This window comes from Haliotis rubra, unplaced genomic scaffold (genome assembly GCF_003918875.1).
Source record: "Haliotis rubra isolate DU_JTF1 unplaced genomic scaffold, ASM391887v1 Scf174, whole genome shotgun sequence".
In the NCBI taxonomy this organism is placed as follows: Eukaryota; Metazoa; Mollusca; class Gastropoda; order Lepetellida; family Haliotidae; genus Haliotis; species Haliotis rubra.
In genome coordinates, this window is record NW_025765714.1 from 1,110,874 (window position 1) to 1,255,052 (window position 144,179).

Consider the following 144,179-nt stretch of genomic DNA (forward strand, 5'->3'; position numbering starts at 1 on the left):
AAAAGGCCTCATTAATACGATTTTGGAATAATTTTTTTATGATTTTGAGTTTATTGTAGTGGATAAACACTTCTCCTTGCCGGATACTGATAATTACAGCTAAAATCCGTTTGTTTTGTTTGTAAAGCAACTCTTACTGCATTTTAGAATTTTACTTCTTTTTAGTTTGACTGTAACTTTTCCTAAATCTTAGTTTACAAACTTTCATCCATTCACAATAAATAACGAATTTATAGGCCACACAACAATCAATTATTACTTTCACTTTTCAAAATAAGGTAACTTGTTTTAGGACAGAAAAACACCTGTTTAAAATATAGGCAATTATCCTCATACATGGTAATTTCAATGATGTTTTCGTTTTTGAAATGTTAAATGCTTGCTCTATCAAATTATAAAGGTTATTTTTGGGAAAGAGTTTAGAATTTCATTTCAGACAAAATTAATTGGTAAAAATACAGGGTGGTGCTTATTCTATGCACAGATGTATACATGGATTTGATGGCCTCTTGGTACTAGATGGATTTGGTGGCCTCTTTTTACTACATGGATTTGATGGCCTTAAAGCAGACAGAATCTACTAAATCCCACAGTTACCGACTACCCGTACAGACAGTGTGAAGAATCTGGTGATGATAACTTGATTGATGAAGGCTATGCAGAATCTGGTGATGATAACTTGATTGATGAAGGATATGCAGAATCTGGTGATGATAACTTGATTGATGAAGGATATGCAGAATCTGGTGATGATAACTTGATTGATGAAGGATATGCAGAATCTGGTGATGATAACTTGATTGATGAAGTCTATGTAGAATCTGGTGATGATAACTTGATTGATGAAGGCTATGCAGAATCTGGTTATGATAACTTGATTGATGAAGGCTATGCAGAATCTGGTGATGATAACTTGATTGATGAAGGCTATGCAGAATCTGGTGATGATAACTTGATTGATGAAGGCTATGCAGAATCTGGTGATGATAACTTGATTGATGAAGGCTATGCAGAATCTGGTGATGATAACTTGATTGATGAAGGCTATGCAGAATCTGGTGATGATAACTTGATTGATGAAGGCTATGCAGAATCTGGTGATGATAACTTGATTGATGAAGGCTATTTAGAATCTGGTGATTATAACTTGATTGATGAAGGCTATTTAGAATCTGGTGATGATAACTTGATTGATGAAGGCTATGCAGATTCTGGTTATGATAACTTGATTGATGAAGGCTATGCAGAATCTGGTGATGAAGTCTCCAGTGATGTTGACTGGTCGTTTATGTTTGTTACACTCAAAATGTTCTGTCTCAAACTTTCCTAAAGTTAATTCAGAAAACAATAAAACGCTTTCATGACCGTCTTTGTAATATAGCACCGTGTTTAGCACCGCTGTATTTCAGAAACTCTGTTTTTACTAAATGACCTTTCGCAGCTAGTCAGTCGTGCCCCGCGGTATCTATTGCAGTGCAAGCTTGGACCATCCACCCGAGCAAAGACGGCGCATGCGCCGAACTAACACGTAAACATGATCTGTTGCCAAGCTAGTTTACCGCATATGACATCAGATGGAACCTTTTTGTTATCGCAGGGGAGTTCCCGTCCATTGTCCCTACTTCCATGCAACACACATGTGAACAACATGGCATATACTTACTCAAGATACCTAAGTAAATCAATGTTGGGACTGCTCCCTGAGCGTATATTAGACCTGGGAAACAGGCTGAGAATGCGGATGTAACCAATGTGCCTTACCCTGTCCCGCATGGAGATTGAGTGACTCTCACACTATTTTAAACCTGACACGTCATTTACATTCATCTGTGGTCTTTGTAATCTTACCGATTTTATATGACATACATACATTTTTGTGTGAAGTGAAATGATAAAAACGTTTGTAATACATGTATTCACTTAGGGGCAAGAAGAACTCTGAACTATGCCTAAATACTTGCCTGCAGCACCCTGCCTTTAACTGCACTTACCTGCACCACCCTGTGTTTTATGGTACATCCCGGTACCTCTGTAGCACCGTGCAACACCCTGTCCCTATACCTCTGCAGTACCCTGCCTTTTACTGCACTTCCCTATACCTCTGCACTACCCTGCCTTTTACTGCACTTCCCTATACCTCTGCAGTACCCTACCCGTTACTGCCCTTCCCTATACCTCTGCACTACCCTACCCGTTACTGGACTTCCCTATACCTCTGCACTACCCTGCCCGTTACTGCACTTCCCTATACCTCTGCACTACCCTGCCCGTTACTGCACTTCCCTATACCTCTGCACTACCCTACCCGTTACTGCCCTTCCCTATACCTCTGCACTACCCTACCCGTTACTGCACTTCCATATACCTCTGCACTACCCTACCCGTTACTGCACTTCCCTATACCTCTGCACTACCCTACCCGTTACTGCCCTTCCCTATACCTCTGCACTACCCTACCCGTTACTGCACTTCCCTATACCTCTGCACTACCCTGCCCGTTACTGCACTTCCCTATACCTCTGCAGTACCCTGCCTTTTACTGCACTTCCCTATATTTCTGCAGTACCCTACCCGTTACTGCCCTTCCCTATACCTCTGCACTACCCTGCTCGTTACTGCACTTCCCTATACTTCTGCAGTACCCTGCCTTCTACTGCACTTCCCTATACCTCTGCAGTACCCTTCCCGTTACTGCACTTCCCTATACCTCTGCAGTACCCTGCATTTTACTGCACTTCCCTGTACCTCTGTAGCACCCTGCAACACCCTGCCTTTTACTGCACTTCCTTGTACCTCTGCAGTACCCTGCCCGTTACTGCACGTCCCTGTACCTCTGCAGTACCCTACCCGTTACTGCACTTCCTCTTACCTCTGCAGTACCCTACCCGTGACTGCACTTCCTCGTACCTCTGCAGTACCCTACCCGTTACTGCACTTCCCTTTCCTCTCCAGTACCCTGCCCGTTACTGCACGTCCCTGTACCTCTGCAGTACCCTACCCGTTCCTGCACTTCCCCTTACCTCTGCAGTACCCTACACGTTACTGCACTTCCTCTTACCTCTGCAGTACCCTACCCGTTACTGCACTTCCTCGCACCTCTGCAGTACCCTGCCCGTTACTGCATGTCCCTCTACCTCTGCAGTACCCTACCCGTTACTGCACTTCCTCTTACCTCTGCAGTACCCTACCCGTCACTGCACTTCCCTGTACCTCTCCAGTACCCTACCCGTTACTGCACTTCCTCGTACCTCTGCAGTACCCTACTCGTTACTGCACTTCCCTGTACCTCTGCAGTACCCTGCCCGTTACTGCACTTCCCTATACCTCTGCAGTACCCTACCCGTTACTGCACTTCCTCGTACCTCTGCAGTACCCTGCCCGTTACTGCATGTCCCTCTACCTCTGCAGTACCCTACCCGTTACTGCACTTCCTCGTACCTCTGCAGTACCCTGCCCGTTACTGCACTTCCCTGTACCTCTCCAGTACCCTACCCGTTACTGCCCTTCCTCGTACCTCTGCAGTACCCTACCCGTTACTGCACTTCCCTGTAGCTCTGCAGTACCCTGCCCGTTATTGCATGTCCCTGTAACTCTGCAGTACCCTGCCTTTGACTGCACTTCCCTGTACCTCTGCAGTACCCTGCCTTTTACTGCACTTCCCTGCAGATTAAAGGTTGGGATATATATCTACTTTGATATCCCTTTCCCATTTAGGTTGGTAATTTACTTTTCTTGTAATGCATGCTTCCTTACGCCCCTATTCCACACAGACCACTAATCCCACGATTGATGAATTTGAGAATTCGTGAGGATTCTTGGAATTGTGCAAATTTTCTGGTTCAATTCGTGAAGCTTTACGATTCAGTTACGATACAAGTGAGAGAGAGTCACGAATATTCGGCTGGAATCGCACGAATATTGTCAAGAATTCACACTACGATTTACAAGAATCTGTTACGAATACTGCACGAATGTTAGGAATCAGTTACGAACCAGTAAAGAATACGGGGATTGCACGTACGAATCAGATACGAATAAATGAATTCGTGAATATTCTTGAAAGCCCTAGGAATGAAGGTAGCCATGACCCACAGACGCCTGGCTACAGGAAACTGGTATGACTACCGATGTGGCTGCAGCACAGTGGTATGGGTTGTGCAGGAGGTCTGTCAGGCCATCATACAGGAGCTGAAGGATGAAGTCATCCTGCCAAGGACCCATGAGGACTGGAAGGCTATTTCCCAGCAGTTGCAAGACCGGTGGAATGTTCCTCATGCCCTTGGGACCTTGGATGGCAAGCTCATAATCCACACAACTCAGGCAGGGTATTCTTCAACAGCAAAGGCTTCCTGTCCGGGGTGCTATTGGCCCTGGTGGATGTGGACACTGTTTATATGGATAGACACTGGTGAAGGCCATGTTCTTCTCCCTCTCCCCTCATTCTCTTGCTTCTCTTTCCTCTCCCCTTGCGCTTGCCCTTGCCTGCAGCTTTTCTAGGCATCTTGCTGATTCGAGGATTTCGTAGCACAATCGACAGCAGCTAATGGCCTGAAGTCCTTATATCCCCAATTTGCCCACAATCGTAGCTGATTCGTAGATAGTTCTTACTTGCTACGTACCTGCGTGTTTTTGTGGGATTCGTACGTGACACATTCGTAGCCGATTCGTGGTCAAGCCTCGAATTGACGTATCCACGACTCAGTTACGATGCCTAAGAATGCACTACGAATTTGTTACGAATTAACTCCGAGTTTTTTTAATCGGGAGTTCGTGGCCAAAATTTTGAACAGTTCAAAACTTTTGCCACGAATTCCCGATTGCTGAAGAATTGCAAGAACTGACTACGACTATATACGAACTAGTTAAGAACTTCACGAACTGATTACGATTCAACTACGATTCCTCATATTTGTCAATTCGTGGCTATTCGTGGGATTCGTGGTCTGTGTGGAATAGGGGCATTAGCTATAAACCAAACAGTGTGGGCGTACTGTAACGATGAAAATAGTCATACCTTTTTATACGCCCGGCCCTGAAAGGTCGGTGTCTAATATAGAAAATACGGTCTAGTCATTGTTATATCTATGTGACTGTTATGTTCAAATTCAAACCGTGTATATTCCTCTTAACTGTTTGTAATTCAAACAACACTACTATATATGACTTCTTTGTTTAGTCTTAGGTTCATAGAAGTAAGACTGAGATACCTCTTTCAGTGTACCTAGTTCCCCAGTGTGAATCACATGATCTGTATACACATGCAGGACATAATATTCACCGACATTTAACTATAGTTGCAATAGCTACTTAAATCCAGTTTGCATGACTAACAAGTCCAGGTATCCTGGGTCAGCCGGTAATACCGCCCTCAATATCAGCTGGTGCACATTGAAGAAACATGGTCTCGTGGTGTGTATCGAGATGATTTTAAAGGCTTATTCTACTACTACTACTACTACTACTACTACTACTACTACTACTACTACTACTACTAGCAACCACAGACACACGGGCACGCACAAAACGATAACCTTGGATGCGACAATATACCTTATTTTACCTTACCTACACGTGGTTGGAGGCAAGGTTGTTCCCTTAGGGGTATGGTTTCTATATATGTTAACTACAGGGCAAAAGTTATCACCGACTTCACTTGACCAAAAAACAAAACAAAGAGGTATGTGAGATTTATGATAATTATTTTATTCACAGAAATAATTTTCCAATAATTAGACTGAAACTTCATTGTAATGCTGTTCGTGCATTTGACGCAATTCATTGAGAAAGAGGCAAGAAGTCAAAATTGAAAATTACAAGTCATAGTTCATTCAAAAAGTGCATAAAGAGTCACATAACGAGACAGGAGTCAGGAGACACGTCATCAATAGGGAGTGTGACCACCCTGGGCATCCATACACGCCAACACACGTCTCCTCGTTGACGTCGTAGCGGTTTATTAATTTCGCGAATTCGCGATGTGTCTAATGTTCTTACAGGAATTACATCTTAAGGTAAAATGATATTCATCTAAAATCCCAAATTACAAAGAGGACATAAACGTAAATAAATATGTTATCAACACACTGTTGTTAAAAGTAGCATCGACATAAGTTCATACTGCTAAAATACAGAAACATCGAGAACTACTTAAACATCTCAACAACATCCATAATAAATGTATGTGTTGAGATTTATCCTACACAAGTTTTAAATCCGTCTATTGTTTGAAATTCATAAATTTGTTAACACTAAGTTCATTGTAAAAAGTCAAATCCACATACATTTTAGACTCCTAAAATATAGAAATGTAATGACAATGAATGTTTTTTAGACTGTGGCCCTAATAAGGTTCTATAGACACCTTTAAAAGATATTTACTTTGGAATATATCCAATGCACATGTGAATGCTTGATGAGTCACAACATATAGCAAAAAGTCCGCCGGTGTGATATGGTTAGACACTCCCTGTATACCGGGGTCATGAGAACGCTCGATTCTTCTTCTGGAAATTCCGGAATTCGGGTGATTTCTCTGAATCAAAGCTGATCCATAATTTCTCTGTAGTTGTGCAAATTATGTCTGCGTCAGGTTTACCGATTACAATACATTTCTGAATGGTCGGTGAATTCATGGCTCAGGACAATATCGTGACGTAATCATTATCATTATTATATTTTTCATCTTTAATTATTGCATAAATCTATTTTTCTACAAATCTACATATATGAACACAGAATACAGGTTCATTCTATCAGTTCGTAGGATCAATTTTCAAGGTCAAAATATGTCGCATTGTCGCCCCATCTAAGATGCGTGAAAAAAGCCCAAAAATGCGAGACCACGCGACAACGCGACATATTTTGACCTTGAAAATTGTCGCTATGTCGCATTGTCGCCCTTTGGAGGAATAGAAAAAATATTATTCAAAACGCAACATGCGACATCGCGACAATGCGACAAATGGCCGAAATGTCGCATTGTCGCGCTTTGGTTAATTTTGCCTCCCTTCTCGGATTCTATAATAGAGCGATGGCAACACTACAGTACAGTAGAGAAGAATGAAAACCGACAAGGCCCTCTGCCGCGGGCTTCCTCTTTCACACAAAACCTCAAAGGAGGTTTTGATCTAACTTATGAACCCACCGAAGATATACTTTAGATGTAATTTTACTATTTGGTATTTACTGTTGATATCAACTGGGATGCGACTGGCAGCAAATATTTTGCCTTGCACGCGCAATACATGTGCGCTACACGCACTACCCGTCTTGTGAGGAACACATGGTTCACACTGACAATCTCATTCTTCACAGTGATCCTTCGTAGCCTAGTGGATAAAACTGTCAAGCTAGTAAGCGAAGGGTTGCAGGTTCGAAACCAGGCAAAGTTATGTCAATCTTCAAAACTAATACAAGTACAAATAATTCAAAGTCAAGGACTACTCCTTAAAAACTCCCCGGGGATTCTGTAGAAAATGCCCGCAAAACTGCCTGTAGAGGTATACACGTTAACAGGAGAACCTTGCGAGACAATAGACTGACGTCACTAGAGGTTTATTAGTGGAGTTACTGTACTGCTACGTGATGAACTACAACAGACACATAGAAACATATGTACTCCAGTAACACGATAAGGTCTGTTCTATCTATAGCGTCAGGTCATTGGTCGTTATAAGCCATATCTATATAGCAGTGGGTGTCATATAGACAAACATGGGATTTTAATACCTGGATCTATTTCCGCTATGTGAGCGGAAACCAGAGGGACTTCCCCTAGAATTCCGCCCTACTGGTCTGAGCGCGGTACAGCTCATCATGCATATACACATTGGTTACTATATTATAGTTACTGTGTCATTACAATTCATAACAAATGTCAGCTTTTAATTTGTCCGTGGAAAAAAGTATATGTTTTTTCCCTCAAAACGTTTGTAATTTTGTCCGTAACTCTCACTGTTTAAACATGTCCTAACCACCATAGCTGATAAGATTATATTTAACGATTTCATTTATTATACACAACGAACTTAACCCTGCAACCTCTGTATTTTTGCAATGATTGGTTTTCAACACGTACATAAAACTTTTCGTGGTGACCACGACGGAAAATCATGAGTTTTTCTGATCCGTATGATCCTATGACTCATACAAAACGACAAAATGATTGGAATCCGTGCTGATTTTATCATCATAATTGCTCATTTTGAAAAAAAAACAAGCTGATTTTCATACAAAACCATGTCTATACAAGTATGGAATGTTTAATGTTGAATCTATTGTTGAATGTGATCATTCAAAATGACATTTTGCGTTTCCTACACGATTCAAGGTGAATACCTCCATGACAGCCGTCACTCTCCTCCTCATACCCCATGTCAGCCTCCTGATCCTCTGAAGTGAAATCTACGCCATTCGTCGTTTAAAGCAGATTCCAATAGGGCCAGGTTCTGTACAGGAGGATTCCTTTGTTGCACACGACGACCAGTCACGTACCACATATGCCCGAAAGACTTAAGATCGGGGCTCATTCAATCGTGACATATGTCAGGGGTGCTTAACTAAGTTCTTTGTGTATATGTGCTTCGTATCAAGTGTTAGTATTGACTATGGCCGAGGTTAAACACAGATGAAAACCAGGAACGTGGTAGACTGGCATCGATACTGAGCATGACTAGTTGTACTTGTCAACAATTTAATTACAAATGTTGATCATTAACACCTCTATAGAATCTAGTTGTACAAACACTTTCATTAATGACAATACGCCAAATTAAAATCGCGAAATTGTCCCCGTCTGTGCCCCATCCTCTCCCGCTGCTCTCACACAACCACAGTTATCTCTCAAACCCACACCTCTCTCCCTCAAACTCACCACTCCCCTCCTTCACCTCCATAACCCCTCCCCCACCCCTCTTTCACATCCATATCTCCCCCATCACCATCACCACACCCCTCCCTCACATCCATAACTCCCTCTCCCCTACTTTCTCTCTCCCCCACTCTCTCTGTCCCTGACAACAGCAACAGGCACACCATTCATTCCCTTGTTCCCCCTCTAGCGACCCATTCCCCTCTCCTTCCGCGCATCGTTTTTTGTCCCTCCCAATTCTACATCCCCCTCCCTATTTCACCCAGATCGATTTATCCCCACTCCCTCTTACTCTGTAAATTCCAGCTCTCTAGAATTCCAGGAATTGCTGGGAAAACCTATTTCATGTTTCAGTGGAGGAGGAAAGTCCAGGCAAACCCCGAGAAATATAGAATATGGGTTGTCATGTATATGCATGTGACCAGTCCTTGCTGACACACATGCTCCTCACTGCATGACCACCGGTCAGACTGACAGCGGTCACCGTGACCTTTGTCCTCAGCCATGGTTGCTGTTGGCTTGTTCTAGTTCTGCAAGAGTTATATAGACTGACATTTAGTTTCAAAATACACTTAGAGCTTTTTAGTTCTAAATATTTATCTACAAATAAGAACAATGGTAAGTTACAGCCGAGAAAATCTAGACTTGCCTATTTTTCTAGGACTCCCTGAGTCACTAATAAATTTTTACTCTCGGTTTGGGAGACAGACCGAAGCAAGGATATGTTGCAAACCTGTATCATCTCCCTACACTGACAGTACAGAACAAGGTAAGTATGTCTTAGACATGGATGTACTGTGAGGAAGCCCCCTCTACTCTAGTCTGTCTCACAGTCCCTCAACCACATTATTTTCCCAATGATTTTGCCTAGCCCTCCCTGCAAAACTAAAGCCCAAAATGAAGCAAGTCTAGGTTCCTGAATCTCCCATCTCACTGGGGCTCAATGGGTTTATTTGTCGCTATCAAAATGATATATATTGAGGGTGTAAGCGTTGGTCTCCCTCTACCCCTGTCGCAGCTATTAATGGATGACAGTGAGTCAGGCCGAGAACCTTCCGACTCGCCGGGGTCCCTAGTTGTGACTAACAGCACAAAGAATAGCAGGAAAGAGTCAAATGATATAACCTGTGTGACGCGACCTCAGCTACTTCATGTTTAACAGCTTTGGTAGTGACAATGGTGTACACTGCTACACACGACAATGCTTCCATCATGGTGGTTCGGCGTGTCAGTATTAATGAAGGATGATGTATCGTAATGTATTTTTTTGTATATAGATGTATAGTTCTATGTATCTAGCCGTATCTTGGTGTAAAGTGATGTATCCCAGTGTATATAGATGTATAGTTTTATATATCTACCCGTGTCTTGGTGTAAAGTGGTGTATCCCAGTGTATATAGATGTATAGTTTTATATATCTACCCGTGTCTTGGTGTAAAGTGATGTATCCCAGTGTATACAGCTGTATAGTTATATGTATCTACCCGTGTCTTGGTGTAAAGTGATGTATCCCAGTGTATATAGATGTATAGTTATATGTATCTAGCCGTATCTTGGTGTAAAGTGATGTATCCCAGTGTATATAGATGTATACTTTTATATATCTACCCGTGTCTTGGTGTAAAGTGATGTATCCCAGTGTATATAGATGTATAGTTTTATATATCTACCCGTGTCTTGGTGTAAAGTGATGTATCCCAGTGTATATAGATGTATAGTTTTATATATCTACCCGTGTCTTGGTGTAAAGTGATGTATCCCAGTGTATACAGCTGTATAGTTATATGTCTCTAGCCGTATCTTGGTGTAAAGTGATGTATCCCAGTGTATATAGATGTATAGTTATATGTATCTACCCGTGTCTTGGTGTAAAGTGATGAATCCCAGTGTATATAGATGTATAGTTATATGTATCTAGCCGTATCTTGGTGTTAAGTGATGTATCCCAGTGTATATAGATGTATAGTTATATGTATCTAGCCGTATCTTGGTGTAAAGTGATGTATCCCAGTGTATATAGATGTATAGTTATATGTATCTAGCCGTATCTTGGTGTAAAGTGATGTATCCAAGTGTATATAGATGTATAGTTATGTGTATCTAGCCGTATCTTGGTGTCAAGTGATGTATCCCAGTGTATATAGAAGTATAGTTATATGTATCTACCCGTATCTTGGTGTAAAGTGATGTATCCCAGTGTATATAGATGTATAGTTATATGTATCTAGCCGTATCACGTGGTGTAACGTGATGTATCCTACTGTATATATGTTACAGTAAATGTGTCCAATCAGGAAATGTGTAAATTTCCTGGAATATTTAGGAAATGTGTAATTTCCTGATTCCCTCAGTAAATGTACACATTTCCTAAATATTCCAGGAAATTTACACATTTCTTGATTTGAGGGCCTGATTTTTTTACACATTTCCTGATATGAAGTTTTTGCTTAATTTGCAATGAAAACAGGAGAATGGGCCAATATATGCTAATTATTTAAAGCCAGTCACAGAACATACAAGTCACAACGAAGCAATGGCAATGTAAAGAGGATAATAATTAGGTTACAATAACACAGTGTTTAATCCTGTTGGTAGGTAATGTGCTAATTATTTGAAGTCAATCACAGAACAAACAGATGACGTGTATGTGTGTTCACGGCTGTGTCAGGATGTATCTCTGTTCACGACTGTGTCATGATGTAGCTGTGTGTTCACGACTGTGTCATGCTGTATCTCTGTTCACGACTGTGTCGTGATGTATCTCTGTTCACGACTGTGTCATGATGTAGCTGTGTGTTCACGGCTGTGTCAGGATGTATCTCTGTTCACGACTGTATCGTGATGTATCTCTGTTCACGACTGTGTCATGATGTAGCTGTGTGTTCACGACTGTGTCATGCTGTATCTCTGTTCACGACTGTGTCGTGATGTATCTCTGTTCACGACTGTGTCATGATATAGCTGTGTGTTCACGACTGTGTCATGCTGCATCTCTGTTCACGACTGTGTCGTGATGTATCTCTATTCACGACTGTGTCATGATGTAGCTGTGTGTTCACGACTGTGTCATGCTGTATCTCTGTTCACGACTGTGTCATGATGTAGCTGTGTGTTCACGACTGTGTCATGCTGTATCTCTGTTCACGACTGTATCATGCTGTATCTCTGTTCACGACTGTGTCATGATGTAGCTGTGTGTTCACGACTGTATCATCACGTATGTCTTTGTTCACGACTGTATCATAACGCATATGAATGTTCACGACTGTATCATGACGCATATGTGTGTTCACGACTGTGTCATGCTGTATCTCTGTTCACGACTGTGTCATGTTGTAGCTGTGTGTTCACGACTGTATCATGACGTATGTCTTTGTTCACGACTGTATCATAACGTATATGTGTGTTCACGACTGTATCACGACGTATGTGTGTGTTCACGACTGTATCACGACGTATGTGTGTGTTCACGACTGTATCGTGATGTATCTCTGTTCACGACTGTGTCATGCTGTAGCTGTGTGTTCACGACTGTATCGTGATGTATATGTGTGTTCACGACTGTATCGCTATGTATATGTGTGTTCACGACTGTATCATGACGTATATGTGTGTTCACGACTGTATCATGATGTAGCTGTGTGTTCACGACTGTATCGTGATGTATATGTGTGTTCACGACTGTATCCTGATGTATCTCAGTTCACGACTGTGTCATGCTGTAGCTGTGTGTTCACGACTGAATCATGACGTATGTCTTTGTTCACGACTGTATCATCGAATCATGTTCACGACTGTATCATGTATATGTGTTCACGACTGTTCATGACGATGTGTGTGTGTTCCGACTGTGTTCACGACTGTATCATGTGATTATACGCATATGTGTGTTCACGACTGTATCATGACGTATATGTGTGTTCACGACTGTATCATGACGTATGTGTGTGTTCACGACTGTATCATGATGTATATGTGTGTTCACGACTGTATCACGACGTATATGTGTGTTCACGACTGTATCATGATGTATATGTGTGTTCACGACTATATCATGACGTATGTGTGTGTTCACGACTGTATCATGTAGCTGTGTGTTCACGACGTATATGTGTGTTCACGACTGTATCATGAGCTGTGTATATGTGTGTTCACGACTGTATATATGTGTGATCACGATGTGTTCACGACCGTATTGACGTATATGTGTTCACGACTGTATCATGATGTAGCTGTGTGTTCGACATGATGTATCATGACGTATGTATGGGTGTATCGTGATGTACTGTATCGATGACGTGATGTGTGTGTTCACGACTGTATCATGACGTATGTGTGTATGTGTGTTGATGTATCATGTATATGTGTGACTGTATCATGATGTAGCTGTGTGTTCACGACTGTATCATGACGTATATGTTGACGTATATGTGTTCACGACTGTATCATGACGTATGTTGTGTGTTCACGACTGTATCATGACGTATATGTGTGTTCACGACTGTTCACGCATGTGTGTGTATATCATGACGTATATGTGTGTTCACGACTGTATCATGACGTATATGTGTGTTCACGACTGTATCATGACGTATGTGTGTGTTCACGACTGTATCATGATGTAGCTGTGTGTTCACGACTGTATCATGACGTATATGTGTGTTCACGACTGTATCATGACGTATATGTGTGTTCACGACTGTATCATGTGTTTGTTCACGACTGTATCGTGACGTATATGTGTGTTCACGACTGTATCATGATGTAGCTGTGTGTTCACGACTGTATCGTGACGTATATGTGTGTTCACGACTGTATCATGACGTATATGTGTGTTCACGACTGTATCATGGCGTATATGTGCGTTCATGACGTATCATATGTGTGTTCACGATGTGTGTTCGATCGTGACGCTGTATGTTGTGTTCACGACTGTATCATGACGTATATGTGTGTTCACGACTGTACTATGATGTACATGTGTGTTCACGACTGTATCATGACGTATATGTGTGTTCACGACTTGATCCTGATGTATATCTGTTCACGACTGTGTCATGATGTAGCTGTGTGTTCACGACTGTATCATGACGTATGTCTTTGTTCACGACTGTATCATAACGCATATGTGTGTTCATGACTGTATCATGACGTATATGTGTGTTCACGACTGTATCATGGCGTATATGTGTGTTCACGACTGTATCGTGACGTATATGTGTGTTCACGACTGTATCATGATGTAGCTGTGTGTTCACGACTGTATCGTGACGTATATGTGTTTTCACGACTGTATCATGACGTATGTGTGTGTTCACGACTGTATCATGATGTATCTGTGTGTTCACGACTGTATCATGATGTATCTGTGTGTTCACGACTGTATCATGATGTATCTCTGTGTTGACGATCGATCATGACTTAGTGTCTTTGTTCATGAGTGTATCATGATGTATCTGTGTGTTCACGACTGTATCCTGATGCATCTTGGTGTCTTATTTTATGATTTCATGTAAGTGAATGTGTCTGTTCACATTATTTCATCTGAGTGATTGTGTCTTTTCGCATGATTTGTCTGGTCCAAATTATGGTTCGATTATTTACAGACCGCCACCATAATGCTGGAATATTGCTGAGTGCAGCGTGAAACAAACAACAAATGAAACATTTGACATTTCCCAAAGCTGAGGAAGAACCAGAATATATACAGATGGAATGACCACAACACGACCACATATGGTGCACACTGACACCCAACACACAGTGGGGATGTCCGGCAGTAGGCTGCCACGTCAGGGTAGCTGTCTCCTCGTGTGCTGGGTTCATGATGATGTGGGCACAGCAAACAACACGTGCCATCTATAATAACTGTCTTTGCTTTTCCATCTTAGCTGTCTATAAAAAGTATATTCGTAGTTTATGTTCAAGTCTAATTTTGCATGATATGTTAAAATCTACATAAAAAGAAGAAAATGCAATGTCCGACCAAATGGCCCATGAGACATGATTATCACATAATCTATATTTTAAAACGCACACGCACACGCACACGCACACACACACACACACACGCACGCACGCACGCACGCACGCACGCACGCACGCACGCGCGCGCGCGCACACACACCTATATACTAGAAACAAATATAACAACAAAAACCCGTATACGTTGTAAACTATTGCCCACATTCATGTGGGACTTCGAGATGCCTGAACACATCGCCATCTACAGCGCTAAAAGCCTATAAAATACAATCGTTCCTGTAGTCTTCGTTGAAACATGAATTTACACGGTGCCCTTTGACAGTTATTCGTTGCGTAGGCAAATCTAAATTCTCTTGAAAACAAAGACCCAGATATGTGTAGGCGTGAGAATAGTCAATAAATCCTTTTCAAATGTTAAAGACGAGTTAGAAATTCTGAGCGGGAGATTGTCGATAGTGGACAGTGACTTAGGTTTCACTATTAAGTTCGTTGGCAAGGTTATTAGTAAATACAGAGAATAAAGAGGGGGGACAGAATACTTCCCTGGAGGACACCTGTTCATACTCGGAACAAATCTGTGTGTTAACCCTTTATATCTTCATTCTTAGATATAATTACTTCATAGATTTCAATATCCAGTGTCATTAGATTGTAACAAATTCAGTCTGTGTTAACTTAAATGGAGTCAAAGCATCACAGTAACAGACAAATGTTGATGAATACATGACAAGTTTTAAGGATAACAACTTCTGTTTTATTCTTTACACGACGTTTTAGAGCTAATTCTTGCAGATCGTTGCTTTTAAATGACGCTGCAACCACTGGCAATCAGAAACACATGTGAAATGTCACAGGCATTGACGGTCGCTACACCAATAGATTTTTAAACTTATCAGTTTGTTTACTCTTTGTGCTGGTATCAATGCACCCAGCTGAATATATTATCCTGTTCTGAAAGCAAATCAGATAAGACGTTATTAAAGACTGCGTTAGCTGTTATCTTATGTTGAATCAGGGCTGTTGATGTCCGTGTACGATTTCCCCACACACAGATATCATCGTGTGACTAAGCAAGACTGGCAGTGAACTATGTAAGGATGTTTTAGTGCCTGTATTACATTGAAGCCCTGCGTGCACTAGTGCAAATATGACTTCACGTGCACGCGTGTGTTGTTTAGCTCACCAGTGTATTGTTTAGCTCACCCGAACGGCTTATTGTTCGTCTTTTTGTGGCACTAAACTGAAGTCACAATAGAAATGACGTCATAACTGGAGATAGTTGACGAATCCGACAAACTTTGGTTTTTCCTAATCGTCGGTCTTTTGGTGCATTTTGCTCATGGGGAACTCTAAAGAATTCAGAAAAATGGATAACAGAGAAATTATTAAACTCGCAGGTGTCATACTAATTCTTTAAACCTCGAGAAAGAATTCGTGTCTTACCCGCGCTCTCGCTCCTGTAATACAAGAATTCTTACACTCGTTTCGTAAGATCTGTAAGATCAGACAGACCTACTCGTATGATATTCTGTATCTGTTACACAATCGATGTTGTTGTCGACATATCGACAAGCTTGGACTTTTGACGGGAATAAAAAAAATCAACCAGCCCAGAGGTCAGAGCAGCTCACAGGTCTGGAGTTCGAATCCAAGATTCGCCCTAAGTAACCGTTAATGTGCTCGTGTTTCATTCTAACTACATTCAAGTCGTTTTTAAGAGGGGTATCGTGTCAGATTTAGATACGTGATTTCAATTAGATTGCTGGTATTCGTGTCCCTTTGGGTAAATGTCCACAACTGTTCTCACTCTGTCGTTTTTCCTCATACCAGTGAAGGGGCGGTGGGGTAGCCTAGTGGTTAAAGCGTTCGCTCGTCACGCCGAAGACCCGGGTTCGGTTCCCCACATGGGTACAATGTGTGAAGCCCATTTCTGGTGTCCCCCGTCATGATATTGCTGGAATATTGCTAAAAGCGGCGTAAAAACTGAACTCCCTCATACCAGTAAACTGTAAACCTGAACTAGGGGAGACCGGTGTCAACTGTACACGGAGCAATTATAACAAGGGCGATTACTCTAAAAGCTTTCGCTCAAGCATAGTGTAGGTGAGTAGACTAATTTCCCATTGCTTTCCTGCGGTACACATACAGGCGTTTTTCAGCTGCTCGCTCATGGCAAGATACAGTTGACGAAAAATCGTTTTTCACATAGGTAAGTAAATTTTTCACAAACGTAATAAAATGCAGTAAATGTTGGTTTGTATGAAATTAACTTTTCAAGTGTAAAATTGAGGTATTACGACATATTTTGAAGCAGAAATTGCTTTTGAGAAGCACAAAGTTGTTAACATGTGACGTGGCATGAAACATGGCTACTACCATCGGGAACAATTGTAACACTGTGTTACAATTGCCCCCATGTAAATTTCCCTTGTGTTATGATGAAGGTTTTATGTTCTTTACAAGTTTTATCGCGGTAGAACATGTTCAGTGTTATGTTGATAGTATTAGCCCTCGGGTGAAAGTTTTTGGTGTTAGTCTTTGTATTTTATTTTGGGCATAGCAATACAAGAATTTTAAACCAAAAGCATTTTAGATGCCGATGGTGATAAAGGTTTAATGTTAATCAATTTCGACCTCAATTGATCAAGATAACATCTTTCCACATTATATTTTGATTTTATTTGGAAAATAACAGATTGTTACATTTGAACCTTCTTTGTTACAATTGCCCCATCCACCTGTTACAATTGCCCCGTGCTAGGGGTCAATTGTAACAATTGCAGTCATTGCATTTGATACGTAATAACTTTGTAACGACATGATAGAGAACTTTAAATGACACCGAGGTTTAAGGCCAAGATACCAATGTACTAGTTAGTACCTACTAACTTTGTGAGCGGTCGACTAGTATCGAATTTTATAGAAGTTAAGTAAAATGTGTTACAACTGACCCCGGTCTCCCCAACTCTGTTCCCATCTTTGATGTATTACTTTCTTACAACTGATTATAAGGAGTTGACAGGAACATGAAGCCCACTGGACCAGGCATCATCCGTAACATTAAAACTTCGGGGTGAGTCAACACAACGTACAGTCACAACATTAACAACATTTACAGTGTTTCATATTACTAGATATAGATTTTGCTCAGTGTTAAAGCTGTTATATCTCAATTCCGTTACCAGGCTGTGCTAGCCTTCTTGCACCCATTGGGGCGGTGGGGTAGCCTAGTGGTTAAAGCGTTGGCTCGTCACGCCGAAGACCCGGGTTCGAATCCCCACATGGGTACAATGTGTGAAGCCCATTTCTGGTGTCCCCCCGCCGTGATGTTGCTGGAATATTGATAAATGCGGCGTAAAACCAAACTCGGTCGGTCTTGCACCCATTGCATAACATTCCACGAGGCATCAGGCTTCCGTCACACGCCCTTCGTATAGATGGGTTAAGGATATGTGAAAGCATAAAGAATATGAAAAAAGCGTAATTTGCCACCTCGCTGATTGGTTCAGTCGCTGTAACGCTCCTCCTGAGTAAAGTAAAGTACCCTTTATTCTATCTTTGCTGTGTATATATATAACGATCCTAACTTAACTCGCAACAGAAAGTGAAATGTACAAACCCCAGAAACAAAGTTGGGCGGGAATTTCCATTGTGAGTATAGTTTCCGAGAAATGTCCCTGGTGAATCAATACATACGATTTCGTCGCTGTGAAGTCGCATTGCCATCACCGAATGAAGAGGAGTCGGGCGTGCACGACGATGTTAGTTACACCAGATCGGATAAGTTTCCAAACCCATTACACCATGTGGATCTACATTGCACTGTGCGCCTCTGTTGTGGGTGAGTATGACTGACATATCTTATACTGCTATGTAATCCAAAAGCAGTTTGTTAGAACCGAAATACATAATAGCAATGATAAAGATACATATAGATATCACTGCTTTGGGATTTAATGCGCTTGTTGTTACGGCCGACTGAATCAATTTTATTTCTTTGAGTTGCATATTTAGATTGAGTTAGTGAATTTTGTTGTACGCCGCACCCAGCAATATTTCAGCTATATGGCGGCGGTCTGTAAATAATCGAGTCTGGACCAGACAATCCAGTGATCAACAGCATGAACATCGATCTGCGCAATTGGGAACCGATGACATGTGTCAACCAAGTCAGTGAACCTGACCACCCGATCCCGTTATATATATATAGTCGCCTCTTACGACAAGCATGGTTTACTGAAGATCAATATTCTAACCCGGACCTTCACGGATCGGCATATTTAGAAGTTGGTGTGTCAGTTAAAGATTATTATTCTGAATAAAGAAGTTGTTAATCCACAAAGTTGGTCCTTATCTGTATCAATATTTAGAGATAATAGTTTGTTGATGTTCAAGCGAGTCGAATTCTAATTTAAATAAATAAAGTGCAAGTTTCTTTCAACCACGGGCGTACCCTAATGAATAATATGTTCGTGATTTCCATAAACCTTACAGAAGTAGGCAAGGTCTGCTGCAAACATTAGGAAGTTGTGTTGCATTATTGCGATGAAGTTGTCAGCGGATTTATACAGAGTGCACACCCATATTTATCATAACACATCTCCATGCGCAAAATATACTACAATCAGTTCTTACGTATGCATTACGACTAATGGAGATGTTTATTGAGATTTGAAATTTATAAGGTATGTTTAAAGTCAAATTTGATTTTAATCGTTAGGTCAAAGGTATATTTAATTTCAGTTTTAGATGTATGTTCAAACGGCTTGCAAGTTATGCTTTTTAACACTTGAAAGTGATCAAATACAACTAAAATGAGTGAAAAGGCCGAACCTATGCAGCGAAAATCAAAAGATTAACCATCTTTCCACTATCTATTTACCGTCATATATGCGGCGTTAAACAACAAACCAAATCACCGTCATGTAGCAAGAATATTGCTCAGTGCGGCAATAAACCAAAAATAACCCCCAAATACCATCTTTCTCTACATAAAAGAAAATCAATGCTCAAATTTAAGAAAAAAACACCCCTCTTTCTGAAAACCTTGAAAATAATTGTTTTACACATTTTAGCCTTACATATACACATTCAGTATACTTCAATTCCATTACAGTATACTACAATTCCATTACAGTATACTTCAATTCCATTACAGTATACTTCAATTCCATTACAGTATACTTCAGTTCCATTACAGTATACTTCAGTTCCATTACAATCATTTTATTTTATATGTCTGAGATGAAACTGTGATCACTTACATAGTGAGATTTTGTTATGATTATGTCAACAGTTATCCTTATTTCACTCCATCGTGGGTGGATAAATGGCGGTATACAAACACGCACAGTATGCTCACGTAATTTAGAATATTATTATGTGTCGCGTAAAATAGACATTACTTAATGTTGCTGTGAATGGAGTTTAGTCAAGTGAGGACACTTTTAAAATCAATTGACGCGACAATACCGGTTGTAATAGTTGGCCCGTGGTGCGGGGGGTGGGGGTTGGGTGTGTGTTGTTGTTTAGGGGGTCGGATTGGCATCTAAGGCACCTGAAGCTGAATCCTTTTGATTCTCCCATCGTCAGTTATATTGATAGTTAAATGACGCATACACCCATTGCAACATCTCGTCACTGTTCCCTGGAGGCTGGCCTGTACCGTCAAACGTGTACCGTAATAACGTCGGTCCACAAGTGGAACCACACTGAAATACCTCATCGCTAAACTAAACTTCGCTTATCACTTACTTTATAGCTAAACAATTTTGTTGCGTAAGGGAGGCCACTAGGCGCGGAAAATATTCGGGATTTTGACAAGACATTTTATGTCAAGGCTATTTCAGACGAGGTGGTTTTTCCCCGTGATGTGGTGATTCACATTAAATTCGCGTCGTAAGTCATTTCAACAACCACACATCGATTCATGCTGATTAACATGTTTGCGCTGAAGCCAAATGTTCACTATGCTATCTATATAGTATTGGTGTTAACGCTGATGTACACAGTAGGTAAGTAAGCATTTAAAGATGACTGTCCATTTCCCTTCCTATGACTTCAATGTAAACTAACTTCTAGAGGGAAACTTCTGTGGCCTAGGTGGACCAGACTGATTCATGATGATATACGTACTCAAGGATATAATGCGATATTTCAGGATCCATCTTTCGGGTGCATTAGCAGGACTGATCAGTGAAATCTGATATATAAAACATGATTTCTGTACATAATTAAATGATTAATAACAGGGAGATTCTAAGTGATATTTGTTTATTGTGATGCGCTGTTGATCTCCTGAGCCTGGTGATACTGTTTCTGTCGTTGGTATTGTATTACAACTAAGCCAGGCGGCAGATCGTTTACCTTCGGGCTTGTCGGCTAATAATTAGGGGGAATGAGTGAGTTTAGTTTTACGCCGAACTCAGCAATATTCTAGATATGGGGGCGGTCTGTAAATAATCGAGTCTGGACCAGACAATCCAGTTATCAACATCATGAGCACCGATCTACGCAATTGGTATACGTTGCCATGTGTCAACTACCCGATCCTGTTAGTCGCCTCTTAGTCTGACTAATTCTTTCCCAGGTATTATGCTATGGTGAAACTAGTTGAGGTAGTTCAATGATGTAACACACAATATTTTGCTACAAAAGAAGTCTACTCGGTCTTCGTGGTCTCTACTTGTGTTACACAGTCTATGCAAACAATCCTTCCTACTCTCTTGTGTATAGCATAGGAATTGTGTTTGTTGTTTGACGACGAAATATATTAGGGCGGTCTGTAAATGATGTTTGGACCCAACAATCCAGTGACTGACAATAAGAGCATCTATCTAAGGTGAGCTGAGGTGAAATGGGGTTTACATCGTCCTTAAGAATATTTCACTCATATGACGACATGCGTGTGTGTGTGTGTGTGGCTGCTTGTACTAGCTAGCCCAGATTTAACCCAGTTTAATAGTGCTAGTTCACTGAGATACCACGTCGCAGTTAAGCATGAATACCATGAATATCCCACTCAGACACATTATACTGACTCCGAGCCGACCAGTCCTTGTTGTACCCCTTAATGCCGTGTGCTAGGCAGGGACCAACAAGTACCATATTTTAACTTCTTTTGGTTGACACGGCCGGGGATCGAACCCGCGACCTTCCGCTCTCCGGTCGGACGCTGTAACCACTACACCAAGGAGGCGGTATCGATCTAAGAAATTGGGATACTATGACTCACACCAAGCAAATGACCCGTTAGTCGTGTACGACAAGCATGGTAGCGGAAGATCAGTTATATCCCGGAACTACATGTGTGCAATTTAATATATGGTGGCTATAGTGGATTGCATGTACAGGTAACCATGGTAACACTGGTATGGTGAGTCCAGCTGCTAAGATGACATGCTACGATAAATAAACTTGAGTATTTAATATTTTATGAATCAACAATGAAATGCCATGACGATGAATACCTAACTCATCGTTATTATTCTTGTAGGTAATATTAGAGACACGTGCATTTCTGTGTTGGTTTTTCGTAAGGCACTGCTATACATATATCTGACGAGGACTAGTTTGTGTATAATACATCCATCCATCCATCCATCCACCCCTCCCTCCCTCCCTCCCCCTACCTACCTACCTACCTACCTACGTACGTACGTACGTACGTTCGTTCATACATACATACATACATACATACATACACGTACATACATACATACATACTGACATACATACATACATACATACATACATACATACATACATACATACATACATACATACATACATACTGACATACATACATACATACATACATACATACATACATACATACATACATACATACATACATACATACATACATACATACATACCTACCTACCTACCTACCTTACCCACCCACCCACCTACTCCACCTACCCACGTCTACCCACCTACCCAATCTACCTACATACCTACATACATACATACATACATACATACATACATACATACATACATACATACTGACATACATACATACATACATACATACATACATACATACATACATACATACATACATCCAGGACCACGTCATGTGTAAAACCCGACATACATGGTATTGGTGGTGGTATCAGGAGTCACTTTGAGCTAACATCGGAAGACGTGTTACGGATGTCAACTTGTTTATTGTGATGGATTAATGACGTTACGGAGTATATTTTACCCTCATATCAGGCACGAGTGAATTTCTGATTTATATTGTTACTCCCCTTCATCAGGATATAATCGGAAACGTCGTCCACCACAATAAACAAGTTGACATCCATAAAAGTCTTGCCCTTTGCGTGTATCACTTCAAATGCATTCCAAAGACTCTATCGGGAATATTTCTTCGGCCGAGGGAATGAACTGAGTTGGTCTGGTGGCTGTAATAATAATAATTCGGTTGATAACGCGTGATGCGTTTCCAGGTCCAGGGTCGGCACCTGAAGGAAGATGTAATTCCCAGGTACGTTTCTGTATGTACAGAAATGTACCCTACACAAAGATAAGATACAGAAAACGCGAACGAGCCCATATTCCGCAACCAAAAACCGAAACCATATGATTAACTGATTGAGAGTGGCATTGTGCACCGCGAAAAATTTGTTAATGTATGGACCTTTCTTATATCACGCAATTAAAATGGATTTAAATACAACGGTATGCCAGTCCGATCAAGAAAACGACACAGTGAGGAAATGGAACGTCCTAGGGTACGTTTCTGTATTTTGATTTTAATAGGGTAATGTTTCTGTATACGGATATACCTGAGGTAATACATCTGTGTACGACTGCTGACAACGACCTTCAGTGAAATTGAGTGTCGTCCTTCCAAGTTTGAACCGTAGGTCAATTTCAGCAAGGAGTCTTCAAACTGGAGCATGAGGATGAGGCCAGTTACTTCCCAGCAGTTGACGCCTAACGCTATCAATTACATCACTCATCTGTAAGGACGTCCTTGTGTTTCAGCCCCCGTGTTGCTGGGCAATGCATCAAGGAGTGCTACATCATCGAGAGACATGTAAATCCCAGTTCCACCCGGCAAGATGTGTTACAGGGTACTCCTTTGAACTACATACATACATACTGATACATACATACATACATACATACATACATACATACATACATACATACATACATACATACATACATACATACATACATACATACATACATACATACATACATACATACATATTGGTTGACATACATACTGACATACATGTGTGAATTACATGTACAGGTAACCATGGTAACACTGGTATGGTGAGTCCAGCTGCTAAGATGACATGCTACGATAAATAAACTTGAGTATTTAATATTTTATGAATCAACAATGAAATGCCATGACGATGAATACCTAACTCATCGTTATTATTCTTGTAGGTAATATTAGAGACACGTGCATTTCTGTGTTGGTTTTTCGTAAGGCACTGCTATACATATATCTGACGAGGACTAGTTTGTGTATAATACATCCATCCATCCATCCATCCACCCCTCCCTCCCTCCCTCCCTACCTACCTACCTACCTACCTACCTACCTACCTACCTACGTACGTACGTTCGTTCCTACATACATACATACATACATACATACATACATACATACATACATACATACATACATACATACATACATACATACATACATACATACATACATACATACATACATACATACATACTGACATACATACATACATACTGACATACATACATACATACATACATACATACATACATACATACATACAGACATACATACATACATACATACATACATACATACATACATACATACATACATACATACATACATACATACATACATACATACATACATACATACATACATACATACATACATACATACATACATACATACATACGTGAATTACATGTACAGGTAACCATGGTAACACTGGTATGGTGAGTCCAGCTGCTAAGATGACATGCTACGATAAATAAACTTGAGTATTTAATATTTTATGAATCAACAATGAAATGCCATGACGATGAATACCTAACTCATCGTTATTATTCTTGTAGGTAATATTAGAGACACGTGCATTTCTGTGTTGGTTTTTCGTAAGGCACTGCTATACATATATCTGACGAGGACTAGTTTGTGTATAATACATCCATCCATCCATCCATCCACCCCTCCCTCCCTCCCTCCCTACCTACCTACCTACCTACCTACCTACCTACGTACGTACGTACGTACATCTGCCTACATACATACGTGTCTACATACATACATACATACATACATACATACATACATACATACATACATACATACATACATACATACATACATACATACATACATACATACATACATACATACATACATACATACATACATACATACATACATACATATATACATACATACATACATACATACATACATACATACATACATACATACATACATACATACATACATACATACATACATACATACATACATACATACATACATACATACATACATACATACATACATACATACCTTAGGAGTGCCACATATCTTCCAGACCACGTCATGTGTAAACCCGACGTATCCACAGACACATATGCGGGCGCCTCGGGTGCGCCAATAAATTGGTAGACAGGTCGATCTTTCCTGCGGCCCTAGTGAAAGCATACATAACAACAGGCTGGTGGTATCAGGGAGTCACTTTGTTAACATCGGGAAGAATGTTACGGATGTCAACTTGTTTATTGTGATGGACACGACGTTACGGAGTATATTTTTACTCCCTCATCAGGCACGAGTGAATTTCGGAGTATATTGTTACCCCTTCATCAGGATATACTCCGAAACGTCGTGTCCACCACAATAAACAAGTTGACATCCATAAAAGTCTTGTCTTTGTGTGTATCACTTCTAAATGCATTCAAAGACTCTATCGGGAATATTTCTTCTGCCGAGGGAATGAACTGAGTTGGGGTCTGCGGCTGTGGCCACACACCTCGGCTGATAACGCGAGCGTGTTTCCAGATCCATGGTGGACACCTGAAGGAAGATGTGTACCCCAGGTACGTTTCTGTATACAGTAATGTACCCTACACAAAGATAAGATACAGAAACGGCGAACGAGTCCATATTCCGCAACCAAAAACCGAAACCATATGATTAACTGATTGAGAGTGGCATTGTGCACCGCGAAAAATTTGTTACTGTGTATGGACCTTTCTTATATCACGCAATTAAATGGATTTAATACAACGGTATGCCAGTCCGATCAAGCAAACGACACAGTGAGGAATGGAATCGTCCTAGGGTACGTTTCTGTATTTTGATTTTAGCCAGGGTACGTTTCTGTATACAGATACGTACCTGAGGTACACATCTGTAGTACGACTGCTGACAACGACCCCTTCAGTGAAATTGGAGGTGTGTGTCGTCCTTCCAAGTTTGGAACCGTAGGTCAATTTCAGCAAGTGGAGTTCAAACTGGAGTACGAGGATGGGGCCAGTTACTCCCAGCAGTTGACGCCTAACGCCATCACTACAATACCATCTGTATGACGTCCTTGTGTTTCAGCCCCTGGTGTTGCTGGGTACGGCATCAAGGAGTGCTACATCAATGACACATGGGTCCCAGTTCCACCCGGCAAGATGTGTTGCCAGGGTACCTTGGAACCCCAAGAAGACAAGGACTGCTGTTACGGAAAAGGTAAGAGTTTGCAACGCTCGTGTATTCCTTCACACATATATCTAGTATTTCTTCCATGCCGTGAACTGTTTTGGGTGTTTGTTAACTGTATTGATGGTTCACGTTACCAAAGAAGAACTATACAAACTCAGTATTAAGTCCGCAGATGTAAAGAAACCCTGAATGAGAACTGACAGATTGAAATGGAGTAGAATTATTATGAATGAGTGACAAGATACGTAACGGACTGTCTGGTAACACAGCAAACAGCTTCAATACATCTGCAAAGAAGGGCTTCACCTCAGGACTAACTTTCTCGCTGTTCCAGACTCAAATCACGTCTACTACCCAAGGCACAACATCTGTTGCGAGGGAAGGGTGATGCCAAGGTACATCAAGGACTCTGGCCGACGCGTCGAGCGCACCTGCTGCAACAACAAAGCGCTTGTTATCAACGAGAGTACGTATTTGCTATCTGGGGCGGTGGGAGTGAGTGAGTTTAGTTTTACGTCGCATTTAGCAATATTCCAGCAATATCACGGCGGGGGACACCAGAAATGGGTTTCACACGTTGTACCCGTATGGGGAATCGAACCCGGGTCTTCGGCGTGACGAGCTAGCGCTTTAACCCTGAGGCGGTAGGAAATGGTGGCCACTATTAACATACATCCCGTTGAGAAATAGTAGTTTAGCTTTCTGCTGTATTTCGTTTTAATTCACACATCGATAACTATTTTGATGATTTGTGAAGTAAGCGAGTGAATTTTGTTTCGTTTATTGTTACGCCGCTTTTGGCAATATTCCAGTAATATGGGCTTCACAAATTGTACCATGTGGGGATCGAACACTTTAACCATGGGCTACCCTACCGCCCGATGTATACTACCTTCAAAAGTTTAGGCTCACTAGTGTAAATGTAGCCACTTACTTAGTCAACTGTTCTAAACTAGATTTTGCTAAATATTCCATGATGTTTAGTGGCACTGTTTACACATGAACTGATGTATTGTAAAACAAATTCGTAACGTTGAAAAGGTTATTGTCATGAGTTCAGTAAATGATAACAAATCTTTACACCAAAACGCAGCAGTTCACATGCACGATATTTGCACATGCATTTCAGAAATTTGATGCATGATCCTCGTACGTGCAATTCATCTGCATAAGGTTTGCAGTTGGTTCCCCCAAGTTAGTGGAGAAATTCATCTTCGGTGCAACCACATATATACATAACATATAGTGAATGCTTTAAGTGAGTCTAGATTTTTGATGGGTAGTATAAGTGTTTGAAGTGACCATTTGCAGTGTGACATAATTGCACGAGAACTAGTAATTGAAAACCCACTTTTCCATGCTTTTTGATAAAATGAAATAAGTCACTCTTGACAGAAGAATAATTGTAGCAAGTCTTTCTGTCTTAACAGTGTTTTGTTCAATTCATCATCCACACTACCTACTGCAGCCACAAGGGAACATTCCTTTGTTCTCATGTTAAACCCCGGGTAGATGCTGAATCTCCATGGGATCTACTACACGGTGCTATAGTTCAACAATGCAATGCTGTAGGAAATAGGGGGTGACATTTCTTTGATACGTTTACTTCAAACTTCAAAACGTGTCTCTATAGTTTAGCCACAGATCGTCAAGTATATATTGAGCATTTCACTGATTATTCCTCTGATTCCACATACCTTAATATGGTTGATGTTTAACTTAGCTGCAAATGTACAGTGTGATGATATGTAAGCCATTGTGATGATATGTAAGCCATTGTGATGATATGTAAGCCATTGTGATGATATGTAAGCGGGTGTGGCAAGATATAAGTGAGTGTGGTAATATATAAGCCAGTGTGATAAGGCAGTTTCATAATGTCATAAGCCAGTGTGATGATATGTAAGTGAGTGTGGTAATATATAAGCCAGTGTGATAAGGCAGTTTCATAATGTCATAAGCCAGTGTGATGATATGTAAGCCAGTGTGGCAAGATATAAGCCAGTGTGATAAGGCAGTTTCATAATGTCATAAGCCAGTGTGATGATATGTAAGCCAGTGTGGTAATATAAGCCAGTGTGATAAGGCAGTTTCATAATGTCATAAGCCAGTGTGATGATATGTAAGCCAGTGTGATGATATGTAAGCCAGTGTGATGATGTGAGCATTTTCTCCTCCAGCCATGCAGTGCTGTGGAGATGAAGTGGTCAACAGACATGACACCCTGTGCTGCCATGACGAGGACAACCCAGGCAAGGTGGCCACACACGTGTCTGGCCCGTACTTCAGCTGCTGTGGTATCAAGGTGATAGACGTGAGGGTTCAACAGTGCGGCTGGATGAAGGGCAAGGAACTCCCTGTACAGCCCCACCATCAAGTGTGTGGTCGACAACACATCAATCTCCGCACTCACAAATGTTGTCTTGGTAAGTGCACGTATCCAAAGTTCACCAGAGGATATATAAGGAAAAGACAGCTTGACCATTCTTGACATATTGTTTCTTCAAGTATGGACTAGAAATTTGTTTCTGAACTATTATGGTTGGTAACTTTAAAAATACGTTTCACATTATTTTTCTGTTCTTGAAAGAAGTGTAAACTGTACAGGAAAAGAGTCCTTACTGTGTTGAATTTACAAGATAACATACTTCGAGTCAGTTTATAATTGTATCTATATTACATACATTTATCTGTGTACATTAGGCAGGGTGCACGATGTCCCCCACCTTAACCCACACAACATCGGGGAGTTAAACCCTGATGTACGGTGCTGTGGCCAGACAGTCTACAACACATCAAGACAGGAGTGCTGTCCCGGCTCAAGCCTAGTTGGCACCGTGGTGGACAGGGCCGAGCACCTGGCCTGCTGTGGGCAAGGTGTGTATACTGCAGTGTCACGTTCTCATAGCACAGGGGACCTAATCCCTAAGAATGTAAACGAGTTGAAGTATATAGCACTGTCACTTGACAGTTACCATCTCAGTTATCATCACCTGGCAGTTGATATCTCAAGTAGTGGCATATACAAGTTGATATTACCACTATTATACCATGACACGGCCTTTCTCCAGTCTTATCACGTGACAGTTGATATCTTCAGTTCCATCACATGACAGTTGATATTGGCTGGGGGTGGGGTTTTTTTTTGCCTAGTGGTGAAGGCATTCGCTCATCACGCCGAAGACCCAGGTTCGATTCCCCTCATGGGTACAATGAGTGAAGCCCATTTCTGGTGTCCCCCGCCGTGATATTGCTGGAATATTGCTAAAAGAGGTGTAAAACTAAACTCAGTCACTCAGTTGATATCTCCAGTCTTATCACATGACAGTTGATATCTCCAGTCTTATCACATGACAGTTAATATCTCCAGTCTTATCACATGACAGTTGATATCTCCAGTCTTATCACATGACAGTTAATATCTCCAGTCTTATCACATGACAGTTAATATCTCCAGTCTCATCACAAGACAGTTGATATCTCCAGTCTCATCACATGACAGTTGATATCTCCAGTCTTATCACATGACAGTTGATATCTCCAGTCTTATCACATGACAGTTGATATCTCCAGTCTCATCACATGACAGTTAATATCTCCAGTCTTATCACATGACAGTTGATATCTCCAGTCTTATCACATGACAGTTGATATCTCCAGTCTCATCACATGACAGTTAATATCTCCAGTCTTATCACATGACAGTTGATATCTCCAGTCTTATCACATGACAGTTGATATCTCCAGTCTTATCACATGACAGTTAATATCTCCAGTCTTATCACATGACAGTTGATATCTCCAGTCTCATCACATGACAGTTGATATATCCAGTCTTATCACATGACAGTTGATATCTCCAGTCTTATCACATGACAGTTGATATCTCCAGTCTTATCACATGACAGTTGATATCTCCAGTCTCATCACATGACATCACATGACAGTTGATATCTCCAGTCTTATCACATGACATGATATCTCCAGTCTCATCACATGACAGTTGATATCTCCAGTCTTATCACATGACAGTTGATATCTCCAGTCTTATCACATGAGTTGATATCTCCAGTCTCATCACATGACAGTTAATATCTCCAGTCATCACATGACAGTTGATATCTCCAGTCTTATCACATGACAGTTGATATCTCCAGTCTCATCACATGACAGTTGATATCTCCAGTCTTATCACATGACAGTTGATATCTCCAGTCTTATCACATGACAGTTGATATCTCCAGTCTTATCACATGACAGTTGATATCTCCAGTCTTATCACATGACAGTTGATATCTCCAGTCTTATCACATGACAGTTGATATCTCCAGTCTCATCACATGACAGTTGATATCTCCAGTCTCATCACATGACAGTTGATATATCCAGTCTTATCACATGACAGTTGATATCTCCAGTCTCATCACATGACAGTTAATATCTCCAGTCTTATCACATGACAGTTGATATATCCAGTCTTATCACATGACAGTTGATATCTCCAGTCTTATCACATGACAGTTAATATATCCAGTCTTATCACATGACAGTTGATATCTCAAGTCTTATCACATGACAGTTGATATCTCCAGTCTTGTCACATGACAGTTGATGTCTCTATTTTTATCACATGACAGTTGACATCTCCAGTCTTATCACATGACCGTTAATATCTCCAGTCTTATCACATGACAGTTGATATCTCCAGTCTTATCACATGACAGTTGATATCTCCAGTCTTATCACATGACAGTTGATATCTCCAGTCTTATCACATGACAGTTGATATCTCCAAACTTATCACATGACAGTTGATATCTCTATTTTTATCACATGACAGTTGATGTCTCTATTTTTATCACATGACAGTTGACATCTCCAGTCTTATCACATGACACTTGATATCTCCAGTTTCATCACATGCCAGTTGATAACTACAGTCTCATCACATGACACTTGATGTCTCCAGTCTTATCACATGACGGTTGTCACATGGCATCTGATATCTCCAATATTGTCACATGACAGGTGATATCTACATTATCTGTGTATTATTCCAGGTTTCCCGGACACTCGGCATCAGTTGTGCTGCATGGGGCGAGCAGTGACCAAAACCTCCCCCCAGGACAAGTGCTGTGGCCCCCAGTCATATAACCCCCGCACACACAGCTGCTGTGGCAATACACCCTTCAACACACTCACTCACTACTGCTGCTCAGGTTGGTAACTTTATTCAGCCTTAACTAAGACACAATCTGGCCGTAGTACTAAAGGTCAGCACTGTTGTGCGTGGAATATATTGTAAATATTTTCCCAGCGATCAGATTAAGGAGTAAAGCAACATGGTGTAAGCAGGTGTCAGCCATGAGCTTCAGTTGTTAAACATTGAATAAACACCTTCCCCATCACTGGAAATGGAACTATTGCTAACTATCTGACCCAGAAAAATCCATCTTTACACCCAAGTGTTGTCTGTCAGTAACCCGCTAGTGATCAGGTCAAGTAGTCTTAATGATATATGATATACTCGACAATTTTGAGAGTAGACACTTTGTCCTATAGTGTTTTGTCACGTGATCACTGAATGGAGAGGAAAATGCAGTATGGTGTGTCCTCTCTGCTGCAGGCAGTCTCAGTCAACCACTAAGGAAGGGCCAGGACTGTTGTGGTGGTTTCCCAATTGTCAGACACCAGCTGTGCTGTTTTGGAACAACACCAGTCAACATATCATCAACACAGGATGACAGTTGCTGCAGGAAAGACTCCACCATCAGGACGTACAACAGCACACTAAAGGTACCTCATGTCTTGCATACACTCACATACCAATGTACCACCAGGCACCCTACATTGTTTTCTTGATGGCAAGCTTAGGACTGTCATCCCCTGGCACCATTGGACTTTGTGTTCAGTAGAACTGACCATCAGTATCAATATTTCTTTGTATTCCATAGAGCTGTTGCCATAAGAATCCATATGGCTTTATGTTCAATAGGGCTGTTTGCATAAGACTCTCTATGGCTTTGTGTTCAATAGGGCTGTTTCCATAAGACTCTCTATGGCTTTGTGTTCAATAGGGTTGTTGCCATAAGAATCCATATGGCTTTGTGTTCAATAGGGCTGTTTCCATAAGACTCTCTATGGCTTTGTGTTCAATAGGGTTGTTGCCATAAGAATCCATATGGCTATAACTGGTACAACATAACTCCAGAATAGGAAGAGCACTCCCAACAAGTTCCACTATACTGGAGATATTGATATGTTATTGTTGTGCAACCACTATACTGGAGATATTTTATGTTATTGTTGTGCAACCACCATACTGGAGATATTTGTTATTGTTGTGCAACCACTATACTGGATATATTTGTTATTGTTGTGCAACCACTATACTGGAGATATTATGTTATTGTTGTGCAACCACTATACTGGAGATATTATGTTACAGTCGTGCAACCCCTATACTGGAGATATTTTATATGTTACAGTTGTGCAACCACTATACTGGAGATATTTCATGTTACAGTCATGCAACCACTATACTGGAGATATTTTATGTTAGTTGTGCAACCACTATACTGGAGATATTTCATATGCTACAGTCATGCAACCACTATACTGGAGATATTGAGACCAGGATCAGTCCTTTGGACGACACGTGTGAAGGTACTCACTATCTTCCTGACGAGGCTGTATGCTGTGACGGTCAAGTCCACCACTTCCCTCCTGGAGACACTCTCGGTTGTTGCCGCTGGCATAGCAAGCAGACGGTCTACAGTGAGACCAGCCAGATGTGCTGCAAGGGTCACCTCCACAATGTCTCATCCCATGAAGCAGAGTAAGAGACCTTTGTTTGCCATTCCATGGATGATATTGTATCTTTTCACAACTCAGACTGAGCATCCAACATGCATTTACATCATGTATCATGCAGTGTATGTTACAGAAGGCAATATATGTGACCCATTGTAAGCCTCAATGTTGGAAGGTGGAATACAGCCTGCACTGTTTCTTTCACTAGGTCATTTGTAATGCCTTGTGACTTCTTATCATGCAGACCATGAATCAGTATCCAGTTGGCGTAGAATGTGTCTGCCCATTAATAGTCTGCATAGGCGGATCCAGAGGGGTGGGTGTGTGTGTGTGTGTGTGTGTGTGCAAAAGCTGTATCCACCCCTGGTCTGGTGCAGCATTCAAAATAATCGCCGGCCCAGAGGCCCAGCGCCGGTTGTTTTTGTATCGGGCCCTTGTGGCCTTCGGTAAATTATGTCAGGGTTTCTTTTCAACTGGAATCTTTCCCATATCTTTTTCTTTATTAACATTCGGGAATCATCCATGATCCATCATGTTACAATAACTTACAGTTTCATTTCCTGGTATTTCAGCGCTTTGCGCGTAGGAATGTCAACACCAGTCTTTAACAAATACACACCTCGCTGTGTGTCATAGGCTTCGCAAATTGATTTTGTAGAAACAGTGTGAAACTGTGTACACTGTAGTCTATTTTGTTTTTGTTAGTTTGACTTTAACAAAATGGGCCTTCAGATTTCATTCAGGGCCTGTAGATTTTAAATCCTGCAGGCGGCAGCAGGCCCTGATGGCCAACTGGCAAATTAAAGCATTGGAAACACTGGTCTGGTGCCTTCACACAGATGGCAATCTTACACTTAGAACCTCAGGATTAGCTGTAAAGGGCTGCTTCCCAGTCATGCCAGCCTCTACAGATTATGTGTTCAAATCCCTGGCAATCCTACTTGTAGGCTTTGAAACAAGTAATTGTCTATAACATGCACCGTTTTATAACTGAGACACTTTCCCAAGAGGCATAAAACCACTCATGGTCATCAAAAGAACTAATATAGTACTTACTGTAATGATAACCTACCGTACTGACTGATGGTGTTGATGTCTCTAGATGCTGCCGGACCCAGGCCTATAAGCTGTACAGCGGACACAACCCCTGCCTGGCTTGTACCCAGGAGGATGTCCTGCCCCCTCATCAGATGTGCTGTACCAACCAGACATACCACACATGGTATGATGGGGATGCCTGTTGTGGACATGTGCCCTACTTCAGCCAGGAGTACACCTGCTGTAACGGGCAGGTGCGAAGTAGGCAGCAGTCATGTGAGCACACACCAACACGCAGTGCCCAGAACAGCAGCCCCTGCAGCCATGGCTTCCCCCTCATGGTGACCCTGATGGTGGTTGTACGGATGGTCTTCATGCACAGCACACATGCATCACTGTAGAACTAGGGTTGGGACAGCATGAAGCAATACGGGTAACAGTCACACAATCTCAAGTCATTTGGAGACAATCCACTGAGACACTAGTCCCGTTATTTGGAGTGTATTCTTTCTGCAATGTCACATGGTCTGAGGAAAGTCAACTCTGTAGCTGGTGTCTCAGTGTTGCATTTTGTTATTACTCTAAAACATTATGTATTTTTACCAGATAAAGTAACATCAGTTATCTCTTTTTATATTCTTCTGAGTCATAACGGGCATTTAATGGCCGCAAAAACTACTTACAAGTTACTTTCAGAATCAGTGATGTGGTGAAACAAAACATGACTGACCTAGCAATGTGGTCTGACAAAGAGTGACTGACCTAGTGATGTGGTCAGACAGAGAGTGACTGACCTAGTGATGTGGTCTGACAGAGTGACTGACCTAGCAATGTGGTCTGACAAAGAGTGACTGACCTAGTGATGTGGTCTGACAGAGTGACTGACCTAGTGATGTGGTCTGACAAAGAGTGACTGACCTAGTGATGTGGTCAGACAGAGAGTGACTGACCTAGTGATGTGGTCTGACAGAGAGTGACTGACCTAGTGATGTGGTCTGACAGAGTGACTGACCTAGTGATGTGGTCTGACAGAGAGTGACTGACCTAGTGATGTGGTCTGACAGAGAGTGACTGACCTAGTGAGTGACAAAGATGGTCTGACAGAGAGTGACTGACCTAGTGATGTGGTCTGACAGAGAGTGACTGACCTAGTGATGTGGTCTGACAGAGAGTGACTGACCTAGTGATGTGGTCTGACAGAGAGTGACTGACCTAGTGATGTGGTCTGACAGAGAGTGACTGACCTAGTGATGTGGTCTGACAGAGAGTGACTGACCTAGTGATGTGGTCTGACAGAGAGTGACTGACCTAGTGATGTGGTCTGACAGAGAGTGACTGACCTAGTGATGTGGTCCTAGACTGATGACAGAGTGACTGACCTAGTGATGGTCTGACAGAGAGTGACTGACCTAGTGATGTGGTCTGACAGAGAGTGACTGACCTAGTGATGTGGTCTGACAGAGAGTGACTGACCTAGTGATGTGGTCTGACAGAGAGTGACTGACCTAGTGGTCTGACAGGGACTGACAGATGTGGTGACTGACCTAGTGATGTGGTCTGACAGAGTGACTGACCTAGTGATGTGGTCTGACAGAGAGTGACTGACCTAGTGATGTGGTCTGACAGAGAGTGACTGACCTAGTGATGTGGTCTGACAGAGAGTGACTGACCTAGTGATGTGGTCTGACAGAGAGTGACTGACCTAGTGATGTGGTCTGACAGAGAGTGACTGACCTAGTGATGTGGTCTGACAGAGAGTGACTGACTGATGTGGTCTGACAGAGAGTGATGTGGTCTGACAGAGAGTGACTGACCTAGTGATGTGGTCTGACAGAGAGTGACTGACCTAGTGATGTGGTCTGACAGAGAGTGACTGACCTAGTGATGTGGTCTGACAGAGAGTGACTGACAGAGAGTGACTGACCTAGTGATGTGGTCTGACAAAGAGTGACTGACCTAGTGATGTGGTCTCTGACAGAGTGACTGACCTAGTGATGTGGTCTGACAGAGAGTCAGACAGAGAGTGACTGACCTAGTGATGTGGTCTGACAGAGAGTGACTGACCTAGTGATGTGGTCTGACAGAGAGTGACTGACCTAGTGATGTGGTCTGACAGAGAGTGACTGACCTAGTGATGTGGTCTGACAGAGAGTGACTGACCTAGTGATGTGGTCTGACAGAGAGTGACTGACCTAGTGATGTGGTCTGACAGAGAGTGACTGACCTAGTGATGTGGTCTGACAGAGAGTGACTGATGTGGTCTAGTGATGTGGTCTGACAAAGAGTGACTGACCTAGTGATGTGGTCTGACAGAGAGTGACTGACCTAGTGATGTGGTCTGACAGAGAGTGACTGACCTAGTGATGTGGTCTGACAGAGAGTGACTGACCTAGTGATGTGGTCTGACAGAGAGTGACTGACCTAGTGATGTGGTCTGGACAGAGAGTGACTGACCTAGTGATGTGGTCTGACAGAGAGTGACTGACCTAGTGATGTGGTCTGACAGAGAGTGACTGACCTAGTGATGTGGTCTGACAGAGAGTGACTGACCTAGTGATGTGGTCTGACAGAGAGTGACTGACCTAGTGATGTGGTCTGACAGAGAGTGACTGACCTAGTGATGTGGTCTGACAGAGAGTGACTGACCTAGTGATGTGGTCTGACAGAGAGTGACTGACCTAGTGATGTGGTCTGACTGGACAAGAGTGACTGACCTAGTGATGGTCTGACAAAGAGTGACTGACCTAGTGATGTGGTCTGACAGAGAGTGACTGACCTAGTGATGTGGTCTGACAGAGAGTGACTGGACCCAGTGATGTGGTCTGACAGAGTGACTGACCCAGTGATGTGGTCTGACAGAGAGTGACTGACCTCCAGTGATGTGGTCTGACAGACAGAGTGACTGACCTAGTGATGTGGTCTGACAGAGAGTGACTGACCTAGTGATGTGGTCTGACAGAGAGTGACTGACCTAGTGATGTGGTCTGACAGAGAGTGACTGACCTAGTGATGTGGTCTGACAGAGAGTGACTGACCTAGTGATGTGGTCTGACAGAGAGTGACTGACCTAGTGATGTGGTCTGACAGAGAGTGACTGACCTAGTGATGTGGTCTGACAGAGAGTGACTGACCTAGTGATGTGGCTATTCAGTATTAACTATGTGATAATCTGTGTGTACAGAGCTCAAATGTTGATCGCAATTCTGTGATATCTTAAGCATGTGTGTCTGCATGTCCTGATCTGGCACAGTCAAATACATTACTTCTTCCGTGCACACTGCCTCCTGCAAGTCTGTACAGAGGGAAACAGGCTGTCATCAGACACTGACAATCTACTATAATTACATATGAATATGCTGATACTGTCAGATGTTTACAGGTGGCTGAATTGAATTCCCTGTGGTAAAGAAACTGTCCAGGAATTTTCATATAATTCAAAATACAAATTCTCATTTTTAAAAACATTTTCTAAGACTAAAGAATGGAAACCGTCTGTCATAGACACTAACTGACATTCACTGTATACTGTTAGCATGGTACGATGCTGAGGAAATCATTATTGGACTGTAACAGCAGTACGGAAGACTACCAGTTTGGTAATGGTAGATCTACCAGATGTGACACTGTACCAGACATGCTCCAGTAATGTGTATTAGAACTATAAACATGCTTCACTGGTTTTAACTCACAAAATAACGAAAACTATGACTCTTGGATCTATTTGATTACTTCTTGTGTAACTTCCAGCATCCATGTATAACACATGGGTAGGAAATGAGATTTTAAATACTTTGTTAGTTATAACAGCTGATATTCCGGTGGGTTTCTCAATTGTAGCACCATGAGCTCAGCTGGGCAGCACCTGCTAATTACTGCTGAATATGTATTGTGAGGCGTTTCCATTCTATTGTTGCTTAGTGAACATTTTCCACATTTCAACTGCTGACGTATATATTAGAAATGTTTCCATACACATGACCATTATTGTAATCATGAACCGGAGTGACCATAACAGCATTAAAGTTGTGTAATAACAGTTACGTTGAATGTCAAAAAGGTAACATCCGTTAATTTGATGTTGTTGACAAAGGCATAACGATGTACAGATTAAATGTTTCACTAATATATGTATCTGCTGGAACTTGCTGCAATGGTCATGTGATATTGTTTTATACTTTTCATATTATGAATGTCATCAAGTAATAAAAATAATCATGCACTATCATCTTGTGCTTTGCCTTGACATCAATTCTTCATCTTAAATGTCTTAAACTGAATGGATTACCATTCCGTCTTCTGGATTCAAAAATGACAAAAACCAACAGTAGGATTTGGATTCTTGATTTATGACAACTTTAGATGTAGAACCAGATGACTGACAAGGACCACAACTCTGTGATCTCGCTGGACGGACAAACATCAATAGGGGAATTTTTCCCTCATCAATGGTGTTGGAATGTGAACACGGTATATACACATCAAGGGCAAAATGTACAAAAATATGGAAATAACTAGATGTAAAATTGACAGCATTAATTAATGCTTTTACCATATAATGAAATATTTACCCCAGAAATTGATCAAGTTTATCAACAACCCCCAAAGGATACAATTAAGACTGGCCGGATTGCTGATGAGGTGGGTGCTTAACATTTCCCCTCAAACGACACTAGTGTGACCACATGAAATACACTATCAACTCAGTTCAATCAAATCGTTTACTCCTATACGACACCTGTCTTCTTTTTTCTCAGTACAAGTGCGTGAAGCACTCACAAAAGTTTATTTAGAACACAACATTATCAAATATGAAAACAACAGTGATCTTATTGTAGATAACTTAGACATCCTCGAACTCTGAGCGCCACGGCCCGTTTCACAAAGCTCTCGTAGCGCTACGACTATCGTAAGTCAATGTTACAGTATAGTAGGTAGGAATGCTACGAGGAAAGTTACGATATCTTAGGCTTACGAGAGCTTTGTGAAACGTGGCCTAGGTCATCTATTCAGAAGAGTGTACTATTGAGGGAATATTTCTAATCTCTGGCATTCTTTTTATTTTGCGCAAAATTTCCAAGTCAAGGTGACAATTAAACAAAATGAGAATGGCAGTGAAGTTTTAACATTGATTCAAAGACCCACACATATTTTCTTTATACTGGCAATCAGTATTCACCCAGTGTTCACTTGACATGACCTCTATGGAAGTCTATTTAGATCTAGTTGAAGGGAGGTAGCATATTGGAGTTAAGGATCCGCTTTTAATGAGAACTAAATACTCTGTATGTTGTGGGTGATTTAATGCATGCACCATTCTGTGAAGTGTCTCTTAAAAGGATGAACAGGTATTTCATGCGAACTGCTGTTACACTCTGTTGAGCTTGGTAACAATCAACACTCTGAGATTCTGGTCAAATGACGTACACACACAAAGTCCCTCCTTGTCTGGGCTCCAATCAAAGCTGCTGATTGGCTGAGTGGACATTGTGACATTCTGCAACAAGTTGACCGAACCAACTACGCCCATGGCGACACCGTCACTGTCTTCTACTACACGCTTGTCAGGGTAGGAGCTGGAGACAAACACAGCAGAGATTTCAGATGAAGCCTTAATGGACAGTGGACACTGGGTGCCCAAACCTTACACACACAGGACACAGACTGGCTTCACAACAGTGTTGCACATGTTTAACATCTAGTATAAAGCTCATAATCTCTGTCAAACATATTTAAGAAGATCACAACATTAATTTGAATTCCAGTTTGCAGTGTGCAGTCTACTAGCATTCAGGTGTAACAGGTACAAGGGATTCATAAACAATTTAGGGATCAAGTTTGACATTGTAAATACTAGTAAAATACTACTTCATTGACTAAACTGACTATACTGTTCTATGGTCTACTCATGACAGTTGTATGCACTATACTGTTCTATGGTCTACTCATGGCAGTGGTATGCACTATACTGTTCTATGGTCTACTCATGGCAGTGGTATGCACTATACTGTTCTATGGTCTACTCATGGCAGTGGTATGCACTATACTGTTCTATGGTCTACTCATGACTGTGGTATGCACTATACTGTTCTATGGTCTAATCATGGCAGTGGTATGCACTATACTGTTCTATGGTCTACTCATGACAGTGGTATGCACTATACTGTTCTATGGTCTACTCATGGCAGTGGTATGCACTATACTGTTCTATGGTCTACTCATGACAGTGGTATGCACTATGCTGTTCTATGGTCTACTCATGGCAGTGGTATGCACTATACTGTTCTATGGTCTACTCACTATTTCCATAAGTTGAGGGAGCCATTGCCCCCGCCTGTCATGAAGATATCTCGGTTCTGGGGCAGATGCCGTGCCAGCCACACTGTTGACTTGTGTGCCTAACAACAAACATGTCAACATAGTTTAGAGAAAGGTACCACCAAATGTGAGGTGTGTAACACTAAATATCCCTTTATGTTTCCTGCATAACATTTTTCATACACTTAGAAAATCTACTTTTCACACTGCGGCCAAATTTTCAATTTTGAACATACATCCTTTGAAAACAAAAGAACTTCCTGGCAATAAGATGGCAGAACAACAGACCACCATTAAAACACCCTGACATTTACAAACAACTAGCATTAATGGAATCGGTGTCAGTTTCCCTTTTTATTACAAAGGTCATCCAGACACCTTTGTTTGTTGGCAGCTTTCTGTCTCACAGGTAATTTCTCCGACACATCATGCTGTACTTTCTCCGACACACCACCCTGTACTTTCTCTGACACACGACCCTGTACTTCCTCTGATACACCACCCTGTACTTCCTCTGATAAATCACCCTGTACTTCCTTTCTCCGACACACCATCCTGTACTTACTTCCTCTGACACACCTCTCTGTACTTCCTCTGATACACCACCCTGCACTAACTTCCTGATACACCACCCAGTACTTACTTCCTCTGACACACCACCCTGTACTCACTTCCTCTGACACACCACCCTGTACTTACTTCCTCCGACACACCATCCTGTACTTACTTCCTCTGATACACCACCCCATACTTCCTCTGACACACCACCCTGTACTAACTTCCTCTGATACACCACCCTGTACTTACTTCCTCTGACACACCATCCTGTACTTACTTCCTCTGATACACCACCTTGTACTTCCTCTGATACACCACCCTGTACTTATTTCCTCTGACACACCATCCTGTACTTACTTCCTCTGATACACCACCTTGTACTTCCTCTGATACACCACCCTGTACTTACTTCCTCTGACAAACCACCCTGTACTTACTTTCTCTGAAACACCACCCTGTACTTACTTTCTCTGACAAACCACCCTGTACTTAATTCCTCTGACACACCACCCTGTACTTCCTCTGATAAATCACCCTGTACTTCCTTTCTCCGACACACCATCCTGTACTTACTTCCTCTGACACACCTCTCTGTACTTCCTCTGATACACCACCCTGCACTAACTTCCTGATACACCACCCAGTACTTACTTCCTCTGACACACCACCCTGTACTCACTTCCTCTGACACACCACCCTGTACTTACTTCCTCCGACACACCATCCTGTACTTACTTCCTCTGATACACCACCCCATACTTCCTCTGACACACCACCCTGTACTAACTTCCTCTGATACACCACCCTGTACTTACTTCCTCTGACACACCATCCTGTACTTACTTCCTCTGATACACCACCTTGTACTTCCTCTGATACACCACCCTGTACTTATTTCCTCTGACACACCATCCTGTACTTACTTCCTCTGATACACCACCTTGTACTTCCTCTGATACACCACCCTGTACTTACTTCCTCTGACACACCATCCTGTACTTACTTCCTCCGATACACCACCTTGTACTTACTTCCTCTGACACACCATCCTGTACTTACTCCCTCTGATACACCACCTTGTACTTCCTCTGATACACCACCCTGTACTTACTTCCTCTGACACACCACCCTTACTTCCTCCTGTACTTACTTTCTCTGACAAACCACCCTGTACTTACTTTCTCTGACACACCACCCTGTACTTACTTTCTCTGACACCACCCCACTTTCTTTCCTCTGACACAATCTCTTAATTCCTCTGACACACCACCCTGTACTTACTTTCTCTGACAAACCACCCTGTACTTACTTTCTCTGAAACACCACCCTGTACTTACTTTCTCTGACAAACCACCCTGTACTTAATTCCTCTGACACACCACCCTGTACTTACTTTCTCTGACAAACCACCCTGTACTTACTTTCTCTGATAAACCTGTGAAGCCCTTCTTGGGATGCTGCGTCCTCATATCAAACACATGGAACTTGGCCTCCAGGGTGGTAACTGCCAGCTTGTTCATGTTGATGTCTTTCCTGTCAAACTCCAGACCACACACCTGACCACACACACCAGGACATTATAGCCTTTATAAGGTAAGATCATTATGTAAGTACATCAAGCTAGGTGACTCTTGAACTAACAGGGTTTATATAATCAATTCCTGATCAATGGTATCAACTCAAATACATAAAATAAGTAACCTGGTTATTTGTTGGTAATAATGCTTATGGAGATGAGGTGTAGATGTATCGAGTGTCAGTGACCAGGCCCACCACTGGCTGCTAGTTTCACAAGACTAACCAGGGTAGTAGGTTCACCACACCCCATGCTTATGTTAAAAGCTAGTGGTGGTATTTCTATCTTCTATGTGTGACCATAGCTAGCAGGGATACTAGTGTTCAAACTACAGAAAAAACCTTTTTAACATAAACACTCACTCCATTCTTGATGTTTGTTTCCCATTTCAGTGCCATGTTCCTCAGGTCGAACAGCTTGACATCCCCATTGTCATATCCAGCACACACACATCTCTCCTGGGCGTTGAACGCATTACCTACACACATGCAACACACCATTTGTAAAGCAGCATGCACATGGCATCATAGGAACATATTAACATGTCAAGGCTTTCAAGAAATGAGATTTCTTCCTGCAAGTTCTACAATGTTGTTTCATATCTGTCTGTTATTACAGTGCCTACAAAGATTCACAATAGGAATAAAGCTTCATTTCAAATTCTGACAATTAAACAATGTACAAATGACATCTGTGTCACTCCAGTAAATACTTGGGTCCACTACCAAATACCTCAGGCAGCAATGGAGAAGTGATGTCATGTGATTTTACTGTAAACCATGAAACATCAGATCCACGTGTATCAAGTTTGAGTTTCTGATTTATCAGACATGTTTTACTCTGTATAATGGAAATAAGGAACACTTTGACTTGAAGACAAAAGCACACATCTGAACAGGGTATTAAGTTTGTCATTAGTTTGAGTCACATACAAAAACCAAGTCCTAATAGAGGCATCTAACAGGGTTGGGTGGTCAGATTTGCTGACTTGGTTGACGCATGTCATTATATCCCCATTACATAGATCGATGTTCATGCTGTTGATCAATGGATTGTCTGGTCCAGTCTCAATTATTTACAGACCGCCGCCACATAGCTGGAATATTGCTGAGTGCAGCGTTAAACAACAACCAAACCAACCTACAGATTTGTGCCCGTGACGGATGAGTGAGGGATGGTACAAGGGAGACAACTCCACCTACCAAAAGCCACACTCCAACAGTCTCTCTTAGTCTCTCCTTCCCCTGGCTCAATTGTTGCCACTGGGTCATTCTTCTGGCGGGGATCCCAAACTTTCACAGACCCTACAACAAAGTAATCAAGGTTAACAAAGATTGCAACAAGATGTTCAAGGCTGACAGATCCCATAACATATTCACAGGCCCTATTAGACATTCAAGGTTCACAGGCACCAGAAGATGTTCAAGGTTCACAGGCCCTACAAGAAGTTCAACACTAAAACATGATGTTCAACATGTTCAAGATTCACAGGCCCATTATTCATTGTTCTAAATCATAAACAAACCAAGCTGTTTCTTCATAACACACAAATTCACTTGTCATTCATAAATGGTTGATTTTCATGTGTCTCAATATTACCATTAATTTCAGTTCTAGTCAAATTTTACCACAACACTGAGAACCAAATGTTTAGTTTTATGTATTTACATTAAAGTCCCCATGCTCATTGGTGTTGTAAATTTGTCAGTAAAACGACAAAATGAAAAACCAAAAATGCATGAGAACCATCCAAACCATCCTTCCATAAACCTACACTAACCTACCTGCCCTTGGTTTTCAGTAACATTTTACCAAAGATTCAAACATCAGGGATTCAAAGGGAAAATGGAAAGGGATTACCTAGAAACCAAAACCACTGCCAGGTTTAAAACACATGAAAACAATGTTTCCATCTCACTTATTGCCTGCACACATAACTAAAGCTGATCTAACAGTATTAGCATGATTAGTATATAAGAGGAATGTCCACTGTATGTTGGCATACCATCTCGACTGCCGGTGACAATCTCTGACGCCCCTTCTCCTATGCCCAGGCCTCCAACACCATCAATACAGTTGATGATCTCCTTATGGGCCTTCACTGAATACACCGGCAGTTCAGTGGAATCAAGATTCCTGAAACATTAGATAACGGAAATCATAAACTGAAACAACAAATGAATGTTGTAGTTATTAGTTAACTATAATAGAAAAGGACCATAATTAGGATATTCCGAGAAACAAGGGCAATAATTAGGAAGAGGAATAAAATCACCCATAACAATCAATCAACAGGTATTGCCAGGCATAGCAGTAACACAGACTTACTTCCTTGCTTGAAAAACAATAATGGTATGTTCACCTGATAACAAGAACTTTTAAGAATTGGAGGAGGGGGGCACAGCACTGCATGATGCATATTTCTAACAGGGGGCCCATATTAGAGAGGGGGTTGAAAACACAAACTGGTTTGTACAGATTATATCCTAATATATCTAGGTTTGCTGGATGTACATGTTCACTGATGAACATACAGTGACACCAAGAATACAGGTTATTATCAGCCAGTGACAGGATTTGCATACAAAGCTGTCTCTAAAGCTACTAGTCCGAATATGGCTCTGCATAATTTTCCATTGATTATATTTTTTATAATATGGACGAATCATGCTAATATTTTGGAGCTTACTACACAGAATAGAATCTGAACAAGTTCTGGACACAGTTGCATGCTGACATGGTACACATATCATAAGATACATGCTGCAATTACTTACCATATCTGCATCTTTCCATCGAAATCACCTGTTGCTAGGAAACGCTGCTGCAGTGTTGATGCTCCAAATGTAGAACATTTAAATGTTTTGGACTTTTCAACCTGGAAAAATTGACAAAATCCTTGATGCAATTGATAAATCAGTTATCATTGCTACTTCCTGTTCAAGAGAGAGAATGTGTATGTGTATGTGTGCGTGCGCTCTGTGTGTGTGTGTGTGTGTGTGCGTGCGTGCATGTTTGTTTATGTTTACCATGGATACTTACTGTTCAAGAGAGAGATGAGAGACGGTGTGTGTGTGTGTGCGTGCGTGCGCGCGCGTACACATACTATCTTTATTTTGTTGTAGTGGAGGTAACAGACATATTCTACATTTATATTTGACTATGAAAGATTTATACCAGATGAATAAATTACCATAGGATAATTTGAAGAAAAAAACCTAGGATGAATATTTAGATCTGCTATTGGGTGCTGCATACTAATAACAGTGATTCATACATTGACTGTGTACAAACTGACAATAGCTACACATTGTTCTTCCCACGGAGACCTTAGTCCATACATGTAAAGAATACGGAGTTAAATTTTAGTTGTCCAGTTCTTTTTTCCACTGACACAATCTAGAACGAATAATGTAGCATTTATGTTTTCGCGAATCACTGCAGGCACATTGAATATATTGTACTCCAATACATGCCATGTGTGTACGCAGAGGCTAAATATGCAAGCTTACGATGTCCTAACTGAAGTTATGTCACTAGATCTTACCTTGTGAACCAGCTGGACATCGCCATGTGAAACTTCATACACCTGTATTGCTCCCGTTCCTCTTGCAAATCCCCCTAGTACCACGAACTTTGCAGAACAAGGAATCCATTTAGCATCGAAAAGTGTGTATTCCAAAGGCTTCTGAATATGAGCAATAATTTGTGGCTTGTCCATGGTGCTTCCTGTTTGGTCTGGCTACTTCTGGTCTACACGTGGGTAAACAACAGTAACTGTTTTGGTTGATAAACCCATTCACATGTCAAAACTTGATTTAGCAGATGATTCGAGAATGGCCGCTACTCTCTTACATCGCGTGACTAACTTAGACCAACAATGTGGCGACTCCTATGGAGGGCCTCTGAACCGCACAAGGAGCTCACAGGGAGCCTTCATTGCTTTTTCCTTGATCGACTATGTATCCGGACACAATAGACTTATCAATACAGCCGACTTATCAACCGTTATATATCCACTACAAACACGTGGAGTCCTCGGTTATAATGTGATTTCGAAAAATAATCAATAATATTGTAAATGTATGTACTTAGAATAACAATTGGCTTCAAATTCACATGTTAATAAAGTTTACTGCAATAAGACAGAGAGGCCTTATATCGGTATAGATCTATATACGATCTATATGCATGATCTCTGAAAAACATCATGGCCCTTCAACGACTCTCTCCTTGAACTCATTTCATTAGAAATCAGTATCTTATTTTAATGACACTGAATCAATATAATTTTCATTTTTATCATTTTTTATTAATAGAATTACCGTTTTCGATCTTACCATTAATCAAATGTATATATTTCAGCATCTACTTATTCACCACGTAATTTACATCAGGGAGACTATATAATGTTGTAGATTATCCCTGTTTACAGCAAGTAATTTAATCATCGGCTCTTATGTCTTCTTACATGATCTGATTTTGATGACTATAGTTTTTCAGTATTGATTAATTACACGATTCTGATCGATATATTTTCTCAAAACTGGTTATAGCAGGGATACTCTACAACCTTATAGAGTCTCCCTGGTTATAGTCTGTTTGCAGCGAAAACGTACCGATGAATTACACTTTAAACAAAAATGTAAATCAAATAAAGTGAAATGAAAATTGCGAATCCTCATAATTTTACCTTGCCAACTACACATTTAAATCTCAGAATTTTATTCAACTGGGGATAAAAATTGTAACACCGAGAACACGTATAGGGTTAGTCTAAGCTAACGCTCATCACGTTCCAACTACTGCGCTTACCCCCTTGTAATACAAACCCATAATAGCGATTTGAATCTATGATCGTTTGTTAAACAACTTTTATCCTAAGTTGAATAAAATTCGGAGATTTACATGTTCTTCATTTCACTTTATTTGATTTACTTTTTTATTTAAAGTGAAATTCATCGGTACGTTTTCACTGCAAACAGACTACAATTACTAGTTCAGCCAGCTAAACGTCGTGTTCCTAACAAAGTATACACCAACGTCGGTGTATACCATGGTAGGAACACGACGTTTAGCTGGCTGAACTAGTTAATTACATGGTAATGATCTCTATAGCTGCTTGATTAGCATTTATTAATGAACTGATATGGATGGCGATAGTTTCCAGGTATTGGTAAATGATTATAAATGCTATTGTTATAAAGCTTTGGTTAATGACTTGATTCAGACTGCTGATGTTATTCAGTGGTTAATGACGTACATATAGTGTTTGCCCTAATCCTGTTAGCTCAACTACGCCCTAGATTCCATGTAGACGCTAAGTATCCGTCAGAGACGTACAGTCAGGTGTGGCTTAATTAGGCGTGTTTTGAATCAAACACAAAACGCCACTTGATGTTAATCTTTACACATAGAATTTATAAGGAATACGTTTTGAAAATCAAGTAATCATTTGCCACTGTGGTGAACTAATCTTTTCGAACAACCCGTATCATCTGACTTGTGTTGTCCTCACCTCTTGCAAGTTGGATTGTCTCCAGTTGAACACTGATGTGTACTTAATAGAGCGATGAGACCGAATACGTCCAGTGGGGCAACCAAACTGACGCTGTATTTGTTTATCATCATTCATTGTGTAAGTGTGGAAGAACGAGACCGTACGGGTCGCGGTTGAGAAGAGCGAGTCAGTTAAAAATTAACATCGGCATTATTTTATCTTCTTTGAGTGGCAATTTAGAAGTTGGGAAGTACACTACAATATAGAACAAACATGATGATAACAACTTTTTGGATTTCGTGGTTGCGATCGATACAAATTCTTGTACTGTTGTCAAGCAGGAAGGACAAATGGCAACAGGACAAGAATGAAAAAGACATCGTCATTTGTCATTCCTGTTTGACAACAGTACAAGAATTTGTATCGAAACGTCGCACCCACGAAATCAAAAAAAATGTTATCCATATGAAGTTCTATATTGGCTTTATTTCAGCCATATAGTGAGTGACTGTGAAGAAGTTCAATGAAGTAGCCATAGTTATATTTGTGTTTTTGCATACGTTGTGTATTATGAAATACACAATGCCATTTTAGAAAGTGGTCAAATGTAACATATGTTATATTTGGGATTACACTTTCTCAGTAAAGTACAGATTCTAGTGGGTTTTTGGGGATGAGTCCCATCCGGGATTCGAACCCACACCCCCAGAGTCAGGCACCTAATCGCCAGCACACAAAGTCAGACGCCTAGACCGCTCAGCCACCGCGGCTTCCACAAAAATGGAAGTCGGACAACTGGTAGTCTAGACAGCGGACTTTGTGTACCCCTCTGATATGTGTTAATTGGCACGGCTCGGCCGAAAGCTATGAGTGAGTGAGTGAGTGAGTTGAGTTTTACGCCACACTCAGCAATATTCAAGCTATATGGGGGCGGTCTGTAAATAATCGAGTCTGGACCAGACAATCCAGTGATCAACAGCATGAGCATCGATCTGCACAATTGGGAACCGATGACATGTGTCAACCAAGTCAGCGAAACTGACCACCCGATCCCGTTAGTCGCCTCTTACGACAAGATTGTCGCCTTTTTATGGCAAGCACATGGGTTGCTGAAGACCTATTCTACCCCGGATCTTCACGGGTCCCGAAAGCTATGAAATACACAATGCCATTTTAGAAAGTGGTCATAGCTTTCGGTCGTGGGAGCCGTGCCAATTAACACTTATCAGAGGGGTACGTATGTTTAACCAAAAAAAAAATGTGCTTTGATTGTTAGCGATATGAGCATACCTAGTGCGGAGTTTGGCGCTATATAAATGGACACATTAATATTATTATTAACCTCTTGAGCAAAATCAATAGTCCTCTATTACCCTGGATAACCTAAGCTGCCTGTTAGGCGCTTGAAGGTTATAGTCGCATGACTTATCCCACCGGGTACCCATTTTCTGCTGGGTGAACAGAGGCAATGTTTAAACAAACTCACTAAGGTGAGACCACATGTATCACATGTGCTTCTTGTGGGGCAGGACTGAAGTTCTAGAAACTGTCAGGAGTCAAGGTGTCAAACACGGTCACCCATCCAAGGACTCTCCTTAACTTCACCTGATTTGTTACCGGAGTTCTATGCACATGACCACACATCACCGGCTAAACCCAATGTAACGTTTGACTCTGGTAAAGTGGCAAATCACGATCTAACCGAAAGATCATACCCTGGGTATATTTGCAGGAAACGTTCACTGCTGATCACTTCATGTGTTTACTGGTTAGGATATTCAAAATTATACTTGCAGCTTCATTTTGTTTCGTTTCGCACAGACGTGACGTCATTGTTTCTTCATTTTGTCTTTTCTCTCTTATCTGTTCTTGCGATATGTAATCGTTCGAATATTTTAATATCGTGCAAGCACGATGGACAGTGGTTGATCTTTTCCGCTTTACCAAGAGAAGATAAGATACCAGGGTCAACACTCTACCTTATAGAGTCTCCCTAGTCAACCTAACCCATAACCAGTTGGTCCAACTGTAGCTAAACAGGTGTGTTTCATGCGCCAGTCTGACTATATGATGCCATTGATGGTTTATTTTGTACCAGTACGCTTTGGAAATATGAAATTCACCGTTGTAGAGAATATCCTTCCTATGTTCTCTGGTTAGGATGTTTGACATAATGCTCATTTTGTTTGTTTTAACTGATCGATACATGTATTTTGTACATATTGTCCCATACCATTAACATCAACGTAATATCTGTGACTGGAAGTTACAGAAGCATCACAAGTTTGATAGATATATGAAGTGTTGTCCTGCTCACATGGAAGGTAAGGAAAGATGAGACATGTGGCTTGAAGACTTTGCATGCTTGAAGCCCCATCTTTTGAAAACTTATCACATACAACTATTAACTATTTAAAAATGACATAATTTATTTTACATATATAAATGAGGAAGTCGACACTATAAGGTGCACTACAATGCTCAACAACCATTAGAATGTATTGCTGGGGGTTGGCTAGATGAAAATGCACGTCAATCAAGCTTGACAACATTTGCATAACAAAGGGTAGAAATGTCACTTCTCCCCTCCGAGGAGACCTGTACATCAGGTACACAGGAGCTGCACATACAACAGGTGAAATACATACAGGCAGAGAGGAAACAGATATGAATAATAATAATTAGTGGCTGAGAAATGTGGAGTAAAGAGTATATGAAGGAAAGTAGCATTTCCCTATGTCCATTGGCTGGACATAGGCAACCTGTACAAAACGTCCCATGGACCTATCACAGAGGTGCCTTTGTTTCACTCAGTAACACATTTCAGAATTTATGACACAGTTGGAATTCTGCTACAATGATCATCTATTCATTTTATAAACAACCTGCTCAATTTAATCTTACAGCATAAATTTGTACATATATCACATTAAATCAATTCATATTTCCTTTCAATCAATTAATAACACCAAACACTAAAACCAAGAGGTTTACATACTGTGAACTTGTACAGCAGTAGATCCTGGTGTACAGGGTGTATCAGACTACAGGAGAACAGAAAGTATTGGCTACACATGATTCTGATTAATTATACAACAAGCTACAGTGTTACAACGTGTAACTGTGGCCATGTGGAAGACATGTGTCCTGAGCAGATCTAGACTTATCAAGAAAAAACCCCTTTTCACCTGTGAGAGGCTGGTACCTGACCACACCCTCAGCACATTTAGACAAACTTTAACATTTATTTCAACATCGGATGTTTCTAGAAATACAAAATTCCTTCTTAAACTATATTGTACATTAAATACTGAAGTATAAAAGTTGAAACAACCAGACAAAAATTCCTCCTGTAAACCTTACTAGAGACAAAAGATGGCATTTATATAAATCAACAAGTAGACATGAAAGGCCATGATATACCTACATAAACACTAGCAAATGGATGATCAAACAGCGGCCATCACACGTGGAGGACTACACATTAACTGACAACACTATACAGTACAAACACACTCAAGTGGAGAACACAATAGCACTGGAGATTGGTGGGATACCGTAGATAGTCATTTCTAATTTGATTTCAAAGATGGTGACCTCTCTCCCTGAAAAATGACACGTATTAAACTAACGAGCCCAAACAAATTCCATTGGTACAATTTGAGATGACAAGCGAAATCCGAGCTGCTTTTCAAGAAAGCAACACATAGGGGAATTGATGAGTTGTGTAGTTCAAACTTTTAGCTTCATACCATACATACATAGCATCCGGTTTTCTTTTGTTGATCTGGGAAACATGAAAAAAGATATATCTATTTCGATGTTAACCTTTAAAAGTAGAGATACTGGCCTGTGGAAATCCTGCATACACAACACAATGTACCATGAGCTATCACATAAAACCTAAACAACAACATTTCAGTAACATGTCTGTACATGGCAGAAAACACTTCCTTCACCTGTTCTCATTGCGAGCCTACTGCTGCATGTACGATTGTCTACAGTAAGGTACCTGCCATACTGGCTTCAATATATGGTCAATACAGGGCACTTCACAAGGGAGGGACCCTCCCAGGCAGAGGACCACAGGTAACAGTGACTGACAGGTTACAGGTACCATTTACCTGCGTGGGTAAACACTTACATTTCAAATTGTCAAAAACAATAAATACTCACCTGACAAAGGAGGGTAAGAAATAAAACACACACAAGACTTTACAATCACCACAAAGAACATGTTCAGTGACATGTAATATCTGTATTACTTCGAACGAATCTGGTACCATATAATCAACCACCAGTTATGATGAAACATCCAACATGGAACATTATCGATTATACAGAGAGCATCCTTAGAATGGTTCCTCATTTTATCTTGGGAACTAAATGTTACTGACTAGATGCCAATGCCCATGGAATAAAATCGGGTAAATATTTGATTCAGGAAAAATAAGTGAATATACTTTAACCTTGCACTCAAGATAAGTGAAATGACTCACATTTCAGATACCTTACAACTAAGAAAGAGACAAAAACAATCTGCTCCTCCAAATTTAAATTTTCAAGCTCCAAATCCAGAATTATTCCGAGGTTTCACAGTGTCTGACTGACCCGAAATCAGGATGTCTGTTGGTTTATAGTCAGAGTATTTATTCTTAATGATCTGTACATACATACACTGAAGTTGCCTGAACATTGCTGAAGCCTTGAAAGTCAGAAGGAATAAAAGCATAGTCAGAAAGAATTTAGCGACTTGTGGTGTACCCTTGTTATTGTCATTAAACTAGACATCACATGACTAAGGAACTATCTACGTAGTCCTGTGACTCCCTGGGTCCCAATCAGAACCCATCCCATCCAAGCTACCCATCCCAACCCTACCTCCTATACCCGGCTAGTCCCAGACACTAAGATAACTCAGGGAAGGAAGTCAGTAGCGCCTCAAAATAACAAACACTGGCCAAATAGCACAAGAATTGACACAAATAAAAACAGGAATGTAACAAAATTGTGCTTCAGAAGGCTTTTGATTACCGGTATTCTGCAGTGAACATGCCAGCAAGCTCCAGTTGTCAATAGATGTATGGTATCGAGTAATAGGGAGACATTCTCATCAATCATGGTTTCCTCAAGGCCCAAATTATTGCAATATAATGCATAATGTAAATAAACTCATCTATAGTTTTGTGTATCAGACTCCTTGCGGAATGCCACGGGTTTCAGTAAATAACACTAAATATCAGATAAAGATAAATAATGTGTCCAATGGGTTCAAGGAAGTATTTACATGGTTTTACTACAAAGCCAACTTCAACATACTTTGACAATTCCTTTTGGACCCAAATTAACTCCAGACCTGAGCGAATCATCATCTATATCTATAGATCTGAGACTGATTATGCAAATGCTCCAACAGCTGGGTCAGGCATGATGCACCAAGTGTCAACTGGTGTTTTCTCCATGGGTGACTGGTGCCACAGCCTCCTGGATGGTCCCCTGAAAGGTTTACCAATCTACCTCTATCAAGGACAGCAGGAAGTGGGCACTGGGACATGGATATTACCGCAACACAATATCTCTCTGACAGTAGCATCCGATGAATCAAGCAATCAAAGTTTCTAAATTCTCAGTATGAATGAGTGAGCAGAGATTCCGAGCAGTATATCTGCTTTCTGTATCACAGCAAACAAGATAACCTGATCAAGCAGCAGCAATGTTATATTACAGTGGATAGTTTATACACCATGTTGAGCACATCTATACCATGTTCACTGAAAACGGTGTACTATATGAAAATTGAGGGTTTTCTTTTTTCAAGAGTTTGTTTTGTTAAGATCAATTCTCTGAACTGAGATGTGAATGAAAGGAAGCCAAATGATTTAACCAACTGCCATGGACAGGTCAAACTTTGTCCAACAGGCAGGTCAAGTTCATTCTGGGTTCACATGAGGTGATCTGGTTTGTCAGATCATCATATAGAGAGGTATGGTAACACAAGGAAAAGTTTATTTAATGTGCCTCTGATGACTTCTTCACACCCCTACGTGACTCTGCAGGTTGGGAAGAATGGAATCGAAAATCCATAATGGGTAACCCATGTTAATGTGGCCGACCCACTGATATGATTTTCTGCAGTCCACATGGTCTAGCAACACAGCCATAGTTGCCTTGGTTGCCTTGCCCTACAGTCATCATTGTAGATGATGTTGGACTATTTGTATCTCTAAAACAAAAAACATCCTTATGACACAGATCCATGTGGATATTCAACTGGTTTCTTACTTAGCAATTTGATTCTGATAACATGATTAATCTTGCATACATACACACATACTGGCATTGTAACAAAATACCTCAGTTGCCAAAATGCCCATCACATATTTATAAGACATAGGATCTGACTGATGAATTTGTGCTGTGTCACATACCGGTAGATTCCCAAACAGATGTTGGATATGATCATGAACAAAATAAAAAAACATATTTTCGTGGAGAAATACGGTAAGAGGAAATTGGTGGACAATGTACTGACGCCCTGATGCCCAGACACATTATCAGGGTTCTGTTTATACAGTTGGTTACCTTTCTCCCTTTACAAACATTGATAGTAATCTTCTAAATGTTTGCGCTACCTCACGACATAACCAAGAGAATTTCTTTCGTTTTTTTCAACTACCACTTACATAGATAGCCGAAGTATGCTGAATGTAGGAATTCATCTTATTCTTGAGATCACTCATCCTCTGGGAAATAAAACATGACTTACCGGAACATTATGCTTACATTGTATAAAAAAAATTTGCCTTGTTTGAACCTACAAATGCTGATGACATACATTACAGACCAGTACTATTTGTATTAGTGGAAGGTTATAAGTCAGTTCTATGAATGACGTCCCATTCCCATGTATAACTGCAGTGTCACGCACTATAACCCTTCCTGTAACTCACCTTCACCTTATCATGAAGCAGTGGCAGAACAACAACCTCCCTGCTACCAGGGGAATCCCCTAGTCCTGAGTCTGTAGATCGTAGCACATAATAACACAACAAGCTGATGGCCTAGGGAATATGTCAAATGCAACAGACACCTTGGCGGAGTCTAAATACACAATCAAACCACGTGTGCTTCATCACTGCGGTAAACAAATGGTAAACAAAGTAGTTCTGTTATCACCCGTTTCACTGTAACCTACCATACACAAAACTGTGTATGTTGTATATTTCACAATGTGCTGTGTCAAGTGTCTCACACAGTCTTGTACATTTCACACATAACAGCATCTGTCTGCTGTCACACACACTCGCCCAGCTGTCACTCAGAGTGAGGCTATGTACATCTCAGACACACTACAGGTTGCCCTGGCAACTACTCCTCCTTCTGCTCCTGATTGGTCAGCAGGATGTCGCTGGACGTGTCAGTGTTGTTTTCCCCAGCATTCTCCAGCAGCGGTACATCTGGAACACAACCACACATGCACAGTGTATACATCATATATACAGTCACTCACAGAGGCCAATTCATGCCCCTTGTTTCAATGCTTGCAACACAATGTGATGATGTGGTTAACTAGAACGTGCATTTACTCATCAAAACATGTCTGCCTCCCCTACTTTCTCTTGATACATTAGTTCAAGCTGAGACTATAAACATCATAAATATGGTTGTAAACAATATAACAATAGCAAACAGATATAAAGAAGCAAAAGGCAGCAAGTCAAGTTGTCAAGTTGCTGAGCAATGTATATACTAAGTTTTGTCAGAACATGTTGAAAGGGTTCTCATGTAAAAGCCTGGAAGCAAACCCTACCCTCGACTGAGAAATTATTTCCATAGAAATGTGGGAACTAAAAGAAAAGAAAGAAAATCAGAAAAAACTGATAAGATTAAAAAAAAGTTATTGAAAAGGACATCATGAAATTGACTGTTTCATGCCATGAATATGATAATGATCAGAGCATGAACTTGTCATTGAATACAATGTTATTGTGTTGTGTCACTCTAAATCAGACTAATAACAAACCTAAGCCGTAGATGTTGTTTATCATCATACAATGGAGATCTGATTCACTGACTGATGGAGGACTACAATCTTCTGTATGGCTGACTATCTGCCACACAGTTTGCTTCTGTAACCTACCCTCATTTGCCAGGTTATCATCTGACGCAGTGAAGCTGCCAGCAGTTGCCTCTTGAGATGCTATAGATCTCATGGAGGTACCACTGTCATACGTCTCCACAGTGACCGAGGTTGAGGCATCGCTCATGCTCACGTTGACTGTATCTAGAGATCCAAATATTTCAGATGTTCCATCTCTGTTGATGGTGCTTGTTGTCACTGTTGAATGTCTGTTAGTGTTGTCCCCGGCAACAGCAGTGTTGGTGCGCAGGGTTGGTGGAATGCTAGGAAGTGGTCTGAATTCAGTGGTGGGGTTTGTTTGTGGCAGCTGTGACGGTGGGTGATTGACGCTTGGTCTGCAGTGCCCCGACGTTGCCTCGTCGTATGTTGGGAGGTGGACTCGGGTTGCATCAGCATAAGCCATCAGTGCCAACCTGTCATGTTCATCTATAGAGTCGCTGTGGACACGGGAGTACGGGAGTGGGGTGGTACCAGGATGGAACAAGTGCGGGCGTGGCTTGCGGCGTCGAAACACAACGATGACCATGATGAGAAGCAAAACTCCCAAGACACTGCAGGCAGTGGCTATCACAATGACCAGGGTGCTGACGTGACTCCGCATGTCAGTGATGTCCCCCGTTGAATATGTGTCCACTGTCCCCACATCACCAGGCTCAACTGTGTCAAAAACAGTATCACAGTCATTGCCTGATCACATCAGTTAACATGATCAACAAAAACAGTATCACAGTCATTGCCTGATCACATCAGTTAACATGATCAACACAAACAGTATCACAATCATTGCCTGATCACATCAGTTAACATGATCAACACAAACAGTATCACAATCATTGCCTGATCACATCAGTTAACATGATCAACACAAACAGTATCACAATCATTGCCTGATCACATCAGTTAACATGATCAACACAAACAGTATCACAGTCATTGCCTGATCACATCAGTTAACATGATCAACACAAACAGTATCACAATCATTGCCTGATCGCCACATCACATCAGTTAACATGATCAACACAAACAGTATCACAGTCATTGCCTGATCACATCAGTTAACATGATCAACACAAACAGTATCACAGTCATTGCCTCATCACATCAGTTAACATGATCAACAAACACAGTATCACAATCATTGCCTCATCACATCAGTTAACATGATCAACACAGAAAAACGGTTACATCAAGTGTCTTAACATGTTGATGTTTATTTTTCTACTTAAGTAGTGACTTTAATTACAGAACCTTTCACACTGAATACTTCTATTGATAACATTGTATCTTTGAAAATGAAGGATCAGCTAGGCTAAAATGCAATGGTTTGTGTGCAAATGTAACAACAACCTTTGGGTCAGGTGAGCTAAAAGTGACAGCCTGTCTATATATCGTACCTGGAACACAGTAGGGCATCTCATGGTCCCAGGTGCCAACCATTGGGTTGGAGGTACTCTGGACACAGGTAAGGAGGGGTTCGCCCTCCAAGTGGTAGCCGGTGTTACACCCACACTCCACCTCCACCCCACGGTAGAATGGCTGGCACAGCTGAAGGTCGGAGCTGGTCTCCTGATGACACTTGCAGTGACCGTAATTTATATTTCGTATATTTTCACAGTAGAAACTTGTCTCTGTGAGAAAATGAAACAAAAGATGACAATTTGTAGATACTGACAAAAACGATCATCAAATGACTTCAAGGGGGGACATTGACAGGAGTACTGGGGTGTGGCGGGGTAAGGACAGAGGGCAGACTAAGTGTGACTGGCCTCTGCCAGGGGAGACATTGAGATGGAGTACTGGGGTGTGGCGGGGTAAGGACAGAGGGCAGACTAAGTGTGACTGGCCTCTGCCAGGGAGACATTGAGATGGAGTACTGGGGTGTGGCGGGGTAAGGACAGAGGGCAGACTAAGTGTGACTGGCCTCTGCCAGGAGACCTTGAGATGGAGTACTGGCGTGTGGCGGGGGTAAGGACAGAGGGCAGACTAAGTGTGACTGGCCTCTGCCAGGAGACATTGAGATGGAGTACTGGGGTGTGGGGGGTAAGGACAGAGAGCAGACTAAGTGTGACTGGCCTCTGCCAGGGGAGACATTGAGATGGAGTACTGGGGTGTGTGGGGGTAAGGACAGAGGGCAGACTAAGTGTGACTGGCCTCTGCCAGGAGACCTTGAGATGGAGTACTGGCGCAGGAAGGGGTAAGGACAGAGGGCAGACTAAGTGTGACTGGCCTCTGCCAGGGAGACATTGAGATGGAGTACTGGGTGTGGGCGGGTAAGGACAGAGGGCAGACTAAGTGTGACTGGCCTCTGCCAGGGGAGACATTGAGATGGAGTACTGGGTGTAGTGGGTAAGGACAGAGAGGGCAGACTAAGTGTGACTGGCCTCTGCCAGGGGAGACATTGAGATGGAGTACTTGGGTGTGGCGGGTAAGGACAGAGGGCAGACTAGTGTGACTGGCCTTTGCCAGGGGAGACATTGAGATGGAGTACTTGGGTGTAGCGGGGTAAGGACAGAGGGCAGACTAAGTGTGACTGGCCTCTGCCAGGGGAGACATTGAGATGGAGTACTGGGGTGTGGCGGGGTAAGGACAGAGAGCAGACTAAGTGTGACTGGCCTCTGCCAGGGGAGACATTGAGATGGAGTACTGGGGTGTGGCGGGGTAAGGACAGAGGGCAGACTAAGTGTGACTGGCCTCTGCCAGGGGAGACATTGAGATGGAGTACTGGGGTTTGGGGGGTAAGGACAGAGAGCAGACTAAGTGTGACTGGCCTCTGCCAGGGGAGACATTGAGATGGAGTACTGGGGTGTGGCGGGGTAAGGACAGAGGGCAGACTAAGTGTGACTGGCCTCTGCCAAGGGAGACATCGAGTAGGGATACTGGACCAGGTACTGGAGCCGAGACACTGAGTGGGGTACTGGTGTGTGTGTTGGTGGGGGAGGTAAGGCTAGAGGGCAGATGAGTGACAGACCTCCGGCTGGGAGACACTGGGGAGGGATATTGGACCAGGTACTGGAGCCGAGACACTGAGTGGGGTACTGGTGTGTGTGTTGGTTGGGGGAGGTAAGGCTAGAGGGCAGATGAGTGACTGACCTCCGGCTGGGAGACACTGGGGAGGGATACTGGACCAGGTACTGGAGCTGAGACACTCGAGGACTTCATAGCCCATCAGCTGGAAGCCATCATGGCACTTGTAGGTCACCTTTTTGACCCAATGTAGTAGCTGCCAAAGATGTTCTTTGTGGTCAGTGAGTTTGTGAAGTAGCCAGCATTTATATCAGGAGGGGATTGACAAGTCTGCATCTTAACTGAAACAATGACAGAAATCAGTACAGTGAGTTAATGTAAGAATACATGACATGTTTATGGTCAACGATGTGGGGGCCCAGGCAGAGGTGGATACTGGTATGTCTTGTTCAGCATGACCGGAGAACGAGATCCAATGGACGTTGCCAGGCGCGCCACAGTTAAAAACATTCCAGATTCATTGAAGTGGCCTGCTGGCTGAATCATGAGCATATGAGCTTAACTTCCAGATCAGAAAACGTTTTTTCCATGGCCTCCAAATGATAAACAATGGATACTGTGTGCTTGTATATGTGCTAGTTAATGCCTACTTACCACAGCGAGGGATGGGTCCAATCCATGCACCTCGATGACACGTCAGGTTGGTGGCACTGGGATCCACAAACTCATAGCCTGCATTACAGATGTAGAGGATCTGGGAGCCCTCACCCACAACAGGAGGGTAAGACCGGTACCGATACACAGCATGGGGCACTGTCGGGGCCAGGGGACACCGCTTCACTGAGAACCCAGAACAGGAAAACGTTCACACACAGAACGTAGATAACGGAACCATTCACACCACAATACATGACACATGGAAAACATAGATAGTGTAACAGGCAGCAGTCAGATCAACCCATATAGCTGACTGCATTAAAGGTAATAATAACTGCAAGCTGGTCCTCCAAACTTTCTTCCTAGATAACCAACCCTAACAACGAACACCCCCTAAAATATGCAATGAAATGCCTGAAGAATATTTCAATACCAAGCAACATTTAAATCATTTATTGTTTCATCTGTTCATCATGGTCACATATTCCAAAAGTGATGTTGATCTTCAGGTCCAGTCATACAGGCAGTGTCAGGGGTACATAACAAGTTTATCACACATCAATCTTATTACATGCTCCAGAGGAGGTCAAGTCAAGATCTGATGTCAGTGCAACTTATCACGTATACAGTTTACAGCAGGTTGAAGCAACTGACTTAAGCATTGTGGCAGCGGAGTTATCCCGTCCTCCATGATCCATAGGCCGATGTTGCTGCAGGTGATGCGGAAGCTCTCCTTGTAACCCTCAGTGACAGTAGTATAACCAGGATCACACACCACTGTAGCCTTCTGGGACTGGTTGACAGGGGTCCACGAGTCAAAGCGGATCTTCGCGTTAAGAAAGTGTGGAGGCTGACAACGGCCAATGCGTGCATGCTCTGGGAATCATAGAGAACATGGCATGTAATACACAAGATCTGTTTCCAACAGCGTCCATCAAATACTACATTAAAAATGATGAACAAGTCAAGTTATCCCCCCTTTCAATATGCATACATGACCTGTACAAGAGCTGGAGTTGTGTCCCCTTATTGAGGCCACCAAACAAGCAGCAGGCTCCATTAGGTTCCACAACACCAAAACAAAATCAGTGTGGCATCATTTGAATGGCTCCATTTAAACAGCTTTAACAAAACAATTTACTCCAAAGAAGCAGATAATATAATTTCTAGATGGACAAGTCTATCCTGGGCAAGATGTCCACAAAGTCACCTATACACTGAGAGAACATGATTGGCTAAAGGTCACCTTTACAGTTGGGATACCGACTGACTGTGAAACACAAATACGTAAAGCTCACCTTTACAGACAGGGCAGCATGTTCCAGGCACCTGTATCTGGCTCGTCTTGGGGCAGGTGAGCTGTGGGCACACATTCTGTCTCTCACATATCAGCTGCCCATGCTGAAAGGACAAGATGTCACACATACTTACTTAAGTACTTGCTTGACTTTTACATGCAGAGATAAACAAATGTGAAACTTTCCCCTCATCCTTAATCATGTTAATGGCATCAAGCACAAACCCTTTGTTCAGCCTACCACGCCTAGTTAATAATAATAATAATAATAAGTGCATTTGTTATGCGCTATTTTCCATCTGTTCTGGTTGCTCAAAGTGCAGGCACAATCTGATTATTATTACCCTGGATAAGCCAAGCTGCCTGCAGCGCTAGAAAGTTACTGGTCACATGACATACCCAACTGGGTACCTATTTTCTGCTGGATAATATTACCCCATTTAACTCCACTGAACCAGCTTTCAACATAATCACATAAAATCCATGAAATGATGGAACATACAAGGCACAGAAACAACTCTTAGTTCTGATCAACATCCCATTGCCATTCAGTCGGTAACAATGACAACAGTCACTATGTACATCAGGTCAATTTACACTTAGCACTTGACTGTTGCTTGTTAATCAGTATTCCCCCCTTGTTGGTCAGTATTCCCCCCTGTTAATCATTATTCCCCCTTGTTGGTCAGTATTCCCCCTTGTTAATCAGTGTTCCTCCTTGTTGATCATTATTCCCCCTTGTTGATCAGTGTTCCCCCTTGTTAATCAGTGTTCCTCCTTGTTGATCAGTATTCCCCCTTGCTGATCAGTGTTCCCCCTTGTTGATCAGTATTCCCCCTTGTTGATCAGTATTCCCCCTTGTTGATCAGTATTCCCCCTTGTTGATCAGTATTCCCCCTTGTTGATCAGTGTTCCCCCTTGTTGATCAGTGTTCCCCCTTGTTGATCAGGGTGCCGTTGTACAAAGCGATCTTAGCGCTAAGGTTACCGTAACTCCCATTCATTAACGTAGACTAAAGATAGCCTTAGCACTAAGGTGGTTGTGTACAACGGCACCCAGTATTCCCCCTTCTGAATCACTGTTTCCCCTTCTTGTTCCCCCTTGTTGGTCAGTGTTCCGCCTTGTTGATCAGTGTTCCCCCTTGTTGATCAGTGTTCCCCCTTGTTGATCACTATTCCCTCTTCTGAATCACTGTTTCCCCTTGTTGATCAGCACCCCCCTTGTTGATCAGTGTTCCCCCTTGTTGATCAGTGTTCCCCCTTGTTGGTCAGTGTTCCCCCTTGTTGATCAGTATTCCCCCTTGTTGTTCAGTATTCCCCCTTGTTGATCAGTGTTCCTCCTTGTTCATCACTATTCCCCCTTGTTGATCACTATTCCCTCTTCTGAATCACTGTTTCCCCTTGTTGATCAGTGTTCCCCTTGTTGATCAGTGTTCCCCCTTGTTGATCAGTGTTCCCCCTTGTTGATCAGTGTTCCGCCTTGTTGATCAGTGTTCCCCCTTGTTGGTCAGTGTTCCCCCTTGTTGATCAGTATTCCCCCTTGTTGTTCAGTATTCCCCCTTGTTGATCAGTGTTCCTCCTTGTTCATCACTATTCCCCCTTGTTGATCACTATTCCCTCTTCTGAATCACTGTTTCCCCTTGTTGATCAGTGTTCCCCCTTGTTGATCAGTGTTCCCCCTTGTTGATCAGTGTTCCCCCTTGTTGATCAGTATTCCCCCTTGTTCATCAGTATTCCCCCTTGTTGGTCAGTATTCCCCCTTGTTGATCAGTGTCCCCCTTGTTCATCACTATTCCCCTTGTTCATCACTATTCCCCTTGTTCATCACTATTCCCCTTGTTGATGTTCCCCCTTGTTGGTCAGTATTCCCCCTTGTTGATCAGTGTTCCCCCTTGTTGATAAGTATTCCCCCTTGTTGATCAGTGTTCCGCCTTGTTGATCAGTGTTCCGCCTTGTTGATCAGTGTTCCCCCTTGTTGATCAGTGTTCCCCCTTGTTGATCACTATTCCCTCTTCTGAATCACTGTTTCCCCTTGTTGATCAGCACCCCCATTGTTGATCAGTGTTCCCCCTTGTTGGTCAGTGTTCCCCCTTGTTGATCAGTATTCCCCCTTGTTGTTCAGTATTCCCCCTTGTTGATCAGTGTTCCTCCTTGTTCATCACTATTCCCCCTTGTTGATCACTATTCCCTCTTCTGAATCACTGTTTCCCCTTGTTGATCAGTGTTCCCCTTGTTGATCAGTGTTCCCCCTTGTTGATCAGTGTTCCCCCTTGTTGATCAGTATTCCCCCTTGTTCATCAGTATTCCCCCTTGTTCATCACTATTCCCTCTTCTGAATCACTGTTTCCCCTTCTTGATCAGCATTCCCCTTGTTGATCAGTGTTGATCAGTGTTCCCCTTGTTGATCAGTGTTCCCCTTGTTGATCAGTATTCCCCTTGTTGATCAGTATTCCCCTTGTTGATCAGTGTTCCCCCTTGTTGATCAGTGTTCCCCCTTGTTGGTCAGTGTTCCCCCTTGTTGATCAGTATTCCCCCTTGTTGTTCAGTATTCCCCCTTGTTGATCAGTGTTCCTCCTTGGTCATCACTATTCCCCTTGTTGATCACTATTCCTTCTGAATCACTGTTTCCCCTTGTTGATCAGTGTTCCCCTTGTTGATCAGTGTTCCCCTTGTTGATCAGTGTTCCCCTTGTTGATCAGTGTTCCCCTTGTTGATCAGTGTTCCCCTTGTTGATCAGTGTTCCCCTTGTTGATCAGTATTCCCCCTTCTGAATCACTATTCCCCTTGTTGATCAGCATTCCCTTGTTGATCAGTGTTCCCCTTGTTGATCAGTGTTCCCCTTGTTGGTCAGTGTTCCCCTTGTTGATCAGTATTCCCCTTGTTGATCAGTATTCCCCTTGTTGATCAGTGTTCCCCTTGTTTCACTATTATTCCCTTGTTGATCACTATTCCTCTTCTGAATCACTGTTTCCCTTGTTGGTCAGTATTCCCCCTTGTTGATCAGTGTTCCCCCTTGTTGATCAGTGTTCCCCCTTGTTGATCAGTATTCCCCCTTGTTGATCAGTGTTCCCCCTTGTTCATCATTATTCCCCCTTGTTGATCACTATTCCCTCTTCTGAATCACTGTTTCCCCTTGTTGGTCAGTGTTCCGCCTTGTTGATCAGTGTTCCCCCTTGTTGATCAGTGTTCCCCCTTGTTGATCACTATTCCCTCTTCTGAATCACTGTTTCCCCTTGTTGATCAGTGTTCCTTTGTTGATCAGTGTTCCCCTTGTTGGTCAGTGTTCCCCTTGTTGATCAGTATTCCCCTTGTTGATCAGTATTCCCCTTGTTGATCAGTGTTCTCCTTGTTCATCACTATTCCCCTTGTTGATCACTATTCCCTCTTCTGAATCAATCAGTTTCACTGTTCCCCTTGTTGATCAGTGTTCCCCTTGTTGATCAGTGTTCCCCCTTGTTGATCAGTATTCCCCCTTGTTCATCAGTATTCCCTCTTCTGAATCACTGTTTCCCCTTGTTGATCAGTATTCCCCCTTGTTGATCAGTGTTCCCCCTTGTTGATCAGTGTTCCCCCCTTGTTGATCAGTATTCCCCTTGTTGATCAGTATTCTCCTTGTTCATCAGTATTCCCTCTTCTGAATCACTGTTCCCCTTGTTGATCACTATTCCCCTTGTTGATCAGTGTTCCCCTTGTTGATCAGTGTTCCCCTTGTTGGTCAGTGTTTCCTTGTTGTTGATCAGTATTCCCCTTGTTGATCAGTGTTCCCCTTGTTGATCAGTGTGTTCCTTGTTCATCAGTATTCCCCTTGTTGATCAGTATTCCCTTGTTGATCAGTGTTCCCCTTGTTGATCACTATTCCTTCTTCTGATCAGTGTTCTCCTTGTTGATCAGTGTTCCCCCTTGTTGATCAGTATTCCCCTTGTTGATCAGTGTTATTCCCTTGTTGATCAGTGTTCCCTGGGGGTTGTTGATCAGTGTTCCCCCTTGTTGATCAGTATTCCCCCTTGTTGATCAGTATTCCCCCTTGTTGATCAGTATTCCCCCTTGTTAAAGGCTGCTGGTAGGAGATCACGTGGTCCACTTACATTACAGGTGCATGTTACACAGAGCCTGGGACTAAACACTTCTCCATGGTTGTAATGTTTTCCACTGTACACACACTGACCTGTAAATTCACAAAGGTTTTTTTAAGGAATAGGTTAATTTTGGGGGTTCAACTACAGATCTCACTTATGGATGAATTCATGACTAAAATATAATGTTAAATCTGGTTAACAAATACACAACAAACTAAGTGAAACAAATACAAACAGAATGGAATAAGTTGTAATGATACAAAGGGTTTTTACTACAATAAAATTGTCAGGATTGTGATCCAAATGAGTGTTTGTGTGGTTTTAACTATCTCTATCCCTTTCTACAAACATGCAGACCAGAACTGATATGCTTCATGGGTTCCTGGTAAGAAGTGTCTGAACACTGCGTCAAACACTGTTCATTAAATCATATAGGAGGTACGGACATGATGGAATGTGTTACACATAGAATAGTAGCTGCAAATCCACATCTGTATGTAGAACATAAAACGTCCTAAACAAGCTGAATGCATTGATCCTTTTAAAGAATATTAGACATGAGTAGGTCACATATGTTTGAAAGAAATCCCAAATCGACAGCAGATTTTGACATTCACACTTTCCACATACTTTTATTAAGTTGCTCATGCACAAATGTGTTGCACATGCCTGTGATGAAAACATAACATAACACAACTAATTACTGTCTTCACATCTGTATTTGTGTGCACATGCATAGTGCCAATATATATTTTGATATTCTTTTTGTGGCTAGTTTATAAATGTGTCTCGAGGTCCAGTGTAGCCAAATGTTACCTGACTGTACGACAGCCTGCACACAAACAGGCCCTGAAGGGGGCTGCCACTGCCCTGTTTCTCCACACACTTGCTTGGCATCCCCTACCATCTTGTAGCCTGGGTTGCACTTGAACTTCCTTTGTCCATTGTACAGATCCTGCTTCACCTCGCCATTCAGGAAGGACACCAACTCAGGACACTGTACTACTGAAGCATGGTATAAGCCATCATATCAACCACTGCCTATCTTACTATTACTTAACATCAATTTATATAACCTGAAAAGTATAAATGTGTAACAACTGAATACTACTCCTGATACAAATAATCTGCAATGCTGTGTCTTTTATGAACATGACATGATTGTGATACACTGTTAACATTGTAAACATATTTTCTGATTGTTACACACACAAAAAATAGCAGAACTGATATTTTGTTATAATCTAAGAGTATTTAACAACTTGAACCATACCAGGAAGTATGTTGTCATTTTTTCATTGTAAAACTATGTAGCAGTAAACAGACATCAAACATCAGATCACTGTTAGCTGGGTTAGACTTGGCCCAGTCTCTTTCACAAATATGTCTAAGGCTCTTAAGAAATTGTTTTCATGGGATATAATAGTAGTAATCCTTTCATAGTTTTATCATCTTTGGACCGGATTTGCACATTATCCTCACCATTGTAACCAAATGTCATATATCTCTGAGAGGGGGGAGATGAAGGGAAAGTCTACAAGTTGCTTGATCAGCAAACTGATTAGCAACTAGCATTTAGAAGAGTATAGACCAAGAGGAAATGGGCAAGTCTAGTTCATTAAAAAATGTATGTACAATGAATGCAGTTTTACCAACCAGATTTAAACTTGGAATGACACTCTGGAATCGTAAATAGTAGAACACCAAGAAGGAAATATACTGCCCACATATTTACAGGTCGTACAAATCATCAACTGAAAAGTAAGAAAATACACATGTAAAAGGCGACATGAAGGAAACTCTCAATCATCATGAGTACATGTAGAAACCCAGGCCTTTATCTCATGATAAAAGTAGGGAGTAAAAAACAGAAACATGCTATGGACTTCTTCCAAAAAGCATGTATATGTTCTACTGAAAAATAGACATTGATTAAGCAAGTTCAGCTTTGAGAGAAAGGGTGTAGTACTAGTAAGCAGATCCAAAAATATAACTCGAATAATTCCAGATGATGAAAGGTCCAACTGTCCAACCAACATTAGAATCAGGTGCGCGAAATACGCATTTGTGAAAGGAGAGGGGGCAGCGTGCCGTGAACTGATCCACTACCCACTCAAAGGGGGAACAGGTGTGAAAACTTCGCGCACATGATTTTTGTGATCCTTGCAGTAATCACTTTCTACGCAATGATTCGGAAGTGTCATGTTTCTGCTCAAGCATTTGTATACTAGTATCTTGTAAAGTGGACTGTTAAAAGAGTAAAAACTCTGCAGGTATTTGAAACTCATCATGTCGCACTCTAAATTGGGTAAACGGGGTCAAGTCATTCATTCACAAACACGTGAGGTTGCCTACTATGTCATTCAGTACATGTGTACTATTTCCGACAGCACACACAGTGCACTCAAAAGAGCCAGCGATGCTACTGGTATATCTGTCAGTACCTTGCACAAAATACATGACGAAGGTAAATGCGTTCCCACGATGGGTACCAGTAAGTTCACAAGCACAGAGAAAGTGCGTACTCGTACCGAAGAGAAAATTGAATTTGATGATTTTGATAAATGCGCAATTCGTCAGTACATTCAACACTGCTACACAGTAACCAAGACAATGCCAACACTGACAAGCATTATGAAAATGGCTACTGATGATTTGGGATATACAGGGAGTAAAGAAACAATGCGTAAATGTTTAAGAAATTGGTTTCAAATGGCGGAAAACTCATTCAGACAGGTCCTAATGGAGCGAAAAGACGTTGTTGCATGGCGTTTGTGAATTCTCAGAATGATTTGCTAGTACCGTAAAGAACACCGTCCAATCGTGTACATCGACGAAACATGTGTACACGCCCATCACACAGTATCAAAATGTTGGCAAACTGATGAGGAGGGAGTGGTTTTCGGGTACCATCGGGGACAGGTCCAAGATTAATTATAGTCCATGCTGGTACTAGGGCTGGGACGGGTAGGAAAAAATGGAATCGAGTACCCGCATGTTCTTACCCGAATCGGAATCGAGTACCCGGAAACGTCAAGAATAAAGCGCTTCTGTCAACTTTCTGAATATTCAATCACGATTTGACAGAGATTTTTATAGAAAACATGAAAGGATGGCAATAAGACATTGAAACTGATCTTAAACTACTTAATTTACGTCTGTTTAACTGATACAAAGAGCAACACCATTACTAACTTACATTCCACTATGACTTGACAACTCATTGCTCATGTGCAGATATATTACAGTCGTTATTAATAACCTCCATTATCCGGACAATACCAAAGATGTAATTAAATGTGTGTTACGTCAATGAAAAAGGCAAATTATTCTGTTGTTGAACTACTTTCAGATGTGATATTCTAACTGAACCTATAATGTTTTACATTGGGACTTTATGTAAACTTACATAGAATGAAATGTGATGGATTTACTGACTGGAAAAATTCTATACGAGATATACAGATCGGCAATCTGTAATGCAACTGAGTTAGCAGCATAGCAAAATGCTTCGCCGCATGAGGGAAGACTGGTCATTTTGCTCTGTTAGCGCTAAGTCAGTTGCATTACAGTGTGTCTATTATACATTGCAGAGTACAGACAAATACAGGGCCGTGGAATAACTCATTAACCGTAATTAAAGTTTTATCCTTCCAGAAGGTTATTAAAAGTTGCATTAAAATACTTTGTTGAATGTAGCGACAAAGAAATGCATCTAAATGCTATATTTTTTTACGCTTAGATAAACAAAAACAGCACAAAACTATTGTTATTTAAATATTCTAAATTTGTATAAAAGTGAACATTGAGTTCTTCATTGGAAGTTGTGTTTCTATATATTTCTGATTATCTTTCTTCTTATTGTCATGATAATCAGCCGAACATTGAATTTGCAAATCAGAACGTGCTCTTTCAATAAACGCTCGTTTTTTATTATGTTAATTTATCAGTTTTAATTGATAATCCCAACACATACAATCATTTAATTACAATCTCTTTTATGGTGAATGTATTCAGCTTTGACGCAGAAGTAAAATATGTGTCTCATGAAATTGAAATGAAATATAAACTAAAGACAACATTCAATGTAGTCTTAACAGCTTTTTATGAACTAACTTAATAAGCAATTAGAGTTACACAATGTAATGAACACCTTCGTGTTTTACGTTGTGTTTTACGTTGTGTTTCTACAATAAATAGCATGGTACACGCAGTCGCCAATTGGTTCTGCCATTTGCATCAAGCTCAAAATGAGCCCAAACACTCAACTTAGCACTTTTGCTCTAGGTTAGAGTTACATTCCCTTGACATTACAGAGTTCTCTCCCTTTCCGGGTACTCGATTCCTTGAAATAGGACTCGATTCCAGCTGTACCCGACCCGGATTCGAGTACCCGAGTATCCGTCCCAGCCCTAGCTGGTACATGTGAAGGGTTCATTCCTAATGCTTCTTTGATATTTAAAGCCAAAAAAAAGAGCGTCGATTACCATGACGAAATGAATTTCAACAATTTCTCTAAGTGGTTGCAAGAAAAAACTTATTCCTAATCTGCCCCAAAACTCAGTAGTTATAATGGACAATGCCCCTTACCATAGCAAACAAACAGACAAAGCTCCAACAACTGCCAATCGGAAAGATGAAATCAAATCGTGGCTACAAAGGCATGATATACCTTTCACACATTCAATGTTGAAGGCTGAATTGCTTGCACTTGTGAAATCATGCCCGCACGGCCCCGTATATCATGTCGATGAAATTCTGAAAACCCATGGGCATACTGTTCTCCGATTACCTCCTTATTGTGGTGGCGCGTGGTCATGTGCACAGAGCTCTGGTCACGAATCAGTTGAAGTTAAGCAAAGTCGAGCTCAGACAATCCTTGGATGGGTGACCGTGTTTGGCAGCTTGACTCCTGAGAGTTTCTAGGACTTCAGTCCTGCCCCACAACGAAGCACATGTGATACATGTGGTCTCACCTTAGGCAAGTGAGTTTGTTCAAATTGCCTCAGTTCACCCAGCAGAAAATGGGTACCCGGTTGGATAAAGTCATGTGACTATAACCTTCTAGCGCCTAACAGGCAGCTTGGGTTATCCGGGGTAATAAGAATCAGATTCTGATTAAGCGCTGCGAGCAATCACTTGGTGTTTGGAAACGTGCGCTATAGAAGATGACTTATTATCACGACGATTTCAATGCCATAGAATTAATTTGGGCAAATTTGAAAAATTGGATTGGGTTCCAGAATTTAGATTTCAAAATGGCTTCTGTACAGAGGGCTTGCGAAGAACGATTGTCATCTTTTGGCCAGAACGAATGGTTAGACTGTTGCAGACATGTGATGGAAATTGAGGATCATTACTGTCATCGAGAAATTGCCCTAGAGGATGAAATCGAAAAACTAGTCGTCGAACTTTGCATCGATACTGATGACAGTGATATTGATGACGAGTAGCAGATTCAAGAGACTTACATGTAGCAAATAGCAGATAAACTACCACTGAGCAATCAAATTACTAAGTTTTGTTTGATTTATTTATTAGTACCCCGTTTTGAATTTACATAACGTTATTTCATTCCCCTCGAGGACAGCACAAACGTATTATCCATAAAATATTCACACACACAGAACCTATGCTAGGACAGAAATTAACCTTTTGGTGTGTTTTTTTTATCATTAAACACAAAATAATTTCGAGTGTTGTATTGGGTTGTGTATGGAAATCGTCAACCACAAAATAGCAAATAGAACCCATTCCAGAAGAGCAAGAGTAGACTGACAGCAGTTTATCGCTTTACATACCCTCGACCCCTTAATGGTAAAATGGACTGCACCGCTATTCAGATTCACAGGTTCAAATGACAGGTCGGCATTATTCTTAAGTTCGTCTCACAATAGTAGCTCCCCCTACCTCATATAGTTATCTAGGAGTTTAGTTTTACACTGCTTTTAGCAATATGCCAGCAATATTATTGCGGGGACATAAAAAATTGGCTTCACACATTGTACCCATTAGAGGAATTAAACCCAATGCGTTCATCTCTCGCAGAGCTACAGATAACCTTTAGAGTCATTGAGTTATGTACTCGCTTGAGTTCATCTCAATTGGGTATCCTAATTTTCCTTTGAGTAACCAAATAAATTGTACCCACCTTACTCAAACTTAATTGGGTATTTTGCCATTTTCCATTGATTGTAAAAATATAATGAAGTTTAAATGTTGGTTTACGTGTTTGTTATTCATATTTGATCTGTAATATGAGAAACGATAAGAAAGACTGCAAACTACCAAGTTCATGTGCTGAAACATAACTTCTCAATATACAATGTACCTCAGTTATTTTATCTATCCTCAGTAACCTTCATCTGTAGCACATGGGTCTGCTTACTCCAAATTCTAGTAGGTTTGGTGACAGGAACTACTTCGCCGTACGCAGGCTAAAATTTGACATTTTTGCATGCACGCATGTAAGATCAAATTTATTGAGTATTTGCAAAAATTCAAGCATACTTGTACGCAATAGACATAATAGGAATTGAGTTTTTGCATAAATATTTGCGTAATTTACGCAGATACGCAGCTTATCTGTACCTCTGTTCTACGCTTCCAAACCGCCTCTACCTTGGCCAAGGATTGATGATAAATAAAAACTAAGTCATATTCATGATTCACATGACTTTCCAAACACTTTTATGACGTAAAGATGTACAGAGAAACGGGGTGTTAGTTTGGATGTCCATTCCCCACCTTCTAAGGAACTGGCATGTTTGGAAAATCAACATGTAACAAGTACTATATTTCCTTAATTCATAAATCCATATTTGTTAGTTTTCATGATTTCTTTGAGAATTCTACTAATAGTACTATCTGAATTCATGGGGTTATCTTCCATTGTATACATCTTCACGAGATAAATATGCTGACAACATCAAAGTAGAAGAGTAAACTCACGAACAAGGGTTAAACAAAGCTGTATCCAACAACTGTTGCCTTAACATGTATACAGAGGATGAGTGTACTGTAGAATATTCCTACAAAACATGAGCACACTGTCAACATTCAGTTGTCCTACTTGCTAGATCCTAAGACAGTAACATTACAAATTAGTAATAACACATCGCACATATTTTGTCTTAAGTATATTATTTCCATCTATTCAAGAACAGAAGCACAAACACATATATGCAGCTGAGATTGTAAATCTGAACATTTACATACCAGTACCTAAACCTGCCTTTTGGTGTAATAAGTAAAGACCAACATGATAGGAGACCTGTTATTTTTATCACGTAGAAATTAACAAAAAGGTCATTAGAGAAACCAGGTGAATGTGAGAAATATACTTGTTACGACATCGTAAATGTCTTAATTTAGGAATCTTCAAATATAGGCTAGACAACAGACAGTCAAGATGACACGAGCACCATAAACACACATATTACCTTCTCGAAGACGCCACAAAATGCATGTTACCACTGCCACTTGATTATTCTCGATCCGTCCGATGTCGGAACAGTGGCGGGTTAAACAAACTGGTTAATTAGCAGAATTAACACCACAAATGTCAATCACCTCTTACAATGTCAACAAAACCTCTGATCGGCAGCCATGTTATTTCACGTGACGTCATGAAATCTCTTGTACGCATGTCCGGATATTGGGCTCGGATCAAAATAAATTTCAATGCTGGATCCGGACATATCACACAGAAGCAAAACAATCATCGTTGGAACGCGGTGTGTCCGAGTGCGGAGCATCAAGGGAAAATTTCCACGTGTGCTGTGTATCTTTGAATCAATTGTGACTGGGCAGTAGTGAACGACACCCTACATTGATGAGAATGATGCGTTAGTCGAAGCGAGACGAAGTGGGATTCAGAGCTCTGCCACTATCGCGTTCGTGGAAATTGGTGGTGATTGTTTCCTCGACTTATTCTAATATGTTGCAAAAATCAATGTTGTGAGGATAACATGTAGTCAGTTGGATTATCCCGAGTGATGGTACTCAATGGAACCTACTTGGGACGTTATCTCACCGGACAGACAGAGTACGAGTTTCACCTGTCCCTTTGCTTCGCTAGCAGACGATATACGAAACAGTTGGCGGCGATATGTATTTTCCGAAGGAATCGCTAGTCAGTTCTTTATATTTTTTTAATGATTTTCTGTCGATGTAAGGTTTTCTTTCACGGGACCTCAGACCTCGTATGTTTATGAGACTACAACCTACGGTAACTGATTGATGCCAATGCTACCCGAGCTGAACAGGACAATTACACTGAAGACCGGGAACCTAAGACAATGGCTATGTTTGCGATGTTCCAAAGGTCTCGGTTAGGAAAGTTTATTATATTTCTTGTATTCCTCGTGATAGTGCTGCAGGTGTTTCACATGTCGTTATTGACACGACTCGAGGCAAAAGAGGCTTTGAACCGACACAAAGGACCTGTTGATCGGCAATTAAACGTAAAGACTCTACCAGAAATTTCCGACGACATGGAAGAAAAGGTTCGCAACTCTCACAGACTGGACTACAGTGGTACGTATCACCTCATAGCGAACCTCCTCACCGCAGAGGGCCATGGATCCGGCCAAAATACAGACGATCTGGCAATTGCCACACAGTGTTCATCAAACCATTTACATCATTTATCTCATCTTTCACAAGTGTGGGATGGTCCGATTTCGGTGACCGTGTTCACCTTCGACAATGATATTGAAACAGCACTTAACCATATTGTGAAACTTTATTCATGCAGAGAACAAATTCGTAAAAAAACTTCTTTTCACTTGGTGTATCCACTCGAACGTGCCCCTCGGTCTTTGAGCGTGAGCTGGAAATCTGTGAATTCGTGCGAGGAAGGCATGCCAGTATCTGGAGAGAAGGCCCCAAACTATGCAATAGAGGGCATAGAATACCCACAGAACCTACTCAGGAACCTCGCAATAAAAAACTCTGAAACATCCATGGTGTTTATGGTCGACATTGATATGATTCCATCGGAAAATCTTCATGGGGACTTCCTCTATCTATGGCGCACAGCTCTAAAAGCGCGGGCAAATGAAACGAAGGGAACAGCTTTTGTGGTGCCAGTATTTGAAGTGAAGGAGGGTGTCAAAGTTCCTGATACTAAGCCTGAATTAGTGGGTGCACTGGAACGGGCCGAGGTGAGACCCTTCTACATTGACCCTTGTAGTCCGTGTCAGGCTTTCAGTAAGTATCCCAAATGGTTGTCTTTGACACCATCAAAAGAGCTGCAGGTGGCTTATCATGTAAACTGGAAATATTCTTGGGAACCTTTCTACATCGCAGCTAAAGGCATGCCGCTGTACGACGAGCGCTTCAAACAGTATGGCTTTAATCGGATAAGTCAGGTGCGTATATACACTTATACTTTTGCTGTTTGAACTATGACTTACTTTTGTGAGACTTCATTAAATATCAGCAGGTTATTCATAGCTTTACACCCGCTCCTGATGTTACCCGTGCATATGGGCATATGGAAACAAGATACTTCATCACATACTGCATGTGTTGTTCTGTAGCTGACGATACCAGCTGCAGTAATCATATTACTTATTAAGCCGCCCCACGCGAAGGTGCCATGAGTAAGGGGCATTTTTGTGTATGTTGTGGTTAATTAATACTCTATCGGCCTCGAACGTATATTGTAATCCTGTTAAATGTCCGTGAGGGGCACATTATTCGTGAAGATTAATTTGTGCAGGAGCTAATCAATACAGAACATATGCACGGAAGTTCATGCAGAGACGACCACGGGAGTCTTTGTTGCTGTCGCCAATAACAGCAGTGGACCTTGACTGCCCCCAACAAGTACCCTATGCTTGTGGAAAGAGATTACTATGGAACGTTTTTACTTTTGAAACACAGGGCAGTGGGGTAGCCTAGAGGTTAATCACTAACCCCACACACCCCAAAACACCCACACCCGGATATTGCTAAAAGCGGCATAAAACCATATATCCTCACTCAATATTCACTAATGAAACACGTGGGTTTAGGACGCGGGATCAGGCTGATTGTGTTATTGTAATCTGACAAGGGAGACGACTGCTTGCGCTTATGGTAGGAATACAGGCTTTCTGACCATGTCAGCCATGACATGCTAGGTGGATGCCTGGCAAAAGATGCTCAACATGACGACACAAACATTTGTTTGTTGTGTAACACTGCACGCAGCAATATTCCAGCTTTATGGCAGCGGTCTGTAGAAAACCGAGAGATCAACAGCATGAACGCAGCTGGGATACGATGACATGTGTCAACCAAGTCAACGAGCCTAGCATCCTCGATAATCTCCAGGGTATACGTTACGATAAATCACCACTAGAATTATCGTAACGTATACCCTGGCGATTATCGAGGATGCAAGCCTAATAACTCGATCCCGTTCGCCGCCTCTTATGACAACTCATTGACAAGCATGGCTGAAGACCAATTCTAATCCGGATCTTCACGGGTACGGTACAAAAATATTGATTTACAATAGCTCACAACAGAAATATACAGGTATACGTACGCAGAACGTTGTAAACATATCTACCCAGTGTATGGGTCGCTCTTAGTTAGAGTACCCGTAACCAAAGACAACAGACACATCTTAACGTGCACCCCTTGTTCACGTCTAAAGAACGGCGTGGACATGTGCTGTTAAAGAAAGTATCCGATATTGTCTGGAATACACATATGCTGTTTAGCTTTCCTTGTGAAATAGGACATATAGACTGTTGCCCGGGTAGCACATCCACGAGTAACAAATATCCTCCTTTAGCATGTTTCTGTGCAGCTGCAGTTACCTCCACCCTTTCATCAATTCATGGATATTATTGAATCGTCCCATACATAATATTGCCAATGCGCATTGCCCGATATACAGGCCAATTAGTTGATACAGCAATCTCTTTCTCATTCAGGTACACCCAAATATGCATACTTTATGTCATCGAAAGTGAATATCGAAGGAAGATGTTTTTGATGAAATAAAGCAAACGTATTTGGAAAAAAGAGATTGATATATTAGATGTAAAATATTGTGTGATTCGTAGCCAGCCGCAGATGTAAATGTGCTTTGTCGTTCCTACAACCCCCCTTTATCATGTTTATCAGTCTCTGCTTACAAGATAAAAGCGTGTGGAAATAGGACGAAGGGCGGACGAGGAAATGAGCAGTTTAGGTCGCAAGATGAGATGAACAAGCATTGCAAGGAAAGCATAAAGTTCTGTTTGTTTGGTGTTTTCGATCTGGTCTTGTATATCGTAATCTTAAAACGATGTGTTCTTTTTACGAATGGAAATACAATAACCAATGTGATTGTGTCACGTATTAAGAGCGAAGTCAATACTCAACAATTCACCAAGAGCCATGATAGCGAACTATCAGTTTAGTATTCATTGTGTTTATGGGTTACCTTGTGTAAATGGCAATGCTATATGTGTACCAGCTTCCACTGTAAGAATCAGTTACCACCCCAGCAGTTTTAACGTTATTTCTACCAAGTTTTAATCTGTGTGAGCAGGAGGTTAAACCCCATTTCACATCACAGCACCTGTAATTTACGCGGGACAGTGCTACTCCCGAGCCTACATTGAGAGAGTGAGAACTCTTGTTTGTAGAATTCATATATTACTGCAAATCATGTAGACTTAGTTATGATAAGGTCGTTCGTTTCCATCAGTATTATTTGGGGGCGGTGGGGTAGTCGTGTTGTTTAAGCATGCTGTTCTGTCGCCGACAATCTTGGTTCGATTTCTAAATGTGCACAGTACGTGAAGCCCATTTTGTTATGTTTCCATCACGATAAACGATGTAAAACGTTCACTCACTCATGCTCTCTCTCAGCGTGTTATGCAATCAAAGCACACTTAGTGAAAGTAAGCAAGGCGGCATGACGGTGAATTAACAACAAAGATGCCTCTCTGGTAATGGACGAGTGTGAGTTTCTGGTGTTGGGCGACATTTGATGTAAAATCGATAACAATATTAATTTGTCTTGTTGTGCCCCTGTGTGCGCTTCGTGTTGCTTCGTGATGCTTCACTATACGTGTGTTGGTTTTACCAATAAACACCCCTCCGCAACACAAGCAACAGACGCAATGCTACATCTTTGTGATTGCCGCGTCCGCCTTTTACAGACTTAAGCCTGTATGTTAGTTTTCAATCTATCATAACTTCGTATTTGTGAGAGTTAGTGACATTTCATCCAGAGACTTGGATATGACGTTTTGTTACTAATTCCAAATATCAACCTCGTATAAACCGCACAAACTTGAACCATGACCTTTAAGACTTTGTGTATTTAATATTCTTGCGGAGCTCATTGCTGCGATGTTGATGCGAGTGGTACAAGGCTACATATCACTGGTATTATTCATATGATAGTTACACCCTACCAGCAGCAATGGTATTGTCTATTAGTATCAGTTCAAAACGCAAATACCACCAAAGTTTAGGAGTGGATTGAGCATCTTAAAAGAGAGAGCGGAAACGGGGTGGTTCGGTGGGGATAACATTAGGAAACTTCAGCATGGTTGGCTAGCAGTGGACTAGCATTAAGACGTCCTGACGTCTGCTAGAAGCCAAATACACGTGCATGTGCGTGGCTATCTGAGTGAAATAATCTCCAATAACTTCAGATGGGTTTTTTCATATTCCGTCTTCTGCTGTTTACCAGCAACAGCCACATTTCAGAAGGAGATGTTCTTTTGCTCTTTGCCCAGGAAACCATTAGTCAATCTCAAGTTTGTTTCTACTTGTGCCGCTGAGATTGATCCGATATGATTGATGCCCCAATGCTCTATTAAGTCGTTGACTGAAGTCTCGGCCGTCCAGCGAGTCGTTTAGGCCCAACAAGACCTTGCTTGAGCCCGCGTTGCCATCTGGACTCGCTGGAGACTGTGTAATGAATAGACTATGTTTGCTACTCCAACCGACGCCAGGCCAGTAATGAGGAAGAAACGCACAAATCAATGGATTTCATTCTGTGCAGCAATTGGAATTGATTAATTAAGCCTTAAGTTTCTCTTTCTAAAAGTCACCCTAGTTACCCAATAGGCACGATCTATTACCCCGAGGTAATGTGACTGGGGGACACTTTTTGTCAAGACTTCCCGGGTTCGGCAAGCTGTCGAGTGTGTGCCTGGAATTATTTCTGGGTGCTCAGTGGCACAGCGAGGGCTTCCCATTGACCCAACCTGTATTGATGTCTCAATACTACACTATAATGAGCCTAGTGTGTCCTCCAAGACACACCGTAACTTAAAGACGTTAGCCTTGATCTATTCCTGCCGTGAGTTGTTCTGGCTGTGGACTTACAATGCTGGGACATTGAAAATACTCCACTCCGGGCTTCACCCTGGCATCCCTGCATTATTCTTCAACATGACTCTAACTTGAGGTTGCAAGTCCGGCCATGTACTCTGGCCGCCTTGGGACCATATCGATTTAGGTCAAACAGATTCTGTAATGTCAATCTCACACCAATCTCTTCTTAGCATGTGGAACATTACCTCAGCAATTGTTTTGAACATCAATTGTACTCAGAGTGGTAGGCTTGGTTACAACATGTTGCACATCTGGTACCAGGCAGGAAGACATTAGGATTTATGCATAGAAATATAGTTACACGGAGGACACCAATATAATACATTATCACTGTTGTCGTACGTTTAGGGGACTGCAGCTTTAGATACACATGAGGCCGACTGCATCTCTAGATACACATGAGGGCGACTGCATCTCTAGATACACATGAGCTCGACTACATCTCTAGATACACGTGAGCCGACTGCATCTCTAGATACACATGATGAGGTCGACTGCATCTCTAGATACACATGATGAGGCCGACTGCATCTCTAGATACACATGATGAGGCCGACTGCATCTCTGGATACACATGAGGCCGACTGCATCTCTAGATACACATGAGGCCGACTGCATCTCTAGATACACATGATGAGGCCGACTGCATCTCAAGATACACATGATGAGGCCGACTGCACCTGTACATACACATAATGCCGAATGCATCTCTAGATACACATGATGCGGCCGTCTGCATCTCTAGATACACATGGTGAGGCCGAGTGCATCTCTAGATACACATGAGGCCGACTGCATCTCTAGATACACATGATGAGGCCGACTGCATCTCTAGATACACATGATGAGGCCGACTGCATCTCTAGATACACATGAGGCCGACTGCATCTCTAGATACACATGACGAGGCCGACTGCATCTCTAGATACACATGATGAGGCCGACTGCATCTCAAGATACACATGATGAGGCCGACTGCACCTGTACATACACATAATGCCGAATGCATCTCTAGATACACATGATGCGGCCGTCTGCATCTCTAGATACACATGATGAGACCGACTGGATCTCTAGATACACATGAGGCCGACTGCACCTGTACATACACATGATGCGGCCGACTGCACCTGTACATACACATGATGCGGCCGACTGCATCTCTATATACACATGACGAGGCCGACTGCATCTCTAGATACACATGAAGAGGGCGACTGCACCTGTACATACACATGGTGCGGCCGACTGCATCTCTATATACACATGACGAGGCCGACTGCATCTCTATATACACATGACGAGGCCGACTGCATCTCTATATACACATGACGAGGCCTACTGCATCTCTAGATACACATGATGCGGCCTACTGTATCTCTAGATACACATGATGAGGCCGACTGCACCTGTACATACACATGGTGCGGCCGACTGCATCTCTATATACACATGACGAGGCCGACTGCATCTCTAGATACACATGATGAGAAGTCCACAAAGTGTATTGGCATAAACATGGTGAATTACTAAAGATTACCCGCACAAAGAAGAAACCATTAGTCGCGCATAGTACCATAGTTTCAAAAGTAGGTAAAAGACAATGACACCCAAACACGAAGACCATGATGCACCTAAACGACTAAGTAGAATCAGGAAGAAAGTAAAATGGGGCTAAATTATATACATTGAAATTATAAGCTTGACGACAACAGTTTAGATGTGTCTTATCCAACAAAGGCTGTAACAGCTTTGTACTCCTGAACTCCATTCAGCCAGTGGAGTGTCGGAAGTACTATGGACGAGGAAGCAGTGTAGCAGCTGTGTGAGTGAGGGGTAACTATGGTGAGACTACGCACATGTAACCAAGGTAATGTGTCGAATTGACAGACACATTGTTCTGTATCAGCACGTTGTGAGAAATTTATGAATACCACATAATTAATTTGTGCTGTTCGTCTCTGGCCTATCCCTATACAGAAGCACTGAGCTTTCACTCTCATGCCATTACTCACAATGTGTGTTGATAACATATCTTTGGGTATTCAGCTTGTGTTTACTCTCGAGGGGCCTGTCTATTGAGTCTTATACAGTACAACCAGAAATTATTGAGAATTTAAGATTGTATTTTTTTAATTTTTTTTTCACTCATTACTCACGTATTAAATGTGAATATTAGCAGAACATAACTCCAGATTCAAAGACAGGTGAACAGTTAGAATTGTGTCAAGTCACCATGGGCAGCAATGCAGGCTTCAATGCGGCGGGGCATACTACTGATCAAAGAAGTTAGAAAGTCGTGGTCCATGCTGTCCCAATATCGGACCACCTCTTCTTTCATTTCAGCAATATTTGTCAGATTTTTCTTATTGACACTTTCCTTCATAAGTCCCTAAACATTTTCTATTGGATTTAGGTCAGGGCTATAGCTTGGCCAATCTAATAATGTCATATTTTGGGTCCGAAACCAGGCCTGTGAATGCTTTGAACGATGTTTTGGGTCGTTGTCCTGCTTGAAATTCCAAACATTTCCATAGAACACGTGAGCAGATGAAAGTAAATGTCCCTCGAGAATATCTGTGTACCGCTCACTGTTCATATTCCCGTCAAATACACAGAGGGGCGTTGCCCCTAACACAGATATATGCCACCCCACACTTTAAATTTCGGACTGCACTTTGGGCACAGATACAAAGGTTTTTCAGTTTGTTTGGTCCAGAATTTCAGTGTATTAGGAAACAGCCACACAGAACTTTCATCTGAGAACATCACATTGTCCCAGTTAAAATTTCTATGCTGTAAGCACCAGTTCAACCTTCGCTTGAATACCAAGCCGCCTCCTGTCACCGACAGTCAATTTTCTGGGCCTACCTGCGCATCCCAGATGCTCAATGCCATATCCATTTGCAATATTTTTCAAAACACGATAAACAGTGGATAAAGGGATGCCTGTTCTACTTGAAATCACTTTAGCTGATCTGATGTCCTTGTAATAATACTCTAAAATCAACTTCCCCTGCTCTAAATCATCCATACTGAGGGTCACTGAAAATGTCGTCTGCTAGCAAGTAAACAAAGAGGGATAACTCTTCCCAAACTAATGATAAAGGATTAACGGAGTTGTCTCTCTTGAATGAAACCAAGCATGTGATAGCTGGTCAAGGTTGTTTATACTAGAAATCCAATTAAACATATTCCTAAAATTCTCAATAATTCTGGTCATACTATATCTGATGACAAGATTGTTGGATACATTTCTTATCTGCATCTGTTCATGTGCTGCCAAGTGTGTTGTATAAACTGACACAGCCATACATATACCAGTAACGACTGCACTACTTCATGTTAATATATACCTGATGGCAACAAATACAGATCTTTTAGTCATACAGTGGGTGTGTAAACTGAAATGGTAACAATAAGTCTTACGCACTATTGTTTTCCACTTGTTATTTGTTTTGACCTTTTTATGCGTATTCATTCCCAAGAAACAACCAAACAATTGGGATATGGCGGTTTATTTTGCGTCTTTAAACATGTACGTAGCATCTTGAACGCTGACTAAAGTTCAGTTCAAATATCTGCGTCCAGTTCACGTCTTTGATCACAGCTTTCTTCGGAAACACGTCATAACAGCATTAACATCTGTTTACCCCCTGTGTCCAACCTCCCGGAACGCAGGGTCACCTGGAGGGCAGCAGTCCTCAAGTGCTGGAGACAATCACAGATCCTATCAGCACATGTTCTCAGAGAACATCTGATACATGCAGCGTATTGGTAGGCAATTACGACTGATTGTATGGTTCTGCTCTGACTAATGAACATGTCCTGGGTGTGTCATGGGATTATCTCGCGTGGACTCCTCTCCACATCTTACTAATAGAGAACACTGTATGATGAGCCACTCGTATTGTCAACTTTACTAAATCTCTTGTGGTGAAGTAGAAACGTTACAAAACAATTTTGTACGTGCATACGTAGCTTTCCTTGGTAAATTGTTTGAATAAAGCAAACCCTATGTTTGTGCTGCTTATATTACTTGTTCACAGTTATCTGTCGTGTAGATTAGGTCAACAACACTGACATCTTCTTTTATGGCGCAGTCAGCAATATCCGGGACAGTCACGGCAGGCTGTGAAGAATCAAGTCTGGGTCAGACAAGCCAGTTTTAGCCCGGCCCTTGACGTTGTGGTATAATGACTAGCAATGGCCAAGATCTCGCACTGCAACCACTGTGACACGCCAGTTAGCACGGGGATACTCCACAAGGGGTAGGAACGGGAACACACAGCCTGTGTTTATGGCCATGGATGTTCCAGAGTGTCATATGTTGGCAGACACCTGCTGTGTTCGTGTCGAACTACAACTCCCTTCAGATAATCAACTGTAGATGCATTACTGCTGGACCGCTAATACTGCATTATGAAGAACAATGTTGAAGAACGTGTACCTCATCGAAGAATTAGATGGTGCGTCATGAATTATTAATCTGACAATTTCATTTACTATCGACATACTTTCTGTTCGACGTTATATCAATTTTTAGAGGGACCCACTTAACACGATTACATACGAGGAAGTATTAATATACAAGCGCTAATCCACACAGTGTAGCCACCAGGCCATAGATGCCATGGGAATCATCTGTAATATTGATGAACAGCAAGCTTGCGGGGACTGACACGAGAACATATCAGCAGTGGACGAAGCGTCTCCTTAACCGGCAGCGGTGATGGAAATATGTAAAGGTCGACCCGTGACAATCCGGGTTAGACTTGTTATTTAGCCACCAATTCTTGTCATAAGCGGCTACAGAGAGGATCGAGTGGTCGGGCTCGCTGATTTGGTTGATGCATGTCATCGTGTCCCACTTGCGTAGATAGATGCTCATGATGTGAATCACTGGCTTTTCAAACTCGATTATTTACAGACCGCCACCATATGGCTGGAATATTGCTGAGTGAGGCATTAACAAAAAAACCAACCAAATAGTCTATGTTAGTATATGGGTAATTTTAGAAGTTCTAAAATTGATCATGAATGCTCAAGGTCAGTGTATTTACATTCCTTTGATGACAAACCCTGTTTTGTAAAGACGTTTCTATTTAGTACTTCGTCGTTTTCACTGAAACCTTGCAAATCACTATTTACGATCTGAGTAAGTCTGATTAACACCATTGAACGTTTCTGGTTCTGAAGAGGACGTGTGTTCCTCGTGTCCCTAAAGACGTCCTCTTGAGATAATGTCTGTACCCGCCTCTTCACAGTCCTTGTCAGAAGGTGTAACGTTAGGATCAGTGCTGTTGCTGGTCATTTAACACTACACATTCAATCTGGACTTCTGAGAACTAAGCTCTGGAGACCAGGCTTGGCAAATTAGAACCAACACTCGAGGTTCTCAGAAGCTGGGGCCAGTATGCGTGCAATTAAGGAGCATGCTAGACTAATGCTTAGTCTCTGAATATATATAATTTTGATAGTAACAAACAAGCCCATTTAAAATGAAAAGGAGCCCTAGAAGGACCAGAGATTCAGAACCTGAGGAAATCTAGACTTGCTTTATTTAGGGCTTTAGCACTGCAGAGAGGGCTTGGCAGTAAGGAAAATAATATGGTTCAGGGACTGTGAGACAGACTAGGAGCATGCCTGTAGAGGGAGATGGCCAACAGCAGATGGTAGTGGCCGCTGATTGTGAAATACAAGGCGTAGCAGTCGGATCACAGAATGGCAAGGCATTTGCCAAATTCGATGAAGCAGTGATGGGGGCCCGGCTGCCCTCTCATTGCAGTTGTGTTACGTATAGAATTACCTGTCGGCATAGGTGCCTTTGTAGATGTAGATTTGTTTGCTCTCCCGTGTTACTTCTTCTGTAACATCCACACATGCAATGTCAGCTGGACGGCAAACCGGGCGATATACTTTTGAAAGTTCCTAATATAATTACGACAACCGCTTCGGAATCATGTGATAATCTAGTTTCGTTTCCGCTTCCTACACTTTATGAATATATTTTGTAATGTAGAGAGAGAGAGAGGGGGGGGCGGCGGCAGAGATGTATCCCTTAGCCCGTGCCTAAATCCGATGAGCCTTACAAATCCGAGGTTCCTTACAAATATTTTCTTGGATTTGTAATGTTTGGAAGTACCAGTTCAAAGCCGCGATAATCCAGACTCCCTCACATACAGCGTAATTTTACAGGTAGAATATAAACCCTTCTTTACCTTTTACAGCAAACGGAGATTGCTAAACAATTCCCCGTGTGGTTCAAAGCGAAAGCATGTTATACTATTCACATTTTGCTGAGGATCAAATCATGGATTCAACAGAAAAATATTATGTGGGGTCAAATTTTGTATAAAATATCTAAGCTTATTTTAAGCATGGTTCCTAGGTTTCAGTATGTCATTGCTTCTTGTGGATCCCATACCTGCTATTGACAGGTGTTGTGTACTTGTCAATGGCTCGTTCCATGATTTGCAAAATGGTTGATTGGTGCCTTGAAAACCATTTCTATGGTTCCTCATGTATCAAGTGCATAAGGTTAGAATAAAGTGGCTGTCTGTCTGAAGAGGGGTTATCATTATTATTTATCCAGTTTTAAATGGATACAATTTCATATTATAAATCTACGTTTAAGTTAAGTTGGGATTTTTTGTGATCCTTATCAAAGTATGAGTAGTATATATACGATGCATTCGAAATACCAATGTTATTATATACATTTGTATATAAATTGTCTACGAGTTTCGTCATTTATTTACAAAATGTTTGCACAATACCTTAAATCAACGTTGAAAAGCGGTTTTTGGTTTTTGCAAATTTTAAAGAATGGTCGAATGATATTTTCCTAGTTACGATTCGCCTAAAGTCATGAAACTCAAGTGCGAAACATGACAACGTAGTGCAAAGGTAAGAAGGACTGCCGTGAAAGTATATAATTTGAATCGCTGTAGAATATACAGATTGGATAGCTGTAGTATTTCCACGATGGATCACGTCCCGATGCTTGTTAACGCGATATCTCATGAACTGTTGTATCCAATGTCTTCAAATTTGGTGACAGCTTTCATTGGGGAATCATACAGACACCAGTCGATTTGGCTGACATTGACCCGATCCTCAAGGTCACCATGACACTTTGACTACTTTTCAACGTGTGTAAACGCGATATCTCATAGAACGTTGTACCCTGTTTTAGCCTCCGAGCTGAAGAATATGTTACAAATACAAATTTGATGTCAGGAATTAACATAACGGGTATATGGGTAGGGTAGGGTAATAGGGGGTGGGTAGCGGGATAGGAAATTTAAACCCGCCCCAGCCCTAATCCACACTGATAGTGACAGTGGATATGTGCATCTGCATTTATACATTTAAATCTACTATATTCCTGAAATATCTTCAGAGTTAAAAGATTCTGAGAAGTGACCATGACTAAAAACTACATCACACAAAAGGTAATTTTCTATATATGACCAACAGATAAAAACTAGTAAATATATTGTATTTCATTCTTCTTTAGCAGCGGGGGACATTGTCATGTTAGTGGCAAACACTTGTTCTTCTTCAGTTGGAAACATTTTTTATATATCATATAGCAGCCATTTTGAGAATACACACTGTTGGGACAGTGGCAGCAAGTCAGCGACCTCCCGAACCCGATAGTCATACAATTTCTGAAGAACTCGAACCTGGGTCTTCATGGGGCTTTCTGACGTGGTAGCCACTATCTGTTGCCTTCTGTACTTGCTAGCGGTTATTACAGGAATAATATTGTTGCATTAATACGCCCCCTTGATCAAGCATGCATTGCTTTGTTTGGGGTCGAGATTAGGCCGTATTATGTCCATAGTATGAGTAAGTGATTTAGTTTGACGCCGCACTCAGCAATATTCCAGCTATATGGGGGCGGTATGTAAATAATCGTGTCTGGACCAGACACTTCAGTGATCAACAGCATGAGCATCGATCTAGGCAATTAAGAACCGATGACATGTGTTAACCAAGCCAGCGAGCCTGACCACCCGATCCCGTTAGTCGCCTCTTCCATTGTATGATATATGTCATATATCCAGTTAGCTATTCCCGTGAAAGCTCAGTAATTAAGCTGTCCTTATGGCAAAAGAGGCTGCATAATGTGATTGCCTGGGTTTTTTTGAGAATTTGTGTTGGCCGCACTAATGTTTGTTGAAATATTGATCAAAAGATATTTAATTGATATTTCATATTTAATTAGGTTACCTAATCATTCCTTATATTATTGTACATGTTGTTTCTCGTATGGCTATATTGAAAAAGTCTATGCTTATCGGGATACAATTGCCAGGACAACTGAGTGTATGCGGAACTGATGCTGTGCCACACGGACAGTAGCCATAACAGACTATGGATCACGTGTTTCTTCCATCCTGAGCCAAGTCTCTGATGGGGATCAGATGGCAACAATGGCTCACTATATGGGCAGGACGTGGGGTGGCGGCGCTGATGTCATCTGTGGACTGGCTCACTTGCTCTCTCAACCGTCACCACCCTGTCTGCCTATGATGTATTCTGAAATGAGGAAATGTGGGTTAAATCCTAGATGTGATGAGGCGAGACGATATAACCAGCCATATGTCACTGAGGTGTAATGGTGGAAATATGAGGCTGCATGTCTGTGTGATGGGGCTGACACAGGTAATTATTCCCTCGCGTCCCTTACGTCCAGCGAAGTGGGAGACCAGGCTCCGGTAATTATTTATACTTATTGGAATCAGATCAGGTGTAGAGTGGCAATCACTGTATCAAGACCGAGAGACAGATTTCGTGAGGCCATTATGAGATAAAGGTGAAATTTCCTCTTCACGGATACGAGTAGGCCAGCAGGCGGTAGATCTCTGGCAGCCGTCTCGGAACTTAACACCCAAACTGCCGGTCTGAAATCAATGCTTTAATCAGCATGGAACCCCCTCATCCCTTAAAAGCTGTGGAATTGGTACTTACTTGGGTACGTATGTACACGATCATGAAATCGGTGACGTGTCACGAATGATGCCTTTCACGCATGTGGCAGGACATTTGGTAATATGTGGACATTGTCTGTACCACTGTTGTGCTGACCCTGGTATTAGTGGCCTAACTGCTTGTATTCCCGTAGTACTGACAACATGGTCATTATGTAGATAGATCTATTCAATTTGTTTAACTCGGGGAATAAAAATAAAATCCCGGTTAATATATAGACACTCTTAATGGATAACAACTTCTTTATTTCGTGAGTGTTATCCATAAAGTTTGTCTATATTGTACTTCCCAACGTCTAATATACCACTGAAAGATGTAATCTCAAATAACACGCGCCAACAAGATAAATGTCTGGTTGTGAAAGAGCGTACACATACCAGAGACACCACGCTAAGGACAGAACCCGTTTGGCAAAACTATCGCAAACACGAATATCCTAACTGCCTGTTAATGGATATCTTATCGTTGTTCTTACTTAACACCGATGGTGTATCTGGACCATCTGTATCTGTCCCGGCATAACACTGAATCCAACTTGGTTGTCCACCATCCCCTCCACATGGTTCAAACATGGCGCTGTAATTGTTCGTCTGAAAACACCCCTACTAGTACCATCATCCATCAGAACACCAATTAAGAAGCTCAGTGAAATAATACAATTCAATTTCCACGACTTGAGCAAATTCATTACCTCCTCAATTACCACCCAGTTACAAGGTAAAGGAATGTTTAAAGATGTTGATGAACAAAGCAAAGATGGAAACGATCTAAAGAAACAGTATGGCAATCCATAACCCCAGCAAAGGGTATCCTTGATGGGACACACATAACAACAAAACTGCGGTTACAAGATTGATGGCCGAGGAAGAAAGTCATTATCCTGACAGGACTTGAGGCCACCATTGATTCTCATCATCGAAGCTTAAGACAAAAACTAGGGATGTCGACATAATAGCTTGAGTAATTTGCCAAGAAGTTCCTGTTTTAGGATGGTCTTGTTTGAATTAGCTTTTCTTTTTTAAAATAGTTCCCAATCGAGACTGTTCAATATTCAAAATTTCTCTGGAATCTGTCCGGGAATTTGACTTGCGGTTAATATGGAAGTTTTTTGCGTTTGTGACACATTCTTTTTTCAACGTTGGGGAACTGATAAAGTCTGATGGGTTTCATACATGCATCGCCTCCCATCACGCGGAGGTTGTGGTCATGTTTTAGCCTATAACGTGTCCGTGTTCAGCACATGGGAGTAGGGGCTAATATGATAGTAGTGTGGTGTTAAAATTCCAATTGCATCATATTCGAGCCCAAAGCCTGAATGACTAAAAGACCTATTGTACTTGTTCGATTTATCATAATGATATACCGCCTGTTTTTTTTTGTACTTATAGTAGCTTAACATCCATTCGTCCGATCCTGTGCATGAAGTCTCACGAGGACCACAGCATGTGAAGAAATCCAGACTCGCAGGACAAAGGGCTGATAAATCAAAATTATTTCATCTAAATGTGACACATCTTCTTGTTTCCCTGCAGCCCATCCACGTTTTCGAGTTGCTTTGTGTTTTTTTGTTTTTTTAACATTTCTCACAAATCATGTACTTTAGCAGCTGTTCTAGATTTAACGTTGCCCACGTTTATTTGATCCCTTCTTGGGTCCATGTGTTTCAGGTCTTCTCTTTTGGAACTACAAATCGACATAATGGCTAACTCGTAACAGATAGTCTCTTAATTCTCCATCAAAACTATCGTTTGACATATTCAAAACTGTTTCTTTGACGGGTCTATATTGGATTCGGCTTCCCTCGCGTCTATGATTTCCTTTATTCCATTGCCATGGAAACTGCATTTGACTTTGAATGTAGTGGAAGTTAATTCAAAACGTCAACGACAGAGAACAATCCTTCTCGATTATCTGCTGATACAGATTCCATTTGGCGTAGAAGACAAAATACTGATTTAGGAATAGATCAGGCTTGGATTGTTAAGCGGCTGTGCGCCTGTGAGGGTCGTGTCTTGTGCAGACAATCCAGTGATCAGAATCACGCCATTTTATCAACCAGATCACCAAGCATGACCTCGAGAAGACAGTCTGTGGATTGATCCATGTAAGGTCTCAGCTTTGTACAGGGAATGGCTGAATCGAAAAGGAACACAACTTTTTGGAACAGACATGTATTCGGATGGCAGACAAACATTTCGGAGGCAATGAATGCACAATGCCATTTAGAAAGTGGTCAAATGTAACATGTTTTATTTGGTATTACGCTTTCTCAGTAAAGTACAGATTCTAGTAGTTTTGTTAGGTTGAGTCTCATCCGGGATTCGAACTTTGTGTTCTGTCTGTGAAGTGTTGGTATGATCTGCAAGCCGGTGACCGTCCTGTCTGTACAACAGAAATGTTGTTGTTATCATCATCGTCATCATTATTTGCAGTGTATGAAATAAGGCCCGTCCGACCGATTTCTGCCGGACGGTCTAATTTTACAGCTAGCCAGCCCGATGGACGGGTGAAAAAAATATTCCGATAACATGCCCACTGGCACTGACTGGTTATATCGCTTCTGGGCTGGTAAGTTTTTTAAGTTACCAGCCCAGATGTCTGGCTGGGTTTTTGGCTTATTTCATGCACTGTTATTTGCTGTACCAGTGAGTGAGTGAGTTTGGTTTTACGCCGCTTTTAGCAATATTCAAGCAATAACACGGCGGGAGACACCAGAAATGGGCTTCACACATTGTACCCATGTGGGGAATCGAACCCGGGTCTTCGGCGTGACGAGCGAACACTTTTAATCACTAGGCTACCCCACCACCCCCTATTTGCTGTACTACGGTTGGTATAACCTTGTTGTACGATGCATGATTAAAGCAGATTACCTGGCCGCTTACTTGATATGCTGGTCAAACCAAACACGTCCACCATAGCCAAGGTTAGGTTGCTTGAAAAGACATTAAATAACTCATATAAGGCGACTCTGATTGAAAGATCATGTCAAATTATGTAACACCATACTGGAGTATCAGTATGTTCAGTTTCATTACATATGTTGAGACCTTATAATATTCCAATGTAATCGATCTATGTCCACTAGGCCAGTAGCGATGCCTCGATAGTTTGGAGCTGTTCCGCCATGTGTAATATAATCACATTTCTCTTATGTATATTACAATACAGAATCATGTTACTTTACTCGTCAGCAGTCGGTCAAGGAATAATATCAAGCAACACTGTTAAATGGACCATGTGTGTGTGTGTGTGTGTGTGTGTGTGTGTGTGTGTGTAAGATATGAAAAGTATGACTAACTAATGGCAGAGATGTTTAAATGTGCAAGTGATGTATTGGTACCATTTATTACATGTACTCTACTGTTCAATGCTATGTTCGATGCAGCTTTCGTCCCTAGTTCCTGGCTAGCAGGTCACATTTTCCCAGTTTTCTACAAAAAGTGATGTTAATTCTCCAGGCAACTATAGGGGTATCACAAGTTCAAGTGTTTTCAGTAAATTGTATATATGGGTTATAAATGAAAGGCTTCAGTTCTGGTCAGATGCTTATGAAGGTCGTTGAGTCTCAGGCAGGATTTCGGCGTGGATATTCGACAGTTGATTATATTTTTGTTTTACCGACTATCATAGAACGCTGTCTGTCTAAGAAGAGGGATAAAATATATACTTTATTTGTAGACTTTTCCAAGGCGTTCGATTCAAATAATAGTTCTAAACTTTGGGCGGTCTTGAATACAAATCGTATCTCCCCAAAATAGGTGCATCCAATCTTTCTATAAGAGTGTATGTGCTTGTGTAAAGTTTGATATCTATCGTATTGGTCATGGGTTGAAAAAGGGTTGTATTCTAAGCCCAGTATTGTTCAGTCTGTTTATTAATGACTTGGCAGTAGGTATAGAGTCGGAGTGTGACCATGGTATACAACTCCACCCAGATACAAATCAAGTGTTCTTACTCTTATTTGCTGCTGATGTTTGTAATCTCATTTCTGACACCATATTTGGATTACAAAAGAGGATTGATACTCTTGAAAAATGTTGTGATAACTACCTTTTAGCTATTAATATGGATAAGACGAAAGTTGTTGTATTTAAAGGTGGTGGTGTTCTGTCTAAACACGAAAAGTGGTATTATAACGGCCTCCAGTTGCAATGTCTTCATTTAAAAAAAAACCAAAAAAACTTATCCTGGTCAAGGCACATAGACAATATTGTTTTACAGGCAAATGGGTTCTCCTTAGTATCTTACGCTCCTTTTCTCAAATAAAGCCATTGCCCTGAGATTATTTTTCAGTATCTTCGACTCAAAGGTCCTCCCAATTTTGATGTATGGTGTTGACGTTTGGGGATTATCCGCTTGTAAAGAAATTGAATCAGTCCATGTTCTGGCCTGTAAACGTGTCTTGGGTGTAAAATCAGCAACTTCTAATGACATAGTACGAGGGGAATGTGGCAGATACCCTCTGTATATCACAGTTTATATTCGCTGTATTAGGTGTTGGTTAAAGCTTATCAGTATGCCAGATTACCGTTATCCTAAGAGTTATGATATGCTTTTACAAATGGCGACGAATGGGAAGACAACCTGGGTGTCTCAGATAAGATATCTACTCTATAATCATGGTTTTGGCTACATTAGAGAAAGACAACAAGTAACCTGAATTGTATCTTTCTGCTCTAACCATAAATAAATTTAGAATTGCACTTGCACAGTTCCGCTGCAGTTCCCATAAATTAGCCATTGAAACTGGCAGGTATGTAGATATCCCAAGGAATGAAAGACTGTAAAGTCTGCAATTCTGTACTCGTGGAAGTTTATTATAATCTTCCCCAGACATATACCCAGTTGAAATATTTTTAATTTCCAAAACTGGCTAAGATTAATATACTTATGCCTACTCAACAAGAATTTGTCATTAGAAACCTAGCCTGTTATATCCTCCATGCCTCAAATATCCACCTCAAGTATGTATACCTTGTATAAGTACATTGTAGAGTTATGTATCACTGTATATGGACTGTTATATCTTCCATGCCTCAAATCTCCGTCTTAAGGCCCTTGAATAAGTACTTTGTAAGATTATGTATCACTGTATATGGACCAAGTTGTACACAGGGCTGATGGCCCACACCACTGTACCAAAATAAAGAACTATAAAAAGCATAATAGTATGATTTTTCGGCACTCTGTAGGTTAAAAACATTTCTCATACTGGTTCGTAGTTTTGACCTATCCTAAACTAACACATATATTATCAATCTTCCTGTGTACGGCAAACAAGTTCATTATACTAACTGTAGGAAGTATTTCTCAGTCCACAGCCGATCATAGACGGCATCATTGCAGCAGCCTGTAGTGCTGTCGTGTTATCTGGCACGGGAATGGTGTGCAGGACAGTGCCGATACAGCAAAAAACTCAGTTGGATCTCAGGCTGGCTTTCAACACATTTGAGAAGTCACAATGTCGCATTGTCTGAAGGCTATTGAATATTCCTGGAGAGTTATGGCGTCTTCTTAGTACACAGCTCCCCAGGGGATGTGTTTTGCACCACTATTTTTAGATGGAGACATGCAACTATGGATTTCTTTAAAGTTCAATGTGTCTCTAAAACCTCTTGGATATATAAAAAAGACGGTGCTGTATTGATTATGAAGACATTCTGTCCCATGGGCCCAACTTTGCCAGTATGGTATTGGTGGATATTGATGGTAACAATGTTTTCTTAAGATGCTCTTTCTTGTCTATGTTTTGCTTTCTCATCTGAATAGGAGGCCTGTGCTTGTTCACTTCATCATCACGAAATTTCAAAGTATTTCTCAATACTTTCATGGCGGAACTACCCAGGGTGCTGGGATATTTAACTGTGTTAAACTAACCCACACTTTGGGCTTTCTGACCTTCGCCACATCACGCAACTGTCGTTTGATCTTTCCAACGTGGTTATTGGAGAAAGATGTCAAAGAAGCAGGAGTTTCAAGAGGTCTTTTCCCGCGCGTAACTGAACTTTGTGCACGCTTAGGTGATATTTCAAATTACCTCGGCTGTTATCATGATGAAATCTGAAGCGCGGAACTTAATAGAAATGAGATGAATAAAATTTCACCGATTTGCTCTTCCGTTATATTAGTCAAACAGGGTCTCGGTGAAACTGATTGATTACAACGTACTGGAAGCGAAACTCAATTCTTGAACTAGTTGGGGGTAGCATTGGCGTGCGTTATACAGGCCGTAGACACTAGAAGTCAATTACGTGGTCCGCATCTGCAATCGGAACTACACACCCCATGCATTCAACTCTCATCCGCGCTTGTTCATGTTAAAAACAGGAATCGATATTTTAACAAAATCTCTTCCTTTGGAGAAGTTCTAAAGTCAAAGAAATCGACATCTTAAGTTCCATTTTCATTATGAGACCGCTGTTTCTAGTACAGTGTCAAATTGAACCAGGTATATTGTTTAATCCTCGTGATCTCACACTAAGGGCCGTTCACCACATAGCAAGATCACGTCAATATTTCATGGCTGTGTTACACTGGTCAAGTCCCCAGGGACCTCTCCACAAGGGACAATCAATACGTTTAAGCACATGTACTGTCATCACCTCTTAGGGTCCCACTTGTTTTAGAAATTCTACCATAGGGTGTCATGTAACCATTTATCAAGCTCACATAGAACTGGCAAATACCCGACTTATAATAAGAGATTATATAATCTTTTCCTGTTTGCCATCATAACATATAAATGCATTTATCAGGGGAACAAAGACATCTGCTGTGTTTAAACTTGGTAAATGACATACGAAAAGATCGTTTGCTATGTACTTATTATACTGGATTCTGACGTCGAGCAGTGCTATGTCGTGAAGGCAGCGGAATCTCAAATAGATGTTACAGATTCTTCTATTGATCTGTTTGCCGATACAATCTTGTTATTCTTACATTGGCCAGATAACACTGGATGCAAGGAATAGAACTCATGTAAATGTATATTCTTCCAACTGGGGAGCAGACTGACATTATCTTTGCGCACAGGTTTGACACTGTCCCCACCTCCACATTAACACGACTTAGTGGACAATCTGCAGGGCGACCAGTACGCCGTTTGTAAGCGTTTTCTGCAACTACCACATATGGCTGATATTTGCACATAATCCACAGGGATTGAAGCATTATTATATATTGATGGCTTGTCGATTAAGGCTTTGTTCAGAAGTTTAGATTTCGTGCCCAAAGCCGTGTAGCGGACGTGTGTTTCGATCGTTGACATAGCGAGTTAAGCCTCGGCCTAAATACCCGCCGTCAAGGAATCCCTGATGAGCTCCTTCTTAATGCCTCCCGAGTGATAGGGAAATGGTGATGCCGAATCCATAACCGACTTTGGTCTTCCATGTCAGGCAAATACCTCCTTCATGCCTTATGTATTTACAGAAATATTGATGTTTTGATTTACGTGTGTTTCAAACTGCATTAAACCTATAGCCCAAGGGCAGTATTCTATGATTATTATGCGGGGCGACGAACGCTATAATTATGTATTTGCAGTGGGCTGTCGGTTGTTGTAGAACCAGTAATCGTTTCGTAAGAGTACCCATACAGCGGGATCGCTAGTGCCTATACTGTGTGCATGGCGGCGTGCTATAACTGTTTCCGAAGGTGTTTGTGGATTAACGAAGTTCTGACTTCCGACTTCAGTGTACACATGAAATTTATGTGTTTTGCCACGCCCATGTTCGCTGGCGACGTATTGGTGCCCTATCACTTTAACAATTACCTTACATGAAGTCTCTGCCCAGATCCTAGAGAATATATTAAAAAGTTTAACACAAGTCTAGAATTATTGACCAAATTCAGATTACCTCCGCTCTAAGAAAGTGGAGAATTGTTTTGCCCTCCTTGTGGATTAATTTGTATTTAAGTTTATTTCAGATACGAAATGTCAGTCTATCTTGATCGTTAAGAAGAATCCGTACGACCGAAGTCGCCGGAATAACTGGAAGTGTGGACTGAATAGAGACGTAGCACTAACCTGTCAATCAGCGCATTGTTTTGGCGCAGTGCACGTGTTCGCGCATACCACGATAGTGTGGCTGGTGGAGGAGCTGTTCGTGATATGTTCCACTCAGCACATGGTACTGCCCGTTTCAGAGGAAGTCGAACATATAGAAATGGACTTGTGCTATTACTCAAGACAAACACGCGACGCGAATTGAATGTCGATTGCGCCAGGCGTCATGGGATTAAACTATGGACAGGAAATATGAATATGGACTGATGACTCGAATAGATATTTTTGTGAGCGATAAGACGCGACGAGGTGCAGTGCTTTAGTAAGACAGGCTAGGTTTCTCAAAGGGACACACGTCTATGTTCAGTGCAGAGTTACGTCCCATAGTAAGACAGGCTAGGTTTCTCAAAGGGACACACGTCTATGTTCAGTGCAGAGTTACGTCCCATAGTAAGACAGCCTAGGTTTCTCAAAGGGACACACGTCTATGTTCAGTGCAGAGTTACGTCCCATAGTAAGACAGGCTAGGTTTCTCGAAGGGAGAAACGTCTAAGACCTGCTCCAGTTCAGGCTTTCCTGCCACTGAATAGAAACACTCCGTACTTCAACTCATACAATGACAAACCAAACTAACTCACACACTCTAAGGTCTTCCAGATGAAGGGTTTTCATACGCGTGATATCGGGCGATAGGAAGCTGCAGTGTTACAGCCGTTAAGTCAGACATGGCTACCTTGACTCCACTCGTCTGTCAGTACAAAATATCAAACTTACTCATATTTAAGAAATGTTGAAACCCGGAAGTTCACGCGACGCTGACATCAAATACATCGTTACGTTTCCACTCCTGAAGACATTTCACACGTACTGATATCACTACGCACACATGTACTGGTAGTCTCACAGTCTCAGAACCACATTATTTTCCCTACTGCCTAGCCCTCCATGCAATGCTAAAGCCCTCAATGAAGCAAGTCTAGATGCCCTTAGGTTCAAGAATTTCCCGTCACACTGGGGCACCTTCTTAATTTGAATTGTTTATTTGTTACTGGGGCTCCTTTCTATTTAAATGGGTTTATTTGTTACTATCAAAATTATATATTCAAAGACAAAGCGTTAGTCTAATGTACAGGTTTGGTTTGGTTAGAGTACTATTATATATATATATTGACCCGTCACATTGTCCAGGTGCGTGGAGTCAGTCTGGGCCGAGTTATCTGGTGTTGGGGTAATGCCCCGAGAATTGGGATTGCTTTAGCACCTTCGATGCTGCAGACACCGTGGTGTTGCCAGATGATTTCTGTTCAGTTTAAAGAGCAGTCATGACGACCTTCCCAGGCTAGTGTGAGTAAACATCTCACCCAACACTCAGTAGGTGCCCCTTTTCAACCCGAGTGGGTCGGGACCAGTGTCCAGACTTCTACCTAGTCCACCTACATATCACATGTCATTGAGTGTATAGATGACACAAACCTAGCTTGGCACTGTTAGGGCGATGCGTTAGTCAGCTGGAGACGGAGAAATCTCACTAATGTTACTGCAGTAATGTTAAATGTGACGTCGCCCCCGTCTTATTTGCTGTCAAAGACAATGCATTCCTGTCACTCTGTAGCGACATATCAGATTAGGAACCGTGTGCAACCTACTCAGAGGACATTTCCGGAATCAAGGAGCAAATGGGATAAGACACATCATCTTCGAGTATTACGTCTGTTCGCAGTTGTAGTTTTACATAGATACACATTTAGTTTCATGCTGTAGCGTCTAAAGTGTTCGAGTCTTGACCAGACAAACCGGTGGTTAACAACATGAGCAACGGCCCAAGCCGTCGTGTTACACAAACGTTGAGATCCTACCCCCAAACCCCCAAGCACCTTTGTAGTCAAACATGGGACGCCGTTGTCTCAACGTATCAGTGTTGAGTTCTCCGGACAGCACCACTGTACCAGGCTTGCTGCCCTTCCTCAACATGAACAATAAAGCCGACGTAACCACCAGTACACTCTTCCTTCCGAAACGGTGCACCAAATGATTCTGTTTGATCAAAGGAAATTAGGTCCTACTCCTCTGGTCTTGTTGGTGGTAGAGATCTGCGACGTCAACGTGTCCTCGTTAATAGCTCCGCTGTCCTTGTAATACGGAAGTCCTATAAATATACACCAGTCTCTTGTCCCGTGATCTGAACTAACTACAGGGCATCGGTAGTTCAGGAATAATGACTTGTCTAATCTGTCTCAGGAAGCAGTCAGATGCAGTGACATAAAGCAATCGGCGACCAGGGCTCGGTATGGCAGAACGGGATGCCACAGCACGATAAATAGGTGGATAATCGTTTGTGGAGATTTATTGTAACCTTTGGCGGTTTTGCGTGGAAATAACAGAGGGGAGGACTGCGGCATGTGATGGGCCCAGCCGGAGGCACCTCGCTACTTGATTTTACTGCAGTCGGTTGGCAATGTAAATATCTGCCATTACACACTCATCAAAAGCTTCCGCATACATCGGCGAGTGGTGTTTACTGGGTTTGATTGGCTGTCGGAATCACTCGCGCATTAGTTTTGAAAGGGGGTAAATTAGAGATATTTTTATTGTGGGACATGAACTACTAGGAGGTTAGATAGCTTCCCCGCAGTTCTTAGGGACACCCTCTGGTCATCTCCGATATGAGGCGTATGTTGGCGCCGCCATTTTGCAGTCACAGGGAGCTGGGGCGGAGCATCCCTCTGTAGACCCACACTTCAGGTACCGATGTACCTTTCACTGAAGATGTCGATGCGCAGGTCTTCAGTTGCATTTGTGTTGAAGGCCCTAAAACGGGTAAAAGTGGAGCACAGTTTTTGTTAATTATGAAATGACAAAACTTGATTGGATGCAAGTTGAGTGGCTTCTGCGCTTGCGCTCCTGCCCGGTGAACCTCCTTGCACAACGATATAGTTACAACTAATAGCCGTTTTCCATTTTGAGATTTGACAGAATAATAGTGCACGATTCCAGCTGCCTGCTGCCCGGTGGCGGGATGCTGTAGAAGGCTCGTCTTGGTAGAGGTGAGGCAACATATCTACAGTCAGGGGTATAGGTTGAAATACACGTTTCAATATATATATTGTATATGTGGTGCGTCCCTACATCGGTGAATCTCATTTCTGTTGGTGAAAGTCGATGGCGATATATGGTCAGATTGAGCCCGGAGAAAAGGAACTTTCCACATAAAACCAAGAACGGTTCTAGTCAAATGTATACGGTTACCATGGTTACAGCTATTTTCGCTACATATGATGATTACTAGTTTTTATGGATGTATGTATAAATGTCACCTGCGAGACGTGGCTTGATTGCATCTGTAAGATGCTACCTTTTAATGTCTTCTGTAACCATTCTGTGGACCGTATAAACAACAGTAACGAACAATACTGATGACTGTACGTTTTTCCTATGCGTTAACAGCACCACACGTACCTGCCGGTTGTAACATATGACATGAAACATATAACACCACAACCTGCCTGTTGTCTGAATAAAGGGGTGTGCTATAGGGTTGCAGCCCCGGTGACGCTGTGGGTGTCATTAGAGGAAGTACATGTGTCTGTGCATCAAGTATCGTGATTAGGATGATGGTTACACCACGAATGTTATGTTTAATGACATGCAGTTTCAGATAGCTTGATCGTGATGAGGGCATATTATTTTGTGAAAACTCGATCCATCTTGTTTAGTTCACCATACCATGAAGACAAATGTAGGTTCCTGGTATTGAAGTCGCCAAGGACCACCAAGACCAGTCTACATTTTCCAGGGTTTTATGCCTTCCATTTGTTGGGACAAACATCATTAACCAATTGGCTCCAATGTCATAGTTTGGAATCGTGTGAGGGGGCTTTGATGACCCAGTCTTCTAAGGCGCCCGTAGTTGCATCGCTTGGGAACGTCAGGAACCTGTGTTCGTAGGTTCAAATCCTGATTGACCAAGATTATGTTTGAGGTTTATCAGCAACATTCCGGTAGTCGTTGGTTCCACTGTAGTAGCCTTGGGTTGTCCACCCCGTCATGCTGACACGCTGTGACATCAGGGGAATACTGTCAAAAGCGGCCTTAAGACCACCTCACTCACTCGAACCACGTGGAAAGACTTCAAATAGCCGGCCATGTATGCAACGTGGGGATGGTTATGTCACTTCTAAAAGCGATGGTTTCGAGTTGGCCCAAGATATACATATCATAACACAATGAAGATGGACAACGGATAATGGGGGCTGCACAGAATCTTCTTACTTTGTTAACTTCCCTTGTACGACACATCCCGCTCGTAATGGTTCAACGTCTACTGCAACGGCTGTGATTGGACTCAAGGGCGCACATTATCTCAACAATCAGGAGACTGTGGAATTAACAGGTAATCCACTACCGCCTGCCTGTCATAGACACTGACGTTATTCATTAACTCGTGTTGGTTTAGTCGGACACAAGTGCTATTCTTTATCATGTAATTTCCTTGGATTCCAAGGGCAGACTGGGGCCAAGAACCTGACTTCCGAATGTCATCGTTTCACATACAGGGCTTCATAAACATTGATGGGAGGGGTGTTCGCTGATGATTGATTCTACTAATAAACTGGGGTAATGGCTTGGGGCTGCATCTGTCTCCCATCTGGCGCTTGGCTGTTTTTAACTCCCCAGTGTTAGAGCGCTGTGCACAAGCCAGGGAAACAAACTGACGATAAAAGCAACGAAAATGTATTAAACATCAACAAAATACCTTTATAAGGATCGTAAAGACCAAACATTGTAGAGTACCTTTGCTTGTTTCGCGCGCCTGGATCCTCGGGGAAAACCATAGGCTGCAAAGGCATATATATATATATATATATATTTAAAAGCAGGACTACGCGTCTCAGTAATTGCAATCTTGCAACAGTGTATTTTTGTGGCAGGCAATAGTTTTCATCACAGTTTGGGAAGCATAGTTGTTGGGTGTTGGTCTCTCACACCTGCTACACTTAGTCTGTCTCACAGTCACTGAACCGCATTATTTTCCCTACTGCCTAGCCCTCACTGAAATGCTGAAGCCTTAAATGAAGCAAGTCTAGATTCCCTCAGGTTCTCCTATCTCACGGGGGCTCCTTTTCAATTTAAATGGGTTTATTTGTTACTATCAAAATTGTATATATCCAGGGACTAAGCGTTGGTCTACTCAGGGAGACTCTATAAGGAGTAGAGTATCCCTGGTCTACTGGAGTACTGACCCACCTGACACGTTGTGCAACAAGGTTCGAAGCGGCGTGAAACCCTATTCACTGACCACCCACGTCAGCCGACTATTCAGTAGCCACGTCTCCTTTGTGGATCTGGAGTGTAATGGTCAAACACTGCTCGACAGAAAACAAATTAGGAGGTTGTTACTTTAACACGCAGGGACTCTAATATCCTCGTCGCAAACATCAAGGACAGTAGGAGGCAAAAACACGATGTGATTGAAAGTAGAACTCCCCAAGATCAAAGGCGTCCAGCATGCGTTCATACGGAAGGAGACTGACTTACATAGAGCGGAGAAGAGCTCTCAACCCAGCTTGTCTTCTCACCTACCATAACAAACCGTAGTCGTGTTATAACAACAACGGTCGTGACGTCATCATCCCGGATATTGTCGTGGAGATCTAATCCCGCGGTTAAAATTCGACTGAGGAATGACAAATGTCCGTGATTGGTTATATTTAGCATTAGCAACTCGTATTTGAAGAAAATAAACTGTTAAGATGTATTTTAAAATGCCGTTGACCAAGGTCACATACCCGCTGTCATTTGACTTCCGCTTCTTACCCGTTTTGTGACCACGTGATTATATATCGCTAGCAAAATTGATATTCACCCGTTTTCCGATTATTTACAATGGCCTGAATGGTTTGTAATATAAATATCAACACACATACCAACATCTTCGATAATAAATCATGGCTGTAATTCGCTATTCTGTTGCAAGTGGCGAGGTCCGTCTGGCGTGGTATTCTCGCTCATTTCTCGAACCCTTTCCAAATTGACGGTCCGGTTACCATGTCTTGATAAATAGTTCCGCCATTACCACATTTTGTCGTCAGAACGGACTAACATCTTGTTGACATGCTTGAATGCCTGCCCCGGTGGCGTGGGAATTTGATCAGAATGCCATTCACCGGGTTTTCTGGTCCATACTCAGTTATATACTACCCGTGACGATCCGGGGTAAAAAGGATTCTTCAGCTTGTCGTAAGAAGCGACTGACGAGATCGGGTGGTCAGGCTCGCTGACTGGGTTGACACGTATCATCGTATAACGTATAACAATTATCAAGATCGGTGCTCCTGATGTTGATCACTAGATTGTGTGGCCTGACCGCCGCGATATAACTGGGATATTGCAGAATGTGGCGTTAAACAACAAACAACATTCACTCATTTATATACAGGCCGCTGACACTGGTATGTGAGTGCCGCGTTAAAACCGGCAATTACGAAACTTTAGCGACGTGTGAGCATGTTTTCTAGGACCGCCTTCAGATTGTACGTGATGACCTTTGACAACTTAAGGCGGTTATATTCTGGTCACCTACACAGAAATTGTTTCTTATTATTTTCTTTGAATTCCTTTGTGTCTTGATGGACATTCGTCTCAGCATCAAGAAGACGAGGAGTCAAGTGTCGGAGAAGCTGAGGAGTAGAAGTTCGTGTATCGTAAGAAGGGGACAGTGTGTGTTCAGGTACAATACACTTCTACCTGGCATCAGAAAGAACCCCGCATCCCAGCATCAGTATATGATGGGTCAAATGTGATTGGTCCATGGATCACTGCCCTCCTAATGGGATATCTAGTGTACAATAATAACGGGACCAGCGATCTGTGTCCATAGCGTCGGATAACCGAACCTTTGTATACGACTGTCTGTGAATTATGTATGTAGCATCCATTATCTTTAACAAAGTCTTTGTACTACATATTGATTGATGCTGATTCTCGGTGAACGGTGGTTCGATTATTAAGACAGTTTGAGCCTTGGCATTTTGTATACATGGGTTGACATCGTCCTCGAATATACAGTTTAAAGTATTTGACGTGTTGTTAATAAATTACACGTAAAGAAGACCACATTTTCTACAATGGTGTCTGTCGGGGTAGTTGTTATTGATGTCAGCGTAAGTGTTGGTATAGCTGTCGTGTTCAGTGTCGGTACAGGTGTCAGGGTAAATGTCGGTACAGGTGTCAGGGTAATTGTCAGTACAGGTGCCAGGGTAAATGTTGGTGCAAGTGTCAGGGTAATTGTCAGTACAGGTGCCAGGGTAAATGTTGGTACAGGTGCCAGAAAAATGTTGGTACAAGTCAAGGGTAAGTGTTGGTACAGGTGTCAGGGTAAATGTTGGTACAAGTCAAGGGTAAGTGTTGGTACAGATGTCAGGGTAAAGCTGGTACAGGTGTCAGGGTAGATGTTGGTACAGGTGCCAGGGTAAATGTTGGTACAGATGTCAGGGTAAAGCTGGTACAGGTGTCAGGGTAAATGTTGGTACAGGTGTCAGGGTAAATGTTGGTACAGGTGTCAGGGTAAATGTTGGTACAGATGTCAGGGTAAAGCTGGTACAGGTGTCAGGGTTAATGTTGGTACATCTGCCAGGGTAGATGTTGGTACAAGTGCCAGGGTAAATGTTGGTACAGGTGTCAGGGTAAATGTTGGTAGAGGTGTCAGGGTAAATGTGGTACAGGTGCCAGGGTAAATGTCGGCACATGTGCCAGGGTAGATATCGGTGCAGGTGCCAGGGTAAATGTTGGTACAGGTGTCAGGGTAAATGTCGGTACATCTGCCAGGGTAAATGTTGGTACAGGTGCCAGGGTAAATGTTGGTACAGGTGTCAGGGTAAATCTTGATGTAAGTGTCGTGGTGGTGTTTGAATAGGTGTCGGGGTCTGTGTTTGTATAGGTGTCGTAATTGTTGGTATAGGTTTCGTGGCACGTCTTGATAGAGGCGTCGGTGTTGGTGTAGGGATGGTGTTGGTAGAGGTGTCTCAGTAGGTGTTGGTAACACTAAACACATGATGCATTATCACTGAGCCACGCTTACGTGACTTTGCTTAGATACGACCATTCTATATAAGAATAATTTCCTCAGTGATTACGGACATTCTGTTTACAGTGCCAACCTTACTCTCACCTTGTGACAGCAATAGTCCTATGTTCCAGGATACACTAGACGCATTGCTTAACATTTGTAAATTGTCCACATCGGATTCGATATGTCACTCGGTGTTAAATAGCATTTAACGAGTATGACCATATTATAAATGTCAAATCAATACAACAGTTTTTGCGGAACTGTGTTTCTAACGACATGGTTGTGTTATTTAAAGACCGCCATCATACAGCTGGAATATTGCTGAGTGTGGCGTTAAACAAACATAGCTACACTGAATGTGTGAGGTGTTGGAGCTACCGTAGGGCTGGTGTATAAAGCCTCTCTAGTACTCATACTCTGTACAGCCACATACAACAGTAAACATGAAGAATATCCTTTGTTTGCCTACTGTGATCTAACAATAGCCGACGCTATGAAGTTGTGTCCTTCAAATATACCGCAATGTTACATCCATACACAACATCCAGGCTCCACAGATGTCTTCCATCAAGCATCTTACCATGCCTACATCCCATGCACGGCATCTCTCCTGTAGTGTTACTAGGCAGGCATATCGCAGGTTGTAGCACCATCCACCGAAGGGTCAACGATGTCGGTACCTTGCACATTTCATTCCTGATTTCCTAGAGCGCGGGCAGTGTAAGCCTACCAAATCATTTTAGACTGAATATGACTTAATTTTTGTATTTATTCTCCGGGTATTGGAGACGGGCTATCCTTTGACGTACCAAATCTGTATGTGCCTCTTCAAAACATGGGCGTTTACCCTTTAGACCGCAGTCATTTAAACGATGAATCTGAAGCCCTCGACATATTTCTGGAACAGACATACACTATGTCATACAGTGCAGTATATCTCCATGAATATTAATTACTCCTACCGAACTGGTGGTCAACGCGTCCGGCTTTCTATATGTTTAGAACGTTATGTTTCAATGTGCCTTTTGTAGAGGGCTTACCCTTACTGCTACGGTTAGTATACGTGCATAACAACCGCTGCTTGTAGGGGGCGACCTAGCCTGTCTCACTGTCCCTGAACCCTACTATTTGCAGTTACGCCGCTTACTGCAATGCAAACGCCCTAAATGTTGCAAGTCTGAGAGTTTCCCCAGATACCTCTGAATCTTAGGCCATATATAAAAATATTCTTGTTTCTCATTACCGCCCGAACCCGAAATTCGACCCAACCTTAAGGTTTATTTGCTATTTTTTACTCTAGAGAAAATGCAACTTTGTGCATGAATTTTACACCCTTCTATGTTTTGATTTTCTATCGGAGAAAAGGCGTTAATTTCCACAGATGTCAAGGTTGTTTTTACATAAATTAAAATAAAATGTAAAAATAAAATCCGCCCGCCCTTCCCATATTTTTTTTAAAGTGATGAGGAACAAGAATATTTCTATGTGGCCTTACCTCACTTTGTCACTGGAGCTCCTTTTCAATTTAGATGTTTATTTTGTCAGCATATTATATATTCAGTGATCATGTCTTAGTCTAGAGACATGGATGGATCTAGTGGTCGGGATGGGTGGTTCAATTGATTACGTAATATCGAATTAGGGCGGCGTTGATCGTTGTACATTATATCGATCTGTCGTTCGTGTGGTCCAAACATGATGACCTCATGGCCACCGTCATATGTGATGTGATTGTTGAGTGCGGCGTTGGGCAACAAACTCTAGGACACAGACCACTTTTGTGCAGCTGGAGTCTTACACTCACAGGCAGAGGATATGAGGATTTCACACTTGTTGAATGTTGAAATTCGTTTACATCAGATGTAAATCTGTGATGTGTAAATTCTTCAAGGTTGTGATTTCACTTGTGGTGCATGTACTATTGGAGATACGGCGTTTTAGACATACACGCTGTTTGCAGTTTGCGATGTTTAATCTGGGAAATGACATTTGGTGGTCCTCCCGGACCCAAGTGCTCTTCTGAATGTCGGGTTAAGTAACAGGAAGCAGTACTCGCTGCCACTGTTCACATAGCTGATTGGTCTAGCCACCCTAACCAGCTTACCTTCACATCTACACCTCATACTCTCAGTCTGCTCAGTCAACATCCACAACCTGCTCCTGTGGACTGTTAACCACGGACTCGGTTGACCTTATCCATGTTATCGGATAAAACCTAGACTGGAGGGTGTGAAGGAATGGCCATGGCTGTAATCTGATTAATATTTTATTCGACTGTAAGCGACTTGTCTAAGGTAGGGACCATACTGCAGACTGAAGGCAACCCCCGTGTGACCAGACGGTCCCTTCGCTATACAGGTCACCCTTTTCGGAGACTCTTTTTAAGCTTTAAAACGTCCTTTGCCCTTTAAGCCCTAACCTCGTTAGATATATGACAGGTTGACTTCCAGACTGACAGGAGTCGTTGTTGACACCGAATCAGACGCACCCGCGTGATAGTAGCAGTTGGATTTCTGATCAGGGATTGATGTGTTGTGTTCATCAACTCTCGGCGTTAACACTACTGTACAGGTGAGGTGAGGTGAAATTGGGTTTTACGTCGTGCCTGAGAATATTTCACTCATATGACGACGTGCATGCGTGTGTATGTGTATGTGCGGCTGCTTGTACTAGCCCAGACTTAAGCTGGTTTTATAGTGCTAGCCCACTGAGATACCATGCCACAGTGAAGCATGAATACCCTACTCAGACACATTATACTGACTCCGAGCTGACCAATCCTTGTTGTACCCATTAATGCCGAGCGCCAGGCAGGGACCAACAAGTACCATATTTTAACGTCTTTTGGTATGACGCGGTCGGGGATCGAACCCGCGACCTTCCGCTCTCCGGGCGGACGCTCTAACCACTACACCACGGGGGCGGTCCTACTGTACAGAGGCCCATGGACAATGTCATTAGTGGAGGCCGAATCTTACATTACTGTTGGCTCACCACCACATTGAATGTCATTCTCGAACACGCACGCGTATTTTACACACCGACTGCCGCTCAGGTCCCACGCTGTTTTATCATGTCGATGGCACATGGAACGGATATGCGTTTCTTCTACTATTTGACATTTCGTACAACTTATTACCAGAAGATATTAAAAGCTGACATTTAGAATAGTCAGAATGCTAGGGTTATTTAGAAATGGAAGTTAAACCAATGAAGAGTTAGTTGCCAAAGAATGAAGGCAGAGCCTGTTGTCTGATGTTTCCATGTCGCCGCGGCATGTGAGTTGGACGTAAAGTATATTACGTTGTTGTATGTGTCCACGAATTGCAGCATCTCTCAGATGGTGCCTCTCGCCAAGAGACCAGGCGGAATAAATCCCTTTCACCGCTTCATAAGAGCTGATAATGAGGATCGGATGCTAGCAATGTTTAACCTGACCGAATGTATGTCATCGTGCCCCAGGTGGGGTCAAAGGGTGTATAACAAGATCCACAGTGCTCTAGTGCCGTTAAGCGCAGGACATGAGTAGACGTTTGTCTATCAGAATAGTACCATACAACCGGTGCAGGTCAACGGCCTTGATATGCGACCGACTATTAAATCGCTTATTGGTTGTCTCACAGGACAGCTGGGCACATTATACCATAGTAGACGTAAGGCGTACAAGGTTTCTCAATAGGTTCATTACTGGATCTGTTCCTATTGCAAGAGTTTTCTCATTTGAGGTTTAAACAACAGCGGATTTGTACAATCACCGTACGTCCTAATATTGATTCTAGCTCTGTTACGTAGTTTCTTTGAGCTAGGAAGCTTTCTTACCAGTGATAATTGCTGAACTCGTGAAAGCATTGGGAAAGTTTTGTTTAACCCAAGGGCCTTAGCAAATATTCTTATTTCGGCAAATACTCGTTGTTTGAAGTGACAGGTTACGCATTTCAATCAAATTAGTGCAGTACCGCTGCCGGACCAGCCTTTGTGTCTCGCCATCTGTGTGGTTGGGGCGAGGGCAATACATCAGACTGCTGCAGCCCGCTTTGAGGCGTTCGAATAGTGAGAGTAGATGGACTGATTGATTAATTAGCACATAAGGAGAAAGAGCTCAAGGTTGTGGACTGTTTTGTGAGATTTCTACCGGAAGTGATAGATATTCTTGCAGGGGTTTAAATGTCGTTTACTGTTGACCTTATGGCTCAAGTCTGTATCACCAATAACATTGTTATATGACCGCGCTTACTTTTTACGCCAGTGATATTACATCTAAACCTTCCTGATTCTTTCCTCTAATGTAATAATGTTGACATTACATACGCAAGGAAAACGACGCTAATTGGTTTTATGTGCGCTCGTATAGGTTGAAAATTGAATCCAATCTTCCATCTTGTGTATAGATGTACCGATGGTGTTACCAACGTTTGTTTGGACGCCAGTGGTTCCTCTGGCCGCGAATCAGAGAGCCGGAGGAGGTGTCTCCACGGAAAACCGCAGAACGACAAGTCCCAATATTACGTTTCCTAGTCGCCTTCCAATTTATGGTTGAAATCATCAGTTCATGTCATGGATCAAGAGTAGGTACTGAATACCGTGATATTGATGTGTAGTGCAATGTATAGTTATTAATGGAGTATGGTGGTCACTATATGGCGGAGATGCTGCCGATGTGATGACAGATTTTAACTCACTCATAGATGCATGATCATGTCCCGGACATACTTCACACTCCTGTGCGCTTGTATGAACAGCAATCGTTTGTTCCGTTAAATTTAAACGCGCGCGCACGCACGCACACTAACCATAGCAAAGCAACGTATCCATATCTTCTTTTGACTTACTTTCTGGATACAATGATCCTCCAGGAATATTTGAATGGCAAATCTAAACGCAAATAGGACGATAAACTGCAGTTTAATCATTGAAGCAAACATGGCAAAAATAACTCATTTTGTAGTGCTGATAACTATGGTCGTGTCACTTTAACAAATGTGCAGTCACTTTCAACATTCTGGCATGCAATCATCAAGAAATCCCATAAGTATCAATAAGCGAGAACAGTGTCATTTGCCAACTGGATTAACACCCCTGACCCTCCTCCTCATTGACTGTATCTTGGCTGACGTGGAGGCAGTCATTCCCGATATAGGGCTTGTTCCGATACATCAAGATTTTGATCAAGATCTCCCTGGCGCATTCTGCGGACGTTAGAAATCACCAACGGCACGAGCACGATGTCGGCCTTGACACCAAGCCAGTCCTGCTGCCTTGGGGATAACAACGGACGTCTGATAGGTCGTCTGGCTCTATACCCGCACGATTTTAGGCGATGTCGGACCGTTCTTAGGTACAAACGTCGATGTGGAAGCCACTGGAAAGGATAAAGTCTTGTGATTCTGAGAAGGGCTGTATCCTCCGTGGGAATTGCCACTCGTTTTCTACCTGAACACATTAATTTGCTGATGTTTTCTGGCCAATCGGCTGATCAACATCAATTGCAATAGCCCTTAATGACATGCCAGCATTTCGCATACCAGTAACTTGCCACCTTTAAGCAGTTGCCTCGAATTTGCTTATCAACAACCGCATCAATTGGTTTTCCAAGTTACTGAGCTGTAAGAACAGTTTACTGAAACTTGATATTTGCTTAATGACGGGTACACGTATTGCACGTGATGCTCGCCTTGGATCGTAGCACGTGCATATCTGAAATTAATGCATGAGTCGCTCGAAAGGTCAATATAATCATCGAAACATGATTGTGATATGAAAATATTGGGGTTAAAAATCATAAATAACTTTTCCACGTGTATATATTAAGGCTTAAAAGGGTACTTCTATCCTTTTAAATATAAACAATATAAACTTGAATATGGGACTCTCCTGAATGAGACGCGGGTCTTTTAAACAGGAAATTCGTATAGCGTTCGTACTGAAATAGCTGGGGGCACGGAACTTACTGGCGTAAGGCCATCTCCTTTTCCAGAAGACAATTTAATGCCATTACTTCGGAAGTTAGGTTCCTAATTGTGTGACACAGGCAGAAAATTTACATCAGGTTGGAGGTCGTAGCAGGCATGGGTGTCCCCAAACCCAATGGTTGCGACTGGTACTTCTTGATGTGAAATCATTTCCGAGGACATGGCGAAATATATTGGTTGCTTCTGTTATTGCAAACACCATTTTTAGGAGGAATAACCGTTATAGAATCGACAAAGGCTTATGACACTAACGTCCATATCCAAGTGATGTCTTGAAATACTGTACACACTATCAAAGTCAATGAGACTACAAGGGGACAGTTTGTCGACATGCGGCTATGAAATACTGTACACACTATCAAAGTCAATGAGACTACAAGGGGACAGTTTGTCGACATGCGGCTATGAAATACTGTACACACTATCAAAGTCAATGAGACTACAAGGGGACAGTTTGTCGACATGCGGCTATGAAATACTGTACACACTATCAAAGTCAATGAGACTACAAGGGGACAGTTTGTCGACATGCGGCTATGAAATACTGTACACACTATCAAAGTCAATGAGACTACAATGGACTACAAGGGGACAGTTTGTCGACATGCGGCTATGAAATACTGTACACACAAAGTCAATCAAAGTTGTCGACATGAGACTAATGAGAGGGGACAGTTTGTCGACATGCGGCTATGAAATACTGTACACACTATCAAAGTCAATGAGACTGAGACACAAGGGGACAGTTTGTCGACATGCGGCTATGAAATACTGTACACACCATCAAAGTCAATGAGACTACAAGGGGACAGTTTGTCGACATGCGGCTATGAAATACTGTACACAACATCAAAGTCAATGAGACTACAAGAGGACAGTTTGTCGACATGCGGCTATGAAATACTGTACACACTATCAAAGTCAATGAGACTACAAGGGGACAGTTTGTCGACATGCGGCTATGAAATACTGTACACACTATCAAAGTCAATGAGACTACAAGGGGACAGTTTGTCGACATGCGGCTATGAAATACTGTACACACTATCAAAGTCAATGAGACTACAAGGGGACAGTTTGTCGACATGCGGCTATGACATACTGTACACACTATCAAAGTCAATGACTCTACAAGGGAACAGTTTGTCGACATGCGGCTATGAAATACTGTACACACTATCAAAGTCAATGAGACTACAAGGGGACAGTTTGTCGACATGCGGCTATGAAATACTGTACACACTATCAAAGTCAATGAGACTACAAGGGGACAGTTTGTCGACATGCGGCTATGAAATACTGTACACACTATCAAAGTCAATGAGACTACAAGGGGAACAGTTTGTCGACATGCGGCTATGAAATACTGTACACACTATCAAAGTCAATGAGACTACAAGGGGACAGTTTGTCGACATGCGGCTATGAAATACTGTACACACTATCAAAGTCAATGAGACTACAAGGGGACAGTTTGTCGACATGCGGCTATGAAATACTGTACACACTATCAAAGTCAATGAGACTACAAGGGGACAGTTTGTCGACATGCGGCTATGATGGAACTGTACTAACGTTTACTTCGGCGTTCACGATTGTTCAGTTCCCATCTCACATAGTTTTTGGTTCCCCGATGACGATCGTGTTGGTGTTCAGAGCTGTGGTAATTTGAAGATGTGTTTAGTCAAACCATGAACAAGAACAATGTGTAACAGTAAGTGTTGTGTATACAGTTTTGTTTCTTGCTACTTTCGGCGAGTTACAAATCGATTTAAGAAGGAGCTGTGTTGTGAACTGCGATGTGTTTCTGTTGCAGGTGTGCGAGTTACACGTGTCCGGCTACCAGTTCGTCGTGCTCAACAATGCATTCCTGGCCCACAGTGGCTTCAAGAGGAGAGAGGAGTTCCACGCCTCGAAGAACAAGGAACTGACCAAGAACAAAATTCTGTTTGGGAAGTTTAAGGATGAACTGAAGGTTAAGTACCCGAACTCCACCAGGACATGTTTATGATGTGGCGGTTGTACATGTACCTTTGCTTGTGCAGGGTGTCTGCAAGCCGTTCATGTTCCACAACTATCAGATATGTGTGGGTGCTACATCGTCTCCAGATTGCGTTTCCTGGTTACGTCCAGCAAGGTTACAGAGGGGTTATATGACGATATCAGTGCTAGGGCTGGGACGGGTAGGAAAAAATGGAATCGAGTACCCGCATGTTCTTACCCGAATCGGAATCGAGTACCCGGAAACGTCAAGAATAAAGCGCTTCTGTCAACTTTCTGAATATTCAATCACGATTTGACAGAGATTTTTATAGAAAACATGAAAGGATGGCAATAAGACATTGAAACTGATCTTAAACTACTTAATTTACGTCTGTTTAACTGATACAAAGAGCAACACCATTACTAACTTACATTCCACTATGACTTGACAACTCATTGCTCATGTGCAGATATATTACAGTCGTTATTAATAACCTCCATTATCCGGACAATACCAAAGATGTAATTAAATGTGTGTTACGTCAATGAAAAAAGGCAAATTATTCTGTTGTTGAACTACTTTCAGATGTGATATTCTAACTGAACCTATAATGTTTTACATTGGGACTTTATGTAAACTTACATAGAATGAAATGTGATGGATTTACTGACTGGAAAATTCTATACGAGATATACAGATCGGCAATCTGTAATGCAACTGAGTTAAGCAGCATAGCAAAATGCTTCGCTCGCATGAGGGAAGACTGGTCATTTTGCTCTGTTGCGCAAGTCAGTTGCATTACAGTGTGTCTATTATACATTGCAGAGTACAGACAAATACAGGGCCGTGAATAACTCATTAACCGTAATTAAAGTTTTATCCTTCCAGAAGGTTATTAAAAGTTGCATTAAAATACTTTTGTTCGAATGTAGCGACAAAGAAATGCATCTAAATGCTATATTTTTACGTTTAGATAAACAAAAACAGCACAAAACTATTGTTATTTAAATATTCTAAATTTGTATAAAAGTGAACATTGAGTTCTTCATTGGAAGTTGTGTTTCTATATATTTCTGATTATCTTTCTTCTTATTGTCATGATAATCAGCCGAACATTGAATTTGCAAATCAGAACGTGCTCTTTCAATAAACGTTCGTTTTATTATGTTAATTTATCAGTTTTAATTGATAATCCCAACACATACAATCATTTAATTACAATCTCTTTTATGGTGAATGTATTCAGCTTTGACGCAGAAGTAAAATATGTGTCTCATGAAATTGAAATGAAATATAAACTAAAGACAACATTCAATGTAGTCTTAACAGCTTTTTATGAACTAACTTAATAAGCAATTAGAGTTACACAATGTAATGAACACCTTCGTGTTTTACGTTGTGTTTTACGTTGTGTTTCTACAATAAATAGCATGGTACACGCAGTCGCCAATTGGTTCTGCCATTTGCATCAAGCTCAAAATGAGCCCAAACACTCAACTTAGCACTTTTGCTCTAGGTTAGAGTTACATTCCCTTGACATTACAGAGTTCTCTCCCTTTCCGGGTACTCGATTCCTTGAAATAGGACTCGATTCCAGCTGTACCCGACCCGGATTCGAGTACCCGAGTATCCGTCCCAGCCCTAATCAGTGCAGTATATGTTAACGCTACGTGCGTTACAATCAACGTAATTATTCAAATACATGTATATCTGGAAAGTGGTATTAGGGCATTAGTTTCTTGCTTTCTTTCAAGAACCATTGTCAGAACTCTTTATGCTATTTTATGAAGGTAAATGAAACATATTTAAGGGTGATGAGGCAAGTTATGCATATATCGTCATGTGGGAAAGGATTTCGGGCCAGAACAAACATGTTGGCGTATAGGCTTGCACAAGCATAAGGTCACATTTCGTTTGTAAGAGGTACTTAAAGTTGAGAGATAACTGAAATGTTGTTACCATGGTAAGTATTGATCATGCAGGTGAAACAAAACAGATCGGGAAACAAGGAAGATGTATGAGGATGTTTGTGGGCGGAACGTTATTGGGATACTTGCGAGCGTAAGTGCTCAGTTTATGTATTTTGGTAACCTGTTGACACAGAAGACTTTTGGCTTGTCCTGCGGACAGTTGATTTGTGACAAGATTTCAGTTCCCCACGTAACGTCGATGGTGATTGATATCATGTAGCTACAAGAACAGGAAACTATGACTAATGGCATACCGTGGTTGGAAGACCCTGACAGAGTTTCAGTAGAAATGACTGATTGGTTCCAGAGTTCGGTCTACCGAGTATATGACGGCAGTCCAGATGGAGCAGGCGACGTCATGTCTCCAACATTCCTTCAGCCTGTCTGTATGGCAGTATGTCCTTCCTATCAACATGTCAAGGGTTGCTACTGGGCTTTCCTCTTCTCTGTACATGGGCGACTATTGAGGCTATTTTACACTTGGGGTTAATGGGGGCAGTTTGTACGTTGTGTTGTGTTCATTGGAATTACTTCAACCTGGGGTAAGTATATTCTCCTCGAGGAAATCTATTAAGCAGACATGTTTTTGTATACATTTTGCCTTCAATCCATGTTGTGTATAACTGATGTATTTTCTGCATAAACGTATCACAATACTAGTCATGTTATGTTCTTTGTTTAGGGTGACAAATAGTGAGTCCGAGGTATGGTTGGTGAACCGGCTCAGTATACAACGCCTAGTATATAAAACTTGGTAGCTCCGGGGTGAACCAGCTCAGCATACAACGCCTGTATGAAACTTGGTAGTTCCGGGGTGAACCGGTTCAGTATACAACGCCTAATATATGAAACTTGGTAGTTCCGGGATGAACCGGCTCAGGATACAACGCCTAGTATATGAAACTTGGTAGTTCCGGGGTGAACTGGCTCAGGATACAACGCCTAGCATATGAAACTTGGTAGTTCCAGGGTGAACCGGCTCAGGATACAACGCCTAGTATATGAAACTTGGTAGTTCCGGGGTGAACCGGCTCAGTATACAACGCCTAGTATATGAAACTTGGTAGTTCCGGGATGAACCACCTCAGTATACAACGTCGAGTATATGAAACGTGGTAGTTCCGGGGTGAACCGGCTCAGTATACAACGACTAGTATATGAAACTTGGTAGTTCCGGGGTGAACCGGCTCAGGATACAACGCCTAGTATATGAAACTTGGTAGTTCCGGGGTGAACCGCCTCAGTATACAATGCCTAGTATATGAACCTTGGTAGTTCCGGGTGAACCGGCTCAGGATACAACGCCTAGTATATGAAACTTGGTAGTTATGGGGTGAACCGGCTCAGGATACAACGCCTAGTATATGAAACTTGGTAGTTCCGGGGTGAACCGGCTCAGTATACAACGCCTAGTATATGAACCTTGGTAGTTATGGGGTGAACCGGCTCAGGATACAACGCCTACATGAACCTTGGTAGTTCCGGGAATCGCTAATATTGGTCAATAAGAAAAACATCGCATGTGCCATATTTCACCAATATCCATATAGCATTTACGTAGATGTAGTTACATTGTCCCCAGAAATGGAGGTCCAACGAGAAAAATCTTTTTAAAAATGGTTATATTATCAGTGATTATTTCTGCAATAGCTGGCAACGATAATTAAAGGAGAAATAACTTCAGACTGTTGTTGAAACCGTTAAGCCGCCCTGGGGTGAGTGGGTTCTTAGGCTGCTTATAGCAATATTACAGCAATATCACGGCGGGGGACATCAGACATGGGCTTCACGCGCTGTACCCATAAGGGGAATCGAGCTCGGGCCTTCAGCGTGACGAGCGGACGCTTTAACCACTAGGCTACCCCACAGCCCCTTTAAGCCGCCCTGGACAAGTTGATGATGTCAGACCAGGGCAAACATCGCTGTCTCGGGAATAGTAACAGACACGCAGGGTGCCGAGCGTCACTGTGGAGCGAGTCAAGATTTTACGTCGCATCCTCATTATTTCACTGTGGCTAACACCTGGCATCTCGGCACTCCAGGAACGGTCACCTTCATCAATCACGACACATTCAATGTATAACAACAACCACATTCAGTATCCAATATCACCCACGACAGTCACATCTAGTATCTCATGTCAATCACGACAGTCACATCCAGTATCCCACGACAGTCACACCCAGTATCCCACGTAAACCGCGACAGTCACATTAAGTATGCACCATTACTAACGACAGTCACATTAGGTATCTAACATTACCAACTACAGTCACATCCAGTATCTAACATTACCAACGACAGACACATCCAGTATCTAACATTACCAACGACAGTCACATCCAGTATCTAACATCAACAACGACAGTCACATCCAGTATCTAGTCATTACCAGCGACAGTCACATCCAGTATCTAACATTACCAACGACAGTCACATCCAGTATCTAACATTACCAACGACAGTCACATCCAGTATCTAACATTACCAACGACAGTCACATCCAGTATCTAACATTACCAACGACAGTCACATCCAGCATCTAACATTACCAACGACAGTCACATCCAGTATCTAACATTACCAACGACAGTCACATCCAGTATCTAACATTACCAACGACAGTCATCCAGTATCTAACATTACCAACAGTCATCCATCCGGTATCTAACATTACCAACGACAGTCACATCCAGTATCTAACATTACCAACGACAGTCACATCCTGTATCTAACATTACCAACGACAGTCACATCCAGTATCTAACATTACCAACGACAGTCATCCATCTAACATCTAACATTACCAACGACAGTCACATCCGGTATCTAACATTACCAACGACAGTCACATCCAGTATCTAACATTACCAACGACAGTCACATCCAGTATCTAACATTACCAACGACAGTCACATCCAGTATCTAACATTACCAACGACAGTCACATCCAGTATCTAACATCACCAACGACCACCAACAGTCACAGTCTAACATCCAGTATCTAACATTACCAACGACAGTCACATCCAGTATCTAACATTACCAACGACAGTCACATCCAGTATCTAACATTACCAACGACAGTCACATCCAGTATCTAACATTACCAACGACAGTCACATCCAGTATCTAACATTACCAACGACAGTCACATCCAGTATCTAACATTACCAACGACAGTCACATCCAGTATCTAACATTACCAACGACAGTCACATCCAGTATCTAACATTACCAACGACAGTCACATCCAGTATCTAACATTACCAACGACAGTCACATCCAGTATCTAACATTACCAACGACAGTCACATCCGGTATCTAACATTACCAACGACAGTCACATCCAGTATCTAACATTACCAACGACAGTCACATCCAGTATCTAACATTACCAACGACAGTCACATCCAGTATCTAACATTACCAACGACAGTCACATCCAGTATCTAACATTACCAACGACAGTCACATCCAGTATCTAACATTACCAACGACAGTCACATCCAGTATCTAACATTACCAACGACAGTCACATCCAGTATCTAACATTACCAACGACAGTCACATCCAGTATCTAACATTACCAACGACAGTCACATCCGGTATCTAACATTACCAACGACAGTCACATCCAGTATCTAACATTACCAACGACAGTCACATCCAGTATCTAACATTACCAACGACAGTCACATCCAGTATCTAACATTACCAACGACAGTCACATCCAGTATCTAACATTACCAACGACAGTCACATCCAGTATCTAACATTACCAACGACAGTCACATCCAGTATCTAACATTACCAACGACAGTCATCTAACATCCAGTATCTAACATTACCAACGACAGTCACATCCAGTATCTAACATTACCAACGACAGTCACATCCAGTATCTAACATTACCAACGACAGTCACATCCAGTATCTAACATTACCAACGACAGTCACATCCTGTATCTAACATTACCAACGACAGTCACATCCAGTATCTAACATTACCAACGACAGTCACATCCAGTATCTAACATTACCAACGACAGTCACATCCAGTATCTAACATTACCAACGACAGTCACATCCAGTATCTAACATTACCAACGACAGTCACATCCAGTATCTAACATTACCAACGACAGTCACATCCAGTATCTAACATTACCAACGACAGTCACATCCAGTATCTAACATTACCAACGACAGTCACATCCAGTATCTAACATTACCAACGTATCTAACATTACAGTCACATCCAGTATCTAACATTACCAACGACAGTCACATCCAGTATCTAACATTACCAACGACAGTCACATCCAGTATCTAACATTACCAACGACAGTCACATCCAGTATCTAACATTACCAACGACAGTCACATCCAGTATCTAACATTACCAACGACAGTCACATCCAGTATCTAACATTACCAACGACAGTCACATCCAGTATTACCAACACAGTCACACCAACGACAGTCACATCCTGTATCTAACATTACCACAGTCACACAGTCACATCCAGTATCTAACATTACCAACGACAGTCACATCCTGTATCTAACATTACCAACGACAGTCACATCCTGTATCTAACATTACCAACGACAGTCACATCCAGTATCTAACATTACCAACGACAGTCACATCCTGTATCTAACATTACCAACGACAGTCACATCCAGTATCTAACATTACCAACGACAGTCACATCCAGTATCTAACATTACCAACGACAGTCACATCCAGTATCTAACATTACCAACGACAGTCACATCCTGTATCTAGTATCTAACATCACCAACGACAGTCACATCAGTATGTATCATAACATTACCAACGACAGTCACATCCTGTATCTAACATTACCAACGACAGTCACATCCAGTATCTAACATTACCAACGACAGTCACATCCTGTATCTAACATTACCAACGACAGTCACACAGTATCTAACATTACCAACGACAGTCACATCCAGTATCTAACATTACCAACGACAGTCACATCCAGTATCTAACATTACCAACGACAGTCACATCCAGTATCTAACATTACCAACGACAGTCACATCCAGTATCTAACATTACCAACGACAGTCACATCCAGTATCTAACATTACCAACGACAGTCACATCCAGTATCTAACATTACCAACGACAGTCACATCCAGTATCAACGAACATTACCAACGACAGTCACATCCAGTATCTAACATACCACCAACGATCAGTCATTACATCCAGTATCTAACATTACCAACGACAGTCACATCCAGTATCTAACATTACCAACGACAGTCACATCCAGTATCTAACATTACCAACGATAGTCACATCCAGTATCTAACATTACCAACGACAGTCACATCCAGTATCTAACATCACCAGCGACAGTCACATCCAGTATCTAACATTACCAATGATAGTCACATCCAGTATCTAACATTACCAACGACAGTCACATCCAGTATCTAACATTACCAACGACAGTCACATCCTGTATCTAACATTACCAGCGACAGTCACATCCAGTATCTAACATTACCAACGACAGTCACATCCAGTATCTAACATTACCAACGACAGTCACATCCAGTATCTAACATTACCAACGACAGTCACATCCAGTATCTAACATCACCAACATCCAGTAGTCACATCACAGTATCTAACATCACCAACGACAGTCACATCCAGTATCTAACATCACCAACGACAGTCACATCCAGTATCTAACATTACCAACGATAGTCACATCCAGTATCTAACATTACCAACGACAGTCACATCCAGTATCTAACATCACCAACGACAGTCACATCCAGTATCTAACATTACCAACGACAGTCACATCCAGTATCTAACATTACCAACGACAGTCACATCCAGTATCTAACATTACCAACGACAGTCACATCCAGTATCTAACATTACCAACGACAGTCACATCCAGTATCTAACATTACCAACGACAGTCACATCCAGTATCTAACATTATTAATGACAGTCACATCTATTTTCTAACATTACTAACGACAGTCACATCCACTATCTAACATTACCAACGACAGTCACATCCAGTATCCACCATTACTGTAATATCCACATCTATAAATACGACGTCAAATTGACGAAGTACCTGTTTCATTCTTTGTTTTCCATTTTGTGGAATTAAGCGTTTGTGCGTGTGTGTGCGCGCGTGCGTGCATATTGTCAAAAGTTCCTTAACCCAGTTGTTCTGATGAAAACGGTCTTGTGCGCCAGCTGTAGCCCTTGGTGGATATGATAGACGTATAAATGAACATTATTTGTCTGTCAGTTTCATGACTGTAATCTGCTAATTACGGACTGTCAAACGTGAAGAGCTTGTGCAACTTCAAATTATCCTGTCTGTGATGACAGCCTACTTACTTCCGGTTATCGTGCACTTTGAACGTAGCGTTCAGCATTACTACGGCGTGTATTTACGAGAACACTATATTACTACCTGTCACCACACTTCCACCGTGTTGGAGCCGACTGTTCCTGTACAAGACACGCAATTCTGATCAGCCTCGTGGAGTCCGTGATAAATGTGACAGCGATTACAAGCTCGCGCTGCAGGAGCAACCACCTGTCACTCTGCTCACAAAAACACCTGCCAACCATAACGTTTGATTTGGTCTGTGTTGACGCATCGAGATTTGGTATAATCAATTTGTTTGCATGCCACACGCAATTCCTAGTTTTTGTTGACTGACATTACAAAGCCATGTCAATTCTAAATGTCAAAGTACAGGAGAAATCGAAGAGGATGTCATGTTAAACCGGAATTGAATTTCTAAAGCCATTTACCATATTGAAATTCGGATAAATAAGCTAAATAGCTCTCTAACGATTGGGCTTTATAAACGGAAACCCGTACACTTAAAAGACTAAAATTTCCTTCGTTCCAAGAATTATTTTTAAATTTACGCAAAGAGAGTCCGTTGCTATAAACGTCCTTAATGTTACTGTTATCGTACAGGGTGCTTCAAATGTGTACATTAAGATGTACGTGCATCTGCCTGTGTGAGAGATGGTTTGCATATGCCACCATTTCTGCGGGTTTGCATATTATTATAGATTGTGTACAAGGTTGAAAGCTGATTCGGTTTATCTCAGAAATGTGGACCCGTGAAGATCCGGGTTAGAATTGATCATCAGTAGCCCATGCTTGTCGTAAGAGGCGACTAACGGGATCGGGTGGTCAGGATCGCTGACACATGTCATCGTATCCCAATTGAGTAGATCGGTGCTCATGATGTTGATCACAGGATTGTCCGGTTCAGACTCGATTATTTACTGACCGCCGCCATATAGCTGGAATATTGCTGTGCGGCGTAAAACTAAACTCACTCACTTAGAAACGTGAATAGTCCAAACAATATTTTACCCCGCTTTGAGCAACATGACATCGATATGACGGCGACACCTGTGCTTCATCAGCTTGTGAGAGACCGGTAGGGCAAGCAAGACATGCTTACACGGTTCGTGAACACCTGGTGTCAGTACTCATTTTCAGTGATCCAATCATATATATAATTGACACAGCCAGTCTGCCTTTTACACCCGATGTCTGGCTGTGTATGGTTTTACGCTGCTTTTAGCAATATTCCAGAATGTCACGGCTGGGGACACCAAAAAGTGGCTTCAAACATTGTACCCATGTGGGGAATCGAACCCGGGTCTTCGGCGTGACGAGCGAACGCTTTAACCACGAGGCTACCACACCGCCCCTACACCCGATGGAACTGCATGGCCGTAGTCGAGACTTGATATTCTCTGGCTTTAAGGTTTTCTCTTCAGGTGTCCCCTATTAAATACCGTGCTTACATTTAACTCCATTAGTTTCAGAGTTGTTAAGGTAGTAAAACCTTAACTGGAGACTATGAATAATGCAGCCTTCTGTTTCTTCAGTCATTTACATTTCATTCCTCGTATTCATATTACACTTCCACACGGAGCATGCCGGCAGGATGGCATAGAATTATAGACTCGACTTACATCTCAACCTTGACACTCAGGACAGGAGGTGGGGCCACTACAAGGTGAGTTTAGTTTCACTCTGCAATATTCCAGCTATATAGCGGCCGTCTGTAAATAATTGAGTCTGGACTAGACAATCCAGTCATCAACAGCATGAACATCGATTTGGGCAATTGGGATACGATGACATGTGTCAACCGAGGCAGTATCGAGCCTGACCACCCGATCCCGTTAGTCGCCTCTTACGACAAGCACTGAAGATCAATTCTAGCTCGGATCTTCACGGGTCTCCACTACAATGACAGGAGAGGGTATTTCTGTGAGGGTTCGATCACCGTCAGCATCACACTGTACTTATCCTGCCTGGCGCGGGACAATGAGGGATCAAGGCAGGAGTTGGTCACAGGCGGTCACAATTAACAGCAAGTGACCGGGACGAGTCGGTTAAAAACAATAGCTGAATTTACTGAATGTCAGTTATAGCACCTTTAAGAGCTCTCCAGTTCACTGATCGGCCCCAACACCAGAGGGTAAGACAGCTGCAGTGGCCCTCGCCTGTCCTAGACTGATGTGTTTAGACGGAATCGCCATATTGATATTCCTTTCCGTCCTAAACAGATTAGTGAAAGTGCGAAATGTTTGAAGTCCGAGATGAAAGACTCGTGGCTATAACAACATTTTCATCGACATTAAATCTGCAAACACAATCTGGTTCTGATGGCGACACCAACACGATTTGCCGACGTTTTTACGTATTTACCGAGATTGTCGCCCCGACAAATTGCCTGCCTGCTAGCCAAACCAACCCTGTGATGTATTGTGCTGAGCACGAGGAGCGAGTGCTGCTTCATTCCGACATCGCCCATCTACAACTGTTTGACTTAATTACTTTTATTGAATATTGATCAGGGAAGTATGAAATGGGCAACGTCTGATATGAAATCAACATCCTATTGTTGCAGATTCCCAAATATCCCTTCGGATGCCTCGATGAAAGAGTGGAGCACGTGAACAACACGCAGCCCGCACTGAAGGGTCGAGTAGCAGATCTCATATATATTGGCACTTGTAACCATGCTAACCCATTGGCACTTGTAACCATGCCAAACTATTGGCACCTGTAACCATGCTAAACTATTGGCACTTGTAACCATCCTAAACTATTGGCACTTGTAACCATCCTAAACTATTGGCACTTGTAACCATGCTGGACTATTGGAATCTGTAACCATGCTGGAGTATTGGCACTTGTAACCATGCTAAACTATTGGCATCTGTAACCATCCTAAATGATTGGCACTTGTAACCATGCTGGACTATTGGAATCTGTAACCATGCTGGACTATTGGCACTTGTAACCATGCTAAACTATTGGCATCTGTAACCATACTAAACTATTGGCACCTGTAACCATGCTGGACTATTGGCATCTGTAGCCATCCTAAACTACTGACACTTGTAACCATGCTAAACTATTGGCATCTCAACTATTGGCGTCTGTAACCATGCTAAACTATTGGCACCTGTAACCATGCTGGATCTCATATATTGGCACTTGTAGCTACGCTAAACTATTTACACCTGTAGCCATGCTAAACTATTGGCACCTGTAACCATGCTAAACTATTGGCATCTGTAACCATGCTAAACTATTGGCATCTGTAACCATTCTTAACTATTGGCATCTGTAACCATGCTGGATCTCATATATTGGCACTTGTAGCTACGCTAAACTATTGGCACCTGTAGCCATGCTAAACTATTGGCACCTGTAGCCATGCTAAACTATTGGCACCTGTAGCCATGCTAAACTGTTGGCACCTGTAGCCATGCTAAACTATTGGCACCTGTAACCATGCTAAACTATTGGCACCTGTAGCCATGCTAAACTATTGGCACCTGTAGCCATGCTAAACTATTGGCACCTGTAACCATGCTGGACTATTGGCACCTGTAGCCATGCTAAACTATTGGCACCTGTAGCCATGCTAAACTATTGGCACCTGTAACCATGCTAAACTATTGGCACCTGTAGCCATGCTAAACTATTGGCACCTGTAGCCATGCTAAACTATTGGCACCTGTAACCATGCTAAACTATTGGCACCTGTAGCCATGCTAAACTATTGGCACCTGTAGCCATGCTAAACTATTGGCACCTGTAACCATGCTGGACTATTGGCACCTGTAACCATGCTAAACTATTGGCACCTGTAGCCATGCTAAACTGTTGGCACTTGTAACCATGCTAAACTATTGGCACCTGTAGCCATGCTAAACTGTTGGCACCTGTAACCATGCTAAACTATTGGCACCTGTAGCCATGCTAAACTATTGGCACCTGTAGCCATGCTAAACTATTGGCACCTGTAACCATGCTGGACTATTGGCATCTGTAACCATGCTGGATCTCATATATTGGCACTTGTAGCTACGCTAAACTATTGGCACCTGTAGCCATGCTGGACTATTGGCCCCTGTAACCATCCTAAACTATTGGCACCTGTAACCATGCTGGACTATTGGTATCTGTAACCATCCTAAACTATTGGCACCTGTAACCATGCTGGACTATTGGCACCTGTAACCATCCTAAACTATTGGCACCTGTAACCATCCTAAACTATTGGCACCTGTAGCCATGCTAAACTATTGGCACCTGTAACCATGCTGGACTATTGGCACCTGTAACCATCCTAAACTATTGGCACCTGTAACCATGCTGGACTATTGGCACCTGTAACCATCCTAAACTATTGGCACCTGTAACCATGCTGGACTATTGGCACCTGTAACCATCCTAAACTATTGGCACCTGTAACCATCCTAAACTATTGGCACCTGTAGCCATGCTAAACTATTGGCACCTGTAACCATGCTGGACTATTGGCGCCTGTAACCATCCTAAACTATTGGCACCTGTAACCATGCTGGACTATTGGCACCTGTAACCATCCTAAACTATTGGCACCTGTAACCATGCTGGACTATTGGCACCTGTAACCATGCTGGACTATTGGCACCTGTAACCATCCTAAACTATTGGCACCTGTAACCATCCTAAACTATTGGCACCTGTAACCATGCTGGACTATTGGCATCTGGAATTCTTGTTGAATATGAAAATGGGTCAGAGGTGTTTTAGTTGATAACGTCAGGTCTCGGAAACAAAGCTAGTATACTAAAGTATTGGTAGAATTGTGAGACCTTATCTCACGATAAACAAGAATGATGGAAGGGAATCTATCCAACTACCATACACACCTTCATCCAACACCAGGTACCCAGGTATACACACATCTAACCTACCGCAGGTACCCAGGTATACACACACACATCTAACCTACCGCGGGTACTCGGGTATACACACCTTCACACAAGAGCCGGGTTATACACACCTCCCTCCAACACCAGGTATACACACCTCCATCCAACACCAGGTACCTAGGTATACACAGTTCCACCCAACACCAGGTAGCCAGGTATGGGAAGTCTGTCTTCCACATGCACTAGGCTGTTGTGTTTGGGCGTTTGAATTTTGAATCAAACATGGTGCTGTTTTTAGCAATGTTTCATTTCACTCAAACTCAACGAATATTGAATCAGTTGCTTCACTGCATGTTCCAACATGTCGTTTAAAGTGCCCTTTAAGCACACAAAAAGTTGCATTTACCTTAAAAATGACCTCACCACGTTTCAGTTTATATATGACTATCAAAGTTAGGGTGTTCCCATATTTTTTGTTTGTAGTATATTATAAGTTACGCGGCAACAAGCTTCTGTCCGCTTGAATCTATATTTCCTAAGGTCGCACTATTTTGTAATCACCTCTATCCACAAACAACATTGCTTGTTTAACGCAAACGTGACTACAAAGCAGTAACGTGTTCCATCAGCCAATACGACCACATGGCTGCGCCCACGTACGTGGATGTCTGTCCTCACCCCCTCTTTCCCCGCATTTCCTCCTGCTTCAGATGTGGAAAGTGGTGACAGGGCACCGTGCGTACGGGAAGAGTGTTGCGGCGTATATTTTACCTGCGCTTCTCTATCCGAAGCACATGTAGCTCAAGGCACGGTTGTTTTTGGCTTCGAAGTCCTGTAGTTGAGGAGGTTGCAGCCAGATGATGTTTGGACAATAATTATTAAAATTAAAAATCTACATTTTTGCAACCGTATATTATTTTCATATGTTATGAGTAACTTATATTTCGAATTTGATTGAAATCGGTGAAGAAATGTATTTTTTAGAAAATTCTCCCGCTACACTTGCATAAAATACACCAGGGGTGACACTCGCGATGCTAAAGCCTGATCGAAAACCGGACAGCCCGACTATTTTAACGTGCGTTCAATCAAAGCTTACGTTTTTCACAAAACAATGTGTTGAGTTTGCAGATTATTCTTTTGGCCTTCTGTTCATCGTATTCAGTTTGTCTGACTACATTTCATATTTGACCACTGACCCTCGCATTAGAACTACCCTCCGTTTTGAACAAACATCTGGCCGCCCTTCGGTAAACATCGACACTGTCCGAAAATCTCGGAATGACTCGGAACACAAAACGGCTCTCATTGGTCAATTTCCACGTGTGTGGGGAAAAACAACAAACAGACATGGCAGACAGGGCAGTGAGAGGGGCCATCGATGGCCATAGTGTGTTTACAAATAGTTTACGAGGTGAAATCTAACTTATATTGAGGAGGGGGTGGTTCCGTCGTTACATCCCTTTCCTTTTATATAGTACTAGGGTTGGATCTATTTACCTATATGTCTTTCTAACGCTGTTTCTAAGCATGACACGCCCCTGTGGGCAAGACCACCTCACTGCGCCAGATCAGAGAGGAATTATCGAGGAAAGGGAAACGATAGACTAAGGCTTAGTCTCTGAATATATATAATTTTGATAGTAACAAACAAGCCCATTTATATTGAAAAGGAGCCCTAGGGAGACCAGAGATTCACCTGAACCTGAGGAAATCTAGACTTGCTTTATTTAGGGCTTTAGCACTGCAGAGAGGGCTTGGCAGTAGGGAAATTAATGTGGTTCAGGGACTGTGAGACAGACTAGGGAAACGAGTGAGGACTACTGTACGGCGACAACTGGGCTGGCAGCTGCTATTTATCGACGGGGTTACGCTCCATCGTTTCACATGTGTATTTCTCTGTTATTTTTTTATTATTATCAAGCTTTTTTCCTCCATATAAATAGTGTGCGTTATATAGACATGTATACAATTGTGCCTTCAATGAGTTATGACACGTTTATATCTTTCGCTTAAAATGTCAGTCAATTTTACATTCTTCGGTAAACATACGGAAAATGTACTGTCAGATGGGCAAAGCTACGCAGATGTTTTATTTTCTTACAGAGCACACACTCATTTTGGAACATCATGTTTTTATAACATAGTACCAAGAAATCCTAAAGTCAGAATTGGGGGTACGAAGTATGAATGTATAATATATAAACTTTTTTCGAGACGAAAGCATATCTACCTTACCATAACTACAATTTTATTTTGATTTTCAATACTTTTCATAAATCGCACGCACGCACAGACACACACACACACACATTCTGACAACCGTTCCTACGCCCCTGCCACTTTGTGGGACTGAAATCAAATGACGGCAGCGATCTCCAGTAATTAACCAAGCAGAAGATGTCTAGAATGTACGAATAAGAGCGTGAAAACAAATAATATTTAAGTATCGAAATGTTAACAAAAATGTCAGAGATTTTTTGTGACGTTTAATGGGATAAATATCTTTCGGGAAAAAAATAATGTAGTGTTGTCAGCAGAGCAAACCGGGGTTATCTCCCTTAGACCATATGCCCTCTTCTGAAGATGGTTTTCGGTCAAGGTGTTTATCGTCTGTACGGGGAAAGATTGTTGCTCCTACCTGTTCACCAGTATTTACGTCACAAAGCTTGTCAGTCTAATCTATTAAGCTAGGAATGGCATCTAACTACCAAAGTGAAACCATTATTTGAATTACGTGAATTGCACAATAAGTGTTGGCATATGAGCATGTTTAGTCCAAATACCTGTTCGTTTACGAATCGTTAGATTCGCGGCCCACAGCTGAATTTTGTCGAGAAGCACAATTTCTGACTGCAACCTATAACACGTTAGGTCACGCACGTGTTTGCCTTCTCGTTGGTACCCGGGTGAGTGTGTCTCCCGATTTGATTTATTTATAATCATCTAGGCCTACCTTTAGAATACAGCACCACAAACTTTAAAAATACGTCATAATACCCTTTTACGTAATGTAATGTGATTTTGTTCGAAAGCACCTTCTCGAAACAATGCCCTATGACGCCTGCATGGCAAAACGGTTGTCTTAATGACACGTGACCTACGGCAGAGATCGTCCTCACGAGAAGTTGTGGTGCTGTATTCTAAAGGTGCTCCCATCTTTCATTTACGTATTTATTTTTTGCGCAATCGTTTGTCACGAGCTCTCTTTTAACAATCAAGATTAAACACCGATATCTTTATCCGACCAGGTCTCCTACAAGTAGCAATAAATCAGGTTTATCTGTCATGCAATAGAACAAGCATCAGTTGCCTCCCTTTGACTATAGTTTGCCATCAGTCCGAGTTGCAGTGATCACAGGACGGCAGTTTTTGTGTTTCCCGTAGCCACCATGATGAAAAGTCGGGTCGGTCGGTGTGTTTACTCTTTAATATAAGATTAAGATTTTACTGCCGGTCGGGCGATAATGTTGTCACAGAAACAATACGTGTATGGACAGACCGCTTCCTTGTAATAATTTCATTTCCTTGTCTATCGGTAAACTTGAGAAACAGTATGAGTTCATAAATACTCCCTGTAATTAATACAGCTTTTCTTTCCGTGTGTAATAAATATTGACACTCCCGCCTTACCAACAATGTAAACCAAGATAAACTGATTATCGTGTCCACAAATGCTGCATGAAGATTTTATAAAACTGCACCCCACAGTTGCTCAAAGTCACATCTGATGTCAATCCTCTCACTCTCAGCCCACAAATAGTTCGTCAAAAGTTAACTTATTCATATTATCCAACAGATTATACAACTGTGTACAGACTGTCCAGAAGGAGTGCCTAGTCTCCGAATGCAAATCACAGACAGGATGCAGTCTTTCGGAAAAGCGGGAGTGTACTTTAGATACTCACTTTCTAGAACAACAGATTGTGGGTTATTTCAGCCAACAATTAGTCGTAAAAGTTGTATTTTTGTCAAAAAATGTTTCAGTGATATTAGTATGCTTCAATAAATTACAGAAGATGGTGGGGATGTTTGGGTGGGTGGGGGCGTGTACCAGTCCAACTCCCTCAGGGTCCGTGCTGTACTGGGATTGCTGACGACATGATATTACGAGGGAGGAGTGCAGAGAAAGGGACAGACAGGTGTGCGAGAAAGGATGGAGACGGCACAGCACAGGCTAATGAATCAATAACTTGGTGGGCACTTGTGCACGTGCTTCTCTAACACCTGACTGTCCCTTTCTCTGCACTCCTCCCTCGTAACAATTAGTGAACTGTGTCAAAATTTTAATGATAGTTTCTTAAAGAACATTTTTGGTGGAGTCCGGAAAATTTTCAAGTATAAGAAAGCTGTTGGGTATTAGTAAATGATAAACATGTGTACTATTTATATTTATGTGGCAATTTTGTACAATGATAATATTTGCAATTCATCGGTGCGTTTCTGACTCAAACGGACTGTAGAGAGTTCGCTGGCCACACCGAAGTTCCTCATTCCAATCGCAACACTGGTAACCTAGGCGTACAAACGTACTCAATTCTCTTTCTAGTTTAAATAACAAACGGCCCACCATTTATTTGTTTGTTGGTATGTGAAAGGTCCTTATTGCCTGACACACCCTCAGAAATATGAAAGAGGTACTGCGTTGTCACCTCCGTGTGGTATGGAGACGATGCTATTATATGAATGTAACATAAATCGATTTCAGATTGTACCTATCTGCCATGTGTAATCACAACGTATTCAGTGCCACACCAAGTCCCCTTATAGTGTCGCAAAAGCTGACAACATACAAACTGCGCACATACCATCAACCGCTAAATAAAGTGCTGCTAGTTTGAATCCCAACACCAATTATGTTCCCATGGTGACAAGCATTGTCATGAAATACAAATGACGTGTAAAGCATTCGTCACGTGATCTAACCATTCCAAGTGTTTGAATGGTGCGTATGTTTGTGCAGAGACAATGCCAGTTTCCTGATTCTTGTGGTTTGTTGGGTTTAATGATTTTAACAGAATTAGGAACAAGTATCTGTAATAAGGTCGTTTGCAAAATGTGTTTGACAATGTGCATAACTATATACACCATAACTATTGTATCAATTCTAAACAAACCTTAAACGCGTGTACAATTTCGTCCATCTATTTTTCAATACAAATTCATCGTCTGTGAAGGTTAACAACCTTTTGGTATATCTGAAAAGCTGCTGTAGTTATTTGCCGTGCATGTACACACGGAGAATGTCATAATGTGTTTAACCTATGTAATCTGAAGTGTGTGGACTGAAGGGCGGTGTCGACACAACCGACTCACACATTATCTCCCATACACCTAGGGCAGCACGTGGACACGCTTTTTAAAAAGAAAAGATCGTTTATGAACATATTACATAGCTTATGCTTTCAACAGACCTTACTAACTCTGTAAACCCTTGTATAAAAAGGGCTCTACAAGTATTTGTGCAAATATATATACGAGTGTCACCATCAATACACGATGAATCATATTTAAGATTCCAAAGCGAAGGTGTTGAACGGCGGCACACTGTTGAGGGCTGCGTATGTGTGAACTTGTCCAGAAATGAGAACCGGATGTGTGGTGGGTGTGACGTCAGAGATCACGCGGGCATAATGCCACCGACCACCCGTGACAAATAAAGTGCGGAGTATGTCAATACTTATTATAAACCTCGTCACGATATTGTCAAGATGGAGGCAAGGATTCGCAATTGTCTTCTAAATAGTCATTTTAAGTTGATAGCATATTAAACACACTCATGTAACGCTCTGGAGAAGTGTGGGTGTCCGGATGGGTGGGGGTGGGGGTTTGTTTCCCCAGATTTCTTAGTCTAAACAATATGTATTTATCATCTACGTAGAATATACTTTTATCACCGTGGATGGTGATTATTTACATATATATGTATGTATATATACATATGTACATCGTATTCTAATCTAGTTAGGAGAAGGTACTATCTGCTATAATATTATCGAATCTAAAGACACGTTTGTCATCGACAATAGTTCCGGGTTGCATGTAACCTGTGGCAAAATTACTTTTCACCGAATATATTAATATATTCACATTTTTAGAAGAATTTATTGCGTTAGTTTAAGAGCAATTATTTCATGTAATTTCAATGGTAAAAGGTGAAAATTCACACGTCTATAGACAAAAAGAGTTCGACAACACAACAGCAGCCTTTATTGTTGTGTTTCTGTTTACTTGAGTCCACAAGATGGCGTCAAAGTCAGTACTTTGTATGGCCACCATTGGCAGCAATTACTGCTCGGCACCGTCTCGGCACAGACTGGATAAGTCGACGAAGTCGCTCTTGCGGAATTCTTCCCCACTCTTCCTGCAATGCGATGGCCAGTTGTGGAAGTGTCTGAGGCGTGTTTTGACGTTGACGTACACGTCGATCGAGTTCATCCCATAGGTGTTCTATCGGGTTTAGATCTGGTGATCGGGAAGGCCATGGCAAGACATTGACGTTAGAATTGGCAAGGTAGCGGACCGTGACGCGTGCTGTATGTGAAGTAGCGTTGTCATGCTGGAACAACTCCCTCTGTCGGTCCATAATCGGAAGCATGTGACGTGCAAGGACTTCGTTGATGTACCGATTTGCTGTCAAATTCCCTGAACCACCACTAAATCAGACTCACCTCCAGCTTCAAAGGTTCCAGTTCCGGCCTCTACGACACCAAGCGATTGCGAAGATAGATGTCTCTCACAACAGGGGCGACAACTGGCCTTCTTGGTCGAATCCTCACTTCACACAATCGATTCCTGACAATTTGGTCGGAAGTTCTTCTCAAACCAGGGATGCGATGTGCAGTCCCCATGGTTGTGGCAAGACGATGACGCAAGTGAACAACTCGGATGTAGCGGTCCTGGGCTTGAGTGGTAAATCTTGGACGGGCGATCTTGGGCGGAATTGGTCTGCAGGAAACAATTGCATGCACTCAGTCGTGGCATGATGATTTCCTCTTTTCCAGGCAAAAACGATTGACACAATTAAAGACAACGTTTGTCCCTTCTATAGTTAACGATTCCGCATGCTTTTCCGCTTACTTGCACGTGCATATTTCATTGCATGTTTTCTTGGTGACATTTTGGCGAATATGTCTTCAAACGCTTTTAAAACAAAGGAAAAGTTGCCGAGATTTGGCGCTAAAGCTGTTTACAATTACACAAAGATAGCGTTTTGGAAAAAGTAGTATAGTTGTATTGTTTTTGCCACAGCTACACGAGTCCAATATTCTCAAAATCACATGCGTTTCTTTTTTGAAGAGTGTATATCATTCCACAAAAATAAATTGCAAAAATAAATTAGCAATGATGCAGCACCACCAATATATATTTAATAGTTCGCAATAAAGAACATATATTGATACCAACTAATTATACATTGATTAATTATGGGTTTCAAGAATGGGCACCGTTTATGTGAGTTTAGTTTGCTGTTAACAGAGATTAATTGTTGATATAGTATATAGTCGCTGCTGGTGGGTCGTGTGTAGTTTTTCATATACCCACTTCTTGTGCATGGAGGAAGACCAGGATGGTGTGCTCGCCTGTCAGTGATAGTATTGTTTCCGAACACCTCTGTGCCCATACGTTGGTGATGACAGTTGTCATTTCAAAATTGAAAAAACGATAATTCTTAAATCTATACACGAAAGAATTTAATGTAAAAATAAACAAATAATCAACCATTGCTATTAATTAACAGTTAACAAGTTAACTAGGCTTACCGATTAATACACAGTAATGGCAGTACACAATAGAGTGGCACTACAATTACAATTACTGTTTAAAATAGCATGGTTATAATATCAGCGAGGCCAGTGATAGTACTATTCACCTGCCACAGTAAAGTTAGAAAATCAAGACTAGACTGGACATTCAGGTCTGCTGGCCACGATGCATTATGAGGTGACAGATGTATATAGTTTTTGAAATTATACCAGAATGTTCTATACTATGTTGGATTAATCTGTGCTGTTCAGTGCTTATATCAGAGAATAATATATACCTGACAACTATCTGTTGTTGAAACACAATGTTATCAAATTCAGCTGAATGTCAACCCATATCACTGACACGGCCATATAGCAAGTTACATCATTATCTCCACAGTCGTTCTGTGTGGGGTTTAAACAATTATATTTTAAGAAAAGTCATCTTTTCCTCACGTGCATGTGTGGCATCAAATGCACATGTATGATGATCCTGGGTGTTCGGTAGGAGAGCTACAGACTGCACATTGTTAGTGAAACATAACAAGGAAGCGGTGCAGCTTTCCGAGGCTGGGATCGGTTGCCGTAATCACAGGCAAGAAACTATCAGTTTTAAGCATGACCTCTTGGGATAGTGAGTCATAGTCCTTATATTGACGCTACCCCGTGGACGTCGACGACCGTGACGGGACGATATAGAGGACAGACGTCCGGGATTAGACTCCCTTAGTTCACGCACACAGCTGTGATAATTGCTCAAACATCAATTGAGTGACTCATAATGCCGTATAGAATTTCCTATCTAATTTATATGATTATCAAAGGTGATACTTGTAGAGCGACATGAAATGTCCCCTGTTTTAATGAAGAACTGGCTTTACTGCTGTGTGTGTATGCCGGTATCAACGTCAAAACCGCTTGGCAAACGGTGTGAATCCGCGTAGAGACGGCCAATGACTCAATATTTTCGTTAAAAATATCCATATTTCCTGAACTCAAGATATCAATCAAGACATTAGAGTTCATATCGAAAACAGTCTCAGCGACAGACACTGTGATCGGGAGAATATCTTAAGTTGTGAAAAATACGTTTAACTCTGTAGTCCGTTTGGCTCAAAAGCGGACCGATGAATTGCAATCTAACTCGAAAACTAATAAACATAAAATACTCAATGAAACGCTGATCATAATCAAAACATCATACCCACTCTGTGAGGTTTTTGAAGATTTTTTGTCAGAGAAGTGCAGAGAAAGGGACAGCCAGGTGTTCGAGAACGGATGGAGACGGCACAGCACAGGTTAATGAATAAATAACTTTGTCTGTGAACGTGCTTCTCGAACACCTGGCTGTCCCTTTCTCTGCACTCCTCCCTCGTAACACATAGTGAACTGTGTCAATATTTTAATGATAGATTGTTAAACAACTTTTTTATTTTTAGGACAAAAAGTCTGCAAAAACCTCACAGAGTGGGTATGATGTTTTGATTATGATCAGCGTTTCATTGAGTATGTTATGTTTATTAGTTTTCGAGTTAGATTGCAATTCATCGGTCCGCTTTTGAGCCAAACGGACTGTAGTATGTAAATTATATTTTAATAGATAGAAATTAGCTGAAGTTTTCATTCGTCGATTTTATTTGTACTGGTACCGTTTTTAGGTTTATGGAAATATGAACGCGTCAAATACCACGTAATCACTTGCAACGTATTTACTAGATCTCAACTTAATGTTATCTTTAGAAAGTAGTTGAAAAGAAAATGCGCGTGTGATTTCATGCGTAACCACCTCCTGTGACGTCAGTGATACGAACCACCACTGCGTCAACACCAAGAATGCTCGTGCACGATACAAACTGTAAATTTGATTATAATAGCAATTCATGCTGTCAGTAGTGTTTTGTGTTTCCTATCTCCCGTCCTCCCTGAATTTTCATTCCGCCGTGAAATATAAGAAATGTTTTCCATCCCTATGTTCTCAGACGTGTGGAACTTTCTGCCCAGACGTGATGTGGAAGAAAAACTCTTAGCGTCCGACAGCTCAGTTTCAGCTTTCTTCATCTACATAGATATTTTTTTCTGGATTACATCTTCATCTATATTTACAAAAAAGGTTTCCGAAGAAAAACGACACGATCGACATCATAAATTAATTAAATACTGATGCCAAGTGAACTGAATTTAAAACGTTCATAAAACAGGTTACACAATCAATGAAAAACGTTTTTGTTCGCCCGCCCGCGCCCTCTTGCTGCTTCGGGTTGGAGATGCATGAGATACACATGAGGAAATACGAAAGACCTATATAAAAGAAAAGTAGTAACAGTTAGTATTTCAGATTTTGTGCTCGAAAGTATGTGGAGGACCCTATAAATGTCTAAAATAACGCTGTATTTAAAACTGTTTATCGTAAACTAGTTTCTCATTAAAATATTCAGAAACATCACAATTGTTTAAATTTGTCCTTGCCAATTAATATCTTTAAAAGACAGTTCTCAATTGCACCCAATTTTTACAGGTACCCTTTATCAAACACGCATATGGGTAAATTGTTCTATATGATGCCATCTTTCGTTCTTGTTTATTCCACACAAACCATTGTTGATACTCCGCGGAATGGCGAACTGCCTGGCACCAGTGTCCATCACAGCCGCACTTGTCTCCAGCGTCTGTTTACAGCTCACTGGGTTTGTCTTACATGTAAATCGCTGGTGACTGGTAAGGCAACACGAACAAGTGATTCTGGCAATATGAACCATCCCTTTCAGTTTTAAGTTTTTCACATGGTACATGCTACGATCACGCCAAACACCTGGATTGGTAATGCTCCTCTCCCCGATATTAAGCCGGACACACGAGCACATGCTCTGGTTCAGTTTGCATGCTATCCTGGATATATTCGCGTCAAATCTGCACAGAAGAAGTGCTTTTCAATTCCAATGATCTAGACACAGTCTCGACCTTCTACCTGTATGTTGCTGGGGGTATGTCCCATTGGGCCTTGGGCACTGACCATAAGGGACACTGTCACGGACGGTACGGGACACTGTCCCACCGTAGCATTGTTATCAACATATTGCTGGGGCACTATGACATTACTGGACAGACGGTCCCAAGATAAAATCAATGTTTGTATAGCTTTCGGAATTATGGGAATTAGACAGTGAGTTCATTCTACTTCTTTAGAAACACGAGATTGCTTTTTATCGATTGTGAACTGAAAACTATTGATCCAACTAAACCTGAGAGGTGTTGTCGTCCAATATCTTCCCCAGTCACTGATCATGACCACAATGGCTGTGTGGTGTTAGAGCTTCGGTCCATGGGGTGAGATCTCCGGTCCATGGTATCAGATACTGTGTGGTGTTAGAGGTCTGGTCCATGCTGTCAGAGATCCAGCCCAGGGTGTCAGTGATCCGCTCCATGGTGTCAGAGACTGTGTGGTGCCATAGCTCCGGTCCATGGTGTCAGGGACTGTGTGGTGTCAGAGATCCGGTCCATGGTGTCAGAGATCCAGCCCAGGGTGTCAGTGATCCGCTCCATGGTGTCAGGGACTGTGTGGTGTCAGAGATCCGGTCCATGGTGTCAGAGATCCAGCCCAGGGTGTCAGTGATCCGCTCCATGGTGTCAGAGACTGTGTGGTGTCAGATATCCGGTCCATGGTGTCAGAGACTGTGTTGTGTGAGATCTCCGGTCCATGGTGTCAGAGATCCAGCCCAGGGTGTCGGTGATCCGCTTCATGGTGTCAGAGACTGTGTGGTGTCAGATATCCGGTCCATGGTGTCAGAGACTGTGTTGTGTGAGATCTCCGGTCCATGGTGTCAGAGATCCAGCCCAGGGTGTCAGTGATCCGCTCCATGGTGTCAGGGACTGTGTGGTGTCAGAGATCCAGCCCAGGGTGTCAGTGATCCGCTCCATGGTGTCAGAGACTGTATGGTGTCAGAGATCCAGCCCAGGGTGTCAGTGATCCGCTCAATGGTGTCAGAGACTGTGTACACTGTGTGGTGTCAGAGATCCGGTCCATGGTGTCAGATATCCGGTCCATGGTGTCAGAGATCCGGTCCATGGTGTCAGAGATCCGGTCCATGGTGTCAGAGATCCAGCCCAGGGTGTCAGAGACTGTGTGGTGTCAGGGACCCGCTCCATGGTGTCAGAGACTGTGTGTTGTCAGAGATCCGGTCCATAGTGTCAGAGATCCAGCCCAGGGTGTCAGTGATCCGCTCCATGGTGTCAGGGACTGTGTGGTGTCAGAGATCCGCTCCATGGTGTCAGAGATCCGCTCCATGGTGTCAGAGATCCGGTCCATGGTGTCAGGGACTTTGTGGTGTCAGAGATCCGCTCCATGGTGTCAGGGACTGTGTACACTGTGTGGTGTCAGGGACCCGCTCCATGGTGTCAGAGACTGTGTACACTGTGTGGTGTCAGGGACCCGCTCCATGGTGTCAGAGACTGTGTACACTGTGTGGTGTCAGGGACCCGCTCCATGGTGTCAGAGACATGGTGTCAGAGACTGTGTACACTGTGTGGTGTCAGTGATCCGCTCCATGGTGTCAGAGACTGTGTACACTGTGTGGTGTCAGTGATCCGCTCCATGGTGTCAGAGACTGTGTACACTGTGTGGTGTCAGGGACCCGCTCCATGGTGTCAGAGACTGTGTACACTGTGTGGTGTCAGGGACCCGCTCCATGGTGTCAGAGACTGTGTACACTGTGTGGTGTCAGGGACCCGCTCCATGGTGTCAGAGACTGTGTACACTGTGTGGTGTCAGGGACCCGCTCCATGGTGTCAGAGACTGTGTACACTGTGTGGTGTCAGGTACCCGCTCCATGGTGTCAGAGACTGTGTACACTGACTGTGTACACTGTGTGGTGTCAGGTACCCGCTCCATGGTGTCAGAGACTGTGTACACTGTGTGGTGTCAGGGACCCGCTCCATGGTGTCAGAGACTGTGTACACTGTGTGGTGTCAGGGACCCGCTCCATGGTGTCAGAGACTGTGTACACTGTGTGGTGTCAGGGACCCGCTCCATGGTGTCAGAGACTGTGTACACTGTGTGGTGTCAGTGATCCGCTCCATGGTGTCAGAGACTGTGTACACTGTGTGGTGTCAGGGACCCGCTCCATGGTGTCAGAGACTGTGTACACTGTGTGGTGTCAGTGACCCGCTCCATGGTGTCAGAGACTGTGTACACTGTGTGGTGTCAGGGACCCGCTCCATGGTGTCAGAGACTGTGTACACTGTGTGGTGTCAGGTACCCGCTCCATTGTGTCAGAGACTGTGTACACTGTGTGGTGTCAGGTACCCGCTCCATGGTGTCAGAGACTGTGTACACTGTGTGGTGTCAGGGACCCGCTCCATGGTGTCAGAGACTGTGTACACTGTGTGGTGTCAGGGACCCGCTCCATGTGTGCCATTTGTAACAGAATGTATCGGACGTAATAATGACATTTCAACGGCCTCATGTGTTTTTCCATACTGTTAAGAAAGTCTGTAAAACATTCAGTTGTATATATTGCAAACAAAAACGAAGATTTTACAACTTTTAAGAAATAGTTTCATCATTACATCATTACATTGACTCCTCATTGACTCCACACATAATGACGCCGAGTATACAAAGATCAGTGTCTGGCTTGCACTCGAGTGCTCGGATCGGGTAGCGCTTTCACCCCTAACTTTCCAGAAGACGGTTTAGTTTTATAAGCCGAGGAAATTGAGTTTTTTCTGTATTATTTTAAAGAAATATTTTCTTTACACTCTTTTTATTCATTCTTCATGTCAATGGACATTTTGCCGCGGGAGAACTGAATCACTGCGAGCTCCCTGTGACAGCACCGGGTTACTCTGATTAATTTAAAACGAAAACAACAATACCAAGCCTTACCGCCACCCTCATAATCCCAACAGGTGCGCGTTAAGCCGTTGTACCTAGGTGCAAAATGTTAATTGCAGGTGCGTACCTTTCCCCTTTCTCAACTTTCCCTCAGGAAAGTATGTGCTTCTCTACTCGGGAACTCTGAACGTACATTGCTATTCCGCTATTTGGTCGACGCCAACTGACAACAGGCTTTTTGGGGGGATGACGTCATGATCGGCTGTTGTAATTATTACGGTAACAACCAGTGTTTGTTTGTTGTAGGATTACCTGGGACGTAGCATGCACTTCGTGATTGGTTCACACATATGAATATTCAGGCAGTGTATAGCACGGGATTAGAAAGGACATGCTGGCTGGTTAAATAAAGAAATCAAATGTGCGACGAGGAACACAAACTACATGGAAATAATAGGAGTGTTCTGATTTCAGGTGTATGAGAGAGAGAGACGGGGGGGGGTGGTAGGGGAGAGAAAGGGTTATTGTTTGAATTACCTCTCCATAATTTCACACTGCCACGAAAAACGACTCTAAAAACGACTCTGCAATATTTCAGCTATATGGCGGCTCTAAAGGACACAGAAGCCTGAGTGACAGCGGGTAATCAGCTTAAGTAGTCAATTCCCCTCACGGGCGTCTTTCCAAATTCTGAGCAACCGTGAATCGCCTCGCGTAGAAAAAGTATTAAATACGTGGAAATAATTGCTGTCAATCGTTTCATACGAATGAAACATAAACTAAACAAGTGTGCACACAAGTATCATGATGATAAATGCCAAATAACACAACAGAAATACTTAAAAGGGAATGTAACATTTGTCCAAGCTGGAAAATGTCAACGTGTGTTCGAGACTTCCTCTTCCATGTGCGCATGCGCAAAATCGAAATTGCGGGCTCTTCGTTTTATGATGCAGTGTTAGCGATTTAAAGTTGCCGTTTCTATTGTTTCAGTAGCGAGGTAATGTGTTTATGTTGCTATTTCCACGATTAATGTGGGCTTTTCTGCGTTTTTCTGCACAGTGGGAAAGTTTTCTTTGGTAGGCCTGCTCACTATCTTCGCCACTGTGGCGTAGTGAATGGCACCTCTCCCAACAGAACAACACGGTCCCAAAACAAGCTACGTCATTAGCACCTTGACGCTCCTGCGTCAAACATGAAAATACGTTATCATCGTGCATGTTCTGAATACCTTCGTCTTGTCAGGTGGAGAATAGTTATAGTTTTAGTACTGCCGTCTTATAGTTCAGTTCAGTAAACTTTACTGCACATACTGCAATTGTAAAATAAATACCCCAATGGGTATGGCGCCCATCTCTGCACATGAACATGGGACCAATATCGTTTGTGATTTTTGTGTCAAGCACGTGTTTTACACGTGCTTTTGAGTGTGCTTGGGTATGATCGCCTGTTCGAACCAAATGTTAAAAATTGCCCTTGGATTCAGGAGGTGCTTAATTAATGTCCACGTGTAATATATTTGCCAAATTGTTTTAGGTTTATAGTAACTAAATTTTAAATTAAAAAAATCCCGATATAACTAAATTTAAATGTATAGTTCGCTGGAAAACATACCTTTGATTTAAGTATTGAAATCTATTTACAACACTGCAGTTACAGATAAAACTGCCATATCTGGTTGATACCTAATATCGATGAAACTGTCTCATCTGGTTATGATCTAATATCGATGTAACTGCTATATCGGTTAGATATCTAATATCGATAAAACTGTCTAATCTAGAGGTGATGAAACTGCCCTGATCTGATATCTATGACACCGTTGTATCAGGTAGGTATCTCACATCTATGACACCGTTATATCTGGTAGGTATCCCATATCTATGACACCGTTGTATCAGGTAGGTATCTCATATCTATGACACTGTTATATCTGGTAGGTATCCCATATCTATGACACTGTTATATCTGGTAGGTATCTCACATCTATGACACCGTTGTATCAGGTAGGTATCTCATATCTATGAAAATGTTATATCTGGTAGGTATCTCACATCTATGACACCTTTGTATCAGGTAGGTATCTCATATCTATGAAAATGTTATATCTGGTAGGTATCTCACATCTATGACACCTTTGTATCAGGTAGGTATCTCATACCTATGAAACTGTTATATCTGGTAGGTATCTCACATCTATGACACCGTTGTATCAGGTAGGTATCTCATATCTATGACACTGTTATATCTGGTAGGTATCTCACATCTATGACACCTTTGTATCAGGTAGGTATCTCATACCGATGAAACTGTTATATCTGGTAGGTATCTCACATCTATGAAACTGTTATATCTGGTAGGTATCTCATATCTATGACACCGTTGTATCAGGTAGGTATCTCATATCTATGACACTGTTATATCTATGACACCGTTGGTAGGTATCCTCACATCTATGACACTGTTATATCTGGTAGGTATCTCATATCTATGAAACTGTTATATCTGGTAGGTATCTCACATCTATGACACCGTTATATCTGGTAGGTATCTCACATCTATGAAACTGTTATATCTGGTAGGTATCTCACATCTATGACACACTTTGTATCAGGTATCTCACATCTATGACACTGTTATAATCTGGTGGGTATCTCACATGTGAAACTGTTATTCTGGTAGGTATCTCACATCTATGACACTGTTATATCTGGTAGGTATCTCACATCTATGACACTGTTATATCTGGTAGGTATCTCATATCTATGACACTGTTATATCTGTAGGTATCTCATATCTATGACACTGTTATATCTGGTAGGTATCTCATATATATGACACTGTTATATCTGGTAGGTATCTCACATCTATGACACCTTTGTATCAGGTAGGTATCTCATATCTATGACACTGTTATATCTGGTAGGTATCTCACATCTATGACACTGTTATATCTGGTAGGTATCTCATATCTATGACACTGTTATATCTGGTAGGTATCTCATATCTATGACACTGTTATATCTGGTAGGTATCTCACATCTATGACACCGTTGTATGAGGTAGGTATCTCATATCTATGACACTGTTATATCAGGTAGGTATCTCACATCTATGACACCTGTTATATCTGGTAGGTATCTCACATCTATGACACTGTTATATCTGGTAGGTATCCCACATCTATGACACTGTTATATCTGGTAGGTATCTCACATCTATGACACTGTTATATCTGGTAGGTATCTCACATCTATGACACCTTTGTATCAGGTAGGTATCTCACATCTATGACACTGTTATATCTGGTAGGTATCTCACATCTATGACACTGTTATTTCTGGTAGGTATCTCATATCTATGACACTGTTATATCTGGTAGGTATCTCACATCTATGACACCTTTGTATCAGGTAGGTATCTCACATCTATGACACTGTTATATCTGGTAGGTATCCCACATCTATGACACTGTTATATCTGGTAGGTATCTCATATCTATGACACTGTTATATCTGGTAGGTATCTCACATCTATGACACCTGTCAGGTATCTGGTATGAGGTATCTCACATCTATGACACTGTTATATCTGGTAGGTATCTCATATCTATGACACTGTTATATCTGGTAGGTATCTCACATCTATGACACCGTTATATCTGGTAGGTATCTCACATCTATGACACTGTTATATCTGGTAGGTATCTCACATCTATGACACTGTTATTTCTGGTAGGTATCCCATATCTATGACACTGTTATATCTGGTAGGTATCTCACATCTATGACACCTTTGTATCAGGTAGGTATCTCACATCTATGACACTGTTATATCTGGTAGGTATCCCATATCTATGACACTGTTATTTCTGGTAGGTATCTCACATCTATGACACCTTTGTATCAGGTAGGTATCTCACATCTATGACACTGTTATATGTGGTAGGTATCTCACATCTATGACACTGTTGTTTCTGGTAGGTATCCCATATCTATGACACTGTTATATCTGGTAGGTATCTCACATCTATGACACTGTTATATCTGGTAGGTATCCCATATCTATGACACTGTTATTTCTGGTAGGTATCTCACATCTATGACACTGTTATATCAGGTAGGTATCTCACATCTATGACACTGTTATATCTGGTAGGTATCTCACATCTATGACACTGTTGTTTATCTGGTAGGTATCCCATATCTATGACACTGTTATATCTGGTAGGTATCTCACATCTATGACACACCTTGTATCAGATTGTATCTATGACACTGTTATATCTGGTAGGTATCTCACATCTATGACACTGTTATATCTGGTAGGTATCTCACATCTATGACTGTGTACTGTTGTTATCTGGTAGGTATCCCATATCTATGACACTGTTATATCTGGTATCTGGGTATCTCACATCTATGACACTGTTGTATCAGGTAGGTATCTCACATCTATGACACTGTTATCTAGGATCTCATATCTATGACACTGTTATATCTGGTAGGTATCCCATATCTATGACACTGTTATTTCTGGTAGGTATCTCACATCTATGACACATTTGTATCAGGTAGGTATCTCACATCTATGACACTGTTATTTCTGGTAGGTATCCATCTATGACACTGTTATTTCTGGTAGGTATCTCACATCTATGACACTGTTGTATCAGGTATGGTATCTCATAGGTATCTATATCTGACACTGTATTTCTGGTAGGTATCTATGACACTGTTATTTCTGGTAGGTATCTCACATCTATGACACCTTTGTATCAGGTAGGTATCTCACATCTATGACACTGTTATATCTGGTAGGTATCTCACATCTATGACACTGTTGTTTCTGGTAGGTCACATCCCATATCTATGACACTGTTATATCTGGTAGGTATCTCACACTGTTGTATATGTACATCTATGACACTGTTATATCTGTTATAGGTATCTCACATCTATGACACTGTTATATCTGGTGGGTATCTCATAATCTCATACACTATGACACTGTTATATCTGGTAGGTATCCCATATCTATGACACTGTTATATCTGGTAGGTATCTCATATCTATGACACTGTTATATCTGGTAGGTATCTCATATCTATGATACTGTTATATCAGGTAGGTATCCCATATCTATGACACTGTTATTTCTGGTAGGTATCCCATATCTATGACACTGTTATATCTGGTAGGTATCTCATATCTATGACACTGTTATATCTGGTAGGTATCCCATATTTATGACACTGTTATATCTTGTAGGTGTATGCGTGGTAGTTATCGTATCGATTAGAGATCGTATCGATAATCGCAGTTGTGTTTGTTTATTGAACATAGGTGTGATTGATTCCATGTGTACGCCTGAGTGAGACATCTCCAGGGCATGGCTGTGACGTGAGTTCGACGCTCATTAATTATAGTCACATCCGGTCCCCCTGACATAGGCGATTTGTACAGGAGTGCTGTTTGCCGAG

General features: G+C 41.9%; 5 protein-coding genes and 1 long non-coding RNA gene across 13 annotated transcripts in view; 3 read left to right on the forward strand and 3 right to left on the reverse strand.

Annotated features, from left to right (window-relative positions):
* LOC124272875 (acidic repeat-containing protein-like) overlaps positions 1-1,330 on the forward strand; it is a 1,640-nt gene extending 310 nt beyond the window's left edge. The window contains exon 2 of the mRNA XM_046708093.1: positions 594-1,330. Within this exon, the coding sequence (XP_046564049.1) occupies positions 594-1,330 (737 nt within the window). The remainder of the gene's footprint in view (positions 1-593) is intronic.
* Positions 1,331-18,476: 17,146 nt separating this feature from the next.
* LOC124272905 (galaxin-like) lies at positions 18,477-35,349 on the forward strand. Of its 5 annotated transcripts, none has more exons than XM_046708131.1 (9): positions 18,479-18,696; positions 26,452-26,583; positions 26,891-27,022; positions 28,737-28,982; positions 29,260-29,433; positions 31,617-31,775; positions 32,183-32,352; positions 33,159-33,394; positions 34,472-35,349. In XM_046708131.1, the coding sequence occupies exons 1-9, from the start codon at positions 18,588-18,590 to the stop codon at positions 34,806-34,808; spliced, it is 1,695 nt and encodes a 564-aa protein (XP_046564087.1). In that variant the 5' UTR covers positions 18,479-18,587; the 3' UTR covers positions 34,809-35,349. The 5 variants fall into 5 exon arrangements, with proteins under 5 accessions (XP_046564090.1, XP_046564087.1, XP_046564088.1 ...); XM_046708132.1 differs by lacking the exon at positions 18,479-18,696 and adding an exon at positions 20,764-20,869; XM_046708135.1 differs by lacking the exon at positions 18,479-18,696 and adding an exon at positions 25,354-25,538.
* Positions 26,573-46,744, reverse strand: LOC124272906 (dynein axonemal assembly factor 10-like). Of its 2 annotated transcripts, none has more exons than XM_046708138.1 (8): positions 46,404-46,744; positions 45,634-45,734; positions 44,862-44,992; positions 44,059-44,160; positions 43,219-43,334; positions 42,702-42,836; positions 40,705-40,802; positions 26,573-26,990 (listed from the first exon to the last, which is right to left on the reverse strand). In XM_046708138.1, the coding sequence occupies exons 1-8, from the start codon at positions 46,575-46,577 to the stop codon at positions 26,957-26,959; spliced, it is 891 nt and encodes a 296-aa protein (XP_046564094.1). In that variant the 5' UTR covers positions 46,578-46,744; the 3' UTR covers positions 26,573-26,956. The 2 variants fall into 2 exon arrangements, with proteins under 2 accessions (XP_046564094.1, XP_046564092.1); XM_046708136.1 differs by lacking the exon at positions 26,573-26,990 and adding an exon at positions 39,052-39,980 and having other exon boundaries at positions 46,404-46,743.
* A 4,023-nt stretch (positions 46,745-50,767) lies between these two features.
* LOC124272876 (sushi, von Willebrand factor type A, EGF and pentraxin domain-containing protein 1-like) lies at positions 50,768-73,107 on the reverse strand. The gene is made up of 12 exons (XM_046708094.1): positions 72,935-73,107; positions 71,824-71,929; positions 67,149-67,246; positions 66,309-66,497; positions 65,502-65,581; positions 61,419-61,521; positions 60,775-60,996; positions 60,118-60,303; positions 59,590-59,772; positions 57,894-58,127; positions 56,497-57,153; positions 50,768-55,813 (listed from the first exon to the last, which is right to left on the reverse strand). Exons 3-12 carry the CDS (start codon positions 67,219-67,221, stop codon positions 55,725-55,727), a joined length of 2,016 nt encoding a protein of 671 aa, XP_046564050.1. The 5' UTR covers positions 67,222-67,246; positions 71,824-71,929; positions 72,935-73,107; the 3' UTR covers positions 50,768-55,724.
* Positions 73,108-73,159: 52 nt separating this feature from the next.
* LOC124272907 (beta-1,4-glucuronyltransferase 1-like) lies at positions 73,160-112,052 on the forward strand. Its single transcript, XM_046708139.1, has 2 exons — positions 73,160-74,866; positions 111,698-112,052. The coding sequence occupies exons 1-2, from the start codon at positions 73,793-73,795 to the stop codon at positions 111,890-111,892; spliced, it is 1,269 nt and encodes a 422-aa protein (XP_046564095.1). The 5' UTR covers positions 73,160-73,792; the 3' UTR covers positions 111,893-112,052.
* An 11,258-nt stretch (positions 112,053-123,310) lies between these two features.
* On the reverse strand, positions 123,311-124,241 carry LOC124272869. 3 transcript variants are annotated; one of them, XR_006897462.1, is made up of 3 exons: positions 123,856-124,018; positions 123,434-123,537; positions 123,311-123,334 (listed from the first exon to the last, which is right to left on the reverse strand). It is a non-coding gene; the product is annotated as an uncharacterized LOC124272869 (long non-coding RNA). The 3 variants fall into 3 exon arrangements; XR_006897461.1 differs by lacking the exons at positions 123,311-123,334; positions 123,856-124,018 and adding exons at positions 123,352-123,375; positions 124,142-124,241; XR_006897460.1 differs by lacking the exon at positions 123,311-123,334 and adding an exon at positions 123,352-123,375.
* Between the last annotated feature and the right edge of the window lie 19,938 nt (positions 124,242-144,179).

Excerpts from the sequence above, each read along its gene's own strand:
- LOC124272905 (XM_046708131.1), top strand. The coding sequence starts at position 18,588 with ATGAAGAGGAGTCGGGCGTGCACGACGATGTTAGTTACACCAGATCGG. Across the intron at positions 27,023-28,736 it reads AGCGCTTGTTATCAACGAGA|CCATGCAGTGCTGTGGAGAT; the intron begins GTACGTATTTGC and ends TTTCTCCTCCAG. Across the intron at positions 33,395-34,471 it reads GTCTCATCCCATGAAGCAGA|ATGCTGCCGGACCCAGGCCT; the intron begins GTAAGAGACCTT and ends TGATGTCTCTAG.
- LOC124272906 (XM_046708136.1), bottom strand. The coding sequence starts at position 46,577 with ATGGACAAGCCACAAATTATTGCTCATATTCAGAAGCCTTTGGAATAC. Across the intron at positions 45,735-46,403 it reads ATGTCCAGCTGGTTCACAAG|GTTGAAAAGTCCAAAACATT; the intron begins GTAAGATCTAGT and ends CAATTTTTCCAG. Across the intron at positions 44,161-44,861 it reads TGTCACCGGCAGTCGAGATG|GGTCTGTGAAAGTTTGGGAT; the intron begins GTATGCCAACAT and ends ACTTTGTTGTAG.
- LOC124272876 (XM_046708094.1), bottom strand. The coding sequence starts at position 67,221 with ATGTGGGCAGTATATTTCCTTCTTGGTGTTCTACTATTTACGATTCCA. Across the intron at positions 61,522-65,501 it reads GTGTAACATGCACCTGTAAT|CATGGGCAGCTGATATGTGA; the intron begins GTAAGTGGACCA and ends TTGTCCTTTCAG. Across the intron at positions 60,304-60,774 it reads TCCGCTGCCACAATGCTTAA|TGAAGCGGTGTCCCCTGGCC; the intron begins GTCAGTTGCTTC and ends CTGGGTTCTCAG.
- LOC124272907 (XM_046708139.1), top strand. The coding sequence starts at position 73,793 with ATGGCTATGTTTGCGATGTTCCAAAGGTCTCGGTTAGGAAAGTTTATT. Across the intron at positions 74,867-111,697 it reads GCTTTAATCGGATAAGTCAG|GTGTGCGAGTTACACGTGTC; the intron begins GTGCGTATATAC and ends TTTCTGTTGCAG.